The 144,179-nt window shown below is 33.2% G+C and overlaps 3 protein-coding genes across 4 annotated transcripts; 1 reads left to right on the top strand and 2 right to left on the bottom strand.

Moving 5' to 3' along the window:
- Positions 1 to 9,984: 9,984 nt before the first annotated feature.
- Positions 9,985 to 17,624, bottom strand: LOC127718386 (uncharacterized). Its single transcript, XM_052224375.1, has one exon. It carries the CDS (start codon positions 17,575 to 17,577, stop codon positions 15,856 to 15,858), a length of 1,722 nt encoding a protein of 573 aa, XP_052080335.1. The 5' UTR covers positions 17,578 to 17,624; the 3' UTR covers positions 9,985 to 15,855.
- Positions 17,625 to 54,514: 36,890 nt separating this feature from the next.
- Positions 54,515 to 130,997, bottom strand: LOC127718385 (dnaJ homolog subfamily C member 13-like). Its single transcript, XM_052224374.1, has 57 exons — positions 130,853 to 130,997; positions 125,417 to 125,492; positions 124,241 to 124,316; positions 123,507 to 123,656; positions 122,580 to 122,621; positions 120,399 to 120,545; positions 119,881 to 119,937; positions 117,804 to 117,946; positions 117,325 to 117,484; positions 116,030 to 116,121; positions 115,515 to 115,612; positions 115,049 to 115,117; positions 114,021 to 114,103; positions 111,423 to 111,595; positions 110,245 to 110,344; positions 109,548 to 109,655; positions 108,610 to 108,765; positions 108,090 to 108,146; positions 107,197 to 107,318; positions 106,542 to 106,617; positions 105,556 to 105,651; positions 104,428 to 104,538; positions 103,850 to 103,978; positions 103,404 to 103,548; positions 102,816 to 102,888; positions 102,290 to 102,449; positions 101,470 to 101,532; positions 99,483 to 99,584; positions 99,018 to 99,122; positions 98,665 to 98,867; positions 98,060 to 98,144; positions 96,528 to 96,728; positions 93,240 to 93,394; positions 92,149 to 92,350; positions 91,217 to 91,332; positions 90,598 to 90,676; positions 89,654 to 89,786; positions 87,669 to 87,853; positions 86,421 to 86,495; positions 85,004 to 85,120; positions 83,066 to 83,245; positions 81,963 to 82,136; positions 77,623 to 77,736; positions 76,295 to 76,411; positions 75,475 to 75,528; positions 74,528 to 74,654; positions 74,054 to 74,145; positions 71,492 to 71,591; positions 70,862 to 70,936; positions 70,051 to 70,333; positions 68,664 to 68,880; positions 67,767 to 67,946; positions 66,533 to 66,673; positions 65,849 to 65,989; positions 64,292 to 64,391; positions 63,666 to 63,677; positions 54,515 to 57,449 (listed from the first exon to the last, which is right to left on the bottom strand). The coding sequence occupies exons 2-57, from the start codon at positions 125,482 to 125,484 to the stop codon at positions 57,337 to 57,339; spliced, it is 6,732 nt and encodes a 2,243-aa protein (XP_052080334.1). The 5' UTR covers positions 125,485 to 125,492; positions 130,853 to 130,997; the 3' UTR covers positions 54,515 to 57,336.
- Positions 130,998 to 131,054: 57 nt separating this feature from the next.
- LOC127718384 (leucine-rich repeat and death domain-containing protein 1-like) lies at positions 131,055 to 143,418 on the top strand. 2 transcript variants are annotated; one of them, XM_052224372.1, is made up of 4 exons: positions 131,055 to 131,132; positions 132,855 to 134,873; positions 136,955 to 136,978; positions 141,090 to 143,418. In XM_052224372.1, the coding sequence occupies exons 1-4, from the start codon at positions 131,126 to 131,128 to the stop codon at positions 141,386 to 141,388; spliced, it is 2,349 nt and encodes a 782-aa protein (XP_052080332.1). In that variant the 5' UTR covers positions 131,055 to 131,125; the 3' UTR covers positions 141,389 to 143,418. The 2 variants fall into 2 exon arrangements, with proteins under 2 accessions (XP_052080332.1, XP_052080333.1); XM_052224373.1 differs by lacking the exon at positions 136,955 to 136,978.
- The last annotated feature ends 761 nt before the right edge of the window (positions 143,419 to 144,179 follow it).

The following is a 144,179-nucleotide window of genomic DNA, read 5'->3' as shown; positions in this document are numbered from 1 at the left end:
ATTTTGGATTTGGAACATGATTTTGTCCACAAAGCGAAAGACAAGCGTCATATTAGAATCCTATAAAACTAAAGAAACATCAGATACAGCATGCAAGTAAGATAAGGTAGAAAAATGATGTTTCAGACATCAAACAAGTAAATTATATGACTAAATTTACATGACATTGATGTATAAGTGATTGTTTCAAATATTTTTTATGTTTTCGTTCCGGCAGTATTTAAAAACACCATGCATTGAAAGTTGAAGACAGATAAAATGAATAAATACTGGAAGATTTAACGAGTTTTTTTTTATTTTGTTCCGAGTCCGTATTTGATTGCCAGATCAGATGTTCTGTAGACCTTTTGAAATCTAGCTGGATATAGCAATCAATAAGGACAAATCTAATTGAAAAAATAACATATTCACAAAGAAAAAATCCGAGTGATTCAGTACACATGTAAAATTTTGCTCTTATTGTGATTTTTTCCCAACAACTGACCATCTGCTGTATGTTATAAATAAAAATTGGATTTAGCTTTCTGTGATCACCAAATGTCGTTCCTTTTTTGCCTTCCATTTCTGCACTTTTTCTAATTCACATAGAATTCATGTCATCCAGTTCATTTTCATCGCAACTGTAGAGCTTTTGTTGTGCTCCAGTGGCCCAAATCACCAGGATTCAGTCAAGCAATCTGAAAACTTAATCTCTCGAACCTTTGCAGTAAATGAAACAAAACTTTGTTCTTTGAGACTACATTAAATGAAAGTTTAAAAAAAATATATTTAATTTTATTATTTTCATACCTGATTGTTCCCATTGGATTACAGATGTAGTTACCATGGAAACAAATAACTTTTTCTGAATGACTTTAAGGTGGATGGGGTCTTAATTAAAATCCATAGAATATTTTAATAATTTGTCAAAATATAGTTTTTATCATGCTTTTTTCCATGTAGTTAAACCAGGCGCACAAGACCGTGAAGTACAACAAGCACTTTTAGACACCTCCATAGATCTTTGGCTTACTCAAGTACAAAGAGAACCAACTAGATACAATAACTTACTAGACCTTGTGTTCACAAATAATCCATCATTATGTAAATTTTCAACTTGCATCCCTGTTATCAGTGATCATGCTATGGTAGTCACAAACTTTGACAGAATTCCACACTATATCAAAACAGTCAAAACGTAAGAAATACATGTTCATCAAAGTCGACTTGGACTCTATCTACAAAGAAATGGAACAACTGTCAACAACTATGGAATCCCAAATCACCACTCTAGTAGAGGAACTATGGTCAACCTTCACCACCGCTGTATTCACAATTATTGACAAATACACCCCGTCAAAATCGCTGCCGTGGCTAAACAGAAATCTAAGCCGGATATTAAAACGCAAAATAAGACTATATAAGCACGCTAAAAAATCTCAACAGTGGAACGATTACAAAAGAATCCAAAAAAGTGCAAAAAAGAGTTTAAGAAAGCAGAGATCAACTATATCAACAACACTATTTACCAAGGTTTACAAGAAAACAACACAAAATCATTCCGGCGTTATGTTAAATCCAGACGACAGGAAAATATTGGTATACCAGCAATGAAACAGAATGGAGCACTTGTGAACGACAACAAGGAGAAAGCTAATATACTTTTAAACCAATTTGAATCGGTTTTTACAAAAGACACGCTAAATGCAACACCAAACATTGATAAGAAAGTTGACGAATCAATACCACCACTGACAATAACAACAGAGGGAGTCGAAAAACTCTTGAAGAACATAAAGCCATTTAAAGCCATTGGGCCAGACAACTTACCAAACATTGTCCTGAAAAACTGCTCTAAACAACTAGCACCTGGGCTGAGACACATCTTCCAGCAATCCATAAACTCTGGCACCCTACCTACTAATTGGTTAAATGCAAACATCACTTCTGTATTTAAGAAAGGAAATATAAACACACCAGAGAACTATATACCTGTTTCTCTTACCTGCGTTACCTGCAAACTGCTTGAGCATATCATATGTAAACATATCCTGAAATACCTAGAAAGGAACAATATACTCACACCACTCCTGCATGGCTTCCGTTCAGGTTTCTTCTGTGAAACCCAGCTTTTAACAACTATGAACGACTTATTCCAACTTCATGACAAAGGCCTGCAGACAGATATTGTAATACTTGATTTCTCTAAAGTCTTCGATACGGTCCCGCACAAAAGGCTGTTATCCAAACTCGAAAGATATGGTATTGATGGTCCAATACTAGATTGGCTCAACATGTTCCTTACAAAACGATCTATAAGAGTTCTGGTAGATGGCGAAAATTCTAACTCTGTAGGTGTAGCATCAGCAGTACCTCAAGGCACGGTATTAGGACCGTTGCTGTTCCTGTGTCACATTAATGACTTACCTGAAACTGTTAAATCTCAAGTCAGATTATTCGCCGACGATTGCCTACTATATAGGAAAGTCCAAACACAACAGAACCACCAACTACTACAAAACGACCTTGTATCGTTGGAAGAATGGGCCACACAATGAGGTATGAGATTTAATGCCAAAAAATGTTACGTGATGAGCGTCAACAACAAATTATCTCATTTTTATAAACTAGACAATCACATCCTGTTATTATCTCAGTTGATCTGAGGCGTTGATGGGGCGTCCACATCGCTAAAACCGTGAAGAAGGCCAACTCCACTCTAGGCTTCTTGCGACGAAACCTCCGCCACTGTCCAAAGGATTGCAGGAAACAGGCGTATATAGGACTTATCCGGTCACTTCTAGAATACGCGTCCATAGTATGGGACCCTTACTTAATCAAGGACATTAATGCACTTGAACGAGCATAGAGACAAGCAGTGCGTTTCATCAGTGAGGATTATACAAGCAGAGAGGAAGGTAGTGTAAGATATAAAATATTGAAACAAAAAATACTAAACAGAAAACCATGGGTAGACCATGAAGTACGTGATCTTAAAAAAACTATCAAAGCAATAGGAGCTAAACTCAGACGAGAACCATTTAATTTAGAGCTTAAATGTAATTTTTTTACACATGCTAAAAAACTTTAGAAAAATAGCAAAGAGAAAGAAAATTATATTTAAAAAGAACTTATTTGAAACATTAACAAATTTGCAAGAAAAGGACCCCCAAAAAATATTGGGAACTCCTTAAAAGTTAAAAAATGAAGACACTAAACAGGATGCTTGTTCAAATATTAACTTAAATAACTATGAAGAACTTTTTCAAAATCTTGGTAAAGCTGAAAAATATGATAACTCTTTTAAAGAAAAAGTTAAAAAAGATTTAAATATGCTTGAGAGTACTTTAGAACATAATATTTGTACTGATAGTCCAATTTCAATATCAGAAGTAAAGAACTGTATAAAAGAATTGAAATCAGGGGAAAGCGCTGGACCTGACTTAATACCTAATGAAATAATAAAATGTAGTAGCATTGTAACAGTTACAGCTATAGTTAAACTTTTTAATCTTATTTTATCATCTGGTATTTACCCCACCAGCTGGAGGGAAGCTTTTATTGTTTTAATCCATAAGTCTGGAGATAAAGAAGACATATGTAACTATAGAGGTATTTCTATTTTAAACTGTCTAGCAAAATTATGTAGCTCGATTTTAAATAAAAGACTAATAAAGCATTATGAAAATAAGTTCTCCAGTCATCAATTTGGATTCCGTTCAAACCATAGAACGTCTGATAGCATATTTTTTTTTAAAACTCTTGTCACCAAATACTTGAAAAAAAATAAGACAAAGTTGTTTGCTTGTTTTGTAGATTTGCGTGGTGCTTTTGACTCTGTTTGGCATAATGGCCTGTTGTACAAATTGATAAATGATGGTGTTGGTGTGAAATTTTATACTACTTTGAAAAATATGTATAGCTTATCCCAGTCTGCACTGAAGATTAGTAATGCACACTCTTTGTTTTTTCCAATTATTAGAGGTGTAAGACAAGGGGACAGTTTAAGTCCTACTTTGTTGAATTGTTATATTAATGATTTACATTCAATTTTTAATAAAACTTGTAACCCTCCAGTTCCTGATACTTCAAGTATCCAAACTCTCAGTTACGCATATGATTTAGTGTTACTGTCTGAGACACACCAGGGGCTTCAAAATGCGTTAGCTGACAAACTAAATAAATATTGCATTAAATGGTAGATGAGTGTAAATACAAACAAGACTAAAATTCTAGTTTTTCAGAATATTTATAAACAATCCCCACCCCTCTTGTTCAATGATAAATTTTTGACTGAAGTTAAGGACTTTAAATTTCATGGGAATATCATTAGCTATAGGGGAAATTTTACAAAAACTACTGAAGAGCTGTCTAAAAAAGGTATTAAAGTTTTATTTTTATTGAGCAAATATGTCCAATTTTAATTTTGTTCCCACTAATTTGTCATGTAAATTATTTGATACTCTTATAAGAACTATTTTGACATACAACTCTGAAATTTGGTTTATTGATAATTTTTAGTCAGCTTTTAGGGCATCTAATAGAGCAGCTGTAAATAATACTTTTTGTGATACTCTTGCATTAGCAGAAAAATATCCTTTTGAGAAAGTTCATTCTAAATTTTGTAAAGCAGTATTAGGACTGAAAAAGACAGTCACTAACATAGGTGCTAGATCAGAATTAGGTAGATTTTCTTTGGACTCTTATATAAAAACTCAAACACTCATGTATTCTTATAGAATAAACTGTATTGATATTAATCCCCTGGTTAAAGAATCTCTACAAACAAACATAAATTTACATTCCGCAGGAATTTATTCTTGGTACTCATTTGCAGATAAAATTTTGAAAGATATGAAAATAAACCCAGAAAATTACTCTAATATTAATGTACCTTTTAAACAATCAAAAAACGTGTTAAAATGTAATATTAAAAAGTGTGTTTCAGAGGAATATGAAAAAACTACTTTAAATAAACTTTCAAAACTGGATTCCTCATCCAAACTTTGTCTCTATGGGAAATTAAAAACTAATTGTCAGTCTGAGGAATATTTAAGTTGCAATAATTTTATACATAGGCAGTTTCTCTCAAAATTTAGACTCAGTGATCATTCCCTAGGCATTGAATTGGGAAGGTACAGAAACATTCCAAGAGCACAAAGATTATGTAAAAAATGTGGAGTCCTAGATGACGAATTCCATTTCTTTTTGTATTGTGACATTAACATATCATTGCGTTCCAATTTTTTTGCTTATCTAAAAGACTATGTACCATTATTTCAACATCTTGATCCATTTAATAAACTAAAACACATTCTAAACCCCATCCCTGAACGTGTTTGTCATATTGGAGTCTTTATTAAACAGTCTTTAGAACTGAGGGGGTCAGACCCATGTCAGACAAGCTTATGATTGTGTTTTTTACATAAATTTAAAATTGAACTCTTAAAATATGTTCTATTATATTGTATTGTATTACATTGTATTGCATTGTATTTAAAATGTGTAATTGTTTGTATTGCTTGACCCTTATGGGTGTAATTTTGCAATAAAGATTATATATTAGAGATTTACAGTGGACCTTTCAATGTTAAGTTAAGACAGTGTCATGATGAGAAGAGTCAACAATAAAAAAATTACGGTAACTTTAAATTACAATATGCTAAGTTGAATCTGTGTTAAGAAGATTTGCAAATGCAAGTGATTTAGTTGTCAGTGATGGTATAATGATAAGTCGCGAGGTTATGGTGATATGCCAACTAAACGTTTTAAATTTTACCACATGGTGTGATGTTGACATTACATGTTACATGATGTTAACTTGCAAATGGATAATGTTCAGTCGACCACTTAGATTGTTATAACAAATAAAATGAAGAGCTTACATTTTGATACTGACTCGTAAATAAATGTCGAGCTGAGATGGTGCGATGTTATAGCATTGTGATATTACGATAGGTTGCTCATACACTATGCATTTTGATTTAAAACTACATGCTACATCACTATTATGAATACTATAGTAAGAGCGTGGCACTCTCTTTAAACGAAGCATCGGCTTTAACGTCCCTATTATGACCAGACGTGGCCGCACAGCCAAACGGACTCTCCACCTTGGGTTTTACTGCCGGTCGGAAGAAGACGAAAGTGACAATATTTGTATCCTCCAGTCATTTTTCAATGTTGAAAAAATGAAAACAACATGTTTTAAACTATATGCGTCCCAAGCGCTTTTCTGGATTTACCTTCATCAGGAATGCTTCATCCATTGTTCTCTGCAACTCTCAATGCCGATGTAATAAGGTATCCGAAACTAAAAACGTTTAAAAATTGAAATAAACAAAAGAAACCACAATCAAAGTACTGAAGTACTGAACATCGGATGACCGCAAGTTCTTGTGGATGGTCACAAGCACTTGTATCAGAAAAAAATCACATCTCTATACCTGAAAGTGAGGTTAATGTGCAGAGATATTTTTTTTTCTGAGACAAGTTCGTGCATGGATGATGAATAAATGACAGGGAATTCAACCTCGCGGGAACTATTATATTGTAGTGATACAAATCAGTATACTCTGGTTTGTTGTTATATATTACTAGTATATTAATATTTGTATATAACAGTTACATGTATATATAATTTTCATCCATTTGTATATCATTCTATTCTTCTATTCTAATAATAGTGCAGTGCAAGTGCATGGTGGACATTCTTCTGTAATAATTCGATTTTTCTAATAGATTGGATTTGAGTAGGCATTCATATTTTCCCGCAAAACGTTCTTGAGATATTCTTCCGCATGCGTTAACACAAATTTTCTGTACGTGTGCATAGATATTTATGATTTTTTACTTATATATATATTTCTAACGACAAAACATTTTCATATTATTAATTCATGTTCTAAAAAAAGATATTTTTATGAGTATTCATCGAAGAAATGAATTTATAACAAGAAATGATTGTAACAGGATGCTGTTACGAAGTCTCCCAAACGAAGCTCCCATAATTCGTAATTCCCAGTGTCGCCTGACATTGGACAGTCCAGTGAAAATTGGTTTGGTCCAGTAAAGTTATATGTATTATTGATGCCTGGGGACTAACTCTGGATATCATTCAAATCATCTTGGCACGACAAACCAGAATATATATGGTTTAGGGGTGGGGATCTCGACCATTTACAAGATACTAGAACATTGGGGGTGGGGGGAACCCCTGGGGACTGATCCTATACATCATTCAAATGTTCGAGACACGACGAACAGGAATATATATGGTTTAGGGGTGGGGATCTCGACCATTTACAAGATATTAGAACATTGGGGGTGGGGGAACCCCTGGGGACTGACCGTATACGTCATTCAAATGTTCGAGACATGATGAACAGGAATATATATGGTTTAGGGGTGTGGATCTCGACCATTTCCAAGATATTAGAATTTTCTCTAATGGCAGGGGGTCGGGATGACCCCTGGGGACTAACACTGTATATCATTCAAACCATCTTGGTATGACAAACCAGAATAAATATGGTTTAGGGGTGGGGATCTTGACCACTTACAACATATTAGAACTTTCTTAAATACCAGGGGGTGGGGGTGACCCCTGTGGACTAACCCTGTATATCATTCAAACAATCTTCGCATGACAAACCAGAATATATATGGTTTAGGGGTGGGGATCTTGACCACTTACAAGATATTAGAACTTTCTTAAATGGCAGGGGGTGGGGGTGACCCCTGTATTTCATTTGATGTGCTTTATCATGACAAACCAGAATATATATGGTTTAGGGGAGGGAATCTCGACCATTTACAAGATATTAGAACTTTCTCAAATGGCAGGGGGTCGGGATGACCCCTGGGGACTAACCCTGTATATCATTCAAACCATCATAGCATGACAAACCAGAATATATATGGTTTAGGGGTGGGGATCTTGACCAGTTACAAGATATTAGAACTTTCTTAAATGGCAGGGGGTGGGGTGACCCCTGGGGACTAACCCTATATTTCATTTGATGTGCTTTATCATGACAAACCAGAATATATATGGTTTAGGGGTGGGGATCTCGACCATTTACAAGATATTAGAACTTTCTCAAATGGCAGGGGGTCGGGATGACCCCTGGGGACTAACCCTGTATATCATTCAAACCATCTTAGCATGACAAACCAGAATATATATGGTTTAGGGGTGGGGATCTCGACCATTTCTCAAATGGCAGGGGGTCGGGATGACCCCTGGGTGACTAACCCTGTATATCATTCAAACCATCATAGCATGACAAACCAGAATATATATGGTTTAGGGGTGGGGATCTCAACCATTTACAAGATATTAGAACTTTCTCAAATGGCAGGGGGTTGGGATGACCCCTGGGGACTAACCCTGTATATCATTCAAACCATCTTAGCATGACAAACCAGAATATATACGGTTTAGGGGTGGGGATCATGACAATTTACAAGATATTAGAACTTTCTTAAATGGCAGGGGGTGGTGGTGGTGACCCCTGGGGACTAATCCTGTATTTCATTTAATGCGCTTTTTTATTTAGAAAATTTTCAATTAAAAAGATTGTGTCTATCAAAAACGGTTTTCAATTTATAATCATTTGAAAATTTTAAAAAATTAAATCCCATAGGGTTCTATAGTAAAACCTTCCTTTCTTTTTGCCCCTCAAAGTACCCCTTTATAAACCCTAATGCACAAACAAAACCCTGATTGCACCACTAGACATGTTAGTCTAGCATATTGTGAAACCCTAAGTTAATCTGACAAGCGGTTTTGGAGAACGGGTGCGGACAAGTTCAAATTTAAAAGCGGCGGAAGAAGAAGAAGAAGAAGAAGAAGAAGAAGAAGAAGAAGAAGAAGAAGAAGAAGAAGAAGAAGAAGAAGAAGAAGAAGAACTGAGCAAAACCAATAAGTCTTCCCAAACTTCGTTTGGGAGACTAAACAAGCGATAAGGAATGTTATTTTGCACTCGATAATGTCCGCGTATTTATAGATCGGTTACCAGTCAAAAACGAAAGTTACATAAGTAGAAATCTCTGTGGCAACAATACATCGGAATGCCCTCACGGTCATTGCGATGTAAAAGGACAAAACTTGGTTAAGGATTCCGAGTATTTCATAAGGTCCTTTGTGCTGAATTTCAATCACATAAAAAGTGTATTTCTCTCTAAAATCGGCCCGACTTAAATATTGCTACTAGTATATCATTTCAAGGTTGTACTGTGACCTCTAGATGTCTATGTTATAATAGCTTGCTGTATAAATCCTAAGCAAACAGTTCAACATAAAGCTAGTTCCCCTCTTTCATGGAATGCTCCTGGTCGCAACTGCATGATAACAAAGATTTTTGCCCTCAACTTCGTACTTTATTTGCATGGCTTCTTTTTTATACGAGCGTCACTGTTGAGTCTTGTGTAGACGAAACTCGAGTCTGGCATACAAATTTATAAGCAGCTGGTATTTTTGATGTTTTTCATGTTAATATAATATTTACATTTATCTATAGCTACGACTGACATTTTTTTGTCTGACCTAAAACAGACAGCCAAACAAGATCAAACCAATAGCTTAGATCAATTAAACCGTAAACAATCATCTGAACCCAGATAACCACGCCCACATCAACTGAGATATCATGATTTTGTTTATGTAACAGCATACTGTGTGTAGGGGCCCGCTGAAGCTTTTCTCCGGGTGCGGGATATTCTCGCTGCGTTTTCCCCTCTTTGTTCGGGTTGTTGTCTCTTTGTCACATTCCCCTTTTCTATTCTCTATTCTCTTATAAAATGTTGTAATCTATTAATTTGCCTTAGTTCAAAGGCAGTGTATATGTATAAAAAAAATTCTGTTCATCCTCAGATATTATTTGGTGCATGTTTGTATAATTCTATATAAATAGGATGAAAACGTTGGAGTGGAATGCTGACCATCTAAACAGACCTTACCTAAATTTGATCTTTTCTTTGTTTCAATTCGAGACATTTACACAAGTATTCAACATTTATATACAATAATTATATTACATATTACACAAGAATATTCACAAAACAATGCTTAAAAGTATAATGCCATATAAAATAAGAACAATAATCATAATTTGAATGCATTGACACCTTCAGTCTCTTGCACAAGTATATTGTACTTTAAAAAGTGTTTTTCAAAAACATTTCTCATGCATCTTACACCACACAAATATTCATACAGGTAAGTTATATAATGTTTTAGAGTGTATTTAAATAGTCTGATAAGATCAACATTACTGTTTATATTTTTAAGTAAATTCCTTCTTCTGAAGATACAATATCTCGCTATATAGATAACATAAAATTGACAAAACTCTGACATTTAAACCTTTGAAAGATCCAATTAAACCAAACATGAATATTTCTTCATACACTACTGTAATATTATCAGAGTCAACATTATCAAATAAAACTAAAAACTTTCGTTACACAAACGTATTAAAAAAGTAAAATAACAAAAATACCGAACTCCGAGGAAAATTCTAAACGGAAAGTCCCTAAGCAAATGACAAAATCAAAAGCTCAAACACATCAAACGAATGGATAACAACTGTCATATTCCTGACTTGGTACAGGCATTTTCTTATGTAGAAAAATGGTGGATTAAACCTGGTTTTATAGCTAGCTAAACCTCTCACTTGTATGACAGTCGCATACAATTCCATTATATTGACAACGATGTGTGAACAAAACAAATAGACATAATGGGTAAAAATGTCAAAAATAGGGGTACAGCAGTCAACATTGTGTTTGTTATAATCTAAATAAATATAAAACAAACAAATTTGTCAACAAAGAATAAACAGCTGCGCCATGAGCGCATGATACGCCCGTCGTCTTGTGTGTGAATTTTTATGCAATAATCATAAATAGTTTCTGACATACGGCGCAACATGCGAACCCCCCCCCCCCTTTTTTTTTACAAAAAACTCAATATCTCTAAAATAAAATTTTGAATCAAAACCAAAAAGTATACAGATCTTTAAATTAGTATAACTAAAAAGTGTGTAAAATTTTAAGCAATAATCATAAATCGTTTTTGAGATACGGCGCGACATGTGAAAAACCCCTCCCCCTTTTTTTACAAAATACTCAATAACTCAAAAATAAAATTTTAAATCATCACCAAAAAGTATAGAGATCTTTAGATTAATATAACTGAGAAGTGTGTAAAATCTTAAGCAATAATCATAAATCGTTTTTTGAGATACGGCGCGACATGTGAAAAACCCTCCCCCTTTTTTTACAAAATACTCAATAACTCAAAAATGAAATTTTGAATCATCACCAAAAAGTATACAAATCTTAAGATTAATATAACTAAGAAGTGTGTAAAGTTTTGAGCAATAATCATAAATCTTTTTTGAGATACGGCGCGACATGTGAAAAAAACACACACTCCTGTTTTAGTTACTAAGTCCCGTAACTCAAAAAGTTTTAATCTTATTTTCAGATACAGGTATAGTATATAGATCGTTTGACCATCATAAGAAACAACTATGTTAAGTTTCATGAAATTTGGATACGGTGCGACATGTTTACGCCGGACAGACGGACAGACGACATTTGTATACCATAATACGGGCGTATAAAAACAAAAAGTCATATACATGTAGACAAAGCACATTAGCAATACGAAAGACAAGAATACAAAAATTTATCATACCACAATGACGGGATGTATAAAATAAATGAGTGATAGTTTCTACTTCCTTTTCACATTCATCACATACATTGTAATTGATAAGTTTCATAGTCATCAATTTACTATCAGTAAAAATACAATGCTGTGCTATTTTGAAATCTAAATCTATTTATATAGATGGTTTCCAGTAAAAATTGTCATTGTTCCACACTTAAAAAAGATCATGATCTTCAATCTCAAAAACTTCCGTCCACTTTTTTAGCAAACAGGATACTGACAAAGTTTACAAGTAAGTAATAAATATAATTCTTTTGTAGAACACATAGATAACTCTGATAATTTGTTTTAAAAAAACAGTAATATTTATAGAACGAGATACATTTCTCCTATGAACATTTTGATGAATAGTTTCAGTTCATTCTTTAGGCAATATTAATTTGAAAAGATTATATCCTTTTTACAATATTGTTATATCACAATGATTAGCAACATTTTGGATCATCTCAACTATAGCCATTTCTGGTTAAAAGCCCTCTACAACTTCATTACATATGTAGGATTCAAATCTATGGTGGGTTCCAGATCTATGGCAGATTCCAAATCTATGGTAAAGATGACATCATGCCATCCCAAATCTATGGCAGATTTTTTATAATCCTAATCTATGGCTAGTTTTGTCATTTCCTAATCTATGGCCGATTTTTGTTATTTCCAAATCTATGGCAGATTTGTGTAAATGGAAAACAATGCAGTACATATACAATCAATGACTTGTCTTAAGTGGAAATGTCTTTAAACATATGTGAAATAAACATTCCATAATAGTCAACCAAATCGTGATGGCAACCAAAAAATTTCGTAAATGATGAATTCATATACCTTAATACAGACTTCAAATACTTAATACAGACTTCAAGATTGAAATGATGTGCCCCGTAAAATAAGCATTTTCTAATCTGTGCATGGTACCTGTTTAACCCATTTATTAAACCAACAAGTGAGTCCCTTAACAAACAAGAAAGCAGATTTTTTTTAAATAAAAAAAAAAATGAACAGTTTGAGTTTTCACACAATATAAGTTTAATGTTTAAACATGTTTTATTTGCTGAATTAAAGCAAAATTAATTAGACACAAGTAAATCATACTTATGAAGTCTTCTCCATTATGTAAGTGTACCGGTATACATAATATTTATTTCATCCTTAGTACATCTTTTTTATTTGATGACGATTTAAATCCAATTGGTATCCAGTAATTTTATCTTTCACCTTATAAATTTTTCCAGCTGTAGATGGTAAAATATTTACTATGCGTGTAACTCTTATCCGGTAGTGAAAACAGCGGTGCGCTTATTCATATCGGGATTAGGCTGGTACAGCACTCTCTTCCGGATAATAGGTCACATCTTCTTTTAAACAATCCGCAAATTGTTGTAGAGGGAAATACCTTCATCTTGAATGTTCAAATTTATGGGTTTCGCCATTGTTTGCGGCGGCGACGATGTAAAAAGTAAAATCACAAAAATACCGAGCTGAAAATTCAAATATGGCGTTATTCAATTGTGGCTTTATATGGTACTCTTGTTCCCGGAAAATTACGCAATTACAAGATCTGCCATAGATTTAGAGAAAACAAAAATCTGCCATAGATTTGATTTGTTTGACGTTTGTAACGTCACATTTGCCATAGATAAGGAATCTGGCATAGATTTGGAACCCACCATAGATTTGAGTCCTACACATATATCTTTTACCTGAAAAAATCCAGCATTTATAAAATCATACCATATAACAGTTGTCTACCATACAACACATTTGGATTACAAAATAAAGGTTAATCGTATATATTTTCAGTGCTAAGATCAAATTCAATATCATCTCGTATGAGATCAAAACCTTTAAACATTTCTATGTTAATATTAGGAATACATTTCAAGTTTTTCTGGTAAAGACATGAATAATATTTCTTCTGATAAGTTCAAGGCAGGTTATCACCTGATTGCTGATGTACAAACAAACAAATAAAACAAACCGCACGTATTTTATTTCCATTTTGAAAGGAATTAACACGTAAGTTCATTTAATAAAATGGTAAAACTCTAGTTGAATGTTACACAATTTGTGAAAGATGCTTCTGTTTTGTGGTTCGAAACATGCTATCAAAATTTCAATTAATTTCAATACATCGTTCTCCATTTATCTTCCAGAAAACAACTTTTTGATTTTTTCCAACAATAATTAACCATAACTCGGTAATTGTAAAAGTTAAAACGACGCAAATCAGAGTTAATCTGTTATAAGTTGTCAAACAAATTTCATTTAATTTTTCAATCAATTAGATAAATGTGTTCTCAATTTATTGTCCGGAAACAAAACAAAAAAGTTTTTTTTCAACAATCAAGTACCATAACTTTGGAATAGTAAAAGTGAAAACGACAAAAAAAAAACAAAATCAACCTGTCTTAAGTGGTCCAAAACATTCCATTAAACATTTAAATCCTTTCGAATAAGGGGTTTTCCGTTTGAGAAAACGCTAACCAATCATTTTTTTTGGGGGAATTTTTCCAACAATCAAGTACCATCACACTGAACATTAAAAATGAAAATGATCAAAATTGATCTTCGCCTGTCTTTAGAAGTCAAAACATTTCATTAGAATTTCAATTAATTTCAAAAAGCGTGTCCACCTGGAAACCATAAATGTGACGGACGGACAGATACACGGACGGAAGGAGATGCATATTCTTATATACCCCGAATCTGACAAGCGGGGGCGTGAAACATGATTATAACTCATGTTTTACGCCCCCGCTTGGTCCTGTTTATACACCAATAAATTCCTTTAAAAATGCGTTTAATTCTATAAATCTTTAAAATTGGAGATAAGGAATTTAATTTTCCCACTCGTAACATCTATCACAGGTAAATTGTATATTTGTGTCATTGAATTGGCCTGGCGCATGAACATATTTTTTGGTTAACGCAATAAAATTTTTTCCATGAAATTTGCTATCTGAAAAAAAACCTACAAAAATATCTTATTATCATTCAAATGATTTTTTGTGTTTAATATTTAATTTAACGATGAACGCGAAGTGAAAATAGATATTTTTAACGTCGAACCGGTTTGTGTTATTATCGCCGCCATCTTGTTTACATTGGTTACAGAAAGTAGTTCGGTCAACGTCGTCTATCGAAAAATAAATAACGTCAAGAGCCACTACCGAAAGCCCTCTGGACCACTCCCTAATATTCAAATCATATAAGAATTATTAAAACGTAAATCTAACAAATAAATAAATTTTACACATGTATATATTTCTAATTCTAATATGACGTGCTTCTTTCGCTTTGTAAACAACAGCGTGATAAAATTCTCGATATATCTATACTTAGCGCAGACTTAGAGATGTCCAAATTGATGGCTGTTACTATTTACCTCTCACGTAAATCCACATGTATCGTAACCTATGTGCAAACACTATGTTGATTTCGTTGTGTTCAAATTGAAATTGAAAAAAGAAACTACAGAACCGTTATTCATATTCTACTGTATAACGAAAATAATTAATGCACAAGAGCTTAAAAAATGTATGAAATAAAAATAAAATAAAATTCCGCGAAATTTCATCTTGCCGCATTAACGTATTGTCAAAACATGACGTCATACGAATAAAAACTCTCAAGCTGAAGGTTTTCCGTTACGTGTACGTCCTAAGTTCGGATAATATCGCATTGAAATGGAGTTTTAAGGTAGGTGGGGTTTTTTTCATTTTCTATTCTGTTGCATTATTCGCACCTTTGTGGATTTCAGCAAGTCAACATGGCGGCTCACTCATTATAGTTACGGCATGTCAACTGTGAATTTGACAGTAAATAGTAGCCAAAAAAAAAATGTTTGGGTTCAGAATTATAAGGATTGACCACATTTTTTGAAGTGGATATTTAAGAAATAATTCACGCAAGACTTAGATTTATTTGAAATTTGTAGCTTTTATCTTACAGGGGGTAAAATATAACAGCCATACACACGGCAATCTTTATACCTCGCTTCAGTTTTTAAATTACCATATTTGTTCTATTAGAATCGAAATAATTCATGCAAGCCATAGATTTGTTGGACATTTACACATTGCCTTGGCCGTGTGTAAATGTCCAACAAATCTATGGCTTCCATGAATTACTTCTTATTAATAAATATATTGACATGATATTGTCAATTCATATAGCTTCCCTTTCTCTGTGGTATCAGCACTGCTAGCACAGCCAACATAAAGTTTCCCTGATGCAGAAAATGCAACACAAGCAGGATACACAATTCCGTATGTAGAGGTGTTGATATGTGTTAGTAACCGACCATCGCTAGACAAAACATGAAGTGTCTGGTTGATCATGTCCGTTATGAAGACAAGATCAGCCGGAGAACTTGTTATGGACGTTGGTTTAAAAGGTTTTCCTGGACTATTAATACTCGGGTTTCCTTTGTAATATGTGACAATTTCCCCTTCTTTTCCTAAGACCACTATCTGTCCTTCATTGTCCTCAGTTAGCCAATCCATCACGAAAATATTTTCATTGCTGGTGCACGTTACACCCATTGGATATGCAAATAAAGGTTTATTCTTTTCATCTAGTTCATAGTCTTTTCGAATAGTCGCTTCGTGGTTGAACTTAACTACGACTCGCCGTCCAGAAGATGAATAATTTTTAACCTCGAATGCCATTCCAGCAGTAACCACATACTGGTCTGTTGTATAAACCGCGGTTGTCAATAGTGGTGCAATGATGTATCTTGATCTTTCCGTTTGTCTTGTTCTCTCATTCAAAAATAGTAAGAACGACTCCCCACATGATATTATAAGATCGATGTATACTCCACCAATGTCATTGATAGCTACATCAAAATTTGAAATAACTTCTACGTGATTTTCTTTGAGGACGACCTTTTGCAGCTTTTCCAGTATTCGATCATTTACCCAAACTATGGCGTTCTTACCTATGTACAAGTTGTGAATATGTTTTAGTGATGTTTCGAATTGCCTGTTTACTTTCAACTGGATTTCGAACGACTCTTGTTGATTGGCGGAGTTGCTTTCCAGCAATGCTCCAATCGTTATTATTCGACGTGGAAGAAACACCGGTGTTGATTCGAATTTCATATTAAACGGTTCAAAATCTTGTTGTAGGGTATTTTCAAGCTCATTCATCTCTCCAAAAGCCTTCCCTATATTTTGGGATTCAGTTATGTTACGTGTGCATCGAAGCTTTTGATGGCACAAGTTTTCTTTCATTCCAGTTGCTCGAGCTTGCTCCGTCCCTATTGCTTTTTGTATTGAATTTCTTTTTTCATCTAGTTGGTTTTCAAGTACATTAGCATGCAAATCGATCGATATTTTCAAAGACATTTTATGCAAAGATATTGCTTGTTTTGCTTTGTTGTATTTAGATTCTTCAGATGTCTCAATTCGCTGTAATTCTTTCTCAATTTCAATTATTTTCTGTATTTTTTTATCGGCTTGCATTTGTACCTTTCCAATTTTCTCCTTCTTCTTCGTATAAGCATCTGTAATATCAAGGAAATTGTGTCCATTGTGTGCCTTAGAAATACAATTCGGACATACAAGGTTTTGGCAGGTACTACAAAATAGACAACATGTCTGACCTGCGTGTCGATCGCATTTAATGTTGTTGAATTCAGGAGTTTCTTCAACTCCATGATCTTTTCCAACATCTTTAATGTTGAAAATGTCATGGTCCTGTGCGTTTTTGAATTTTGGATGAATTTTGTCTTTGCATTTGTTGCACATAAGTAAATTACATTGTTTACACTTCCATTGTATTTTGTTATCTAATTCACATAACTGACAAGCTACTGGCACTTGACTTCTTTGCACAGATTTTGTAAATTCCATTTTTTGAAATACACAAAATGTCGGTTAACTGTTTACTTCAACAGAAAATCGATATAAACGTTGTACAGGTAGTTATAATAGCTATAAATAGACATTTTAAAAACTGTCTATACCTACAGTGGACAGTAAAACCGACAGGTAAACAGACAATAAGTGTTTAATGTCTTTAAATATAAACTGCATGTGTACGAGGCTAAGAAACAGACAGGTGAAATCTATTATGGTCCAATATCCCAAATCTAAATACATGATTAGATTTAGCATATCAAAGAACCCAAATAATTAATTTTTTTATGAAATCAACCAAAGTTTCATTTTGGACCCTTTGGACCTCAATGTGGACCAATTTAATAACGGGCCCAAAATCCAAATACTTAATACACGGATAGATTCGGCATATCAAAGTACCCCACATATTATTTTTTGGTGAAATTAAACAAAGTTTAATTTTGGACCCTTTGGAACTTAATGTGCACTTATTTGAAAACAGGCCCCAAAATTAAAAATCTAACTTCACTTTAGATTCTCCAGATAAAAGAACCCAAATAATTTAGTTTTTTATGAAATCAAACAAAGTTAAATTTTGGACCGTTTGGACCTCAATGTGAACCAATTTAAAAACAGGGCCCATAATCCAAAATATAAGTACACAGTGATATTCAACATATTAAAGAACCCTAAGAATTGAAGACTTTGATTTAAACCCTATTAAAATTGGTCAAGAAATAAGCAATGTATACTAAGTATTAGAAAATATTGTTATTTGGTCCCTTTTCCTAAACGGTTAGGGCCATAACCCCAAAAATCAATACCAACTTTCTTTTTTTTTTTGGTATGGAACCTTGTGGTACAATTTCATAGAGATCCATAGACTTATACTCAAGTTGATGTCCGCATAAACCAGAAAATTTGGCCCTCTTTTGACGCCTTATTCCTAAACGGTTTGGTCCATAACCCCCGAAATCAATTCCAACCTTCCTTTTGAAGTATTGAACCTTGTGGTACAATTTCATGGAGATCCATACACTTATACACAAGATATTGTCCTGAAACAAGCAACATGCTGTTTTTTTGTACCCTTTTTGGCACCTAATTCCTAAACAGTAAGGAAATTACCCCTAATCAATCCCAATCGTCCTTTTTTTTGGTATGGAGCCTTGTGGTACAATTTAATACTTAAGTTAGGAGGGGGCGGACAGGGTAAAGGGAGACAGGGAGAGAGGGGGTGGGAGAAAGGAGAGAGTGGGCGGGAGAAAGGAGAGAAGGGACAGGAGAAAGGAGAAAAGGGGTAGAAAAAGGAGACAAAAATGTATATGAAAATTATTAAAATTTACCTGGAAAACAATTATCTTATTAAATTAGTTAATAAAAAGCTTCAAGAAAGTGCTAATAAAAGTAAAATAACATAAATACCGAACTCCGAGAAAAATTTAAAACGGAACGTCCGTAATCAAATGGCAAAATCAAAAGCTCAAACACTTCAAACGAATGGATAACAACTGTCATATTCCTGACTTGGTACAGATATTTTCTTTTGTAAAAAATGGTGGATTAAACCTGGATTTTTAGCTAGCCAAACCTCTCACTGGTATGACAGTCGCATAAAATTTCATAAAATGTCATAGTAACGAAAGCGACCTCATAAATACTCCGAGCGTCGTCACTAATTCATTACGATCTCTCATAGAGTCTATACGGAGAAAGACTAAAAGACTAACAATTCCCAGGATTTTATAGTGAGTCTGTGCATGTATAGAGACACATGTCACCATCCTTGTTTTTTAGATAAATTGTATCAAAGTTGACCGATATGCATAGAATTTGGCAGATAAAGGATGACTTTGCTGAATATCTGAGACTATATGTGTTATAGTAGTCTCAGTGAATAAAGAGTAAAGTTATTTTTACTCAGAGGTATTGAAAAAATATGTAACGGGATCTGAAACGTGTTTGTTATTTTGTTTTCACTCCCCTGTCTGGTTTCGTAAATTTCCTATTAATTCTACTGATTTTACTTTATTTCGAACTAACTGGGTGCACATTCAGCTTAGAAAAAAAATATCTTCAACTTAACCCTACCAAACTAGACAAAGATAATGCCAACGCTACTTCCATGCATGCATAAAGTGCTTCATAAATTTGATTCAGTAAACAGTGATTTTCAAGTACAATTTGAATTGATTGATTTGAGGTTGCAAAATGTCCGGTGGCAAATATTTCAGGCATGTTCAGGACGATACAATACAATTTGAAATAGGTGTGTCTAAAAGACACATTTTTAATGCAGCCATCAAAAAAGGTTACTAATAAAAACATTCCGTCAGTTGTAAAAGTGATATATAAAATAATACATATTTTTAAGATAGTATATACTCTGTATGATGTAAACGTGTGGGTTTTGTGCGGACAAACCTTGCAAACTGTATTTCAAAAATACATTTGAAAAGACAAAGTTCAACATTCTGTCATTCGAGAAAAGTTATACAATAAAAAAATCCTGAGAATATATATGCATCCTCTATAAGTAAAACAATCGGCGCATTATAAAAGTTTCACCTTGAAATTGTACACTGTAGGAGTATGTCGGACTATGTGCTCTGCGTGCCTTTATATATTTTCAAAATGCCAAATTTAGCAACCTGTCATTTAAAAAAAAAAAAATCCTGACAATATGCACACTTTTGGTATATATATATACTAACACCAAGTATATAATGTAAAGTTGTAGCTAAAAAAATATAGCACTTAGAAATAAATTGTATAAACCCTTAGCTATATACCAAGTGAGGGACGGGCGGTCAAATTTACACGGGTACAACATTATGCTCCCCGCATTTTGCCGAAGGATCAAAATATATATTAAGCGTATTTGATTATGTTCTGACTATTTTACAAGGCATTTGGTGACAAAATAGATTTTTCAATAAGCAGTTCATAGTGGAATGTAATTGGGAAATCTCAATTGTACATCATGTCCAATTCAAACAACAAAACACACCCATCCCCGTACACCCAAGTGTAAATTAACATGAATCTAAATCAAAATGATGTTAAAATGTCAGTTTTTATGCCCCCTTAACTTAAAATTTGGGAGCATATTGTTTTACCCCTGTCCGTCCGTCCGTCCCATTATATAGTTATTCCGCATAACTCCTCCTACAGTTTGAATGCTAGGGAGTTTTCACTTTGCTGGCTGTTTGTACATATATTGAAGGTGTGAATGTGGTCAGGGTTTTGATTTTTATTAATATTTGCTCTTTTGGGAGAAAGTTGAACTTTGTCATATTTTGGAGTATTTACTTGCATAAGAGAAGCGTTTCCAGATAACTCCTCCTACAGGTTGAATGCTAGGAAGTTTTCACGCTGGCTGTTTGTACATATATTGAAGGTGTGCATGTGGTCAGGGTTTTGATTTTTATTGATATTTGCTCTTTTAGGAGATAGTTGAACTTTGTCATTTTTGGAGTATAAGCGGTTAAACGTTATAGTTATTTTGAAATAACACTTTGCATCTGCGGGGGCATCAATTGTGACTCCCAGACACAATAATATCTCAAAGAAAGTCCTACATTGACTTTGTTATAATACAGTTACTTCAGAGTGGAGTGCGGGGGCATCACTTTGTCTAGTTTCAGTTTGTTTCTGTCGTTTTAAAGGGGCACTAGCTACGAGATACATAAAAATATAAAATATGATTTTTTTTGTTCAAACATTAATGAAAGTGAAATAGTGGAATAATAATTCGCTTTTAGTAGCCAGTATGGTCCAATTTTGTCAAAATAAACTAAGAAACATTGATGATGAATTATTCACTTGCAAATAATTCGACCTCATTGAATCCGTATTCATGTGAACTTCAATTCAACCCCTTAGCTAGAGATGGATAACGCATGAATTGTGTGCGTGTTTGATTATTTAAAGGAAAAGAATGTCAACATTGAAAGTGGAACAAAGGTAAATCATTTGATTGACTGATTCGATCCTCAAACAAATCATTCTTATACAGGTAAAAATGACGAAATTAAAAAGACCTAGAAGAATCCAATTTCACGAGTTCCGCTATCTATTTATATTATATCGCTAATATGGGCATCGGTGGTATTCGGGAGGTCAACTCGATAGTTAATTAGATGACGTCTAAACTAAAATACACACAAAACGAAGCTACATATTATGATGCCCATGCCTTGTACACTGTTTATTTTAGACTTTTTATAATTTGGATAAATGTTTTACATTGTTATAAAACAAATATGAGAATTTGAGTCAAATCGGTGAACATGAATTTGACAGCTAGTGCCCCTTTAAGTCTTGACATCTCAAAATGTGAAGCCTTTGTTAACCTTTTCCTCATTCCGATGTTGCTGTCCCGTGTAAACTGCGCTTATACGATTACAGTGTTGGCAATTTATTTTTTACAAGCTTCCGCAACCATATTTTCTGTACAGTCCTATAATATTCAGAAACTGTTTACACTTGGAACATAGGGAAAGTTGTGCGGCAAAATAACCAAGTTCAAAGACAATTTAATTATTCTTCTTTGTTAATTCCACTCCAACAAACCATTTTCTGCCTGATTTTCCACGGCTGCTTGTACTATGCATTTTAGCCAAATCATATCCCATATTCTTTTCCTTAAAATTATATAAGTCAGTGAAAAAGTTATTGAGGTTCTTGAAGTAGAAGAAACAGCACTTCTATCTTGTGAAAGGATAAGACAGGGACGGGCCATAAAAAACAAGGCATTTGATCGATTTCTTTTAAAATGAGCTTCCTATACATTAGTTTTGCATGTTTTAGGGAGGGAGTCAAGAGAAATTGGGCGGGAGAAAGGAGAAAAGGGGCGGGAGAAGGGAGAAAGGTACCCCCTGTCCGCCCCCTCAGTTAGTGTCTGGAAACCAAATGTCTTCTGATGACGACGACTACGTCTACGCTGACAACATCATAACATTATACGACCGCAAAATAAAAACAACAGAACTGTTAATATATAGGTCACGTAAGTTCACGCAATACGTCATTGGCAAGCAATGCACAAAAGTAGCCCGGCAGTGGGTAGAGACTTTAGCGATAAACGTATAGTACTATACAATTACAACAGAGCGATAACGGCTAGGTTGTTAATACACGATAGAGGGTCGTAATGGGGATACCTTCATGAAGAATAACGGTAAAAAATCTTGCCAATTGACGTTAACAGTATTTTTTTTTTGTGCATGACGATAAAATGTACACTTTCTGCAAGACGATAAAAACAATATCGACTAATTATAACGAATCACGTTAAATTTTTTCCAAAATAACGGTAGCGGATAATTATTTGAGACCTCTGACGAATCACGATATTTTGACGAATCACGATATTTTTTTTTACCAATTTGACACTAACACGGTAGCCAAAAATTACCGTTTGATGCCTGACGGTAAAGGGCATTCCTACCCTCATGATAGGACACCCAATTCCAGGCATGTAAGGGGTCGTCTCAATAATAGTAAATATCGTATATTAATATTACCAGTGAAAAATATGTTTTCCCGTATGTCTGTTATACACTAACCACAACGATATTTTGTTTTCCCGTATGTCTGTTATACACTAACCACAACGATATTTTGTTTTCCCGTATGTCTGTTATACACTAACCACAACGATATTTTGTTTTCCCGTATGTCTGTTATACACTAACCACAACGATATTTTGTTTTCCCGTATGTCTGTTATACACTAACCACAACGATATTTTGTTTTCCCGTATGTCTGTTATACACTAACCACAACGATATTTTGTTTTCCCGTATGTCTGTTATACACTAACCACAACGATATTTTGTTTTCCCGTATGTCTGTTATACACTAACCACAACGATATTTTGTTTTCCCGTATGTCTGTTATACACTAACCACAACGATATTTTGTTTTCCCGTATGTCTGTTATACACTAACCACAACGATATTTTGTTTTCCCGTATGTCTGTTATACACTAACCACAACGATATTTTGTTTTCCCGTATGTCTGTTATACACTAACCACAACGATATTTTGTTTTCCCGTATGTATGTTATACACTAACCACAACGATATTTTGTTTTCCCGTATGTATGTTATACACTAACCACAACGATATTTTGTTTTCCCGTATGTCTGTTATACACTAACCACAACGATATTTTGTTTTCCCGTATGTCTGTTATACACTAACCACAACGATATTTTGTTTTCCCGTATGTCTGTTATACACTAACCACAACGATATTTTTCTGACTGTGGCTGAAAATCATTTATAAATTAAAGATCACTTTTAATTTTGAATTGAGTACGTAGAAAAGGTAGGAAGGGTCTTAATAATGTTTTTTTTTTTCTCTTTTCAGATGACGAGCTTCGATAGCTTCCTGGATGAAATCGGGAAAATGACAACCAACCTGTATTTTAGTATTGAAAGCGTTATTTATTTTTTACGTCTTATTACAAGGGAGGCACATGTCTTTACAATGTATGTTAATTTTAGCCTTGGATGCCTCCATACTGTACTCTTTTCTTTATAGTTTACTTCACCAATTTAACGTTCTGCTTAATTATGTATTCAGTGACAAAACAATTAAAATTGTAGCATTCCTTCATATTTCCAGAATTACAATTGAAGTGAAGTGTCATAAATGGTGTTTCCAAAGGGTGTCGATTTGTGTATATTTATCTACCCGAAGAAAAGTTTTCTGAGAAATATAGCGGACCATTAATTTGCTGCATCATTGTCAATGTGAATTGTTGGGCACTATTCTGATCAACGGTCAGTCAGCTCGTGATGACGACCATATAACTTAAAAAGATTTTACCTCAAGTGTGGGACAGCAAACTAGTTTTAGTCAACAGTTTGGTTCTGACAAAGAGACTTTGCAATATATATATCTTTATTAGCCTCCCTTAGGAGAGATAGTGATACGAATACAATATTAATGAATAACACAATATAAATAAAGTTTGAACTGATAAACACACACACAAAAAAAAAGGAGAAATTACTTTAACCTAATTTCACATTGTTATTTAGGAATGAGAAAATGTTTTGCAAAATTTGTAAACGTATGTGACGCATAAAAATTGAAAACGTTTTTTCTGCTCACAGTCTAGTTCAAATTCTGTTTCGCATGACAGTAAAATATAACAGAAATCTTCATCAGCTAAGGAACCAAGAAAAGCACTAAAAGTTATTGGGTTTATACATAGTAACTCGCACCAGAATTCATCCCGAATGTCAGATAGGTAGTCACACGACGAAAATGCGTGAATACACGGGTCGGTGAAAAGTTTACCACATTTATCACATAAAATAATATCACTTTTCGTATTGTGGCCCAAACAACACAGGGAAACTATATAATTTGCCTGTTTACGCAAATATGGAAAATCTAATGCAACAGTCCATGCAGGATGAGGCTGGAATATTTTATGTATCTTCTTGAATATGTTAAAGTCACTATCTATATTTATACGTTGCTGCCATTCCTTTAGTTCATATTCAAAAATAGATCTGTGAACTATTCGTTTCCATATACGCTGAGACGGAAAAGTTCCGCTAGTCATAAACTTTGTTAAATAGTTCGATAAATGGTATTTGTAGAGTAAATCTACACAGTCCTTGTAAAAATCTGATGCACAATTGATGTTCTGTTGATTATAATACTTTAGTTCGAAAAGTCTACGTACGAGAATACGGAATGAAATTGCTGTTTGTGGTAAATTACAAATTCGTCCGAAGAACAATAACTTAAACCAACCAATAAGAGAAAGGCACATATCAGTTCTTGTACGTCTAGGCAATCCTTAAATGAACTTGCATACATAGCGATGCGTTCGTTCTAGCATAAGTGTTTCTGTTTTAGGCAGCTTGCCCCAGATCTCGCATCCGTAAAGAGCTTTCGGGTAGCATACTTGGCGAATAATCTTTGCACACACTATAGGGTTGAGTACAGCAGGATGAATACCGGAGCGAATCACGGACGCAGTGGTTGCTCTTAAGGTTCGACACGCTTTTAATGTACGATCCATGGTTTTCATCGAAGTGTCCAGTGAAATCCCAACATGTGTTGCGCTTTTAACTGGTACAATAGGTTCGTTGTATAGGAATATATCTTGTCCTATTAGTTTTTTGCCGAATTGAAGAAGTTTGCTTTTCGCGGGTGAAAACGAGAAGCTCCATGATTCGCTGTATTCTTTACATATTGATACCATTTCTTGGGCGGACTCGTGATTTGTGGCAATAAGCGAAATGTCATCAGCCTGAACAGGAGAACTACTATTAATGTCATATAAGAATGCTCCTTTGTTGCTAGATTCAAGTTCATTTATCAAATCGTTAATAAAGATCAGATATAACTTAGCAGATAAAGCACTGCCTTGACGCACACCACGGTTCAGTTTAAACCATGTCGAAAGTTTTCCACCAGATAGAATAGCACTTGATAAATCTGTGTACATGTTATCTAATAGTAACCATAATTTTCCGGTCGCACCATATTCAAAAAGTTTAATACGTAGTCCATCAGGAGGTACTGTGTCGAATGCTTTAGTGCTGTCCAATAAAATAATTATAACTGTTCCTTTCTTTTCTATGTGATGAATAGTTACTTCATTAAGGTTGAATGAAGTATTTAAGCTAGACAGGAGTTTTTGGTAAGCTACCTGTTGGACATTCGGAAAGTCAGTACGCAATAAGGTAAGTAGCAGATCAACCATCTTCTCGAAGAATTTTGTGATACTAGGCACTAACGAGATGCCTCTGTATGAGTTTGTATCTGTTTTTGGCTTGTTACCACCTTTATAAAGAAGTATTATCATACTCTTTCTCCAGTCGTTCGGAATGTACGCACATTTGATACACAAGTTGAAAAGGTGATGTAAGTGTTTTATAAGTAATTTACCACCATATCGTATGTGCTCATAAAATAAGCCGTCGTGGCCACAAGCTTTGTTGTTCTTTAGTTTTGAACAAATTTCATTTACATCTGATAATTTAAATGTAATGTTGTTCTGATCCCGGTTGACAAGTTTGTGAATAGATGACAGTTTTTCTGCAATTTCGGTTTCACGCTTCGGGTCGGTATATGTCGACGGAGAAAATACATCTTGGAAATGAGACAGCCAGATATCATTGATCTTTTTAGGATCGGTATAAGTCACACCATCTTTCACTAACGCACTACAAGCAGTTGATTTCTTTTTTCGATTATTTATGATCGTCCAAACCGTTTTCTGATCAATATCAAGGTTACTTTCGATAGTTTTTGCTAAATTACTTTCATATTCATCAAATGCTTTTCTTAAAACTGTACGAAATTCCCTTTTTTCAGACTTGTATTTTTGAAAAAACTCACAGTTTGCATCATGACAGTGACAATTGTTTATCCATTCATTCCGAATCCTACGCATCGAGTCTCGTAAAACTGTAAGGTTGGGATTCCAATACGGTTTCGAGTGGCGATTGAACTTTTTATATGGTAAAGTGTCTTTTTCGGCTTTCTTTATAGCACTGACTATGCAAGAATAGTACGATTCGATCACATCGGGTAGGGCTGTATTTGGAAATTTTACCGTCCATAGATTTGTTGAAACTGCAAAAGTGTAATCCTCTATACAGTTTGTACTTCGTGCGCGTTCCCAAGATACAGTTGGGTCACTGGTCTCTTGTGGATTATGAAGATGAGCTTCCGTTTCTAAGGTACATAATATTGGGTGATGATCGGACGTGCTGAATGAATGATTGTCAATTACCTTAGCTTGTTTAACGTGTTGCAATTTTGTACGGTTAATTAAGATGTGATCAATACAAGTCGAAGGACCACCTTTGTAAGATTGGAACGTGTTGACAGGTCCTTTACACATTAATTCCGTATTTACTGAACAAAGATTGTGAGTTGACATCAAAGTTTTACAAAGTTTACTTCTTTCGTCGTTTTTTATTTTACACCTCGGACCGCCAATTTTCGAATTGAAGTCCCCCATTAAAATCACAGAACCAAATTCTTCATAGACGGACGACAATTCGAACAGCAAATCTACTTCGTCACGGAAATACTCGTACGGTTGAGTTACTGCAGGTAAGTATAAAGAGAACACATAATATTTTTCACTGTTTGGTATATTTACTTCAATACCGATAATTCTGTCGCTGTTAACCTCAATTAAAGATGTAAACGGATAAATGTCTTTTGATATGAGAAATGCTACTCCGGAGCGTCCTTTGCAGGTAAGTAATTCAGGATTACGTTCATCAGTCCCTTTTGCAATGGAGATATAATTCTTATCAATCGAATCAAGAACATGTAACTGATAAGTACGTAGCCAATGTTCAGATAAGGCGCATACATTTACATTATACATCCTAAGACATTCAGCTAAGAACGGTATACACGAAAAAACACCTCTACAATTCCAACATATTAAATTAAGTTTTTGTCTAGCAACAGTCATTATGAAGGGTTTATAGAATGTTCACTGGCAAATTGTTCCCATGGTAACCATGGTTTCATGTAAATACCTTATGGCCAAAATTCTGGATGAGTTATCAGATGTTCATCATCTGCTACAATATTGAGTTGAGCGGCGGCAGTACGTTTTGATGGTCTATTGAAATATCTTAAAAAATGTCACTCGTAAATTCCGCTCGGAAAGAAAATATCGCATAGCATCTTCAGAACTACAAGATTTATCGATTCCGCCGATATAAAATCGACTAACACGTCTGCTTTTGCGAGTGAAACCTTTAAAATCCGAGGTTTTAGGGTTACATACTGATCTCGGAAAATGTACCGAAATATTGTTTGTATCATTTGCTTGAATGTTTGTTGATTCGACGATTTTCTTGGGTAAAGTTGACATGTTACTAACTTGATAATTATCCGTTTTAGGTATTATCTTTTGAGATACATGAATTCGATCGTGTGCAGGTAATATCGGACATGCTGTTGAAACGCGAGGTGTCTCGGACCTAATCGGAGAATCTAATGGTACAACATATACATATTTATCTGCTGTCTGAACTGCGGCAGCTGCATAAGTCATTACTTCACGTTTACTTGCTTGGAAGTTCCTCTCGACATTAACAACGCGTCTTCGTAATTCACTAGTGGATGTCATAGATGAATTAACTTTTGTCTGAAAATCCTCTATAGCGGTATTGACGTCCTTTACTTGATCACTTAAAAGAAGCACCTTACTCTTTAAACTACAAATTCCAGTCGAGCGGATATCACTTATGTTTGTGATGCGTGCTGCTTCAGAATTTAAACGGGTTTTTGTTTCATTTGCTACAACAGATACTTTAGAGATTCTAGTTTCGCATTTCGAAATAGCCGTTGTGTTGTTTTCAATAACAAGTTCGATTTCCTTTATTTTGTTGTTTGCTGATCGCATTGTTTCATTGGTTTTCGAGTTCTCGCTAGCTAAATCTACTTGCTTTTGTGACACACCTTTAAGTTCCGATTTAACACATGCTAAACTATCATTTAGTTTATTATTTGCAGTTCTAGCTAAATTTAGTTGATTTTGAATGTTATTCATGCGTTCCTTTTGCTTATTGAAATCATCATTAAGTTTTACATTTTGCTTTTGTAAATTCTCAATTTTACACAGTAAAACAGACTTATCATTCTCATGTGCAATCTTTAACTCAATAATTGAACTCTCGACATGTATCAAAGTGTCCCGAAGGGAACTATCTACAAACAGTTGCGGGGTAGATGTGATAAAGTCATCCACACAAGGAGTGTATTTTAGTATTGAAAGCGTTATTTATTTTTTACGTCTTATTACAAGGGAGGCACATGTCTTTACAATGTATGTTAATTTTAGCCTTGGATGCCTCCATACTGTACTCTTTTCTTTATAGTTTACTTCACCAATTTAACGTTCTGCTTAATTATGTATTCAGTGACAAAACAATTAAAATTGTAGCATTCCTTCATATTTCCAGAATTACAATTGAAGTGAAGTGTCATAAATGGTGTTTCCAAAGGGTGTCGATTTGTGTATATTTATCTACCCGAAGAAAAGTTTTCTGAGAAATATAGCGGACCATTAATTTGCTGCATCATTGTCAATGTGAATTGTTGGGCACTATTCTGATCAACGGTCAGTCAGCTCGTGATGACGACCATATAACTTAAAAAGATTTTACCTCAAGTGTAGGACAGCAAACTAGTTTTAGTCAACAGTTTGGTTCTGACAAAGAGACTTTGCAATATATATATCTTTATTAGCCTCCCTTAGGAGAGATAATGATACGAATACAATATTAATGAATAACACAATATAAATAAAGTTTGAACTGATAAACACACACACAAAAGGAGAAATTACTTTAACCTAATTTCACATTGTTATTTAGGAATGAGAAAATGTTTTGCAAAATTTGTAAACGTATGTGACGCATAAAAATTGAAAACGTTTTTTCTGCTCACAGTCTAGTTCAAATTCTGTTTCGCATGACAGTAAAATATAACAGAAATCTTCATCAGCTAAGGAACCAAGAAAAGCACTAAAAGTTATTGGGTTTATACATAGTAACTCGCACCAGAATTCATCCCGAATGTCAGATAGGTAGTCACACGACAAAAATGCGTGAATACACAAGTCGGTGAAAAGTTTACCACATTTATCACATAAAATAATATCACTTTTCGTATTGTGGACCAAACAACACAGGGAAACTATATAATTTGCCTGTTTACGCAAATATGGAAAATCTAATGCAACAGTCCATGCAGGATGAGGCTGGAATATTTTATGTATCTTCTTGAATATGTTAAAGTCACTATCTATATTTATACGTTGCTGCCATTCCTTTAGTTTATATTCAAAAATAGATCTGTGAACTATTCGTTTCCATATACGCTGAGACGGAAAAGTTCCGCTAGTCATAAACTTTGTTAAATAGTTCGATAAATGGTATTTGTAGAGTAAATCTACACAGTCCTTGTAAAAATCTGATGCACAATTGATGTTCTGTTGATTATAATACTTTAGTTCGAAAAGTCTACGTACGAGAATACGGAATGAAATTGCTGTTTGTGGTAAATTACAAATTCGTCCGAAGAACAATAACTTAAACCAACCAATAAGAGAAAGGCACATATCAGTTCTTGTACGTCTAGGCAATCCTTAAATGAACTTGCATACATAGCGATGCGTTCGTTCTAGCATAAGTGTTTCTGTTTTAGGCAGCTTGCCCCAGATCTCGCATCCGTAAAGAGCTTTCGGGTAGCATACTTGGCGAATAATCTTTGCACACACTATAGGGTTGAGTACAGCAGGATGAATACCGGAGCGAATCACGGACGCAGTGGTTGCTCTTAAGGTTCGACACGCTTTTAATGTACGATCCATGGTTTTCATCGAAGTGTCCAGTGAAATCCCAACATGTGTTGCGCTTTTAACTGGTACAATAGGTTCGTTGTATAGGAATATATCTTGTCCTATTAGTTTTTTGCCGAATTGAAGAAGTTTGCTTTTCGCGGGTGAAAACGAGAAGCTCCATGATTCGCTGTATTCTTTACATATTGATACCATTTCTTGGGCGGACTCGTGATTTGTGGCAATAAGCGAAATGTCATCAGCCTGAACAGGAGAACTACTATTAATGTCATATAAGAATGCTCCTTTGTTGCTAGATTCAAGTTCATTTATCAAATCGTTAATAAAGATCAGATATAACTTAGCAGATAAAGCACTGCCTTGACGCACACCACGGTTCAGTTTAAACCATGTCGAAAGTTTTCCACCAGATAGAATAGCACTTGATAAATCTGTGTACATGTTATCTAATAGTAACCATAATTTTCCGGTCGCACCATATTCAAAAAGTTTAATACGTAGTCCATCAGGAGGTACTGTGTCGAATGCTTTAGTGCTGTCCAATAAAATAATTATAACTGTTCCTTTCTTTTCTATGTGATGAATAGTTACTTCATTAAGGTTGAATGAAGTATTTAAGCTAGACAGGAGTTTTTGGTAAGCTACCTGTTGGACATTCGGAAAGTCAGTACGCAATAAGGTAAGTAGCAGATCAACCATCTTCTCGAAGACCTTTGTGATACTAGGCACTAACGAGATGCCTCTGTATGAGTTTGTATCTGTTTTTGGCTTGTTACCACCTTTATAAAGAAGTATTATCATACTCTTTCTCCAGTCGTTCGGAATGTACGCACATTTGATACACAAGTTGAAAAGGTGATGTAAGTGTTTTATAAGTAATTTACCACCATATCGTATGTGCTCATAAAATAAGCCGTCGTGGCCACAAGCTTTGTTGTTCTTTAGATTTGAACAAATTTCATTTACATCTGATAATTTAAATGTAATGTTGTTCTGATCCCGGTTGACAAGTTTGCGAATAGATGACAGTTTTTCTGCAATTTCGGTTTCACGCTTCGGGTCGGTATATGTCGACGGAGAAAATACATCTTGGAAATGAGACAGCCAGATATCATTGATCTTTTAAGGATCGGTATAAGTCACACCATCTTTCACTAACGCACTACAAGCAGTTGATTTCTTTTTTCGATTATTTATGATCGTCCAAACCGTTTTCTGATCAATATCAAGGTTACTTTCGATAGTTTTTGCTAAATTACTTTCATATTCATCAAATGCTTTTCTTAAAACTGTACGAAATTCCCTTTTTTCAGACTTGTATTTTTGAAAAAACTCACAGTTTGCATCATGACAGTGACAATTGTTTATCCATTCATTCCGAATCCTACGCATCGAGTCTCGTAAAACTGTAAGGTTGGGATTCCAATACGGTTTCGAGTGGCGATTGAACTTTTTATATGGTAAAGTGTCTTTTTCGGCTTTCTTTATAGCACTGACTATGCAAGAATAGTACGATTCGATCACATCGGGTAGGGCTGTATTTGGAAATTTTACCGTCCATAGATTTGTTGAAACTGCAAAAGTGTAATCCTCTATACAGTTTGTACTTCGTGCGCGTTCCCAAGATACAGTTGGGTCACTGGTCTCTTGTGGATTATGAAGATGAGCTTCCGTTTCTAAGGTACATAATATTGGGTGATGATCGGACGTGCTGAATGAATGATTGTCAATTACCTTAGCTTGTTTAACGTGTTGCAATTTTGTACGGTTAATTAAGATGTGATCAATACAAGTCGAAGGACCACCTTTGTAAGATTGGAACGTGTTGACAGGTCCTTTACACATTAATTCCGTATTTACTGAACAAAGATTGTGAGTTGACATCAAAGTTTTACAAAGTTTACTTCTTTCGTCGTTTTTTATTTTACACCTCGGACCGCCAATTTTCGAATTGAAGTCCCCCATTAAAATCACAGAACCAAATTCTTCATAGACGGACGACAATTCGAACAGCAAATCTACTTCGTCACGGAAATACTCGTACGGTTGAGTTACTGCAGGTAAGTATAAAGAGAACACATAATATTTTTCACTGTTTGGTATATTTACTTCAATACCGATAATTCTGTCGCTGTTAACCTCAATTAAAGATGTAAACGGATAAATGTCTTTTGATATGAGAAATGCTACTCCGGAGCGTCCTTTGCAGGTAAGTAATTCAGGATCACGTTCATCAGTCCCTTTTGCAATGGAGATATAATTCTTATCAATCGAATCAAGAACATGTAACTGATAAGTACGTAGCCAATGTTCAGATAAGGCGCATACATTTACATTATACATCCTAAGACATTCAGCTAAGAACGGTATACACGAAAAAACACCTCTACAATTCCAACATATTAAATTAAGTTTTTGTCTAGCAACAGTCATTATGAAGGGTTTATAGAATGTTCACTGGCAAATTGTTCCCATGGTAACCATGGTTTCATGTAAATACCTTATGGCCAAAATTCTGGATGAGTTATCAGATGTTCATCATCTGCTACAATATTGAGTTGAGCGGCGGCAGTACGTTTTGATGGTCTATTGAAATATCTTAAAAATGTCACTCGTAAATTCCGCTCGGAAAGAAAATATCGCATAGCATCTTCAGAACTACAAGATTTATCGATTCCGCCGATATAAAATCGACTAACACGTCTGCTTTTGCGAGTGAAACCTTTAAAATCCGAGGTTTTAGGGTTACATACTGATCTCGGAAAATGTACCGAAATACTGTTTGTATCATTTGCTTGAATGTTTGTTGATTCGACGATTTTCTTGGGTAAAGTTGACATGTTACTAACTTGATAATTATCCGTTTTAGGTATTATCTTTTGAGATACATGAATTCGATCGTGTGCAGGTAATATCGGACATGCTGTTGAAACGCGAGGTGTCTCGGACCTAATCGGAGAATCTAATGGTACAACATATACATATTTATCTGCTGTCTGAACTGCGGCAGCTGCATAAGTCATTACTTCACGTTTACTTGCTTGGAAGTTCCTCTCGACATTAACAACGCGTCTTCGTAATTCACTAGTGGATGTCATAGATGAATTAACTTTTGTCTGAAAATCCTCTATAGCGGTATTGACGTCCTTTACTTGATCACTTAAAAGAAGCACCTTACTCTTTAAACTACAAATTCCAGTCGAGCGGATATCACTTATGTTTGTGATGCGTGCTGCTTCAGAATTTAAACGGGTTTTTGTTTCATTTGCTACAACAGATACTTTAGAGATTCTAGTTTCGCATTTCGAAATAGCCGTTGTGTTGTTTTCAATAACAAGTTCGATTTCCTTTATTTTGTTGTTTGCTGATCGCATTGTTTCATTGGTTTTCGAGTTCTCGCTAGCTAAATCTACTTGCTTTTGTGACACACCTTTAAGTTCCGATTTAACACATGCTAAACTATCATTTAGTTTATTATTTGCAGTTCTAGCTAAATTTAGTTGATTTTGAATGTTATTCATGCGTTCCTTTTGCTTATTGAAATCATCATTAAGTTTTACATTTTGCTTTTGTAAATTCTCAATTTTACACAGTAAAGCAGACTTATCATTCTCATGTGCAATCTTTAACTCAATAATTGAACTCTCGACATGTATCAAAGTGTCCCGAAGGGAACTATCTACAAACAGTTGCGGGGTAGATGTGATAAAGTCATCCACACAAGGAGTGTATTTTAGTATTGAAAGCGTTATTTATTTTTTACGTCTTATTACAAGGGAGGCACATGTCTTTACAATGTATGTTAATTTTAGCCTTGGATGCCTCCATACTGTACTCTTTTCTTTACAGTTTACTTCACCAATTTAACGTTCTGCTTAATTATGTATTCAGTGACAAAACAATTAAAATTGTAGCATTCCTTCATATTTTCAGAATTACAATTGAAGTGAAGTGTCATAAATGGTGTTTCCAAAGGGTGTCGATTTGTGTATATTTATCTACCCGAAGAAAAGTTTTCTGAGAAATATAGCGGACCATTAATTTGCTGCATCATTGTCAATGTGAATTGTTGGGCACTATTCTGATCAACGGTCAGTCAGCTCGTGATGACGACCATATAACTTAAAAAGATTTTACCTCAAGTGTGGGACAACAAACTAGTTGTAGTCAACAGTTTGGTTCTGTCCAAAGAGACTTTGCAATGGTAGTAAATTATCCAGTATAAATTGAGAGATATCCCAGTATACCATAAAAAGTAAAATAACAAAAATACCTTACTCCGAGGGAAATTCTAAACGGAAAGTCCCTAATCAAGTGGCAAAATCAAAAGCTCAAACACATCAAACGAATGGATAACAACTATCATATTTCTGACTTAGTACAGGCATTTTCTTATGTAGAAAATGGTGAATTGAACCAGGTTTTATAGCTAGCTAAACCTAAATTTGTATGACAGTCGCATAAAATTCCATTATATTGACAACAACGTGTGAACAAAACAGACATAACAGGTAAAAATGCCAAAATAGGGGTATATCAGTCAACATTGTGTTATAATTATCTTAATCACTATAAAAACAAACAAATATGTCAACAAAGAAAAACAAACAGGCATATAGACAAAGCACATTAGCAAAAACGAAAGACAAGAATACAAAAATTTACCATAGCACAATAACACAATGACGGGATGTATAAGTACCAGGCCACGTCAAATGGATATTACCGAAATAGACTAAACAGTAAAAGTAATAATTTACAAAGACAAATAAAAGGACACTATAACACGTAATTAAGGTTGATTTATGGTATACCGCCATCTTGGATTGTCCAATCGCAGTACAAAATTGGTCTAGTTATTTGCTCAATTCTGCTAATTTTGAGACAGATTTGCAATTTATTGGTTAGACTGTTTATTAATATAAAGAAAACTAGGTGATTTATTGTACCATAGAAAATATCTAAACAAATATCAAATTTTGTGTTTTTAGAATCATTTTTTTTCAAATACGCCATTTAAGGGGAGATAACTCTTTTAGTAAAAAATATATACTGGACTGATAGGGAAATTTTTTATTTTTACTTGTAGCAAGAAAACAAGTTCGGTGACACCGTTTTTTCTTTTTATTTTCTTAAAACATTTTATAAAACATATCTTCTCACAATTTATTTGAAAATTCTATCTCGTAAATTTCTTTTTATGCACACAAATGTGTTTTTTCATGAACAATCTAACCAAATTTAGGCAATTTTCAACGACTCATAGCTTGGGAAATAGCACGGTGACCCATACTTTTTATTATATTTTTGAAAAAAAGCATAGTAAAATCTTCATTTTGGCAAAGTATAAGAAAATTCTGTCTCAAAAAATATATACTTATGATCTACCTTAAGATGATAAACAACGTCAGTACCTAGAATCTATACTTCAAGACCATCGTGCATTATTTGTGAAGTTGATACGGAATATTTATCAACAAGGTCTTGGTATCTTCCGATGATTTTTTTTTTTTTTTGGAAAAAGGACGAGACGTTCTTTGACATAACCTTGGTTTATCAACTTTCTGCTCATTTTACAAAAGCTGAGTAGCACTGCAAGCTCTTGCATATCAAATGAGTTGGGAAATGTATATCCCATATGCAGGTTGGTATATTGCTACTAAGGTGGGGAAATTGATATTTTTTGTACGCCAGATGCGCGTTTCGTCTATAAAAGACTCATAAGTGACGCTCGAATAAAAAAAAAGTTATAATGGCCAAATAAAGTACGAAGTTGGGGAGCATTGAGGACCCAAAATTCCTAAATGTTTTGCCGAATAAAGCTACGGTAATCTATTCATGAAGGAAAAAAGCCTTAGTTTTTCGACAATTCAAAGTTTTGTAAACAGTTAATTCCTGCTGAACTTGTGAACATAAAGTAAAATAATGAAACTTCAAAATAAATTTAGAGCCATTCAAAATTTCTTCTTATTTATATTCACCTTATTTATTGTTATTTTTGTAAATTATTGTACTTCTTCCTGAAATTTAATATAGAGCAACTGTTCAGAAGCAAAGCTCTACAATTGACATGATGTGAACAATATGATGGTTTATTGTAATTTGAGAATAAACGATATAAAACATGTATATGTATAACAATAATCTGCATCCAAGTTAGCTTTTTCTTGGTTCAATCAATAACACAAGAGCTAAGTTTTTAAAGTAAATTTTATCAGTTTATCCAAGCTGTTTATAATTTCTCACTATTTTGTGAGATATTTGGCTTGCAAATCTGGAAGACATACAGACTACGTGACAGAGTTTTGGGTTGAAGAAAACCGCTTTTTATGGAACCACAATTTGACCACAAGATAAGGAAGCGACTTCAACATGCCCATTGCAACATCTACGAGATCATCGAACTACTCAGGAAGAACCAAGCATTAACAGAATGCACAATTTTCCGGTAAGCAGCAGGAGGAGCCCTTCCATCAAAAAGATGCCAATACAGAGTAATATGCACCAGACTTCATTCATCTATTGGCAGACAGAAACCAACAAGGACTAATCAACATGATAGACTCTTTGACGAAGTTTCTCGGTTACTTCTTTTGACCTGAATGACTTTGACTTTGAAATATTGGGATTTTTGACTTTGTAAATTTGTTTTTGGACTTTTGAAATATATATTATATAAATAAGATTTTATCTTTCAATTTATACATATAGTGCTTCATGTTACTTTTTTTTTTATAGATTTTATAAATTATGTTTGTAATAAAAGACACAATAAAATTGAGAATGGAAATGGGGAATGTGTCAAAGAGACAACAACTCGACTAAAGAGCAGAAAACAGCCCAAGACCACCAATGGGTCATTAACACAGCGAGAAAATCCCGCACCCGGAGGCGGGCTTCAGCTGCCCCCCCCCCCCCCCCCCCCCCCAAAAAAAAAAAATGTGTCCTAGTTCACTGAAAATGGACGTCACACTAAACTCCGAAACATATAAATGAACTAAAATTAAAAAACATACAAGACTAACAAAGGCCAAAGGCCCCTGACTTGGGACAGGCGCAAAAATACGGCGGGGTTAAACATGTTTTGTGAGATTTGAACCCTCGCCCTATACCTCTAGGCAACGTTTATCATACATTGGTGCATTTGTATCATTATCATTAAGAACCTTTAATTATAAATCATTAAGACGCTTTCTATAAATGAATTCCATTTTGTGGTAAAGATATCTTACAAATGTGCCATTATTGGGCAAAAAGTATTTGTTTCAACAAATAAATATGGAACTACACAATGAAAGATAACCCCTTAATACTTATTTTTTCGTTATCCGACGTTCTTTCTCAACTTATCCATCTTTCTTTTTATTTATTGTCGAGCCTGCGACTTTTGTCGCAGAAAGCTCGACATAGGGATAGTGATCCGGCGTCGGCGGCGGCGTTAGCTAACTTCTTAAAAGCTTTATATTTTAGAAGGTGGAAGACCTGGATGCTTCATACTTTGTATATAGATGCCTTATGTTACGAAGTTTCCATCTGTCACATGTCCATTGTCCTTGACCTCATTTTCATGGTTCAGTGACTACTTGAAAAAAAGTTAAGATTTTTTGTAATGTTAATTTCTCTCTTATTATGAGTAATAGGATAACTATATTTGGTATGTGCGTACCTTGCAAGGTCCTCATGCCCGTCAGACAGTTTTCACTTGACCTCGAACTCGTTTCATGGATCAGTGAACAAGGTTAAGTTTTGGTGATCAAGTCCATATCTCAGATACTAGAAGCAATAGGTCTAGCATATTCGGTGTATGGAAGGACTGTAAGGTGTACTTGTACGACTTTGCCCCCAGCAGAGCTATAGAAAAACAGTACATTAACGGGTGTTACACGGACACTTTTTAGATGATACACGGACACTTTTTAGTTGTTACACGGACACTTTTTATGAATAGAATCACTCGTGCATGACCAGTGAGTTCATGGGCACTTTAAATTTCAATTAGATTTGAACTTTTTGTTTCACCGACATATTTCCTGTCTTTTTAATTAAAAATATTTACGTTAGCATCAATAACTATATTTTTTCAAACAATTCCAGTAACTATTCATATTAGTACACTAAGGGGTTGACCATTTAACTTCAAAAGGCCGGTTATGGTTTTTTCCTAAAAAAACACATTTTGATCCCCAATTTTATGAGAAAAAATATATAATGGTCAAGCAGATGACACTGAATATAATGATCTGGCTCCTGATTTTCCGAATACCGTATATAATAGTGCTGATTTCGAAAAAAAAAATATGTGGGCGATAGCGTTGAAAAACTAAATAATTTTCTTACTCAGAAAAGAACACATCCCCTTTTGAAGCTAAATGGTCGGTCCGTAAATGTATTTTTTTTTCAATATATGGACATGAATAGTATTCTGGACAATGCTGAAAGAAATGCTGGTACCAACGTTTATATTTCAATAAAAAGACAGGAAATATATATATAAATCAAATCTAATCAAAAGATAAAATCCCTATCAACTCACCAATTCACGATTGATCCTATAAATAAAAAGTGTCCGTGTAATACATGTTCAAATATGCAGCAAATCGTAAAGAAAATCATTCAACTTATGTCATCAATTTTGGACGGTAAGCTCTGATTGGATCATATAGTGACACGTGTTTAATCCTGATCAACACTATCAGAGACATATAAAAACCTATAAGCATGAACATTTTTTTTTTAATCCAAAACATATGCCTATATATATATATATAATAACAAGACATGGACATGGCACATCCTGCATTTTTTCAACAAAAAAAGGATGAAGCCTGTTTATTTTAAATTTATTTTAACCAATAAAATCAAATGGTAGCTTGCTTACCTCTGAAATCTTTTTTATACATTACTTACTTGCGAACTTGCATTTCAAAAAGTCTCAAATGTGTATAACATTCATCTTTAACTTGAAATGGTTCTTTTTATAAAGTTATTAGATTCTTGAATTTTTTGAGAAAAAACTCTCGGCTGAAGGGAAGTGAGAAAAAAAATTGAGTTTAAACTGTAACTTACATTAACTGGTATATGGCCATTTAAGTTTCTAATATCTTTAGTTTTGCTACCTCTTCTAAATGCAAAATGTACTTCTTCCTTCTTGAAACGTCGTACAAGTCAGATACAAAACAAAGGTAACAAAAAACAGACCGGAAACAACCTGCCGTATAGTTTGTCTGCACTTGTAGTCAGGTCAAGGTCCTCGGCTATCGCCTCGGACCTTGACCTGACTACTCGTGCAGAAAAACTATCCGGCAACGGTTGTTACCGGCCTGTTTCTTTACCTTTGTATTGTATCTAATACATGTCCAACTGGCAGGTGTCATCTGACCTTGACCTCATTTTCATGGTTCAGTGGTTATAGTTAAGTTTTTGTGTTTTGGTCTGTTTTCTTATACTGTATGCAATAGGTCTACTATATTTGATGTATGGAATGAGTGTAAGGTGTACATGTCTAGCTGGCAGGTGTCTTCTGACCTTGACCTCATTTTCATGGTTCAGTGGTCAAAGTTAAGTTTTTGAGTTTTGGTCTTTTTTTCTAATACTATATGCAATAGGTCATCTATATTTGGTGTATGGAAATATTTTATGATGTACATGTCAGTCTTGCAGGTTTTATTTGACCTTGACCTCATTTTCATGGTTCATTGCTCAGTGTTAAGTTTTTGTGTTTTGGTCTGTTTTTCTAATACTATAAGCAATAATTCAAATATATTTGTTGTATGGAAGGATTGCAAGCTGTACATGTCTGCCTGGCATTGTTCAACTGACATTGACCTCATTTTCATGATTCATTGGTCAATGTTCAGTGTTCTTGGTTAAGTCTGTATCTTAGAAACTATAAACAATAGGTCAACTATATTTAGTGTATTGAATTATTGTAAGGTGTACATGTATTTCTTGTTTGGTTTATATGACCTTGACCTCATTTTCTTGGATCATGTTAAGTGTATGTTATAGTTGTAGTAAAGCTTTATATTTAGGACTATCAACATAATATCAATGATTAGTAAAGAAGGCGAGACATTTCAGCGTGTGCACTCTTGTATATTTTTTGTGGGGGAAATACTTTTAGAAGAATATGTCTTTGATTATTTCAGAAATGTCGAAATCAGTTTAAAAGAATTTGTCTCTTGATAAAAAATGAAAAATTGAGATAAATACTCCATTTAATTTTTAAATGAAGTATCTTCTATTTATTTTAAAATTTAAAAAGCATATCAAGAGTTTTCAATCTGGATTCCTTGGATAGGGGATACATGTTTACAAAAAAGCATCTGAACCAGGGGTTTCTAGTGGTAATATGGTTGAACTATATATTTGTTATCTGAAAGGTTGACATTACTTCTATAGCTCCATTTGAAATTAAACAAAGGTAAAACAAACTGGCAATGGAATTTTGCAAACAAGAGGCTCTCCTGATATTTTTTTTGCTTAAATCTTTCATCAATGATTAATTTTGCTTTTTACCCATATGTTCCATTTTAGCCATAGTGTCTATGTTTCTTGAGGTACAAGGAAATGAAATACAAAATTTATACTAGATTCATTTGAGAAGATTTTTTAAGTTAAAAAACATAAAACAACTTGTGTTAAATTGTCCTTAAAGGGCAATAACTCCTTAAGGGGTCAATTGACGATTTAGGTCATATAAACTTTTTTGTAGATCTTACTTTGCTGAACATTTTTGCTGTTTACAGTTTATCTTTACCTTCAATAATATGCAAGATAATAACCAACAAGAGTGCACACACTGAAATGTCTCGCCTTCTTTACTAATCACTGATATTATGTTGATAGTCCTATAAAATATAAAGTTTTATTACAACTGTCACATAAACTTAACATTAACCAAGACAAGGAAAAGTTTTAAGGCATTGCAGAAACTGGATAAATATTTGTCAATTCCTTGAGATGAACCTGAAAGACCCCCCCCCCCCCCAAAAAAAAAACCAAAACTAAAATTATCTTCAATCTTTGATCAAAATATTGTAAAAAGTCATATTTTCATATTATCTATTTATCTATTTATGTTGCTATGCTAAAATATTTTTTACTTATCTCAATACTTATTTTATTTCATATGTATCAAAAATCAGTAAATGTGATTCTGTTGTGCAAACAAAATTTCAAAAGTTCTTCAATCTGTACATATTCAGCCAATTAATCTTTATGAAGGGACTGGAGTGAACTGTATTCTATGTTAAACATTCATGCATGAGTGACCTTATTTTAACATTTTCACACCTTCCAGTGTTTTTGTTAATCACGGTTTAGTATATGTAAGAGAATGATAATCCCTTTCTTCATGAATAAGTACGAGCGTTAGCGAGTACTTATCATGAAGTAAAGGATTATCATTCTCTTACAAACTTAGAATATTGTAAAGTGCTCAAGGCTCAAATGATATATTCAAGAATTAGTTTCATTGTCAGTGCAATGTTTATAATTAGAATATAGCAAAGTGCTCTCGACCAATGAAATTGTAGGATTGGGTACCTCTTAATTGTGAAGAATGAATGTAAATCATGTTCTTAGTAAGGGATTATCCTATTATTTGAATCTATTTACAGTTCAAAACAAAGAGTTTCTATAAATGAGTTACAACTGCCCCGAAGCACATTTATCAGATTGAAAGGATTTATGACACAGTGATTGGAACTGACTAAAAGTTGAATGGTGAAACAAACAAAACTCCAAAATAAGTTGAAGTTTACTGGTGCAGTAAAATTGGTACCGTGAATGTTATTATGCAAATATTGATAACTTTAAATTACTAAAAAATTAAACAATACCAAAGCAATGCAAAAAAAGAAAAAAATAATCTTTCAGATAAAAAAAAAACCTAAATCTTTATCTTTCCAACTTTGATTACTTGATTAGCGGTTGGGAAGAATAGTTATTTCCAATATTCCGATAAAAAAATAAAAACAAACAGGAATTTAATTTTGAACATATTAAAAACCTTTAAAGGCATTATTTTTGAACACTTCCCTGACATAATGAAATAGTATTTGATGTAAAAAGCCGGACCAAAATATTGGCTGTGAAATAAAATTTAGTTTTAACTCAAATGCATAAATTGATTTAAACTGTAAATAAAAAAAAGGATAATTCCTCACTAAAATATTACATGATTTACATTCATACTCACAATCAGGAACCATATACAATTCCTACCTTTCTTTCTACTGTCGTGTCACCTAATATCTATAACGGATTTAAAAAAAAAATATATCCCAAATAATAAGAAAGTCCTTACATCACTAAATCTAATCCATAAATGACATGCCGAAAAAGGAAGTCATGCATCAATTATAAACATTGCACTGACAATGAAACTAATTCTTGAATAGATCATTTGAGCCTTGAGCACTTTACAATATTCTAAGTTTGTAAGAGAATGATAATGCCTTACTTCATGATAAGTACTCGCTAACGCTCGTACTTAATCATGAAGAAAGGGATTATCATTCTCTTACATATACTTGATGCATGACTTCCTTTTTCGGCATGTCATTTATGGATTAGTTTAAGTAATGTGAGGACTTTCATATCATTTGGGAAATATTTTTAAAAAAAATGCGTTATAGATATTAGGTGACACAACAGTAGAAAGAAAAGGTAGGAATTGTATGTTTCCTGATTGTGAGTATGAATGTAAATCATGTAATATTTTAGTGAGGAATTATCCTTTTTTTTATTTACAGTTTAAATCAATATTAATACATTTGAGTTACAACTAAATTTTATTTCACAGCCAATAATTTGGTCCGGCTTTTTACATCAAATACTGTTTCATTATGTCAGGGAAATGTTCAAAAATAATGCCCTTAAAAGTTTTTAATATGTTCAAAATTAATTTCCTGTTTTTTTATCTGAATACATGTATTGGAAATAACAATTCTTCCCAACCGCTGATCAAGTAATCAAAGTTTTGGAAAGCTAAAGATTTAGGTTATTTTTTATCTGAAAGATTTTTTTTTTTTGCATTGCTTTGATATTGTTTAATTTTATAGTAATTTGAAGTTATTAATATTTTCATAATAACATTCACGGTACCAATTTTACTGCACCAGTAAACTTCAACTTATTTTGAGATTTTTGTTTGTTTCACAATTCAACTTTTAGTTTAGTTTCAATCACTGTGTGATAAATCCTTTCAGTCTGATAAATGTGCTTCGGGGCATTTGTAACTCATTTATAGAAACTCTTTGTTTTGAACTGTAAATAGACCAAAATAATAGGATAATCCCTTACTGAGAACATGATTTACATTCATTCTTCACAATTAAGAGGCATCCAATCCTACAATTTCATTGGTCGAGAGTACTTTGCTATATTCTAAGTAATGATCCCTTAAAAGTTTTTATTATGTATTAGATACAATACAAAGGTAACAAAGAAACAGGCCGGTAACAACCGTTGCCGGATAGTTTTTCTGCACGAGTAGTCAGGTCAAGGTCCGAGGCGATAGCCGAGGACCTTGACCTGACTACAAGTGCAGACAAACTATACGGCAGGTTGTTTCCGGCCTGTTTTTTGTTACCTTTGTTTTGTATCTGACTTGTACGACGTTTCAAGAAGGAAGAAGTACATTTTGCATTTAGAAGAGGTAGCAAAACTAAAGATATTAGAAACTTAAATGGCCATATACCAGTTAATGTAAGTTACAGTTTAAACTCAATTTTTTTTCTCACTTCCCTTCAGCCGAGAGTTTTTTCTCAAAAAATTCAAGAATCTAATAACTTTATAAAAAGAACCATTTCAAGTTTAAGGTGAATGTTATACACATTTGAGACTTTTTGAAATGCAAGTTCGCAAGTAAGTAATGTATAAAAAAGATTTCAGAGGTAAGCAAGCTACCATTTGATTTTATTGGGGGGGGGGGGGGGTTAAAATAAATTTAAAATAAACAGGCTTCATCCTTTTTTTGTTGAAAAAATGCAGGATGTGCCATGTCCATGTCTTGTTATTATATATATATATATAGGCATATGTTTTGGATTAAAAAAAAAAAATGTTCATGCTTATAGGTTTTTATATGTCTCTGATAGTGTTGATCAGGATTAAACACGTGTCACTATATGATCCAATCAGAGCTTACCGTCCAAAATTGATGACATAAGTTGAATGATTTTCTTTACGATTTGCTGCATATTTGAACATGTATTACACGGACACTTTTTATTTATAGGATCAATCGTGCATTGGTGAGTTGATAGGGATTTTATCTTTTGATTAGATTTGATTTATATATATATTTCCTGTCTTTTTATTGAAATATAAACGTTGGTACCAGCATTTCTTTCAGCATTGTCCAGAATACTATTCATGTCCATATATTGAAAAAAAAATACATTTACGGACCGACCATTTAGCTTCAAAAGGGGATGTGTTCTTTTCTGAGTAAGAAAATTATTTAGTTTTTCAACGCTATCGCCCACATATTTTTTTTTTCGAAATCAGCACTATTATATACGGTATTCGGAAAATCAGGAGCCAGATCATTATATTCAGTGTCATCTGCTTGACCATTATATATTTTTTCTCATAAAATTGGGGATCAAAATGTGTTTTTTTTAGGAAAAAACCATAACCGGCCTTTTGAAGTTAAATGGTCAACCCCTTAGTGTACTAATATGAATAGTTACTGGAATTGTTTGAAAAAAATATAGTTATTGATGCTAACGTAAATATTTTTAATTAAAAAGACAGGAAATATGTCGGTGAAACAAAATGTTCAAATCTAATTGAAATTTAAAGTGCCCATGAACTCACTGGTCATGCACGAGTGATTCTATTCATAAAAAGTGTCCGTGTAACAACTAAAAAGTGTCCGTGTATCATCTAAAAAGTGTCCGTGTAACACCCGTTAATGTACTGTTTTTCTATAGCTCTGCTGGGGGCAAAGTCGTACAATTATTACTAAGTCTCCCAAACGAAGTTTGGGAAGACTTATTGTTTTTGCTCAGTTCTTATTATTATTCTTCTTCTTCTTCTTCTTCTTCTTCTTCTTCTTCTTCTTCTTCTTCTTCTTCCGCCGCTTTTTAAATTTGAACTTGTCCGCACCCGTTCTCCAAAACCGCTTGTCAGATTAACTTAGGGTTTCACAATATGTTAGACTAACATGTCTAGTGGTGCAATCAGGGTTTTGTTTGTGCAATGGGGTTTATAAAGGGGTACTTTGAGGGGCAAAAAGAAAGGAGGGTTTTACTATAGAACCCTATGGGATTTTATTTTTTAAAATTTTCAAATGATTATAATTAGAAGTGGGACATTTAAAGACGTATCGTATCCGTATCTGATACGTTGACGTATCTGCATGTATTATGTTTACATACTTGCTTCTTGTATGTCAAAATTCTGTCTTAATCACATTTATTGCCCTTAAAGTGATGTATCTACGATATATATTTACAGTACCTATAATACAATTATAAAAACATTACATGGACGACACCAGAAGCTAACATTTACACACATTTAACAATCACGTGATTTTCGTGTCAATCTGTATACTTGTATAAATTTTAGCACTCGATATTTGAATCATTAGAACTACCCAGGCGTGAAGTTCAATTACAAAATAAATAAAGTTAAGGATTGTGTACCCTTTTGTTGTTTCAATGCTAAACATATGGACATTTTATAGAAATCCACAGCCTTTCACCTTGTCCTCAGGCTCTTATATTTGACAATTCGGTGCGTGTTATATAGAGGATTATTACATGTCGTGCTAGCAATGGTTTTCTTTAAACAAGTTTATCAATAAAGATATTGGTTAAAACAAATAAAAATATGGACCAATTCAAGTACACCTCCTGTAGGGTGCGCTCGACTTTAGTGACTCAGCACGATGAGTTTTGGAATATAAAGGTTGTTTATGATTTTTTGTTAAAAACAAACGCTAGCACATCATGGACAAACAAGTAAGTAATCTACGTTTATAATTTTATAACGAAAATCTCTGTATTGAAGTCTGTAGGTTTTCTGCAAAAATCTTTACTTTATTTGCTACAAAATCACTATTTTCTATAAAATACAATAAAACATAGATAATATTTCTTTGACTCAATTTCCTATTGGTATATGTACGAAATGACAGATCTCTTTTATTCGTTATCTTCGCTGTTTTGCTATTATTTCATCTTATACATTTCGTACTACACAGGACTACAGAAGCGGTTATAAACCGTACGTGAACAATATTTATACACATACTTTATTGCTTGTAAATGAGGATTGTGTCGGATTTATTACTTATACCAATAATAATAAATTTGTAAATTGGCAGGCAATACTTTTTTTCCCAAATATTTAAACTGAAAGAGACCGAAAAAATCTGCATCACCCTTTCCTTATATTTCCCCGCTTTTCCCTATTCTCGAAATCTCTACCACGATTTTGACTCGATCATTAACTACATTTGCATTATTATTAAAATTCACGCCTGAAAATGATGACGGTTTAAATATCTTTTGTTTAGATATATACGATTATTCATAAATTAAAAACTATCATGTCATAAAAAGAGTGTATTAATGACCGAAAGATATCTAACATAGAAAAACACATATACATGTACTATTTAAACACGTAAATGATCATTTAAACAATAACCCATAGATACGTTCAGATACGTCAACGTATCAGATACGGATACGATACGTCTTTAAATGTCCCACTTCTAATTGAAAACCGTTTGTGATAGACACAATTTGTTTTATTGAAAATGTTCAAAATGATAAAGCACATTAAATGAATTACAGGGTTAGTCCCCAGGGGTCATCCCCACCCCCTGCCATTTAAGAAAGTTCTAATATCCTGTAAGTGGTCAAGATCCCCACCCCTAAACCATATATATTCTGGTTTGTCATGCTAAGATAGTTTGAATGATATACAGGGTTAGTCCCCAGGGGTCATCCCGACCCCCTGCCATTTGAGAAAGTTCTAATATCTTGTAAATGGTCAAGATCCCCACCCCTAAGCATATATATTCCGGTTTCTCATGATAAAGCACATCAAATGAAATATAGGGTTAGTCCCCAGGGGTCACCCCCACCCCGTGCCATTTAAGAAAGTTCTAATATCTTGGAAGTGGTCAAGATCCCCACCCCTAAACCATATATATTCTGGTTTGTCATGCGAAGATGGTTTGAATGATATACAGGGTTAGTCCCCAGGGGTCATCCCGACCCCCTGCCATTTGAGAAAGTTCTAATATCTTGTAAATGGTTGAGATCCCCACCCCTAAACCATATATATTCCTGTTCGTCATGTCTCGAACATTTGAATGACGTATAGGGTCAGTCCCTAGGGGTTCCCCTCACCCCCAATGTTCTAGTATCTTGTAAATGGTCGAGATCCCCACCCATAAACTATATATATTCTGGTTTGTCATGCGAAGATAGTTTGAATGATATACAGGGTTAGTCCCCAGGGGTCATCCTGACCCCCTGCCATTTGAGAATGTTCTAATATCTTGTAAATGGTTGAGATCCCCACCCCTAAACCATATATATTCCTGTTCGTCATGTCTCGAACATTTGAATGACATATAGGGTCCGTCCCCAGGGGTTTCCCCCACCCCCAATGTTTTAATATCTTGTAAATGGTTGAGATCCCCACCCCTAAACCATATTTATTCCTGTTCATCATGTCTTGAACATTTGAATGACGTATAGGGTCAGTCCCCAGGGGTTCCCCCCACCCCCAATGTTCTATTATCTTGTAAATGGTCGAGATCCCCACCCCTAAACCATATATATTCTGGTTTGTCATGCCAAGATGATTTGAATGATATACAGGGTTAGTCCCCAGGCATCACTAATGCATATAACTTTACTGGACCAAACCAATTTTCATGGACTTTGCCCAATGTCAGGCGACCCTTGGAATTACGAATTATGGGAGCTTCGTTTGGGAGACTTCGTAACAGCATCCTGTTACAATCATTTCTTGTCATTATTAATGTTATTTAAAGATTTTTTATAAAATAATCTATTTTAATGTAAGTAATCAGCAGTTAAATAATAAAATACATTCCATACACCAAATATAGTTGACCTATTACTTATAGCATCTGAGAAGAAGACCAAACAACAGAAACTTAACATTGACCAAAGAACCATGAAAATAAGCTCAAGGTCAGATGAAACCTGTCAGACAGACGTGCACACCTTACAATCATTCCATACACCACATATAGTTGACCTATAACTTATAGTATCTGAGAAGAGGACCAAACAAGAGCAACTTAACATTGACCAATGAACCATGAAAATGAGGTCAAGGACAAATGACACCTGCCAGACAGACAGACGTGCACACCTTACAATCATTCCATACACCACATATAGTTGACCTATAACTTATAGTATCTGAGAAGAGGACCAAACAAGAGCAACTTAACATTGACCAATGAACCATGAAAATGAGGTCAAGGACAAATGACACCTGCCAGTCAGACATGTACACCTTACAATCATTCCATACACCAAATATAGTTGACCTATTGCTTATAGTATTAGAAAAACAGACCAAAACACAAAAACTTAACATTGAACAATGAACCATGAAAATAGGTCAAGGACAAATGACACCTGCCAGACAGACATGTACACCTTACAATCATTCCATACACCAAATATAGTTGACCAATGGCTTATAGTATTAGAAAAACAGACCAAAACACAAAAACTCAACATTGACCAATGAACCATGAAAATGAGGTCAAGGTCAGATGAAACCTGCCAGACTGACATGTACACCTTACAATCATTCCATACACCAAATATAGTTGACCTATTGCTTATAGTATTAGAAAAACAGACCAAAACACAAAAACTTAACATTGAACAATGAACCATGAAAATAGGTCAAGGACAAATGACACCTGCCAGACAGACATGTACACCTTACAATCATTCCATACACCAAATATAGTTGACCAATGGCTTATAGTATTAGAAAAACAGACCAAAACACAAAAACTCAACATTGACCAATGAACCGTGAAAATGAGGTCAAGGTCAGATGAAACCTGCCAGACTGACATGTATCCCTTATAATCATTCCATACACCACATATAGCTGACCTACTGCTTGTAGTATCTGAGAAACGGACCTAATCACGTAACTTTAACCTTGATCACTGATCCATGAAATGAGGCTGAGGTCAGGTGAACCCTGTCTGATGGACATGTAGACGTTGCAAGGAACCCATATACCAAATATAGTTATCCTATTACTCATAATAAGTGAGAAATTTACATAACAAAAAAACTAAACTTTTTTTTCAAGCAGTCGCTGAACCATGAAAATAAGGTCAAGGACATTGGACATATGACAGACGGAAAGTTCGTAACATAAGGTATCTGCATACAAAGTATGAAGCATCCAGGTCTTCTACCTTCTGAAATATAAAGCTTTATACAAAAAGTTTACGCCGCCGCCGCCGGATAGTAATACCTATGTCTCACTTTCTGCGACTTTCGTCTCAGGCGAGACAAAAACTGCAAAATTTCCTTAAAACAACTAATTTAGTGGCAGCAACCCAACAACGGGTTGTTCGGTGTGTCTGAAAAAAGATCTTGACCTTTTGAACATTTTTACCCCATGTCAGATTTGCTCTAAATGCTTTAGTTTCTGAGATATAAGCCAATAAAATGCTTCGCTGGGGCGCAGCTTGATACGACCGCAGAGGTCGAACCCTGAACAGTTGGGGCAAGTATGGACACAACATTCAAGCTTGATACAGCTCTGAATTTGGATTGTTATTAAATATTTGACACAGCATAGGTTTCTGACACAGAAAGAATGTGGTCTAAGAACTTGAATTTTTTTAATTTACCTATTATGGTCCAATGTCCAAAATCAAAATACATGGTTAGATTCAGCATGTCAAAGAACACCATATATTCAATTTTTGTTAAAATCAAACAAAGTTTAATTTTGGACCCCAACTTGGACAAACTTGAAAACTGGGCCCATAATCAAAAATTTAAACACATGTTTAGATTCAGCATATCAAAGAACCCCAAGAATTCAATTTTTGCTAAAATCAAACTAAGTTTAATTTTGGACCCTTTGGACCTTAATGTAGACCAATTTAAAAAATGGGACTTAAAATTAAATATCTAAATACACGGTTAGATTTGGAATATCAAAGAACCCCAATAATTCAATTTTTGATGAAATCAAACAAAGTTTAATTTTGGACCCTTTTGACCTCAATATGAACCAATTTGATAGCGGGGCCCACAAATAAAAATTCTAAATTCATGGTTAGATTCAGCATATCAAAGAACCCCATATATTCATTTTTGTTGAAATCAAAAAAAGTTTAATTTTGGACCCCAACTTGGACCAACTTGAAAATTGCGCCCATAATCAAAATCTAAATACATGTTTAGATTCAGCATATCAAAGAACCCCAAGAATTCAATTTTTGTTAAAATCAAACTAAGTTTAATTTTGGACCCTTTGGACCTCAATGAAGACCAATTTAAAAAACGGGACCCAAATTAAAAATCTAAAAACACGGTTAGATTTGGCATATCAAAGAACCCCAATAATTCAATTTTAGATGAAATCAAACAAAGTTTAATTTTGGACCCTTTTGACCTCAATATGAACCAATTTGATAGCGGGGCCTACAAATAAAAAATCTAAATACATGGTTAGATTCAGCATATCAAAGAACATCATATATTCAATTTTTGTTGAAATCATACAAAGTTTAATTTTGGACCCCAATTTGGACCAACTTGAAAACTGGGCCCATAATCAAAAATCTAAATACATGTTTAGATTCAGCATATCAAAGAACCCCATATATTCAATTTTTGTTGAAATCAAACAAAGTTTAAATACTGGACCCTATCTTGGACCAACTTGAAAACTGGGCCCATAATCAAAAATCTAAACACATGTTTAGATTCAGCAAATCAAAGAACCCCAAGAATTCAATTTTTGTTAAAATCAAACTAAGTTTAATTTTGGACCCTTTGGACCTCAATGTAGACCAATTTAAAAAACAGGACCCAAAATTAAGAACCTAAATACACGGTTAGATTTGGAATATCAAAGAACCCCAATAATTCAATTTTAGATGAAATCAAACAAAGTTTAATTTTGGACCCTTTTGACCTCAATATGAACCAATTAGACAACGGGGTCCACAAATAAAAAATCTAAATACATGGTTAGATTCAGCATATCAAAGAACCCCATATATTCAATTTTTGTTGAAATCAAGCAAAGTTTAATTTTGGACCCCAATTTGGACCAACTTGAAAACTGGGCCAAAAATCAAAAATCTAAATACATGTTTAGATTCAGCATATCAAAGAACCTCATATATTCAATTTTTGCTAAAATCAAACAAAGTTTAATTTTGGACCCTTTGGACATTAATGTAGACCAATTTGAAAACTGGACCCAAAATTAAAAATCTAAATACACTGTTAGATTCGGCATAACAAATAAATAAATGTGATCAAAGATTTTACAAATCTAATGCGCCATACTGTGCAATTAAAGATTACTTCTTGAAATTTTTCAATATTTGAAATTTGAAAAAAAAATAATATTTGAAGAATAATTCTTTTTAATTTCTGAAATCTGAAATGAGAAAAAATTGGCCCCCCACAATTTCTTTTTATCCCCCCCCCCTTTTTCCCCCAAAAAAATTCTTTCCCTCAAGATATAGTCATAATCTCAATTCAAATTTCCAATGGAGTTGGCAACCATAATTACCCATTTAAATTTACCATAGTGCTAACTTAATCTATTTTATAATAGAATTAATAAAAATATAGTGTCAAATCTTTCATATGGATTTTTTTGTAAAAAAAAAAGATGAAAACATTTGCAGATATTTTTACTGGTCTTCCTTTATAAATATGCATTTCTTTAAACATAATTTAAAAGCAGAGTAAGGGAAGTAACCAAAACGTTGTATTTGGATTACCTCCCTTACACTGTTTTAGATTATCTTTATTGTTCATTAACCATTACTTTATACATAATTTAAAAGCAGTGTAAGGGAGATAATTTCAATGATGTATTTGATTTATCTCCCTTACACTGCTTTAAATTATGTTTTGTACTAAAGTATTTGTCCATTAACCAGGACAACCTTGTTTTTCCCACTTTTTTGCCCCTAATTCCTAAACGGTTTGAGCCATAACCCCCCAAAGCAAATCCTAACCATCCCTTTGTGGTATGGAAACTTGTAGTATAATTTCAGAGAGATCCATACACCGTTCCACAGTTATTGTCTGGAAACTAGAAAATGCTCATTTTTGGCCCCTTTTTGGCCCCTAATTCCTTAACTGTTGGTACCATAACCCCCAAAATCAATCCCAACCTTCCTTTTGTGGTATTTAACCTTATGGTCAAATTTCAAAAAGATCCATTCACTTAAACTAAAGTTAGAGTGCGAAAACCAATATGTATTCGGACGACAACGCTGGACGACGACGACGACGACGACGACGACGCCAACGTCATACCAATATACGACCACAAAATTTTTTTGCGGTCGTATAAAAACTGCATTTCACCCCTATGTTCTATTTTTAGCCATGGTGGCCATGTTTGTTGATGAATCAAAATTTCGGATACATTCATAAACTGGATTCCTAAAGGAACATTCATTGAAGTTAAGAAGTATTAGGCACAATAGTTTCAGAAGAGAAGATTTTTAAATGTTTAAAACTTCTTGAACAAATTGTGTAAAATTGTCTTTAAAGGGCAATAACTCCTTAAGGGGTCAATTGACAATTTTGGTCATAGAAACTTTTTTGTAGATCTTACTTTGCTGAACATTATTGCTGTTTACAGTTTATATCTATCTATAATAATATTCAAGATTATAACAAAAAACTGCAAAATTTCCTTAAAACTACCAATTTAGTGGCAGCAACCCAACAATGAGTTGTTCGATTCGTCTGAAAATTTCAGGGCTGATAGATCTTGACCAATTGAACAATTAAACCCCATGTCAGATTTGCTTTAAAAGCTTTAGTTTTTGAGATATAAGCAAAAAACTGCATTTGACCCCTATGTTCTATTTTTAACCATGGCAGCCATGTTTGTCGATGGATCAAAACTTCGGATACAATTTATAAACTAGATACCCTAAGGAACATTTAATTAAAGTTTGAAGGTATTTGGCCAAGTAGTTTCAGAGGAGAAGATTTTTGAAATAGTTTACGACGACAGACGACAACGACAGACGACGGACGCCAAGTGATGGCATAAGCTCACATGGGGCCCTTCGGGCCCCCGTGAGCTAAAAAGTAGAGATACTTTTCAACTCTTTGAAAATCTTGCTTAATCTGTCAGCAGAAAAGATAAAAGATGAAGGTAAACATATAGACTTATTGCTAGCAAAGCTTAACCCAAAATCAGTGTTTCACAAAAAAAATCAGAAGACATTTACTGGGAGGTATGTACTGTAGATGTATTGCAAAGGTCTTTTTTAAATGTTTAATCAACAAACAAAGAAACTTCTAATTTGTAGTAAATTTATTACTTTTTGCATGTCATAGTATTAACACATCATATAGTATAACAATTCTATAACATTCATTCATCATTATTACATATATTCATAACTTTTATCATAAAGGTAACATATATGTGCAACACTTTATATGCATGATTCTGATTGGCTGATTCAATCTACAAGGGAGATAAACGATGATAACGAAACACGATTTTCAGTCTGAAATGATAAATGGTCTAAAATCAGGTGCCTATTAAACTTCTAACTACATGTGCTCATTCATGCATAAAATAAATGAATTGACGGGATTCTTTGTAGCAGAGTTTTTCCTTGTTGCACAAAATTAACAAGAATTAAACACTTGGCCAAAATCAATTTTTTAGTGCAAGCACACAATTACCAATTTACAGATATGAAATGGATTCATAAGAGAATATAGTGATATACTCCCATTAAATACTGGTATATAGGAAATCATACGAACAAAACTTTCAATAAATATGCATTTGCGTATATGTAAATTATTCCAGCAACTCCAAAACTCAAAATTCAAAAGCTACAAGCATTCCTCATCTTTGAAGTAACTGGATGGTCCCAAAAAATGTACAAGAAACTCGTCACTTTACAAAAACATTAAGACCCAATGGTTGGCTTAAAACTATTCTATGGCAACCTCTATAAATATTTTTGAAAGCACTCATACAGAACTAACATAAATTTGCATAAAATAATTGTTGAAGTCTTCCTGGAAATAATGTCAACCTTCACCCTACAATGTTCTTTTTTTGTTTTTATTTTCAGAAGAAAAAAAATACAGCAAAGGAACTTTTACTTAAACAAACAATAGAACTGATGCATTATATATAAAAACATTTAGTTTCTCCATGACTGTCATCAAGCAGAATGAAAATATAAAATAAAATATAAATTGCACCAATAATTCCATTAGAAAATATCCCCAACCCATGAAAACTAAAAGTGGCACTGATTTCATGAAGAAAGAAACTCCACACAAGATATCAAACCAACTTCTGTAAATTCAGAAATTATTGCAAGGTTTTTTACTCATGCCAATTATGCAACTGACGCAATAATAAGGACTGGAATTTTGATACCTGATACATATATCTAAATTAACGATCTTGCTCCTTTGTAAATTTTGTACTCTAATTTAATTTACAATTTCAATATCCAACGAAAATTGTTTAAAAAGTTTTAAAAAGCACTGAAGTGGTGGCATGTACTCATCTCAACCAGAAGTCTAGGTGAGACGAGAATATCTTGGTGAATAACAACTGTGTGACAGTTAACTAACAACACAACAGGCAAATAGATTGTCAACTTCATATATATACTTCTTATGTAAACTCAACCTGTTAATTTGTATATAAATAAAATCATCATATATACTAGGATTAAAATATTTAACTGAAGACGTGTGTTTCATCTACAAAAGATTCATCAGTGATGCTCAAATCATAAAAGTTGAAAAGAACCCCAAAAAATTTACTTTAAGTGACAATTTTTATTCTTAAAAAGAAATGATGAAATAAGTTTTAACAGTTAGATATTGATTTTATTCCATTTTGACCATACATGTATTAGAACTTGTAAAAAATTAACAATATTTTTATTGGAATTTAATCAAATTAGACACTAAATCTTAAATAACTCGTAAAAAATAAACAATACTTTTATTGGAACTTTATTCCAAATCAAACTGCCAGTAAAACAATCTTACTGCCGTGAAAAAATGTTTTTAATCTGTTTGAAAACATTTGAAATCTGGGGCCATTATATAATTAAAACAATCATTGTTATGACATGTTCATTTACAAAATGAATGAATAATTACAATAAAAACATTTCTAGGCAATTATATACATAGTGTACAAAAAAACTTAACAATTTAACATTGCACTTTTGTTACTATGGAAACAGTTTTATAAAATGACAAGATATTAAGTTAAAATTTGACAAATACTTGAACATTTATCACATAATTTGATATTTAACAATAATTCTAACATGTCATCAAGCAGGTGTTATATTTTACAGGGGAAATAAACCACCATAATAATTCAAGAAAAAAACATGGCTACTGAAAAATGAACCTTTGCATTAAGGGTTGCTAAGTTACCTAATGTAAAGGGAAACAACTAGATTAACAAGTGCTCTTTCTTTGATCCAACATATGATAGATATATAGTTTTTTTCAGTAATATTCCACCCTCCTGCATAAGCCAGGGAAATCTAGCATTGAACATGGAATATTACGTTTTTTGAAAGAAAAGCACTTAATCCCCTTTAATTAGCGGGATGACCTGGGGCAAAAATAAAATCAATATATATTGAAATATATTCCAGCACAATTTCACATTTGTACACATTTTTGAAAGTGGACATTTTCACTAATTTGCACCACATACTGCAATCAATAAAAAATTAAGAAGCAAAAATTGCTGAAAGCGGTAATATTAAATAACTGACAAAAATGTCATTGGTTTTATAAAACATTATTATTTCCCTATTCTGAGGGCTGTTAAAAAAATTCTGGGGAGGGGTGGGAGGCACTCAAGTCAATAAAAAATGGGTAGTCACACTTTCCTTAGAATTTTGTAAGAATTATAAGTAAAATGAAAAACTTTATTTCATGGGTACTCAGGGTCTTACAAATAGCCTCCCATGTCCCCCCCATGAGTTTAATTCTGGAACAGCCCTTATACAAAGACTAGCACTTTAAATATCAAATTTGTTCTTTTAAATATGAATGCTGAACTTTCATACTCTGTTTGATTTCTTGATAAAAGTATCAGACCAGTCTCTAGTCTAGCAGACTATTGTGTCTCTCTTCTCTATCTGTTGGTGGGGGCTGGTCCGGCATTGTCGACCTTGTTCCCGCAGTAAGATATCCAGCCACACTTGGTCCTGTTGGCCCTATAAAGATAGAAATCATTTAATACAACTGCTTTCCACTTCATGGTTTATATCAATATTTGGTCCTTTCAGGCCATTTGGAGTGTTTCATAAAATAGTTATTAATCTATTGTCGATTTCATGCTGGAAATCAACGTTATACATTTAGTTTTATAAATGATTTTTTTTTTGGAAATGCTACAACAGGTGCACAAAAGGTCAATAAGACTTTGACATATGGTATGAACTCTTGCTATATGGTGATCTCTTGACATTTAAAATTTGAAATAACAGTGTTTTCTAGGATGCTGTTGCACTGACATTTACCTCATCTTCAACAACATGGCATGTCTCAACAATAAATCTGTTATATCCAGTATCATGTATTGAAGTATACTTTGTCTACAAGAACTTATATATATTTTTTTACACTGCAGCTAGAACACTTCCTATTGTCTTAGGGGTCTTGGTGGCCGAGTGGTCTAAGTAGTCAAACTACTGTATCACAAGCCTGTCAACACTGAGGTTGTGAGTTCGAATCCTGCACATAACAGGTGTGCTTGACTCCAATCTTAATTGACTAGGATTGTCAGTTTTCCTACTGATGGTCGGTGGTTCAATCCAGCTTCCTCTACCAATAAAAACTGGCTGCCACAAAATAGCACAATAGTGTTGAAAGTGGCATTAAACACAAATCAATCAATCAATCCTATTGTCTTTATCTACCAAATTTAGTAACAAAGGGTTATTTTGTGCAATCTCGATTATATGTCATATCACTTTTCTTCACAATCTTGGATTCATTGATGAATGGAAAAAATAAGTTTTATTTTTGTTTTAACATTTTCATTAGTATATTTGTAGCAATTCTCAGATGTAGTATAAAACAATATTAGGTCAATGTCAAAAAATTATCAACTTATTCGTATTCTGTATGAAACTGTTGAAGGGCTGGGTAACCCCCCCCCCCCTCCCCCCCCCCCCCCCCCCCTTTTCCCCCAGTTTCTAAGACTCATACAAAAAAGTTTATATTTTTCTGACCTTGACCTAATATTGTTTATCTTATGGTTGTGACTGTTCATTTTAAGAATGTTTCAAAACCACTTTGAAATCTTTATTTTTTCAATTCAGTTATGAGAAGCTGAGAATGAAATATTAAAAGGGATTTAATATAAATATAGATTATATATCATTCACAAAGGCGTTAATAATTAATAATTATTCATGATTAACTGCACATGAACGATACAGTATAATTGTTCACCATTGTTTTATTCTAAAGAAAATCTATTCTATTTCATGTTACAGATAAAATTGGAAAATATTAACATTTTGAGTATTCAGCCATTTTCAGGGCAAAAGCCAAAAGCAGCATTTATCAAATTCTATCTCAGAATTGCTGAAGATGAAAGACCATGCAAATATTTGAGAAGATGCATTCTGAAGCAAGATCAAAAGTAAAGTCCTTTCTTATCATGCAGTTAAGTGTTTTCATTCAAAAAGAAATGTGAATGATGCAAGCCTTCTATATTACAAACTGCACATGTGAATTAGGACATCAGGAACAGTATTGTAGTCTAAGCTAGGCCAACTTAAAACATAGGTTTTACTGGTGTAAATTTAGTTTAGTTAGCTGAACATAGCCAAGCTATGAAAACAGATATTTGCGTCAGTAAAACAAAGTTTTATTTTGCCCAAGATTGAAATACAATACAGTTATCTCCATTCAAATGCAAAATAGAAAAAAAATTACATTAGATTCATTGTTTTGGTGTTAGAATCTTAAAAAACTTTTTTCTCGCTTTTGGCAGCTAAACTGTATGTCTTCATAGGTACTCTTCCAGCTTAAACTTTAATCACCAGATATTATAGTGCTTTGTGGATGCTTCAGAATTTAATAATTCAAAATGGCTGCTTTCCTTAGTTACAGACAGATAGATTGAACATTTTACGAAGGTCTTTATCCAACCAGATCAATTTATGCCAAAAAACTGCATTAGAATATAAGGTATCAAGTTCTTATTTCACGAACTTCTGACATGTGCCATTATAGCTGGTTCAATATAATGATATTCCTATTTTACAGCCAGTGGTTTTGTACTGGCATTAATTTATCAAAAGAGAAATATCTTGATTGAAACTGTATCAACTACCCTAAAATTGACACTGGTATCTTATAATTGAATCCATTGATAAATTAGTATTGAGCTTAAGGATGTATGATCTGGTTGTAGATGTTATTTTTAAAAAGGCTTAGGAATGTTTGCTACTCTGTTTCAAAATAACAAGCTCTTTAAAAGTCTGATATAAATTGAAAGTTAATGAATAAAGGAACTGAAAAAGCTGAAATAAAATGCTACGCTGGGCACAGCTTGATACGACCGCAGAGGTCGAACTCTGAACAGTTGGGGCAAGTATGGACACAACATTTAAGCTTGATACAGCATTGAATTTGGATTGTGATTAAATATTTGACACAGCATAGGTTTCTGACACAGAATGAATGTGGTCTAAGAACTTAAAAATTTTTAATTTACCTATTCAAACCATATCATAATTATTTGCTTTTATATATAAATAAGAAATAACCAATTTAAAATGGAAAATTTTAAAGAAAAAAAAAAGGAACCCCCCCCCCTCAATTTTTTGAACCCCTTATGATTCATCACCCCAAACTCAATCCCAGCCTACCCAATGTGGTATGGTACCTTGCAGTACAATTTCAGAGAGATCCATACACTTGAACACAAGTTATTGTCTGGAAACTAGAAAAATGCTTGTTTTTTGGCCCCTTTTTGGCCCCAAATTCCTAAAACTTCAGGGCAATTACCCCCAAACTCAAACCCAGCTTTCCCATTGTGATATGGAACCTTGTAGTACAATTTCATAAAGATCCATACACTTACACACAAGTTATTGTCCTGAAACTAGAAAAATGCTTGTTTTTTTACCCTAATTCCTAAAATTTTGAGGCAATTACCCCCAAAATCAATCCTAGCCTTCCCTTTGTGGTATGGTACCTTGCAGTACAATTTCAGAGAGATCCATACACTTGAACACAAGTTATTGTCTGGAAACTAGAAAAATGCTTATTTTGACCCCTTTTTCCTAAACGTTTTTGGCAATTACCCCCAAACTCAATTCCAGCTTTCCCTTTGTGATATGGAACCTTGTAGTACAATTTCATAAAGATCCATACACTTACACATAAGTTATTTTCATGAAACTAGAAAAATGCTTGTTTTTTGGCCCCTAATTGCTAAAATTTTGAGGCAATTCACCCAAAATCAATCCCAGCATTCCCTTTGTGATATGTAACCTTGTGGTACAATGTCAGAGAGATCCATACACTAAAACACAAGTTATGTCTGGAAGTTACAAAAAATTAATCCCAACCTTCCTTTTGTGGTATTGCACCTTATGGTAAAATTTCAAAGAGATCCATGCACTTAAACTAAAGTTAGAGTGTGAAAACCAATGTGTCTTCGGACGACGACGACGACGCCAACGTCATACCAATATTTGACCGCAAAAAAATTAAAATAGAAGGGTCCATGTGCATGTTTTTGAGATATAAGCCACTAAAAATTTGGCGGGAAGTTATTTTCTCTTAGATTTTTCATACATTTAACATTGGCACCTTTTTTCATTCAAAAACTATGAAAAAATAACAAGGATTTTATAAGATTCAAATATGGCTTTTTTAAACTATATGTTTTAAATTATAAAAAGAAAAGTAGGGGTTTGCTGCCAAAATTTTTATTGGCACTACATGGATAAAACTAGAGGATTCCGAACATTTGACAAAAATTCAATAACAATAGGAGCGAACTTGCTTAAAACAAAGATAGAGATTTTCTATATACAACAATGTACCTTGGATTCATTATTATTCATGTGATACCAATTTCAGAGAATTTGTGGGTATAGGTGGACTACAAATTTTCTATAGGCTTATATGCAGACTTTCCGAAAACCACAAAATCAAATATCCAAGAAAATGAATTGACAGTAAGCTGAGCAGTAGATATCATTGGAATTAACAAACTAGAGGCCCTAAAGAGCTTGTGTCACTCACCTGCACCTTGAACAATGGCTACTTATTAGAAAAAATCATCATTATAGGGGAATAACTCTGTTAAGAGATAACTGACAATGCCAGTCATATTAACATATTTTTAGATCTTATCCTGCTGATCATTTTCCCTTTTAAAGTTCCTATTCATCTATTATAATTTTCAAGATAATAGGCTTAACACGGCAAAATATGGTAAAAATTATCATTAAAGGCAATAACTCCAATAATGAGTCGACTGAAAAATTCAGCCATGTGGCTTATTTGTAGATCTTGCCTTACTGATCATTTTTGCTATTTAAAGTTTCTATCTTACTATTATAGTTTTCAATATAATAGACAGAAAAATTATTATTAAAGGGCAATAACTTCAATAAGGAATTGACTTAGATTCTGTCTTGATGATCATTTTTGCTGTTTAAAGTTTCTGTCTATCTAAAATAATTTTCAAGATAATAGGCAAAAATGAAAAAAATTGGCATCTGACAGTTTTGATGTCATAGTCATTAAGTAGATCTAATCATTCAGAATATTATCCCTCTGTCCGATTTTCTCCGTGGTTCTCAAGATAATAGACAAAAGTTGCATTTTCCCCATTGTTCTATTTTTAGCCATGTCGGCCATGTTGTTTGCAGACACATATTTAAACAAGATACCACATTGATTTGATTTGATTTTTGGTGTTTTAACGCCACTTTTAAGCACCGCTTTTGGGCTATTTCGTGGTGGCCAGTTTTTATTGGTGGTTGAAGCCGTAGCGCAAGGAGAAAACCACCAACCTTCGATAGGAAAACTGACTATCCTAGTCAATTAAGATTGGAGTCGAGTGCACCCACACGAGCGGGGTTCGAACTCACAACCTCAGTGTTGACTGGCTAGTGATTACAGTAGTAACTACTTAGACCACTCGGCCACCGAGGCCCTGATACCACATTGATGAGTGTGACCAAGTTTGGTTAAATTTAGCACAGTAGTTTCAGAGGATATGATGTTTATAAAATTTAACGGACAACGACAGACGACGGACGCCAAGTGATTGGAAAAGCTCACCTGGCCCTTTGGGCTAGGTGAGCCAAAAAGTGAAAAAAATTACAGTACTTAAATAGAATTTAAACAGAAAAGCAAACTGTTTGCATCAACAATGACTAAAGCCTTCAAGCCATAGAATAGATATATTATTTATCTTGCATATATACAAAGCTTCATTTCCACAAGCATAATATGATTCTCTCTCCGTCTGTATATAATTCTATGCAATGTTAGTACATATTTCTGGTTATATTTGTCTAATTCAAAACACACAAACACACACAAATTAGTTTAGATTATCATACATATAGGAAAGCATTCAACCGTATAGCCTTTCACCAAAGAAACTTTCACACAGACACACATAGATTTTTCTGCAAACCCACCCTTAATGAGACAAAAACACAATGCAATCTTTTCTATACCAACATTTGATATAGATCAAACAGGATGCAATCTTTCACAAACATACATATCATTTATACTTCACATTACTGTGGCATGTGACAGATAACATATTTAATATACAATAATTTTGAATATACATGTAATTTAAAAAGCAATATATCACAACTTAAGCAATTCTATATCTAATGGTTGTATCAAATTACATCTGGCCTTGCGGTTATAAAACTTTTAAGAAGAAAACCTTAAGACTCAGAAATCAACCAATCAAAATTATTCGATTTGTCATTTCGAGCATGAATTTTGTATTCTGAGTATTGAGTAAAGTTTTATGACCGGGTCCCTGATCTTCAATTCTGTGATCATCATTAATTTCAATCAACCAAATTTGTATCATTATGAGCCTAGTGCTTGATTTTCAGACATGATCTTACTCTTAGCTCAAAAGTGTTTAATTATAACTTGTGCTTTTTTTTTATTGACTTACTTTAATATAGCTTTTTTGGTGGGACGGGTTAAAAATATGTTCCAGGAATAATCAAGAAAAAGAATTTTAGTTGTAAGGATTGTATCGAAGAAGAAGTAAAAAAAAATCTTTGTTAGAAATGAACAAACACACAGCAGCACTGCCTGAAGTGAAGTATAAAGAATAGTAAACAGTTGTTTAGTAAACATATCTTGTGTATACACAAAGCAGCACACATATAAAGTAAGTGTGGAAAATTTACCTGCTTTTCCTTCTGTTAAAACAGAACAATAGCAAAGTATAGTACATTTATCTTTTCTTAAGGACGCAGTGTCAGTTACAATAACAAAGAAAAACAATTTCTTGGTCCAAGGAACCATATTATTTAATTTATGTTTTAGCTTGATGTAAAGGTTCTGACATTCAACTGAACATAAGTCATAATATTTAAAAATATGATCTGAATTCACTGAACCATGAACTATGGATCATGTGTTCTTCATCTTTTGGTCATACCTCAAAGATGTATCAGACATAAAGCATCAATCCATCATCATCATTAAAGATGTATCTGCACACCAAATTATATGTCTGTATATATCTTTTTTCTGAGAACTGGCTGCAGATTACAATGAATGTACTGTAAACTTGAAAATTTAGCACTGTCTTTTATTCTTGTTTGCCGACTGAATTCAAATTCACGTAAATTTTTGTAAGGTTTTGGTCATATGAATCGAGCTCCAATGAAGTAATTGTGGTAGTTTATTTTCGCTTATCAGCACTTTTCACAAATATAGCAAAAATAAAAATTGCCATGAATATTTCCCTGTTTACAGTATTCATCCTTTTCATCTGTATATCTGGTTATATAATTATATAATTTCTCACCTGTAAGGTAGCCTGCTATTGGTGTATCTGATATAAATAGGTCATGTTTCTGATCCTTATAATCTCGCCATACTGTGGACTTTTCTAAAATACCAGTTATCTATAAATAAACATAAAAAAACGTTTAAATTGGATGGACTTAAAGAAATTAATACTATAAGTTAATTTTGGTTTATACTGTGAGTCAAAACATATCAATAAATTGTTCTAAGTTGATGATGATGTGACATTCAGCAATAAACAATCAATTAAGCATTTAAGATGCTTGAATTTTAAAATTAATATCAAACAGCTAAATTCTTAAAGTGAGGAAAATAGAGCCAATAATCCATATTTTGTACTGAAGCCTTATGCTACGGAAAGAGTTGTACTTCTCTGCATGACTATCAGAGCTTTGACATGTTTATGTTCAGTCACTAATGATTTAGATCATTTTCCATCACAGCTTCCAAAAAATATTTGAGCCAGCTGAACATTTTTTCAATCCCATTTTTTATCTCTTTAGACAGGTTACATTACAAAAGATGGACATAGCCATATGATAAAGCCATTAAACTATTAAAGGACAATAAAATCATAGACTTCATACTTTTTCAGTTTTTACATAAATTCCATTTTTGACATTAACAATTACATTGATAGTGCATGGTTCGAATTGGCATATATCCGCAGACATAACAAAGTGTATTAGTCAGTCTAGGACCAGCTTAGTTATTTGATAAACATGTTTTCCAATACCGGATATTTACTAGACGACAATAGAACGCAGAACGGGGACGGTTGTGTAAAATTCATGTATTTTTATCTAACATTATTGAGTTTAAGCAGTTCTTACCACATTATTTCTTAAGGAAAATACTTGAGATGAACGTAAGATAATGGTATAAATGATATTTTTATTGTTTTGGATGAATTTGGATGCATTATTAAATAATAAATATCACACTTGCACATGCGCACACTTCTAATATTTCAATCGACGTGGTTCTGTCGGTTCTGTCTGTTAAACTTTTTTACCACCTTTGTAAATTATGATCTTACCGTTTTAAATGCGTTTGTCTAATAGTCTATATCTGTTTTGCTTAAAAGTAGTTAGATTTAAACCAGGAATGTTTTTAATTTTAATAAAAAAATAACTTCCAAAAAGATTGATTGATGTCCAGTACAAATAGTTTCTCTGACGCAGGTGATTTCAGGTAAATCTCACCTGTTAGACACTTAATTAACCTTGATTGTAATGAGAGGGGATTATAGTAGCGCTTGTTTATAGAGTACTGTCACTTTTTTGACAGGAAAAGTGTGGCTGTTTAAGGCACAAGGTCAAGTCAAAATGGTTGATTTTTCTGAATTACATGAACGTTGAAATGGCAAACCCATGTAGGATGTCCGTTTAATGCTTGGCCCAGTCGGACAATGTCCGATAAATTTATATTTTTCCAGCAAATATGACTGTTTTGGAAGCCTTGTTTTCCATCCTGTTCTTCAAATCCCAAAAACTGTATTGGCACTAAGAACCATGACTTTTTGTCCTTAAAAAGGCCTATATCTTATTCTTACCTGTTCCCCATATAACAAACTTCTTTGCATGGCTTTCAGAGCCTTGACAATCTGAGCTTTTGTTGCTGAAGGATTATCTATAGCCTCTAGTCCTGCTTCAAGCAGTTTTAGCAAGAATGGAACTAATTCGGTTTTTAAAGCCTGGAAAATTTAAACAAACAATATTTCATTGAGATTTTTTGTGATATTTTATTTCATGTGAACTTTAATATTTTTAGATCAATGACCTTATATTCACCTTTTTCATTTTCTACTTTTTTGTTTTTTGCTATTTAGTGTTTGATTTCACACAGCAAAAAAGCTGTTCTATTCACTGATTTACATTGATTACGGAAGAAAATTTTATGAATTTCATAATTTATTTCAGACAGGTCTCCCTTATATTTAAGGCTGTTCAAAAATTCATTGGGTGTGGGTCGAGAGGCACTCATATTAAATAAATATGGGTGGTTGCATTTTCCTTTGAATTTTGTAAGGAAAAATATGTAAATTGAAATTTGATTTTATGGATGGTGCAAGTGCCTCCCTTGCCCCCATGTGTTTAAAATTCTGGAACAGTCCTTAATTGTTTCTTATGTTTATTTAAAATATTTAACATAAAAAGAAAACATTACTGCAAGAATTCAAAGCATGTTTTCTGATGCTATAAATAGATATGTGTAAATTAGGTGTTAGCACTGTTACCTGTGAAACAAGTTCTTCTTCACCTTTATCAAACATTTTACCCAATGCTTCAGCTGCCAGAGCAATAGAATCTCTTCTAGCTTTCATACCAACTTTTAAAGCACCGATACATTCTATCTGTGCCATACTTCGTATACATATCTGAAACAATTGATAAAAGAGGGTGGTAAAGGGTTATTTTCGTGCAACGTGTTTTGCCATTTTTATTTCACGTGCAGCCGTGAAAAAGGTTTGTTATTCACTGTGTTTCGTGAATCAGTAAAAAGATCAACGTGCAAGAAATTTTTAATTGTTCGTTCATCGTGAAATGACAATTTTATTTCGCGGTCTTCAGTGCAGATACCCCCCTTTACACCCCTCATAAAAGTGATGTAACATAAGATCAAACAGTAAAATTCAACTTTAAAGGGCTTAAATCATCAGAGCAGAACAAAACAAACAAGTGAATCTGTGAGCTTCTGCTCACTAATGATACCCCCGCCCCGCTAAAAGTATAAGGTAAACAGGAAGTTGTTGAGTAATGAATCTGAAAACGCATCACACGGTATAGCTGACTCATATAAACCCTGAAACCAAATTTCAGAAATCCTTGTAATGTAGTTCCTGAGAAAGATGCGACGAAAAATATTCATGGGACGGACGGACAGACAGACAGAGGTAAAACAGTATACCCCCACTTTTTTAAAGCAGGGCTATAATAACAAAAAGACAAAAGACACAAAGCATTGTTCTAAGAATCCTTGCAGTTATTAAAGGCTAGATCAAAGCAAAATTTCACTGATATTCTCCAAGATTAAAATGTCAATCAGTACACCTCTGAAGGATTTACTTTAAAGACTCCTGTAGAAAGCATGTTTTCTGCTGAAAGGACTAATAAAAAATCTGGCCCAATAGTTTAATTCAGAGAACATTTTTGTAAAAGTTAACGATGAAGGACGCCAAGTCATGAAAAAAGCACACATATAACCCTAGAAACAACATTAATCTTCAAATGTTACATCAGTATAAACAACGAAAATAAATTTTTAACCCTTTGATACACAAGTACCATTTTGTAATAGTTCACAAGTTTTTTCATTTTAATATTCATGATAATCTGCAAGTGCAAAAGTAAGTTTTGGCTGTGTTATATCAAATTTGCAGAAGTTTCTGATATAATATTTAACTCTCTAAAACAAAACAAAAAATTGAATGTTCAGTCTTTTCAAATTGTGGACCTCCTCTAAAAACTTACCTCATTATGAGCAAGCTGATGAGCAACTTGTATAGCTGAGCGTGGTACGGCATTGTTCCGATGAGACATAGCTGTGAACACTTTTGGAATGTAACCTAATTGTGGAAGTTGATCCAACATCACAGGTTGTGAGGTAAACAAATAAACTATTGCTGTTGTCACGGTTTCCAATACTTCTCCCTATACAGTAATTAAACAAAAATGATATTATCTCCCTTAGATGAACACAGGATAATTATAGCAATACATGAAAGTTCCTATCATAACTTGAAATATGCTTATTGAATATGAAATATGAAGATATCCTTATTATACATGTAGGTAGATTTTCAGCCTAACCTAAACAAAAATTGATTGGAAAAACATTCCATTTACTTTGGATTCATTATTATTCATGGGATACTAATTTTTAATTATTTCGTGGGTGTAGGTTAACCACATTCTTAAATGTTCAACAAAGTACAAATTTTTCATAGGCTTGTATGCAGACTTTATTAAAACCACAAAATCAAATATCCACGAAAATACATTTTTTTTCTAAATCCTGGAAAAATGGTACCCACAAAAAAATAAATGAATCCACTGTAAAGAATCTTTTCAAATTGTGATACCTGCTTGCCACTATCTTTACAATTCCAAGCTGATATTTCACTATTTCACATTACCTGGGAGAAGGCAAATATTTACTATCAAATAAAAGAAAGTAAAAAGTAAAAAAAATTGTGATCTATAGTTGCTAATATCTACGTCATTTGGTTTTTGATGGAGAGTCATCTCATTGGCAATCTTATCACATCTCATTTTTACATTTCATTTCAATAATATTATTTGAATATTCATATCATTCTGTAAATAATTTAAAAAAATGTTAAGCTTGGAACTAAAATTTTTTCTTACATCTGCATTTTGTATTTTTGTAAGCTCTGCCCATTTCTCCATCAACTCTGTTAAAAATTCCTTTGGTTTCCGCAGCACCCATCCAGGGTTGGCAATAAACAATCGGAGGAAGACACCACCAATAGTTAGCTCCCCTGCTACGTCTGTATAAACTACGGCAAAATCTTCTCTTAGGCTCCATCGGGAGTCTGGATTTTCTCGCTGAGCTTTAAAATGACTGAAATAATCCAAAAATATAAATATAGCATCTCACATATTCATTTCTGTAACAAATACTGCAGCACTGACATATCAACCTGTTATAAATATTGCAGCACTAACCTTTCAACCTGTGATTTTGACTTTGAAGTATTTTCGTTCATCTGACCCAATTTAAATTCTTTTAAGTATACTGTGCTGAAATTGGTTTTTCCATTTATAATCTTTACAAAATCAGACAATTTTGTACAACCTGCAGCTTGAAAAAAAGCTCTGTGACCCCAAACATTTTATTACAGTTTTTGAAATTGAAGAAATAAACTACATTTAGGCAAACTATTAAAAAAATATGTCTATTTCAATTTTGACAACCCAACATCCAATATTAGATAATGCAGAGACCATTATGTATCAGATACTTCATCTTGTAAGCAATAATCTTCATTAAAATGGCTTTTTATTACAATATATTGATAAGATTTTTCATAGAACATGTTTAGATCAAACTAGCTATAGATATTCAATTCATATTTTATCAGTTTTCTTAGATGTATTTTAAAAGTAAAAAAAAAACATGGAAATACAGACAAATTGAAAAGGCTAAATCTTTATGATGTAGTATCCTCAGACTTGATACTAAAAATACGCTTTATTCCAATCGTTGTCTTTCCGTCAAAGTGTTTGGTTTTAGGTGACGTTATTTGACGTCATTTGTGAGTTTGTTGGGCATAAAATCTACGTCAGTATGTTGAGCTAAGGGATGAATATTCTAATGGGGATCAATTCCATATGACTGCTCGATAACTGTTTTTAAAAAATAAAATTTATATATTTCTTTAGGCAGGATTGAATTATGTACATAAGAATAAAGACGGGTGTTTGAAACAAGTCAAGCAGTCACAATTACTTTATCAGTTCAAAGATGCAGGGATCCAGTTAGCCCATAAAATATTTAAATGACGTGAGAAATCAGCTTATAGTAAAAGAGTATTTCTGGTAATTGAAATGATATGGATCAAATGTATAGATCAAGGATTTGTGTCCATACAATGCCCAGCTTGCGCTATCACATTTCTATTTTCAATACACAGTTAAATTTTGGTTTAAACCCCAATTTGGAATGATGGAAAACACAATGCCACGACACCCCTATAGGTAAACCCTAATGTACATAACATAAAATACATACTTATTTTTCAATTTTTTCACAACATCAGACACTTTATCCCTGGATTCCTCATTCCAGATTAATTCAGGGTTTTCATGAGTTCCTTCATACATATGAACACTAGCCTCAGGTGAGTCTCTCATAGCATCCATGAATATTGGAGGAAGAAATTTAGACAACACTATCCGGACCTTAGGCCCAACAAGTTTATCTGATAACATTTTTGATAAAAGTTCGGCAGTCTTTTCACGCACATTTGGATTTGTTGAATTACAAAATAAATCTAATAAATATATCACAGCTCCTGTAAAACAAATAAAACAGTTGTTGAGAAATATCATCAGTTAATGTATTATAATATTTTCCATTTTTTTTTATCCACTATGTTACTGGTATTGGTAATGGACATAAAAGTCAACACTGAAAGATTCAATCTTATCTGTATTTACTGACAAAAAAACTGAATTTCTCTTGTTCACTGCAATGAACAATTAAATTACTTTAATAGGTGTGTTTCAATGTGTAAGTTAAAACAATCTAATTCTGAGAAACTATCTGTTGCAAAGAATGTACTACTTTTCATAACTATCCCCAGGAAAGAACAAAATATTTTCCTGGACTATTGCCAGTAAAGAACTGTTTGAATTATGAAACAAGATTTTCCATAACTATCTGTATTAAATGAAGAAAATTCAATTTTGTGTATGATAGTTCTCCTTAATATATATCATAGAGATAACCTCCCTTAAATGTGTTTCAACAAATACTTCTCCGTGTTAACCTCCCTTAATGGGTTCCCTTCAATGTATTTTCTATTTCTTTTATTACAAACCTTTTGCCATAGCTTCCTTCACTATCTTAGTATTGGACATTAAAGCAAATAAACTTTCTAAGGTTAGTAATCGGCCTAAAACAAAAGAAGAGCAATTCTTACAAAACCTTCTGAACTACATTATTAATGTAAAACTAAGAAAACCATTGAATATTTGTATGTACCACTTGTAGAGATACTATCAAATAGTTGAGTACTTACTAAGTAAGACATGTCATATGTAATGTACCTGTCCAAAATTAAGATGCTTATCAGTGTTTTCATTCAACATATCTATTTAAAGATTCAATATATCGACAGCAGATCTTTTTTTATTTCTGTTGAATTCATTAAAAACTTGTCTTTATTAAGGTGGATTAGAGCTTAGTTTATGATATAGACACTAAATTACTATGGACGTTTTCTGGTAGCTATGTTTTATGTTGCATTGGGTTTTTGTGTTGCTATCCCATGGACTTTAAATCTTGTTTTTTTTTTAATAACATTATATTTTTAAATATTTCACATTATGAAATAATTGTTTCTGTTTAAAAACAACTATTACTTTGCAAAATTTTTGAACATGTTATCTGTCAATTGCAGTCACCAAATTTTTTACTGATGGTATGTAGTCTAATAAGACATACTTACAGTTAGGAAGCATGTTAATAGCTAATAGTAAATAGGACAACACTTCTGAGGCAGCAATGTCATTCACACACTCCTGGTTTGTTGTTACATTGTTTACAACCTAGAAATAAATAAGATAAAGGGGAATAACTCTGCAGCAATGTCATTCACACACTACTGGTTTGTTGTTACATTGTTTACAACCTAGAAATAAATAAACAAAGGGGGAATAACTCTGCAGCAATGTCATTCATACACTCTTGGTTTGATGTTACATTGTTTACAACCAAGAAATAAATAAACAAAGGGGGAATAACTCTGCAGCAATGTCATTCACACACTCCTGGTTTGTTGTTACATTGTTTACAACCTAGAAATAAATAAACAAAGGGGGAATAACTCTGAAGCAATGTCATTCACACACTCCTGGTTTGTTGTTACATTGTTTACAACCTAGAAATAAATAAACAAAGGGGGAATAACTCTGCAGCAATGTCATTCACACACTCTTGGTTTGTTGTTACATTGTTTACAACCTAGAAATAAATAAACAAAAGGGGAAAAACTCTGCAGCAATGTCATTCATACACTCTTGGTTTGTTGTTACATTGTTTACAACCTAGAAATAAATAAACGAAGGGGGAATAACTCTGCAGCAATGTCATTCACACACTCTTGGTTTGTTGTTAAATTGTTTACAACCTAGAAATAAATAAACAAAAGGGGAATAACTCTGCAGCAATGTCATTCACACACTCTTGGTTTGTTGTTACATTGTTTATAACCTAGAAATAGAATAAATATAAGGGGAATAACTCTGCAGCAATGTCATTCACACACTCCTGGTTTGTTGTTACATTGTTTACAACCTAGAAATAAATAAACAAAGGGGGATAACTCTGCAGCAATGTCATTCACACACTCCTGGTTTGTTGTTACATTGTTTACAACCTAGAAATAAATAAACAAAGGGGGAATAACTCTGCAGCAATGTCATTCACACACTCCTGGTTTGTTGTTACATTGTTTACAACCTAGAAATAAATAAACAAAGGGGGAATAACTCTGCAGCAATGTCATTCACACACTACTGGTTTGTTGTTACATTGTTTACAACCTAGAAATAAATAAATGAAGGGGGAATAACTTTGCAGCAATGTCATTCATACACTCTTGGTTTGTTGTTACATTGTTTACAACCTAGAAATAAATAAACACAGGGGGAATAACTCTGCAGCAATGTCATTCACACTCTCTTGGTTTGTTGTTAAATTGTTTACAACCTAGAAATAAATAAACAAAAGGGGAAAAACTCTGCAGCAATGTCATTCACACACTCCTGATTTGTTGTTACATTGTTTACAACCTAGAAATAAATAAACAAAGGGGGAATAACTCTGCAGCAATGTCATTCACACACTCCTGGTTTGTTGTTACATTGTTTACAACCTAGAAATAAATAAATGAAGGGGGAATAACTCTGCAGCAATGTCATTCATACACTCTTGGTTTGTTGTTACATTGTTTACAACCTAGAAATAAATAAACAAAGGGGGAATAACTCTGCATCAATGTCATTCACACTCTCTTGGTTTGTTGTTAAATTGTTTACAACCTAGAAATAAATAAACAAAAGGGGAAAAACTCTGCAGCAATGTCATTCACACACTCTTGGTTTGTTGTTACATTGTTTACAACCTAGAAATAGAATAAATATAAGGGGAATAACTCTGCAGCAATGTCATTCACACACTCCTGATTTGTTGTTACATTGTTTACAACCTAGAAATAAATAAACGAAGGGGGAATAACTCTGCAGCAATGTCATTCACACACTCTTGGTTTGTTGTTTCATTGTTTACAACCTAGAAATAAATAAACAAAAGGGGAATAACTCTGCAGCAATGTCATTCACACACTCGTGGTTTGTTGTTACATTGTTTACAACCTAGAAATAAATAAACAAAAGGGGAATAACTCTGCAGCAATGTCATTTACACACTCTTGGTTTGTTGTTACATTGTTTACAACCTAGATATAAAATTAACAAAGGGGGAATAACTTGTTTGCTTCTATAAATGAAGACAAATACAGAAAATAAGTCTGTAGTAATGTTGGTATATTTTTTTCATTTTATATTAAACAAAGCAAGATGATGATACTCATATTTTTCACACATTTTCCATTATAACCAACAATTATATGAAACAAAAGGGAAATAACCCTGTCTTGTATGTAGCCGTTTAACATCTATCTACCTATACTGACCACAGCAAAGTAACATTATTTTTGGTATGATTTAGAGGTGTAATTGAAACCACCTCTTCAGTTAAGGTAATATCAAAGTGTCAAATTGCCATCATATCTAAAATCAGTGAAAAAGCATAAAGCTTGTTTCAACAGCAAACTGATTACAAACTGCTCAACATCTAGATTTCTTTTGATTATTTTCGTCATTGGGTTGCTTTATCATTGTTGGGTTGCTGTATCATTGATTTATACCCTACATCTCTTTTTATTCATGAATTATAAATTTCTACTATTAACTGTAGCAATGTAAATAAAATGGAGAACAAGACTCACCTCGAGAGCACATTGTTGTAGTTTGGCACAATCATCTAATCTAAGAAGACTAAACAGTAACTTAAAATGTCCTATACACTGTATTTCTACACCTGAAATTAGAAATATAATTTTAAACAACAGGTTAACCCAATCCTTTACATCAAACATTGACTATTTATAAATTTCTCGTTTTTCTTAAAAAAAAATTCCTCAGGCATTTCCTATTGCAGGATAATTCCTTTGTTTCTTTTTTTATTATTAGAATATCATACCAACTTAATTACACATCCTGCAAAATAATTTTCAATGCTTGATATCACTTCAATAGTTTTCTAGAATAAATACATTGAATTCTCTCCATAAAAAATCATTTTCCCCTTTATTCTATATAAAAGATGTGATATGTTTGCCAATAAGGCAACTATCCACCAGAGTTCAAATGATGAAGATATAAGTAATTATAGGTCACAGTACAGTTCTACGGTCACTTACCTGGATTATTTTTTATTACATTACGTAGACCTTCTAAAGCCATTTCCACATGCAGAAGGCGGTCTCCTTGTTTTTTCTGACTAGAATTTTGACTCTGTTTTTGCAACATCATTAGTGAGTGAAGATACTGAAAGGAATTTAACAGTTAAATAAATATTGGATATCATCCTCCAGGTCGATCTAACTAGGATTCTTGAGAATTTAACAATTAAATAAACAGTGGATATCATCCTCCAGTTTGTTCTGATTAGGATTCATTTGAAAAATAACAATTAACTTAATAGTGGATATCATCCTCTAATTTGTTCTGATAAGGATTCCTAAGAATTTAACAATAAGTAAAAAGTGGATATTATCCTCCAGTTTGTTCTGATAAGGATTCTTAGGAATTTAACAATTAAGTAAATAGTTGATGTCATCCTCAGGTTGTTCTGATTAGGATTCTCCAGAATTTAACAATTAATTAAATAGTGGATATCATCCTCAAGTTTGTTCTGATTAGGATTCTTACACATATAGGATGGACACACTGAGTCAGAGTCAAAATATGCTAGAAAGTACAACCACCAAGAAAATGTATCATAGCACATGCATGCATCATTGTAACTCTGATCTGATCAATCTTTGCACTAACTCCTAGAAGCTTCTGGCTTAGCAGGAAAGCAAAAACAATGTAATACAAAATTTTCCAATCATTGGTTCAATTTGGCAAGGTATGAAACCCGTAATGTCCCTACGCTTGAGGTAAACACATTAACATTAGACCTCACAGTCATTTAAAATATATCAAACAACTTTAAGGGATTTTTTTTTCAAATTCATCTTCAAACATACAAATTAAAGTAATAAGGTAATGATTGATGATTTTTTTCTGACAGTGCAAATGAAGGATTAAGAATTATTTATTGCCTCTATGAAACATTTTCATCTTATCAAAGTTATTTTACCTGAGCTTGAGATCCCATGTAATCTAGGAGATCTATTGTGAAACCTTTGGGATTCTGTAAATAAACAAAAATATGTAGATACATTTTGATATATTTTATATTCCAAATTAGCCTCACATTTTTTTTTTTCATGTGAGGGGTCTCATATTTTATGAAATCAATATATAAACATTTTTTCAACCAAAGGTGAGAAAAAAATCGTGGAATTACACAACTGTTGTATCAAATTAGCCACTTTGTATTAGCAATTGCTTACATCCATTTCAATTGAACTTTGGTGGATAGTTGTCTCATTGGCAATCATACCACATCTCCTCATTTTTATATTAATAACGATTAACATTCTCGCTGAGATATTTAAATTCTATTTCCCACTATCAATTTTCTTACTTTTGTTTGATAGTTTAGTTCTCAATGCAATTTATGACAATGTGTTTTAATTCAACTCTATCTCAAGGCATATATGAATTCATTAAAAATCCATCATTTTCATTTTTCACATTATAATGAGTGTCCCTTAAGGTAATTCCAGAAAAGTGGTTCAGACGGAAACTTAAACATGTTAGACAAAGATATTTCATATGCAACCTCAGGTAGTGTTCTACCACTGAGTAAAGTTTCATCTATATCCATAAATTGCAGACAGACAGACAAGGTTATTCCTATATATCTCTAAACTTTGTTTGCAAGAGATATAAAAATAATAGGCATTTCAACAACAATTATATTTTTAAATAACTTATGCAATAATCTACACAGAACCACTTGCAAGAAAATATCTTAACCAAAAAGTGACTCTGTCAGATAAATTACTACTTACATCTAAAGGAAAAGTTGGCTGCTCATTATAAATTCTAACAAAGATTTCTCCTACTATTAATTCTTTGGCATGGATATCGTAAACAAAATCAGCCCCGTAATTCTGGTCACATTCTCCCTGAAAACATCAACAAACAATCATGTGTTAATGGCAACAGCATCATCATAAGACAAGCAATGTTTACTGACAATATTGTTTTAATGGCAACAGTATCATCATAAGACAAGCAATGTTTACTGACAATATTGTTTTAATGGCAACAGCATCATCATAAGACAAGCAATGTTTACTGACAATATTGTTTTAATGGCAACAGTATCATCATAAGACAAGTAATGTTTACTGGCAATATTGTTTTAATGGCAACAGCATCATCATAAGACAAGCAATGTTTACTGACAATATTGTTTTAATGGCAACAGCATCATCATAAGACAAGTAATGTTTACTGACAATATTGTTTTAATGGCAACAGCATCATCATAAGACAAGTAATGTTTACTGACAATATTGTTTTAATGGCAACAGCATCATCATAAGACAAGCAATGTTTACTGACAATATTGTTTTAATGGCAACAGCATCATCATAAGACAAGCAATGTTTACTGACAATATTGTTTTAATGGCAACAGTATCATCATAAGACAAGTAATGTTTACTGACAATATTGTTTTAATGGCAACAGCATCATCATAAGACAAGCAATGTTTACTGACAATATTGTTTTAATGGCAACAGTATCATCATAAGACAAGTAATGTTTACTGACAATATTGTTTTAATGGCAACAGCATCATCATAAGACAAGCAATGTTTACTGACAATATTGTTTTAATGGCAACAGCATCATCATAAGACAAGCAATGTTTACTGACAATATTGTTTTAATGGCAACAGCATCATCATAAGACAAGCAATGTTTACTGACAATATTGTTTTAATGGCAACAGCATCATCATAAGACAAGTAATGTTTACTGACAATATTGTTTTAATGGCAACAGCATCATCATAAGACAAGCAATGTTTACTGACAATGTTAATTAAAACATCAACAATGGGAATGACTAAGATCTCAAATAACTAGATAAACCCTAACACATGTTCAACAAGCATCTTTTCTGTCATATAGTTTTGACAATGTTACTGTCAATTTTTATGGTTACATTATCAATCTGTGAAGGTCACATGTTGACCTCTATAGACGTCTATTTGAGGTTAATTGTTGTTTTTTTGGTTGCTGTCACTTTGACATTAAACCAACATCATCATTATAATGTACATTAAATATAAACAAGCAAGTTTCCATATAAGTTAATATACATACTGTTTTTATAACATTTTGCTGTTGGTCCATAAGATATTCATTCAACTGCCCCCTAGTGGCATTGTCCCATATAAGGTAAGGATTCTCTGTGTTACAATTCAGATATTTCAGCAGCTGAAAAACATCAAACATGGAAATTACATCTCGGATGTAAACAACTCTGATTTAACTTCCTGGATTTGATAAAATATAAAGAGTGATTGGTTTACATGAAATTGAGGAAATTGTTGGTTTATTTGTAAACTAAAATTGGTGAACCTTGTAGATATCTATTTAAACTTCAGGAGAAGTATTTATTGATAGTGTTTAACCCCATTTATACCTTTCATGGTATTGACCTTTTGCATGTAACTAACCAGGTTTATCAATTGCTAGTAAATTTAATGCAATGCTACATTGTAAATGAATGATAAAAATATAAACCCTGCATCCTACTTGACAGGCACTCTGATTGATTGTTGATGCACTAGTTCACAGGGTATATTATAAATTTTACGTTCATATATAAAACTATCATTACAACAACAGAGTATTTGATGCCTGATGGTAATATCATTTAATTGACAAGGCCGCATTGATTGAGTGAAGCTGTAACCAAAATGTTAACTCGAAAAAAACCTTACAATCTCTTTTCATTTGTTCTTGCAAAGGATAAATCTATATGAAAATCATTATCCATTTAAATGAAAAAAATATGTCTAATCTAGAATTTTATTCTGACTACCATCAGTGAATATTTGTTGGTATTGCAAAAAAAAAAAAAGTTCTAAACCCTCCACTCTCTTTACATCTACATAATACTTCCAGATCTGCCAATCTTCACAATTTATGGGGGATTTCCCCCATGAGAGGTGCTGACCTGAATTTTGAAATTCTTTATTATATAACTAAACACCTCAAAAACAGGCATTCAAATGAGTTAAAAGGTTATTCAAGCTCATACATACTCATTCAACAATATAGTAGTAGATTAAAAACACTTATGACAATATACCGTTCCTACTCGCTTATTAGTCGGAAAATTGGGAGTAAAATTCATAATCCAGAGAGGGGGACCGACTAATAGACGAGATCTAGCGACCAGAGGAAAAATCCAAGCTTGAGAAAAGTGGTCAGGAGTGAATTTCCTGGTCAAAACTACGTTTTTGATTGCCAAACCTACATAAATCAATAAATAAAAAGTTTTTGTTGAAAATAAATTACTACAATACTGTCTTTGTGTTTTATTTGTTCTTTGGTAAACATTTTCTGCAAATTCGTGTTGAAATTCTACTGTTTCCGGTTTGTGTATTGATTTTCATGGTCACATGGTTTTCCTATAAACCCAAAAGAAGAGCCAAGAACCAAAAATGAAAAGGAGATAACAATGTACCAAATATGTGAAAGGATGTTTTCAGCGGAGTTATTGTGTCATTATTATGATATCATGATATCAATTCAATGCTTATAAATCATATAATAATCAAAAAATAATTTTAAGATTCATTCCCAAAATCAAAATATTATTCATTAAAGTGTCTCAGGTAAACAAAAATTACAAAATTGATTGACAAGCCAATATAATCCATTGATAACCCCAATTAAGAGACAAAGAGTTGTATTTACTAAAGGTGTGAAAACTATCAGTGATAGGTAAACAGATGACACTAATGAGTTGGAGTTAGTTATTTTAATATATTGATTAGCTTCACTTAATTTTTTTAATCCTTTAATCATCACAATATAATAAGAATTATGAAGTGTACATGCTCATTTAACACCAAGTTATGTATGCTGTTAAAAATATTTTCATCAAGTGTTGATTGACTTTAAATTTTTCAGGTTCATATTGGTTTATATTCGCTTTTCTCAAACAATAGGTTGTTAGTCATACCCTACAAAATCATTGATGCATTACGTAAACAACACATGGCTAATCTAACATTTGAACAGTGAACAAAACAAGAGAAATGAATACATCTTTATTATTAACAGCAATATAAATTATCATGATGAGCATCAACTAAATTCAAACCAAACATTAATGCAGAAATGAATATTATTCCTGGATTTGCATTGGTTCTACCGGCGTTCAGTTACTGTCAGCTGAAAAAAAAATGCCCAAATTTTGTCCGACTTATACGAGGGTCAAGACTAAATCCTTAGAATTTGGAGCTGAAAAGGGCCCCCGACTTATAGTAGGATCGACTATTAAGCGAGTTTATACGGTAAGAAGAGCATTAATTAGGTCCTCTTGCTCTTAAAATCCCTCATGGAGATTTGGAAAAGTTCGCAGGTATGTACTTCTGAACTTCAATATGTTGAAGATTACAAGAAGGCACATGCTAGGGAAAATTAAATATCTGAAAATATTTACAAGAAATTTCAAAAACATTTTTCTTTTGTATATAGATAAAAACATTTATTTGTTCTAGCAATATATTTGGATTGTGCACTAGACTTAAATGCATTTAAGTCTGGGCTACTGGCTACCTGGTTTGGTAAGGAATTCCGCAACCTTAATGTTCTTGGAAACAAGAGTGGACACGCTGAAATGTCTCGCCTTCTTTACTAACCATTGATATTATGTTGATAGTCCTAAATAAAAGCTTTACTACAACTATTACATAAACTTAACATGATCCAAGAAAATGAAGTCAAGGTCATATAAACCAAACAAGAAATACATGTACACCTTACAATCATTCAATACACTAAATATAGTTGACCTATTGCTTATAGTTTCTAAGAAACAGACTTAACCAAGAAAACTAAACATTGACCAATGAATCGTGAAAATGAGGTCAAAGTCAGATGAACCATGCCAGGCAGACATGAACAGCTTACAATCCTTCCATACAACAAATATAGCTGACCTATTGCTTATAGTTTAAGAAAAACAGACTGAAACACATAAACTTAACACTGAGCAATGAACTGTGAAAATGAGGTCAAGGTCAAATAAAACCTGCGAGACTGACATGTACATCATAGAATATTTCCATACACCAAATATAGTTGACTTATTGCATAATAGTATAAGAAAAAAGACCAAAACTCAAAAACTTAACTTTGACCACTGAACCATGAAAATGAGGTCAAAGTCAGATGACACCTGCCAGTTGGACATGTACACCTTACAATCATTCCATACACCAAATATAGTAGACCTATTGGATAAAGTATAAGAAAAACGGACCAAAACACAAAAACTTAACTATAACCACTGAACCATGAAAATGAGGTCAAGGTCAGATGACACCTGCCAGTTGGACATGTACACCTTACAATCATTCCATACACCAAATATAATAGACCTATTGGATAAAGTATAAGAAAAACGGACCAAAACACAAAAACTTAACTATAACCACTGAACCATGAAAATGAGGTCAAGGTCAGATGACACCTGCCAGTTGGACATGTACACCTTACAATCATTCCATACACCAAATATAATAGACCTATTGCATACAGTATAAGAAAAACAGACCAAAACACAAAAACTTAACTATAACCACTGAACCATGAAAATGAGGTCAAGGTCAGATGACACCTGCCAGTTGGACATGTACACCTTACAATCACTCCATACACCAAATATAATAGACCTATTGCATACAGTATAAGAAAAACAGACCAAAACACAAAAACTTAACTATAACCACTGAACCATGAAAATGAGGTCAAGGTCAGATGACACCTGCCAGTTGGACATGTACACCTTACAGTCCTTCCATACACCAAATATACTAGACCTATTGCTTGTAGTATCTGAGATATGGACTTGACCACCAAAACTTAACCTTGTTCACTGATCCATGAAATGAGGTCGAGGTCAAGTGAAAACTGTCTGACAGGCATGAGGACCTTGCAAGGTACGCACATACTTAATATAGTTATCCTATTACTTATAATAAGAGAGAATTTAACATTACAAATAATTTGAAATTTTTTTTCAAGTAGTCACTGAACCATGAAAATGAGGTCAAGGAAATTGGACATGTGACTGACGGAAACTTCGTAACATGAGGCATCCATATACAAAGTATGAAGCATCCAGGTCTTTCACCTTCTAAAATATAAAGCTTTTAAGAAGTTAGCTAACGCCGCCGCCGCCGCCGCCGCCGCCGCCGCCGGATCGCTATCCCTATGTCGAGCTTTCTGCGACAAAAGTCGCAGGCTCGACAAAAATGAAAATAAATGGTAATGCGAGGGAGAGAATGGCTGTACAAATTTGTGTTCTTTTGAAGGTACTAAGTATTTCTTGTTTGAGATGGATACTAATTGATGTTGGATTTTATAGAACATGTTGAAAAATGCAAGATTATTAGAGTAAGATGCACTCTATCAAAGCTTACCTCTGATGGATTTTCTTGAGACAGTTTTCTAGATAAATATGGAGTCAATATAGCTGACAACGATTTCTTCACAGGTACATTTTCTGGTGTTTCTAATCCTGAGCTTTCTGGAAAGTATCCACCTAACCTTCCACAAGCTCTAACACACAGACGAGCTAACTGGTTGGCAACTTCCTGTACAAAGTAAAAACATATGGCACTATAATGACACATACTGATTTTAATTATCCTGCCTTATATCTATGAGGGTCTGGATGGGGTCCTTAAATTCTGTATTCTTAAAATTTTTAGGTCAATTTTCGACATTTTTCATTATCTTTAGAAATAACGCTTATTCTGTGAAATTCTCATGAAAATGATTTTACTATTATTTTTTTCTGTAATTGGATGACTCCTTTATTCTGTATGTCGTTCATTTCTGCATTTTATTACCTAATTCTTTTATTTTCAACAGTTATTCTTTAATCTTTTGCACCCAATTATTCTCTATTCTTTATATTTTTTGCTTATTTTTCTCTATTCATCATATCATTTTGCCATTATTCTCTATTCTGTAAACCTCATTTAGCCCCTTATCTACGTATTCACAGGGGAATGTTGATGCATTAATTTTTATCTATCCTTTTTCACCTTATATTATAAGCACATCTTTTCCTCAAAGATCTATTCCATAAAAAGCATGTATTGGACCCAGGGAGTGCACTTTGAAATAACAGTTATGGGTGGGTGTTAATTACAGTGAAAATATAAGAGAAATTTTAATATTGCCTCTATATATGATTACCCCATTTTCAAAACTGGGTACAAGGTGTGTTATAATGGAACAGCCCTAATGAAAGAATATAGCGGCATTTTCCACTCATGTAATTTTACAAAATATCATAAGCAAACTTAATAACTCATCATTTCGCTGAGTATAACAATTCAAAATTCTAGAAGACAAGAAAATAATAAGAATACTGAAAATTTAAACATGAAATGTCACTATGGCAAGGTTAAATTTTCTTACACTTAATTCATTCCAGTATATAAACCTATTTGCTATATATAAATGTTCATCAAATTTCCAAACAGCACTTATTCAATGTGAATAATTATGTTACCTGTTGGTTACTTTCTCCGCTCTTCTCTACACCTCCCTCTTCTAATGTATAATCATAATTGAACAAGTACAGCAGTAAATGGTAAAGCACACCTGATTGGAAGAGATTGGTCTGTAACCAGAAGTCCACAGAAAAGGCACTAATACACAGTGCAACTTCAGAACACAATTTTGGCAGGTTCTGAAAAATTATAACTGTTTGTAGTCTCAATATCATGAATGTAGATTCAATAAAGAAAATAAAGGTTTATTTACCGAAAATTCAGAAATTATTGCGTGCATTTATTTTTGAGATTTTTGAAGAATGAACAAAAATGTGAGTTTAATTATTGCAATTTTTGGAAAAGCTACATACAGATATATGAACCGGATATCAGACTGCAAGTTCTTATTACTGCAATACTCAAGGAGTCGCATTATTCGCATTAATAAAAACCTCGCAATAATTTCTAAATTTACAGTAAGTCAACAGTAGTATACCGATGTTCAAATCTTGTAAATGGATTAGGAAGAGACAGGGAAAAGCAACCTCTCCAAAAGGAGAGAGACCAGGTGCATCGACAGGGTAAGAGTCTCCCAACAAATATTAAGTCTTGCACCTGTCCTAAGTCTGGAGCCTGTTGTTCAGTGGTTGTCGTTTGTAAGTGTGGTTCATAAGTGTTTCTCGTTTCTCGTTTTTTTATATAGATTAGACTTTTGGTTTTCCTGTTTGAATTGTTTTACACTAGTCATTTTGGGGCCCTTTATAGCTTACTGTTTGGTGTGAGCCAAGGCTTCGTGTTGAAGGCCGTACTTTGACCTATAATTGTTAACTTTTTATACATTGTGACTTGGATGGAGAGTTGTCTCATTGGCACTCATACCACATCTTCTTATTTATATTGCATCCACATTTTCAGTTTTCTTGGTGATCACAGCATTCTGTGCTGAAAGTTTTGATATTTCGCAAAATCAATGGGCTGAAAAATTATTGGTCATTTGTGGCAAACAGCATATTTTCTTAATCCGAAACATGTTTTTATACTTAAAACCATCTAAAGCACAAGGCGGATGCAACCTTGAAAACACTTTTTAAGAATTGAGAATGTATTGAAGAGTAAGGAACAAATTTACAAATAAGTACATGCAAAATAAAATATTTGCATACAGTATTTACAACGTATCTAAAATGGCTTTCATCATTTTTTTACTTGGTAATTTAAATCAATTCACCTTCACACTGTCTTTTTTGCCTTTAATAAATTCTTTGTTTTGCTGTCTTCATGTACACATAATTTTTACTGTCTTAAACCTCCAGGAACAATAATAAGTACATGTATGTACATGTTGTCGTTGTAAGCATACCCACATTAGTATTTCAAAGTATCTGTAAACAGGAAGTATATGTCGGACAGATTCTGAAAGCACTCAGGAAGTATGTGTCAGACAGATTCTGAAAGCACTCAGGAAGTATGTGTCAGACAGATTCTAAAAGCACTCAGGAAGTATGTGTCAGACAGATTCTGAAAGCACTCAGGAAGTATGTGTCAGACAGATTCTGAAAGCACTCAGGAAGTATGTGTCAGACAGATTCTGAAAGCACTCAGGAAGTATGTGTCAGACAGATTCTGAAAGCACTCAGGAAGTATGTGTCAGACAGATTCTAAAAGCACTCAGGAAGTATGTGTCAGACAGATTCTAAAAGCACTCACACATTACAATTCCTCACTGTCATGCTTCTGACCAATTATGAAGTAATTTTATTCAGTAGTTCTAGAGAAAAGTGTAAACAAAAATTTGAGGTTCATTCAACATTACCGACAATTCAAAGTATCGGAAAACAGGAAGAAGGGATCCGACAGATCTGAAAAGTGATCACAAGTTACAACTCATGGAAATATTTATTTGGTGCACAGATGGACAAGCAGAATGCAATATAGCCCCTTTCTATTTTACTTACTTTGTAATACAATATTCTACAGATATTTTTAATAATGGCCGGTATTTCTTGTATCTTCTCTCGACATCCTTCAAACTGTGAAGCTACAGCATAACATTTCACTACATGTGTACACACCTACAACATAATCAAAGTGCTGAAAGCACTGTAAGGCTGCTTAATTATATAGCAGTTATTGATGTAAGACAATGCAAAATTTTTATAAAGATTATTTAGAAAGAACATTTTTTTACACCCATGTTGATTTTTTATTTAGTTTTATTTACACAGAATAACCAATGTTTTTACTAAATGAAATTTTTCTGGTTTAACAGAACCAATGTTTAGGGCTGTTCTATAATTTATCAGGTGGTGAGATGGGAGACACTCAAATTATTTGAATACAGGTGGTTGTATTTTCCTTAGAATTTGTAAGAAGTAAAATGAACTTTTTATTTTATAGTGCATCGGGATCTTAAAAAAGTGCCTCTCATGCCCCATGTATTTAATTCTGGAACAGCCTTAAGGAAGAGCTTTATATTTTGTTTTGAAACAATAAATAGTTAGGACTGACTCATCTGTACAAGGATGTATAATAATTCTCTATCTCTAACAGTCAAATAGGAAGATAAAGCTTGGCTTTTTCTTACCTAGATTTTGCCTAGGAGTCAATTAAAAGGGCAAACTAACAATTAACAGAAGGTAAAGAGTACCATTTTGATACATTTCAATACTTGGTATGGCAGTTTTTTTTAAGTTACAAATACTTGTTAAATTATAATTAAACAAAAGAGCTTCCAACCTTCCTCATAAAAATGCGTGGAATAACTCTTAGCCAAAAATTGTAACAACAAATGTCATGTTCATAGATTTTGTTTTCCAACTAATTTTTGGGAGATACTTTTTTTGCTCCCATTTATTTTTCCTGATTTTCTTACGTTCTTTATAAACTTGTATAAGGAGAGATCCAAGTTTGACAAGTTCCCGATTTGTATTCACTTTATTTCTGTACTTGCCAAAAGTCATAAAAATAAATAGCTTGCAAAAATAAGTTGGTTTACATTATTTTGCAGGTTTCTTACAAATAAATCTGAATGAGTACTGCTTGCACTCATTCAGTACTCATTGAGATTTATTTGTATGAGTGCTGATTGCACTGTACATTTTTCATTTTCTAACTATAAGGCCATCCTTAAAAAATTCCTTGTTTGATGTTGCCTAACCATGCCTTGTAGGGTTGGGTAGGTAGGTAGGGATTTCTTTTTTGGCAAACAACATAAGCTAAATGTTTAAGACAAGAAAACAACCTAAGGAAAAAATATTTGAAAAAAAAATAATTGAAACAATTTGTGTCATAAACTTTTCAGGTAGGCTGCTTTTTAGGTGGGTAGGTAGGCAACATCAAACAATTTAATTTTTATTTCTGACCTTAGCTTACCTGTACTGCTGTATCTTCATGTTTACTTGATTGATTGAGTACATTCATACATCTGTCAAATGCTTCTTGTAAGACCTGAATATAAACAAACAAATATAACTGTGCAAATAAATATTGCTACATTACTGAAAAATTATAATAATGGCTGTAGAAACAAGACCAATACTGGGTCTTGACCTGCATCAATGCATGTAATTGATTGAGGTTGAATAAAATTGAGAATGGAAACAGGGAATGCGTCAAAAAGACAACAACCCGACCAAAGAGCAGAAAACAGCCCGAAGCCACCAATGGGTCTTCAACACAGCAAGAAAATCCAGTATTAATGTATACTGAAGCATAACTGATCATTCCCTTTCATTGAAGGTAAGATTGATTTGTGTTTAACACAACTTTCAGCACTATTGGGCTATTTCGTGGCGGTCAGATTTTATCAGTAGAGGAAGCAGGAGTGCCCAGGGAGAATCACTACCTTGGATAGGAAAACTGACAATCCTAGTCAATTAAGATCGAAGTTGAATACACCTGCCACATGTGGGATTCAAACTGACAACCTCAAGAGTTGACTGGCTAGTGGTTGGACTACTAAGAACAATTTGCCAGCGATTCTCCTTTTTCTTTTTAAAAGGTCAGAAAACATTATGTAACATAGATGGTATAAGTGTGAAATGAATATCACTCCTTTTTCATTAATGTAGGTTAACAAAAGAAATTAGTTTGAGTACTAAAACACTCCTTTTTCTATAATCTTATTTCTATAATATGTTTAAATGCATTTTGATTGATTTGAAAAGTATCCATTCTTAAAACTGCATCAGGCAAAAAGACCTTTTATCTTATCACTATAATCATGAGTTGTCGAGATCTATGCAGGGTTAAAAGCTGAGCATGACAAATTGGACACCTACCTGAATACCATGTTCCTTTCATAACTCCTCTGCATTTAAGGCAGAACAGTTGATAGTACGATGTCATTAAAAATTGGACACCTACCTGAATACCATGTTCCCTTTGTAACTCCTCTGCATTTAAGGCAGAACAGTTGACGGAATGATGTCATTACAAATTGGACACCTACCTGAATACCATGTTCCCTTTGTAACTCCTCTGCATTTAAGGCAGAACAGTTGACGGAATGATGTCATTACAAATTGGACACCTACCTGAATACCATGTTCCCTTCGTAACTCCTCTGCATTTAAGATAGAACAGTTCATAGTATGATATCATTACAAATTGGCCAATTACCTGAATACCATGTTCCCTTCGTAACTCCTCTGCATTTAAGGCAGAACAGTTGACGGTATGGTATGCTAACTCTGTTGCTGCTGACAGTAATGGCGCTGACTTTGAGAACAGCTGGTCATCATTCGTCTCCATTCTGATTGTTTTGATCAACATTGGGTATCCAGCATATTTGTATGGTTGTAATTCTGTAACAAAAATAAGCTACTGTAAAGTAGGTTCGAAAAAAAATATCATTTAAATGAGGCTCATAATTTTGTATGCCAGACGTGCATTTTATTTAAAAGAAACATCAAAGAAGACAAAAGGTAAAAAAAGTATGAAGCTGAAAAGCATTTGAAGGACCCAAAATTCCAAAAGGTTTTGACAAATACAGCTATTGTAATATATTTCTAGGGTAGAAAATCCTTAGTATTTTGGAAAATTCAACATTTTGTAAACAGTTAGATTAAAAATACTAGATATCATTGAGATGGAAGCCATCTCTGTGGGCCCCGCTGTGAATAATGTGTGGTAAAAAATTTGTATCTTTATCATTGGACATGGGGTTGTCAACTGAAACCAAAGTTTTTTGACCTTGACCTTTGACCTAGGAAGTTGTACATAAATTATGACACACCCTCTGGTGTTGGTTTATATACATGTCAAGTATACATTTTGAAATCATAACGGTTCTCAAGATATAGAGCTGACACGATCTTTACCATAGGACATGGGGTTGTCAACTAAAACCAAAGTTTTTGACCTTGACCTTTGACCTAGGAAGTTGTACATACATTATGACACACCCTCTGGTGTTGGTTTATATACATGTCAAGTATACATTTTGAAATCATAACAGTTCTCAAGATATAGAGCTGACACGATCTTTACCATAGGACATGGGGTTGTCAACTAAAACCAAAGTTTTTGACCTTGACCTTTGACCTAGGAAGTTGTACATACATTATGACACACCCTCTGGTGTTGGTTAATATACATGTCAAGTATAAACTTTGAAATCATAACGGTTCTCTAGATATAGAGCAGACACAATTTGTTACGGACGGACAGACGGACGGACATGGTTGTCAACTAAACCTAAGTTTTTGACCTTGACCTTTGACCTAGGAAGTTGTACATACATTATGACACACCCTCTGGTGTTGGTTAATATACATGTCAAGTATAAACTTTGAAATCATAACGGTTCTCTAGATATAGAGCAGACACAATTTGTTACGGACGGACGGACAGACAAACGGACAGATGGACGGACGGACAGATGGACGGACGGACGGACAGACGGACAGACGGACGGACAGACTGATCACTATAGGGCTTCCGCCATTCGGCGGGGAAATATTAATGATCATGAAATCACTTTTTGGCTTGAACATTGCACTTCTACGCATTAGTAAAATATGGCAAGAAACTGAATTTTCAGCACAAAAATCACATTTAACAAAAATTACCCCTTAACAACCCTCCTTGATGCATTTTTCTGAGAAAGAAACTAGACAACTGTACAAAAATTACCACTGACCATTCAAAAATGATCTTTTAAAAATTTCTAAAAAAACTACTTTATCTGTCCCAAATCAAGCTATGATATATTCTGACAGAAATTCCTCAAGTTGTGTACAACTATTGTATCTCAGAAGGCTGAATGATGACATTATGGACAAGAATTAGCATCATGCCATGTCCACACAAGGGGCAGCAGAAAAAAGTTTTTATCAATTTCATAGCTACTCTCTTGAACTGTAGATTCAGAAATTGTTGCAATATTTTTATTATTGCGAAAAAGTACGATTTTTCAGTTTCACAATAAAAAAAACTTGCATTCATAATTTCAGTAGTGATTTTCCTTAATAATATTTTTGAAATCACATTAATTAGATTTCCCATTTGTGACAGAGGTCAAGGCATTACAATAATAAATGCATGTATGAATATCTGAATTTACAACCGAGGTGGATATATTGTCTATTTTATATTTTTCCTACCTTCCTTGTGCCTTCTAAATAAAATGGACTGGGCTTTAAGTATTAGCACAATGTTCTGTGGGTCTGGACCATCTTTTAATCTTGATTTACTACATAAAAATTCATATGCTGTGTTTACTTTTTCAAACATATCCTGAAAAGAATTGATTTAGAAATATTAAAGAATCTTTTTTGTCATATGTCGCTATGAAATGACAACCTTGTTCATAATTGAACACATAATCACCAAAATAACCAGAATATTAAAACAATCTTTATCAAGTACCATTAATTTGCTTAAGTTCCTACATGTATTTCCTTGGTAAACTTTGGAAAAACACATATATAGCTAATTCATGAAGTCTTACAAAATATCCACATATTGTGCTATGTTTAGTGATTCCAAACATTCTAGATATCTCTGTTACAACCAAATTTTATTCCCCCAACAACGCAAAACACTAAGGAACAGCTTTTTCATTCCTGTTCAACACCCAAATTCTAAATCAATATGATTGTAATGACACTTTTGATTGGATGATTGCCCTCAATTCCACGGTTGATAGTCAGAGTTGAAAACAATGCTGCACAATTGCAGTCAACCTTATATAATATTTCAAATGTTGTTTTTGAACATTTAACTAGTACTGTGGATTCATTATTGGATTTTGTGGGTATAGGCGTTAACCACAAATTAAAATATTTAACAAAAATATAATTTTCTATAGGATTGTATGAAGACTTTGGCAAAAACCCAAAATCAAATATCCACAAAATAGCAAAATATCCTCAATCCATGAAAATAAATGAATCCACAGTATTCTATTTATAGAGTACTGTGATTGAAGAGTTACCACTGAAAGTCAGTAAAACTACATTTGTGACTGTCATATCAACAACTGATATTCAGTATACATTTACATTTATACGAGAGTTCTAAAATATTGTAAATAACTATTTCTTACCCTGCCCTCAGGATTTTTATCTGGATGGTATTTCTGGGCTAGTTTGAAGTAAGCTTTTCTAATTTTTGCCTCATCATGACTGAAAATATATAAGATATGATAGATTAGATACATGTATGTGAGATCATAACAATCAAACAGTAACCAAATAGAACAGCAAAAATCTTCTGAGTACAACAAGTGGCAGAGTGGTTCATCTACTGTATCACTAAGCCTGTCATCACTAAGGTTGTGAGTTCAAACCTTGCATGTGGCAGGTCCAAACTTAATTGACTAAGATTGTCATTTTTGCCTGCTGATGGTTGCGGTTCTCTCAGGCTTCCTACACCTTGCCACAAAACAGCCAATATTGTTGTAAGTGGCATTAAATACCAACAATCAATCAATCAATCAATCTGAGTACAAATAGAAGAATTTGCAACCTAAGTCTTAGAAAATTCACGTAGTTAATAAACTGAAAATCAAAAACAAAAAAAAACAATTTGCCAGTACCAAAACACTGATACTGTTGAGATGGTACTCTCTTAGTCTGTCAGTCCATCCAGCAGTGTTACTGACCCAATGATAAAAATAAAACCTACATACAATTTAGTGTAAGTTTATAAATTTAAGATCTTACCCTCCAACACCTTTCTGTAAATGTAATACAGTCAGTGCATCATCTATTGACATGGTTGGTGGTTTCTTCTCTACTTCTTTCTTCCATGCTTCTAAAATGTCTTTTAATAATTTAACCTGTTAAAACAAAATAAAATTCATCTTTAAATTAACTTTTTATAATCAAGTCAAAACAATAAATTAATGATTTCTACATAAATCTACATTTTCTATGGAAATTTCAAGTTGAAACACTTTTTTTGTTGTTGACAAAATGAAGAATTCAATAAACTATTGATAAATGCAATATTACTTTCTTTTAGCATGTGTAAACTATTATTTTCTATTTCAGGCCAAATAAGTGCTGTTTTTTTCTGGCTAACATTGTTAGAATACATCGCAAAAAATGAGAAAACAATACTGAAACTACTATAAACTAAACACCATAAATTCTTACTGACTAAGTTTAAGGAGATCTTAACCAAATTGTCTACAAATTGGTTAGATTCCTTAATGTTATACAAAATTAACAACTGTATAGGTTGCAATCTATGAATTTTTGCTCATCAAATATCTAACTAAAATATAGTACATGCCAAAACACACAATTAACAGTGCCTGGTGATGATCCATAACCTGACCAGTTTACGTCCTTCACAGACCTTCCTCAGAGGCTTATCAAATATCTACTTTAAACATAACCTAACACATAATTAACAATTTAGGGATTCCATCAGTAGATGTTTTAATCACAGAAGCTTTAGGAACTATATGATAAAATTGGCAACTATTTAGTCAGCAGTTGTTCAAATAACAGAAATGCTTTACACATTGTTTTACAATATTGTTAATTAAAACACTTATAGGATCCTTAACAGGCCAATCGGGGAATCTTTGGTGATCACAGAGATGCTTTACACATTGTATTAAAATATAGCTAATTAAAACACTTACAGGATCCTTAATAGGCCAATCAGGGAATCTTTGGTGATCACAGAGATGCTTAAGATAATATATATTACAAAACAGTTCATTTTCTAATTGTGGATAGTTTATGACTGGTATAGGACAATACTGGTACAAAGATCGTGTGTTGCTTTGGAGACGTGGTGAAAAGTCAGCGATGTGTGACGCAATCTTCTCTATCATAAGTCGCCTGTGAAAAAAAAAATATTTTGTTGAAACATAATAGTTGTGTCAAAGCTTAATGTTTTGGTTATATGGAGAATTTGATTTTTTCTGTGTAATCTATTCATAACTTATATAAAAAGATGGAGAATGTGTCCACACATATGATTCCCCCGCTTGCATATAACATTATAAAGGTACATAACTCAAGAACATTAAAAGTGATGCAACCTAAATTCGAACTTGGATCTCTTTTTTTGTGGCAATAAGCATTGTGTATAAGTTTCATAACATTTGGTTGAGGCAAACTAAAGTTAGAGAATGGAAACTAATTTTTGGGCATACGGACAGACAAGGGTAACACTTGCGGTGGGGCATTAGAAAAGTTTAGTGCTCGACATATTGTATAAACACCAGCTGCCAACTGTTGAAGAATGTGTGTTGCCCTCTTAAAGTCTTTTGGTTATGTTGATAATTTTGTTGCTGTCCAATTGACGCATACTCCTTTTATTCATAATGCAATTTTTGTATCTTCGGTTTGTCCGTTTTATTGATAGAAAAAATCAGCTATATATATATTATACTGAATAATAATGCATTTTTACAGAATACAAATGACAAACTACCAACTAATTTTTTTGGATGCTTATATATATAGTTGTAAATTCGGAAATTATTGCGTGCATTTATGATTGCGATTTCTGAAAAATGGACAAAAATGTGAGATCAATCATTGTGATTTCAAGAAAACCTGCATACAAATATATGTATTATACATGTATATCAGAAAGTGAGTTTTTTATTATTGTGATACTCACCCAATCGCATTATTCACATTAATAAAAACCTCGCAATAATTTCTGAATTTACAGTAGCAGCTTATACAGTACGTAATACACCATTACTACAAGACTAACCTCATTTCTGTATTCCAGATAGCTTCTGGAGTATCAAATTCTCCCAAGAATATCTGAGCAAATTTGTCTGCTGAGTAATTCTCTAAATAACAGACCATGGCCTCTGGTAATATGTGACCGAGCACACTTCTGTTCATGATGTCAGAACTTTTTTTCTAAACATGAGAAAGAGAGAAAACTGACTTGAGGCATTCAAATTGAGGTTGTTACAACCAGAAAATAATACAAGAAACAATTCTTTTGCTGCTTGTTTCTAAATGTTTGCTGATTGTTTGTCATAGAAAGTTACCAAATATCAAAAATAAATAAAATGCTCCGCAGGGCGCAGCTTGATACGACCGCAGAGGTCGAACCCTGAACAGTTGGGGGAAGTATGGACACAACATTCAAGCTTGATACAGCTTTGGATTTGGATTGTGATTAAATATTTGACACAGCATAGGTTTCTAACACAGATTGAATGTGGTCTAAGAACTTAAAAATTTTAAATTGGACATTCACCTATTATGGTCCAATATCCAAAATCTAAATACATGGTTAGATTCAGCATATCAAAGAACCCCAAGAATTCAATTTTTGATGAAATCAAACAAAGTTTAATTTTGGACCCTTTTGACCTCAATGTGGACAAAGTTGATAACGGGGCCCAAAAATAAAAAATCTAAATACATGGTTAGATTCAGCATATCAAAGAACCCCATATATTCAATTTTTGTTGAAATCAAACAAAGTTTAATTTTGGACCCCGATTTGGACCAACTTGAAAACTGGGCCCATAATCAAAAATCTAAATACATGTTTAGATTCAGCATATCAAAGAACCCTAAGAATTCAATTTTTGTTAAAATCAAACTAAGTTTAATTTTGGACCCTTTGGACCTTAATGTAGACCAATTTGAAAACGGAACCAAAAATTAAGAATCTAAATACACGGTTAGATTCGGCATATCAAAGAACCCCAATAATTCAATTTTTGATGAAATCAAACAAAGTTTAATTTTGGACCCTTTTGACCTCAATGTGGACAAAGTTGATAACGGGGCCCAAAAATAAAAAATCTAAATACATGGTTAGATTCAGCATATCAAAGAACCCCACATATTCAATTTTTGTTGAAATCAAACAAAGTTTAATTTTGGACCCCGATTTGGACCAACTTGAAAACTGGGCCCATAATAAAAAATCTAAATACATGTTTAGATTCAGCATATCAAAGAACCCTAAGAATTCAATTTTTGTTAAAATCAAACTAAGTTTAATTTTGGACCCTTTGGACCTTAATGTAGACCAATTTGAAAACGGAACCAAAATTTAAGAATCTAAATACACAGTTAGATTCGGCATATCAAAGAACCCCAATAATTCAATTTTTGATGAAATCAAACAAAGTTTAATTTTGGACCCTTTGGACCTCAATGTGGACCAATTTAAAAACGGGGCCCAAAATCCAAAAACTAAATACACGGTTAGATTCAGCATATTAAAGAACCCCATGAAATCAAGAATGAAACCCCATTGAAATTGGTCAAGAAATAAGCAATTTATAGGAAGTATCTTCTTTTGCACAATCCTGTGCTATTAAATATTTCTTGCTATTGCGCAATACTGTACAATTGACAATTTCTTGCTATTGCGCAATATTGTGCTATTGGATATTTCTTGCTACTGCGCAATACTGTACAATTGAAGATTTCTTGCTATTGCGCAATACTGTGCAATTGAAGATTTCTTGCTATTGTGCAATACTGTGCAATTGAAAATTTCTTGCTATTGCACAATACTTATTATATAATAATTTACACATCCTGTTTGGTGTGTATCTCCTACCATATCATTATTATTTGATTTTAAATATAAATCAGAAATAACCAACTTAAAATGGAAAATTTTAAAAGAAACAAAAAAGGAAAAAAAGAAAAAAAAGGAAAAAAAAAATAAATCCCCCCCCAAAATTTTTTGAACCCCCATTATGATTCATCACCCCCAAACTCAATCCCAGCCTTCCCTTTGTGGTATGGTACCTTGCAGTACAATTTCAGAAAGATCCATACACTTGCACACAAGTTATTGTCATGAAACTAGAAAAATGCTTGTTTTTTGCCCCTTTTTTGACCCCTAATTCCTAAAATTTGGAGGCAATTACCCCCAAAATCAATCCCAGCATTCCTTTAGTGATATGGAACCTTGTGGTACAATGTCAGAGAGATCCATACACTAACACACAAGTTATGTCAGGAAGTTACAAAAATGCTTATTTTTGGCCCCTTTTTGGCCCCTAATTCCTTTACTGTTATTACCATAACCCCCAAAATCAATCCCAACCTTCCTTTTGTGGTATTGAACCTTGTGGTAAAATTTCATAAAGATCCATTCACTTAAACTAAAGTTAGAGTGCGAAAACCAATGTGTCTTCGGACGACGACGACGACGCCGGACGACGACGACGCCAACGTCATACCAATATACGACCACAAAAATTTTTTTGCGGTCGTATAAAAACTATTTTATCAATCAGGTATTTATTAAAGTTTTGTTTACATGCCCTAAATGGTCCTAGCCATACTGATAACATTTACTACAACTTTTACTTGAATTTCAAATTTTATCTATCTTGCATTTTACAATAAATGTTGCAAAATTTTAAAGTCTGTGTCTAACTATTACATTTGTCATTCTGGGCCTTTTATAGCTGAATGTGTAGTATAGGTTTTGTCCATTGTTGAAGGCCGTACAGTGACCTATATAGATATAAAAAGGTGTGGTATGAGTGCCAATGAGACAACTCTCTATCCAAGTCAAAATTTATAAAAGTAAACCAATATAGGTCAAAGTACGGTCTTCAACACGGAGCCTTGGCTCACATCGAACAGCAAGCTATAAAGGGCCCCAAAAATTTCTAGTGTAAAACCATTCAAACGGGGAAACCAACAGTCTAATCTATAAAAAAAACGAGAAACGAGATACACTTATGAACCACATCAACAAACAACAACTACTGAACATCAGATTCCTGACTTAGGACAGGTGCAAACAATTGTAGCGGGTTTAAACGTTTTAATGGTACCAAACCTTCAAATAGTTAACTTCTATGTCATTTGGTATCGGCTGGAGTGTAGTCTCATTGGCAATCATACCACATCTTCTTATTTTTGTATTAATGCTAACTAATCAGATAAGAAATTATAAGTTAATATAAGCAAAATATTTAAAATATGGTCTAAAATGACTGAGATACACTCCCTCTATATTCAAAATATGAAAACTGTTTTGAAACAGTCCCTTACTTACCTCGTCTGATCTGAATGCTTGACTGACATGGGTATATTTCATGAATCTGGCTACAGGTAAAACGTTTGATCCAGTGTACATCATCATAAAATAAAAAGCACCTGTGAGATACAGACGTGATATGTTTGGATTGTCCTGCATAATGTCATACAATAAACTGGCAATCTTCTCCACTAAAATGGGGTCAAAGGTTAATAACAACTGAAAACAAATGAACAAAAGTTTACGTAAATATTATAATGGGGAAATCAAAATCATATGTTGAAGTTTGTGTTGCTCAATCTTGAGTTTTTTATGTAGTTTTTTGTTGACTTGTTTGTCTTTTTGTTGTTTTATTTCGGTTTTTGCCATGGTGTTGTGTCAGTTTTTCTTAGACTTAAGAGTTTTGGTATTTTCTGCCTCTTTTTTGAAGACCAACTGACAACAAGATGGCCAGAAGACAATAGAGGAAACAGCTAACAGAAAACAGATGTTTAGTAGTATCATGCCAAACTGTGGGACTCCAGTGGGGGAGCCTGCATTAGTTCACAAGGTCATGTTTAAAAATTGCCTCAAGGTGACTGGTCACTTTTAAGCAAATTTAACAAAGTCAGTTTTGAACAGTTATAAAGGTCACAGGTCCTTTAAATGAGATGTCAGGTCGCAAGATCCATTGAAGGTCGCCCTCCAAACTCCCCAAGATCACAGGTCGATTTGACCATGTTGGAGCCACAACTGTTACATTTCACAATGTTTTTATTTCAAGCTAAATAAGAACAAAGTGATTCATTAGCCTTTGTCTTACAATGCTTTGTAGCATTTCAAATTTGGCTCTATTTTCCAAATTAATAATTTAACTGTAAAACTGTTTATTAATTGCTAATTTCTTTCAGTATACAGCATTTATGTGCAGGGAAACTCATATGGAATAATAGCTATGTTCAATATAACGAAATTTGACCTTTTTGTTTTAATTGATTGATGATTTCTTTTTAAGGCTCTCAGTAAAAGTATTGGTCTTGTTTGAAGTCTGTGGATTCATTATTTTTCTTTGGATACCAATTTTTATTGGATTTTGTGGGTACAGGGTCATCATGAATTAAAATGATTAAGAAATTATAACTTTTCCATAGGAAAGTATGCAGATTTTGGAAAAATTACAAGTTTTAAAATACTGTAAATTCAGAAATTATTGCGAGGTTTTATAAATGCAAATAATGTGACTGAATGAGTATGGCAATAATAAAAACTTGCATTCTGGAATGTAAATAATGTCACTGGATGAGTATCACAATAATAAAAACTTGCATTCTGACTGTATGCAGATTTTTTTGAAATCACAATAATTAATCTTGCATTTAAGTCCATTCTTCAAAATTTGAAATAACAAATGCACGCACTAATTTCTGAATTTACAATACCAACGAAAATAAATGAATCCACAGTATTAAAAATATTAATTTCCTTATCAAACAGTAATTTAAGTTATCTTTAGATATTAAATTTCACCAAAAGTACATTTGAAGGACAATCTCTTGTACGTTTCAACTTACCTGAACTATGTGAGGAAGACAAACAGGGTCTGACAATAATCTATTGATTCTTGGCAGTGGTCGGATTATTGCACCATCAGCATCCCTGAAATCAATCCAATAAATTTGAATTTATTTTTTAGGTTTGGTTTTGTGCTCAGAATGATATAAGGATATTTGTCCTTGAAAGCCTGTTCACAATTAATTCATAAATATGAGTTAAGCATATTAAATTTACCTATGATTTACAAGAGAACTTAAGACTTTTTAAACTATCCAAACCCGTTCTTTTTTTAAGGTTTCTTATTTATAATAGGAAAGATTCTATATATCTTAATATTGTCTCTCTTATCTTTTTTGGCAGTATTTATATGTTTTGATATGTCCCCCTAATGATTAAGGATAGTATTCAGACATTCTGATATTGTCCTTTTTATTGAGTGTTCTTAATAGGAAAGTATATAGTCATTTTGATATTTGGCCCTATTACTAGTTAGAATAGTATCCATATATATTGACTTTGTCCCTCTTATCTGCTAATATATAGGACAGTATTTAGATATTTTTATATGGTCCATTTTACCCATTATGATAGTAATCAGACATTTTGATAATGTCCCTCTTACCGGCTAGGATAGTATCCAGACATTTTGATCAACATATTGAGTATTAAACAGGCCAGATCACTTTCATTCAAGACTGGTTGACTAGTGGCCAGTATTGTCCATTTCAGTTGCGGCACAGACTGTAATGGTCGCCAGCCATCCATTCCTTGTGCCCAACATCTAGTCTTTGCATGAACTACACCTTCTTCCCACCAATCTTTCATCTATCATTATAATAAAAAGAATATCATAAAAGGTTTACTTAAAAGTTAATTTTTATTCTGCACCAAAATGATTCTCTAATTTCACAATGATGTTAAAACATTTTGTAGACTTATTGGGTTACCTCCCCCTACATGTTATGCAGACTTTACCTCATCAAAACTATATGGTCCAAGTCTTTCTTTATCTTTGTTTCCATAATACCATTCTTTCTCTGTTTCTCTCTTCATGTCTGCTCCAGCTTCTATCACATTGCTCTGAAAATTTTCATATAATCAATGCAATACTAAACTTGGGTAATCTTATTGGCATAGAATTGTTCATGTGACCTGCCTGTTCAACAGTATGAAGAACAAACTGCCACTTTCAAATCATGAATCTTTTGAGAAAAAAAAACACTTGATGTTTTGAAAAGATTGTAATTCAACCACAATATTAGTTGATTTCACTTCATAAAAAAAAATCATTTTTGCTACTCAAAATTCAAATTTCAAATGTGACTTGCAATCATAACTGATCTTATAATTTGAATGTGAGTGATTTTAGTACTTGCTGAGTCAACTTTCTATTACATAATATAAAAAGAATAAGGTAATTTTTCAATGAACTATACCAACCTGTAATGGGACTGTTGCCCTGGACGTATGTAAATGAGCTAAGGTTAAGAGGTCAACTAGTACTTTAATTCCATTAGCATCCATAATTTCTTTCACATTTTTCTAAAAATAAACATTAATATTACAAAATTGTAATCTTATTCTGACAATTTCTAATAATAACAAATCAGTAGTTTTTATCAACTAGTTTTGATGTGTCCCATTCATAATGTTGTTGTAAACTCTTAAGTAATTCTAATTCAAGCCACTTTAACTTATTTTTTCAAATAATAAAAGTCAACTTTTTTTTACTCTGTGTTGCTACAGTTTAATGTAAAGTCTTGTGTCAGATTCTTTGTAGTGTCGCTTGTGTTTTATTTTCAATATGAAGGAAATGAAATTAGATTTTGAATACAATTTATTTAAGGAGAATCTGCTTTCAAACCAAAAGACCAAACTGGCTTGTAAATATCTAATTCAATGTCATTCTGTTGAAAAATTGAATCATTTTATACGTTATATACCTTCTCTTAGGGCTGTTCCATAAAAAAAAGACATGGGACCCAGGAAAGGCATTTTGAAATCTCCACTATGGGTGGGAGACAAGTAAAGTGAAAATGTAAGTAAAATTCTAAATTTGCCTCTATAGGTTGTTACTTTATTTTGAAAGTGCTGCCCCTGGGTACCATGTATGTTTAGATGGAACAGCCCTTAACAGAAGATATCGTTTTAAACAGTATAAAAAAATATGGATATTTTCGTAGATTGTATTTTCGTGTTTTCAATGCCTCATCTCTTGGCGCTGGTATTGAACTTCCCCACCAAGGACAAGTTTGCACATCACATCATTATTTTATCATTTAAAATGATTTATACGCATCTTTTAATTGGGAGATATTTTTGTGCATTTTTACATGATCAAAATAAGTGATAAAAACCCTTGCAAAATGTCCATGTTTACAGTAAGGAAAAAATGCTCCGCTGGGTGCAGCTTGATACGACCGCAGAGGTCGAACCCTGAACAGTTGGGGCAAGTATGGACACAACATTCAAGCTTGATACAGCACTGAATTTGGATTGTGATTAAATATTTGACACAGCATAGGTTTCTGACACAGAATGAATGCTGTCTAAGAACTTAAATTTTTTTAATTTACCTATTCAAACCATATCATTATTATTTGCTTTTATATATAAATCAGAAAAAAACCATTTAAAATGGAAAATTTTAAAGAAAAAAAAATCCCTCCCCCAAATTTTTTGAACCCCCTTATGATTCATCACCCCCAAACTCAATCCCAGCCTTCCCTTTGTGGTATGGTACCTTGCAGTACAATTTCAGAGAGATCCATACACTTGAACACAAGTTATTGTCTGGAAACTAGAAAAATGCTTATTTTTGGCCCCTTATTCCTAAACGTTTTGGGCAATAACCCCCAAACTCAATTCCAGCTTTCCCTTTGTTGATATGGAACCTTGTAGTACAATTTCAGAAAGATCCATACACTTACACACAAGTTATTATCATGAAACTAGAAAAATGCTTGTATTTTGCCCCTTTTTTGGCCCCTAATTCCTAAAATTTTGAGGCAATTACCCCCAAAATCAATCCAAGCATTCCCTTTGTAATATGGAACCTTGTAGTACAATGTCAGAGAGATCCATACACTAACACACAAGTTATGTCTGGAAGTTACAAAAATGCTTATTTTTGGCCCCTTTTTGGCCCCTAATTCCTTAACTGTTGGTACCATAACCCCCAAAATCAATCCCAATTCCTTTTGTGGTATTGAACTTTATGGTAAAATTTCATATAGATCCATTCACTAAAACTAAAGTTAGAGTGCGAAAACCAATGTGTCTTCGGACGACAACAACGACGACAACGCCAACGTCATACCAATATACGACCTCAAAATTTTTTTGCGGTCGTATAAAAATTGGCTTCACTTTTAGATTCTAAAAAGAATAACAAAAAAATATGTCACTTGATGTATTATATACTTACAGGATGTAGAATTAATTTCTGTAAAAATAAAACTAATCTGTCTCTTTCCAGTTTGTCTGTACACTAAAAAATATCAAACCAAAAAAAAATGTTATATATTTTATACTATATGTTCAAGTTAATTATTCATGATTTTAAAGTGATAGTTTGTTCTTATAATTGTTGAACAGGCAGCTGGTCACATGGAGAATTCTATGCTAAATAGATTACTCAAGTTTAGTATTGCATTGTTAAGATAATAATTCTAAGAACAATGTGATAGAATGACCAAGGTTCTAGTTCTCAAATTTACTTGATTCCTGACAGTCATAAATTTATACTAAGTCTTTATCTAATCGTTGCTAGATTTTAAAGTTGAATAAATCAATGAGATTGCTTTGTTTTTTGATTGCATTAATTTAACACTGAAAGCCAATATTTTATTCAAACTTTTTTAATAAACTTTCAGTTTTCTTGTAACAATATGTTACATCCTTGGCGTTCATATATTCGGCTGTGAGCATTCCAGATGAAGGTAAATCCAGAAAAGCGCTTTATTAAGTGTTGTTTTCATTTTTTACACATCTTCAACTTTTTAAAACTCCCTTCCTTAAATTTCATTTATTCACACATACACATGTGTGTGTTCTGTTTTCAAATAGTTAAATGTCAATATGATTTACAGCTTTACACATAATCTGGCATGTCCATCCATCATGAGGTCAATAGGTTAACCGAAAGAAGTCTATTTTTAGTTTGATTATGATGTTGGTTTGCTTTCTCTTTGACATCTACCTCACATCACCCTTAATTCACATTTTACCCCAAATGCATCACTCACCCTTTCAAGCATTCCAACCATATATTTTGTATCATTAAATGCTCCGATTTCTTCATGACATCTCCCATACACAATAGTCATGGCCTGTAGACACATACATTTCATGGGAATTTTTGGTGTCAATAAAAATCTATGGTACAGATCATTGAAAAATTCATAGCTGCAAATAAATAATAATAATAATAATAAATAAAACATTATACTGTCATTTATCCTTTCTTATAAAGATTTAAAAATCAATGCATGCTGCTGATTTATAGCATATTTTAATTTGAAATTGTTTAATTCCTCATTTCAAAATAAAAGGTATGTAGAGAATTGCAAATTGAAATATTAAAATGTCTTAATATAAAAATAAGAAGATGTGGTAGGATTGCTAATGAGACAACTGTCCACCAGAGACCAAATGAAGTAGAAGTAAGCAACTATAGGTCACTGTACGGCCTTCATCAATGAGCGAAACCGACATAGCGCAGCAAGCTATAAACAGGCCTGAAATGAAATTAGACAAAATAAAGGTCCTTACGATCGTTTAATGGCACTGGTCTCTTCCGATTCATTGTCATCTTCCTCAAGCAGCAGACGCAGATAGTAATCACCTATAAAAAAAAACATTAACAAAAAACCTTATGACAAAGTGCTATTTTAGTTGGTTGACTGTTATGGAATATGTTCCAATTGTAGTAACCACAATACTGTCTTCTTTTCCTCAAATGTGACATCACCAAATTAGACTTATCACCAAGTATTATCTTACATAAGCAACACGATGGGTGCCACATATTGAGCTGGACCTGCTTACCCTTTCAAATCACCCCCTGTTTTTTGTGTAACTCAGTCTATAATTTTCTATGTTGTGTTTAGTATACTGTTGTTGGTCTTTTTGTTGTTTCTTCTTTTTTGCCATGGCCTTTTCAGTTTTTCATTCACTTGTGAGTTTGAGTATCTTCTGTCTCTTTTGTAGTGAAATACTGGAAGTGGAGGGTTCTGAATATGCATGAAATATTTCGACGGACATTTTTGTTTTCCAATAATTGCATACTAAGATATGGTCTACAAACATCCTTTTATAAATAATACTAAAAAAATCTTTTTAACTGGTAATTGCTGTTACCTATTTTAATTTCATCACTAAGACAGACATATGGCACTTCAAATTCCTTATGGTTCCACCCTATCACACATTTGGCTCCTAGTTCCTTGTCGACAGCAAAGGCTCTCATTTCATTCTCTAAACATTCTCGTAATTCTTCTCTTGTCTAAAAATAATTAGATTATTTCCCTTGATAATTGAAAATATTTATATTTTAGGGCATATCGTTCAGTTTCAGGGAAGATAATTAGAAGCAAATTACTGGCTATTTTTTTCTCTCAAACATATCATGTTGAAAATGATTGGTCACAATGAAGAGACAATTTTTTTCTATGAGGGTTTTCACACAATGAGATTTGGATTTTTGAAATGTTTACCTTATAATTGTATATGGTATCGTCTGTTGGTATCGTACAGTACAGGCACCATAAATTTAGCTTCCTTATAATACCAAATGAAATATTTACCTTGTAATTCCAGATGAGATTTGGTTTAGCATGGTCACGGTTAAAGTGGTAATAAAACAATTGCCAATTTGCTTCACTTTTAATTCTCTCTCTTCTTTTCCTCAACACCACTGGCTTTATATCATTTTGCTATTGGAGAGGAAAAAGAAAACATTAAGAATGGCTATAGTCCAAGGCAAATTACAAATGACCTTAAATAATGGTGTTTACTAACATTATGTGATATTTTTATCTAGTTGATGCAATCTAATTGGACACTGAAATTTTCAATGGAAACAAATTATTCTATTTGGCTATATTTCCAATACTAAATTTAATAAAATAAAATGTTCAATGAAATGCAATTGTAAGAAACTACTTGCTTTTTATTTTTTTTGGGGGGTGGGGCTAAACTTGTTTATAATATTGTTGATATTTTTGAAACAGAAAATAAAAATCGTAATGATGTACGTAAAAAAAATTACAATATATATTGAAAAAAAATAAAATTGAAAAATTGTGTTGAATGGATTCATCTCCAGCATTTTATTAAGAAAGAAAGGGTAATGAAGTGATAATATCTATAAACAATATAGTACCTGCTTTTGTTTCTGTAACCCAATCCTAGCTCTCCAATGCTGTAGAAATTCATCTACTTTTTTCTCTATCATCACTATGTTTGGATTTCGTCTGTTTTTGTTCTGAATATCCTGTGACAAAACCATACAGTGCATTTTTAATCATCATAATTCATCAAAGATAAAATTAATATCAGAGGTTTTGACTTTACCAATTTCAAAATAAATCGAAGAAAACATAATTTTTTGGGGTTCTATTCAATGCATATTTCTTTATTTACCTTCATTAGAAACACTCAAAGCAAAAATAGAATCAATTCTCCTTCAAATGATCAATCTTTCCTTTGGTATGATAAAATGATTTATAAACTGAAAATTTTCAATCAAAACATGACAAAAAACTTCAACAGACTAACTAAGCAAGCATATGCCTAAGGGCTATTCCAGAAGAAAAATCTGGGAGGGGTTGGGGCAGGGGTCAGAACTTTATTTCCATTTTGGGATATCAACAAAATTTCAAATGTTTTCTGTTACACATTAACCTGAGTGGAACTGACAAAATACACTCCCTCAACAAGGTTAAAAAAATAAAGTAGAGTTATGTCCCTTTAGGCATTTTTTTCTGGAAAAAACAAAAGATATAAATATGATTTCCTTCTAAGGCTCACATCAAGTCTTCCTAAAAAGAGGAAATATAATGTTAGTGTTTACATTTTTTCACACTAAGTTCAAAAAGAACATGTTAAAGACCCATTGGTGGCCTTTGGCTGTTTTCTGTTCTTTGGTCGGGTTGTTCTCTCTTTGACACATTCCCCATTTCCAATCTCAATTTTATGTTGAAAGGTAAACAAAATTAAGGAAAATTATTAAATGAATATTCTTATTCAATATACATTTGAATGCATATCATTTTGAATAAGGGTTGTTCCAAAATTGACCGTGGTGGGAGGGATAGGAGGCACTCAAACAAAATGAATTGTGGGAGGTTGCATTTTCCATACAATTTTGTAAGAATTATAAGTAAAATGAAAATTTTATTTCATGGGTGGTTGGGGTCTAAAAATAGTGCCTCCTATGCTTTCAATTATAGTACAGCCCTAAAGTTAAACAAAATGAAATCTTTCATTTTGAACTTCATTATAAACTTACTTGGGCCAGCTTGAGATTATCTCGTACATTGAGTTTGTCATTCTCTATAACAGGTACTTCTTCTTCAGAGTCTAAGTATGACAACAATCCTCCAGGCTGCAAAATATAAAGTCTGTCATATCATACTGTCTTCAATTTACTGAGACATCATTTTGAAATTTTTTTTCTAAAAAAAATATATTGTGGATCTATCTATTTTTCGTCTGCAATAATTTTCGTGGATCGAGTAAAATTTGTGTGTATTTTCATGGATAATTTATTTTGTGATTTTGCCAAAATTTGCATCATATTAGCCTATAGAAAATTTGTACTTCTTTGAACATCTTAATTTGAGATTCACTTATACCCACTAGCTATATATATAGATCCACGAAAATTGGTATCCTGTGAATATAATAATGAATTTACAGTATGTAAATATCTTTTGTAGTAATAAATGTTTCCAAATATTTGTTCATCGTTTGCCTTGACCTTTATATATCAAAGGGGTAAAGGTCATAAACAAATTTACTACATCATATTTCCTTTTAACTGTACAAAACAAGGAAGTGAGTGTTAGTGTGTGTCTTTGATCTATATTTTTAGTATTTTCTTTGTAATTACTTGGCATTTTGCAATTGAACAGTTTTTGGCCTCATTTAAATGTTGTTTTTTTTTTACATGACATTGTCGATATTTCTAAAAATTTCCTTTGACCTTTCTGTATTATAAATTTCCATCTCAAGCTACTAGACTTGTTTTTTTCTCAGTCTAGATGAAAGAGAATGCAATGACATCACAAGCTTACATTGCCTAAGAAAATAAGGATAAACAGATTATTGAGGGTCTTTCAAACGTGAGAAAGTTTCTTGGCTGCATCTCATCTATTGCCTTCAATGGGATTGTAGTCGAGAAACTCCCTCGTTTTCTCAAAACCATACATAATCTTTATTCTTCTATTTGTAATGTTGCACACTTAAAGACAATTGAGCTACTTGATAACTTACTACAACTCTTTTAAGCAGACCCATTGCTGTGGGATGGCCTGTTACCCATAATCCTACCAAGTGACGACTCAGCTGTCTGAAAAAAAAAGAGTAATGTATTTTTTCTGATTTCATGTAATTTGCACAAATTTCAATGATTTAAAGAACAGTTTTCTGCAAACTGTAAAAATTTACCGGTTGATAAGAGTATAAATTTTCGGTCTTTTCCTAAGTACGACACTACAAATACCACAAAAAATATCTTTACACAAACATTTTCTTTTCAAACATTGGATACATTTGTCAACATCAATAGAAGAATTAGATGTTTTTGAGAACTATACTTCAATGTCTGCCATCTCATTTTATACTTTATTGTTTTATAAACATGAGTGTTTACATTACTTTAGAAGTATTGAGAAAATCCGTATAAATGACTGATTCCCATAATCCTATAGTATTCAACTGTCAACATCCACTTGTCAATATAGTGTGTTAACATTGCTATGTTTATATGTCTTGAGAAGACCCCTCCAATATGACTTCCCATAATTCTACAGCACTTACTTATTTGTAAGAATCATGTTGTCAGCACTCTGTGTAAACATTGCTGTGTTTATATGTCTTGAGAAGACCCCTTCAATATTATGACTTCCCATAATTCTACAGTACTTACCTATTTGTAAGCATCCTGTTGTCTGCACTCTGTGTAAACATTGCTGTGTGTAGATGTTTTGGTAAAGCTCCTTCAGCTAAAGCTAGTTCCTGCATTTTTGCTGCTATTTCACTATCACCCTCCTTTGTTAAAAAAATATTTACATCAATATAAAGTAATCTACAAATTATTGTCAATAAAATGTCTTTCTCAAACAAAGCAAGCTAAATTACATTTTAATTTGAAAATATGCATGAAATAAACACCCTATCCTTATTTGTCACAGGATTTAGGATATCACAGACGTTCCTGCAAAATCGAGATGTCACAAGAGGTCACAAAGCAAAAATGATTGTTATATGACGTCAATAGGTCAAGTGTCACATAATCTTATAAAGTGATAAGGTCTATTATAGACTTATAGAAGATCTTTGATAAAGAGAAACTATCACCAACAAGAAGAACTTGATCATGGTTCTACAATTTTTTGGGGTTATTTAGCATATCTGGTCAGTTTACAAGAATGGGTCCATAGTACACGGATGCTCCACTCGCACTATCATTTTCTATGTTCAGTGGAATGTGAAATTGGGGTCAAAACTCTAATTTGGCATTAAAATTAGAAAGATCATATCATAGGGAACATGTGTACTAAGTTTCAAGTTGAATGGACTTCAACTTCATCAAAAACTACCTTGACTTTAACTTTAAGCGGGACAGACCGACAAACGGACGGACGGACGGACGAACGGAAGCACAGACAGAAAAACATAATGCCCTTCAACTATCGTAGGTGGGGCATAAAAAAATGTAAAAAGCACAAAAATTGTATAAACACATTAAATTCATGTATTACAAACTAAATAGACCTTATTAAACAGGACAAAAACCACCATATCTATGATAAAACTAACCTCAATGATGGCTTTCATCACTAAACCTGCTCCTTTAACAATGGCCATAGAAGGATGCTGGAATACAAAAATAATATACACATCAATCAATGATTTCAACTTTTTCAATGAAATAACAACATATATATTCAATCATTTCTTAATGAATGAGTTTGTATAAATCAAATGTGTCTTCTGTATTTTTTGTGATTACATGTATCTCCCTATTGTCCACAACCCTCAAGTAATCTACCAATCACCTTGACTGTTGAGTGATCAAAGAATCAAATAATATCATTTCAGTGTATGTAATTGTTTGCAGTCTGCCATACAGTATTCATTTTTTTTCATTTATTGTTTTGGCATAAATCAGACCAATGATTTTCTCAATTGAATTGCTTCACATTTTTAAGCTGGAGCCTTTCATAGCTTACTATATGGTATGAGTTTGTTCATCTCCTTATTTTTATATCATATTGAAGTTAAATACCCTTATACTGGGTTACATCAGACTTAAATCAAAAACACATTATATATCAACCTGAAAGAGTTTGAAGACAATTCTGCCATTACAAGCCACTGTCTCTAACAAGTTATCAAACTGGTCCCCATCTGTTGTCTCACTGTAGGGAGAGCAAAGGGAAAATGTCAGGAAATCCAACATGGCTGAGATCACTAAAGCTCCTGAACTATGTACCTACAAATACAACTCATTATGAAAACTGTGCTGATTGCTGTATCTTTTAGCAGTTATAAATGTTTATTGAATAGTTAAGCATGACAGTATTGATATCGACACATTGTACAATGATAGCTGATCTTAACAGCATACAACAAATTATAAAATAATAAAACTGGAAAATGACAGTTCTACATGAAAATGAGTACCATCAGTTTCAAAAGAGACCTAAAGAAATTTATTTGGCTTTATTCTTCATTAGTGTGTTTTAGATAGTAGATGCTTGGAAGTCTGAATGGAATTCATTCACAACTAGCCAAGACTCTATACAATTTACATTTTGCATGACACTTATCTTGTCAACGTATATTTGTTCCACCTAACAGAAGTTCCTCTGGAAACTTTGTTATAAACAATGTCATAATATCTGTTCCTGTTGGAACAATATTCTATATCATTTATTCCGTTAGGAACATTTACTGTAATATTTATTCCAGTGGAAATAATATTCCAGAATATTGTTTCCATTTGGAACTTATATTATGAAGGAACTTCTATTCCGTGACAATCTGACATTGGACACTGAAAGTTTACCTCTCAATTTTTTTTACTTTTTTACTGTATACTTGGGTTGCTGTTTTATTGACATTTACAATGCATTACATATCAGATAAAAATTGAGATACATGTTAAAAAGAATTGTTTGAAGCTGGAATTTTGCCTTTTTCTTACACAAATCCTGATACAAATATTCAAGTGCTGAACAAGTTAGAAAAACTGAAATTTCAATGGAAACTTACCACATGTTCATTAAACATTTCCAACAGGGTTTCTAAAAATTTTCTGGATGAAAGTAAGGAACTTTTGTTCAGTTGTTCTTGTCTGAGATCATAGTCATCATGCATAGGCTGAAAAGGAAACCACAAGATGCAATGGTTTTATCTGTTTTTCTGATTATAAGAAAATAAAACATTATTTTTGATGATCTGCAAACAATAATTTTTCTTGTATTGTAACAAGGCAAGGCCAAGGCCGTCTTTTTTCCATTGCTAAATGATAAAATGCAAAAAAAAAAATTTCGACCAGGAATTGAGAACCATTCATAAATCAGCCATAAAATAAGAAAAATCGTAGAAGAAATGGTGATGATACGGTGAATCTGATTTCGATCGCAGTATTAGTGGCAGTTCTAATTGCTAAAACTATAGTTTTAGTATTGTCTGTTAACAAATCCACATGAGACCTTATCAACCTTAATGAGCAGGAAAAGAGTATACTCATTTTCCATTAATATGCTTAGGTACAGGAAACCAGTACTCACTTTTTTGTAACACCTCTGCTATAACAACAAGCTATAAACAATCCGCAGCGTTTATTCCCAAAATAGTAATATGAAAGGTATTCCCTACACTATAAAGATTACTTTATGATACAAAGATGATTGAATAACTAAATAAATCTAGTATTTCGTATGTATTTGCATTTTTAAAATCGTACCTGCATCAATGCACACAACATGTCAACAGCTGCATGTGTAACACCATGGTCTTTACGCTTCATTGCTTTGACCACTTTCACACCAACTTTTTCTCTCATTCTTGAAAAGAAAAACATTTATTTATTTATTAAATGAGATTCAATAACCACACATTAATATATTCATCAAGAATAAAAAAAACAAATTTCATAAATACCCATCTAAACCAAACATTGTCGGGACTGTATAATTTATTCGCTTTTATAAATTGTTTGGTTTTGTCTGTTTTATCATTAGAATGGAAACAAACTACAACAATGTGATGTATCAAATAGTGATGAACCAAAATGGCTATTCCCAGCATCAAAAGTACAATCAAATATTGTGATGTATTCCCAGGTTCAAAAGTACCCATAAAATGACTAGAAAAGTTTAAAATATTTGACGTACAAAACTTTTATTTTTTTACAACCAGTGCTTAGCTCCTGACATTCAATAGGTCTTGCAACAGAATCTCCAAATTCAGTCACATCCACGCAATTGTTTTTTCATTGATTGCCTAGCTGTTTCACTATGGCATTAAGAAGCGTCAGCCAAATAATCATGTTAGCATTCAATAAGCAATTCACATTCCCACTTGTGATCGATTCTCACATTCTATTAAATCTTTTATGTGATTTGGGAGTTCATTTAGTGGAACACGATCATCACCAAGCTCCACTGCTGGTGGGATACCCACAAGGAACTCTACAGAACAAAAGGATTCAGATAGGGATATTTCTGCAGATTCAGCTATCAACTCTCTAAATGGGTCAAAGACAAAAATTTACGAGCCCGTTTTGGTGAAGTTGTGGCTTTCTAAACAAATGAACACACATGGATCAAAAGTAAAATAACAGAAATACCGAACTCCAATGAAAATCCAAATCGGAAAGTCCCTTATCAAATGGCAAAATCAAAAGCTCAAACACATCAAATGAATGGAAAACAACTGGCATATTCCTGACTTGGTGCAGGCATTTCCTTATGTAGAAAATGGTGGATTAAACCTGATAAAAGACACAATTGATCATTATACACCAACTGCTTTGCTAACAGAGGGGATGCATAATTTATTCAAAGAACCTTCTCTATGAACAGTAAAACAACCCTGTCTATCCTTTACAGGGATAATTCTATTTAATATGTATCAAATTACCTTGGTAGTCTTGTAAAAGCTTGGAAGCCTGCTTTTGAAGCTACCAATCTCCTGAGTGCAGAAAACTGAGCTTCTAAAGACTCAGAAGAAATAACTGTTTGATCTCCTTCTCTCTCTAGCAGACCTGATAGGGCCCCATTAATTAGTTTTTCTTTGTTCTCGGCAAACAGACCCTAAAATGACAAATGACAAAATCATAAATACTGTAAATTCAGAAATTATTGTGAGGTTTTTATTAATGCGGATAATGCATGCGAGTGAGTATCGCAATATTATTATCTCAGACACATATATCTGTTTGAATCTTTAACTGAAATCGCAAAAGTTTATTTCACATTTTTGTCCATTTTTCAACAATCGCAATAATAAATGTACGCATTAATTCTGAATTTAAAATTAATAATGAAATTCTTCAAAACTTACATGCAGTTTTAGGGATATTCCATTACAATGAATGAGGGACGATATACGTAGGAAAGGAAGATTTCTTTTGTACATTGGTTTTTAGAGCTGTTCCGTTAAAACATACATGGTACCCAGTGAAGGAACTTTAAAAATCGGGTAATCACCTATAGAGGCAAATTAAAATTTCACTTACATTTCCACTATGCAAAAAAATTGATGACACCCACTCATAGATGAGATATGGAAGTGCCTTCCCTGGATCCCATGTATGTTTTTAAGGAAAACCCCTTACTCATTTAAGATTGTATGTTCAATTGATGTATGCAAACGTTTTCAAAGAAAGTAGGTAGGTTGTGGATGGATTTTGGTAGTGCCTTTCTTCCCCCACCCCTCAACAATCAATTTAATGGATTAGTCCTTACAGCTTTATTTTGCATTTTACGATGTCCTATCTGTAGTCCAAATAATTATGACGTCTTGAAAGGCTATTTAAATTTTTTTCTGTGACGTCGTAGGAAGGCGTCACAAAAAAAAGTAAAATAGCCTTTCAAAATGTCATTATTTGGACTATCCTATCTGCTGAAGACAATTTCACAAATGCGTATATATAGTAAATAAAGCACATGTGTTACTCGTGAAAAATTACTTTTTTCTACGTAAATAAATTAAGTTTTAATTTTCAAATCAGAATTATTGATGGTCTTTGCTGAAAAGTAATTAAAAAATGAATACAGTTGTCATGGAATTTTGATTTCTTTATGATATTAGTTCTGAGCTTGTGATCATTGTCAGGTGTGAATTAAAAACACAGGTAAAAAGTGATTAGCGATCATTAGCCAATATTTCCCGGAGGCATGATATAGTTATTAGGAGGGCACCCAGGATTATCAAACTATACTGGAGTAGCAGTTTTATTACAGAAAAGGGATTTTAAAACAAAAACAAGTGCAAAATGGCGATTAAGAAACCTGATCTCAATGAAATGACCGAAATTATTTTGGAAAAAAATAAAAATTTGTCCTAAATCCCAATTTTTCGTTTAGGACAAATAGCTTGCAACTTAGGACATGACTGGCAAATATGACTGTTTCCGGACCCTTGGTTCAAAGTAAATAGAAAAATATCACACACTGTTTACAGTATAATCAGATCAAATGATTTTGCATGTCATATGAATTATTTTATACAATACATGCTTTTCTTCTTCCTTGAAATAGCAATGCCACAAAATTGTTCCTTACAGCAAAATAAGGATACACAAGTTCTTAATATCTGCCACTGCCTTCACATGTTTAATCTAAAAGCTTTGAAAACCCCCAAATATAATCTCATTCTCTGTTTAGCTTAATGTAATAAACAGCTGCGCCATGAGCGCATGATACGCCCGTCGTCTTGTGTTTGAATTTTTATGCAATAATCATAAATAGTTTCTGACATACAGCGCGACATGCGAAAACCCCCCTTTTTTTTTTTACAAAAAACTTAATATCTCTATAATAAAATTTTGAATCAAAACCAAAAAGTATACAGATCTTTAGATTAATATAACTAAGAAGTGTGTAAAATTTTAAGCAATAATCATAAATCATTTTTGAGATACAGCGTAACATGTGAAAACCCCCTCCCCCTTTTTTTACAAAATACTCAATAACTCAAAAATAAAATTTTGAATCAAAACCAAAAAGTATACAGATCTTTAGATTAACATAACTAAGAAGTGTGTAAAATTTTAAGCAATAATCATAAATAGTTTTTGAGATACGGCGCGACATGTGAAAAGCCCCTCCCCCTTTTTTTACAAATACTCAATAACTCAAAAATAAAATTTTGAATCATCACCAAAAAGTATATAGATCTTAAGATTAATATAACTAAGAAGTGTGTAAAGTTTTAAGCAATAATCATAAATTGTTTTTGAGATACGGCACGACATGTGAAAAAAAACACACACCTGTTTTAGTTACTAAGTCCCGCAACTCAAAAAGTTTTAATTTTATTTTCACAAAAAAGTATACAGATCGTTTGACCATCATAAGAAACAACTATGTTAAGTTTCATGAAATTTAGATAAGTCGTTCACAAGTTACGGTGCGACATGTTTACGCTGGACAGATAGACGACATTTGTATACCATAATACGTCAAGTCAAAATTTGACGGGCGTATAAAAATCAAAATGACTTCTTCCACTTACATCTTGTGTAACAGCATGGAGGAGTCCACTGTATGAAATATTACTGTTAAATCTGGACACTACTTCATCAAAGGTCATTCCAACTGTAAAGTATAAGAAGACAGAACAGTTTATATCTAGTAAGTGCAGAATGACAATGTCTTAAGCTTTTTTTTCTAATTATAACTTCACTCTTTAAGTGTGTATAAAATACAACAAATTCTAATTTGCTTCTTGTTTTTTTTGTGAACTTTAAATAAGTTGACAGTAGATGGATTTTGCTATCATTTTTAGGTTCTTATTGGTTATACATACGATGACTTGTGCCTTATGTTGTATGTGTGGCGATGTTTAGTATTCAGTGTTTATTTATTTGCTATAGCCCTACATAAGCAATACAACTGTTTTGGTTCTTATACATCTTTGGCTTTCAAATATTTTCGGCATTGAGCATTCCTGATAAAGGTAAATCCAGAAAAGTGCCTCGGACGCAGGAAATTCTATGTGGTGTTTTCATTTCTAATATCAATATCAGAATTGCTAATCAACTATCAAATGAGCAATATTCGACTTTATGAGTTAATATGGTATCAGTAGAACCAGTCAGACAATTGACAGTTCACTTAATAAAGGACGAAAAATGAAGTTTACTAGATACACACTAAAATATTTTATCAATAAACACTATAAGGGTGAAGGTTTGGTACCATTAAAACGTTAAAACCCGCTGCAATTGTTTGCACCTGTCCTAAGTCAGGAATTTGATGTTCATTAGTTGTCGTTTGTTGATGTGGTTCATAAGTGTTTCTCGTTTCTGGTTGTTATATAGATTAGACCCTTGGTTTTCCCGTTTGAATGGTTTTACACTAGTAATTTTTGGGGCCCTTTATAGCTTGCTGTTCGGTGTGAGCCAAGGCTCCGTGTTGAAGACCATGCTTTGACCTATAATGGTTTACTTTTATGAATTTTGACTTGGATGGAGAGTTGTCTCATTGGCACTCATACCACATCTTCTTATATCTACCATGCCAATGAACTGTTAAATCTACCTGGTGGTACAGAGAAGAATTTTAAATGCTGACTTTCCACTTCTTCATCTACTGGTACTGTAAATGGACCTGCAATAGAATATGGTGGGTTATGGGTAAAATATTAATACAATGCATTATGGGTAGGCTACTATAAAATGCAAAACATGTAAACCTGTTAACTTGATAGAACATAATCAACAATTTTTCAACTTCTATGTATTACCAGTGATTAAATACATTTTAGAAAATAGTTCATCCCACTCTGATCTCAAAATAGAAATAGAACATAAATAACATTAAATATTTATTATTTCTAAGTTTACCGAAATTTTTTATAACTGTTTTCAAGGAATTGATGATAGACATTATAACAATGGGAAAACCCTTAATATCTGGTAACCATGATCTTTGACCATGACACTAAATAATAATATATATTTTAAAACATTACTATTTTACCTTGAATATAACCTTTTGAACTTACCTAGGCGACAACCTCTGGATGTAAATTTCATTTTAACACAGACATCCCTATTACCAGATGCTCTGACCCCATCCAAAACAGAGGCAATTAAGGCGTCCCTGTTAATGAAGAAAATATTATTATCGATAATCTAAAATATTTTTTTTTCATAATCTCCTTTGTTATAACACTTTTTATTGTACAGCAAATATCAATTTTTATGAAAAATCTCGAATATCAAATTCATGAGAAGCATGGTCGGTACTTTTTTACTTATATTACTTACAAAATTCTAAAGAAAATGCAACCACTCAAAATTATTTAACATGAGTGCCTCCCATCCAATACAATGAATATTGAAAGAGCCCTAAAACCAAAAATTTCCATGTCTACTTTTTTGTTTCATTTCCCCCCCCAAGAAAAACTTTTAAAAAAAATCCATTTAATATTCATGTTCAATAAACCAGATTTTCATTTATATATTTATAAAATCTAATTTAAAAGGGAGATAATTACGTAAATCATAGAATATATACCTGTCAGTGGATTGATAAGTTCTTATTGCACCTTTAACATACTCAACGCTGAACTTTTGTGGGTTTTCTTGGTCCCTAATAATTGCAAAAATCTGAAAATGAAAAATAAAGCTTGATTTCATTTGGAAAATTTAAACCTTTGTCTAAATGTTTGTGCAATATACAAGAGTTCAAAACAAATAGATAGAAATTTTCTTGAAAATTATTTAAAACAAGAATGTGTCCATAGTACATGGATGCCCCACTCGCACTATCATTTTCTATGTTCAGTGGACCATGAAATTGGGGTAAAAACTCTAATTTGGCATTAAAATTAGAAAGATCATATTAAAGGGAACATGTGTACTAAGTTTCAAGTTGATTGGACTTCAACTTCATTAAAAACTACCTTGACCAAAAACTTTAACCAACAAGAATGTGTCGATAGTACATGGATGCCCTACTCGCACTATCATTTTTATGTTTAGTGGACCGTGAAATTGGGGTCAAAACTTTAATTTGGCATTAAAATTAGAAAGATCATACCACAGAGAACATGTGTACTAAGTTTCAAGTTGATTAGACTTCACCTCCATCAAAAACTACCATGACCAAAAACTTTAACCTGAAACGGGACGGACGGATGGACGCACAGACCGAAAAACATAATGTCCCTAGGTGGGGCATAAAAACTTTAACCTGAAGTGGAACAAAAGGACGGATGGACGAATGAATGGACGCACAGACAGAAAAACATAATGCCACTAGGTGGGGCATAAAAATAGAGTTACCCTATGCATATCATAATATGACCAGAACAGATTAGTCAACAAGGACATTTTTCAAGCCTATTTATGAATAAAGCTACACAAAATAAATCATTGTATTTTGTTAATTCTTAAAAGGAACAATTGTATAAAATCATCTAAAGTTCGTATGAAAAATCAATAAATAATCATAACCATGAACTCTATCAAACGTTTATCTATTTGTGCTCTTTAGGGCAAAATATTGATTGAGTCAAAATCTCAAAATCAATTTCAATCTTGCTTTATGTCAAAATTATGAATGTTGTGTTGAACTTTTGTGAATTTGTCAAACAAGTCGTATGCAACAAAAATGCCTCGAACATGGCAGAATTTGACTACATCGTTTATACCAGAACAGTGTTTTTTCTGTCATGCATATAATATCTCACAAATGCATCAAAATTGCCTATATAACAATGTGTCATTTCTTTTTAAATTACAAGAGTTACTGGTATTCTTTTAAAATGAGTGGCTTTTTGTATCCCACAATGCATCAGATATACCTACATCACAGAGAGGCTTTAGTGTAGCCACATTGTATGTAGCAGGATCACGTTCAACCAAACAGGTTTCTGTTAAACAAAGTGTCCGTCTGACGGAGTCAGAATGCCGTGGAGAGATCTTCTGAACCATGAATTCTGTGTATGATGTGAGGGCTTCATCATTGCTGAAAGTAAAGTAATATTCATAAAGAAAGGGCCGATTTTGTGTATGTAATTATTTTTTTTGGCAATAATCGACTCGAAATAATTTGGTATGCATGGATTGCACTATGCATTTGGCTTTTATTTCATATGGCGGTTTGTGATATTTTCTAGTGCCACTGTTTTCCTCATGTCAAAATGTTCATGCTTGGCTGTGACAGTAATCAAATGTATATCTGTGACCAAAACAGGTAAATTATGCATTTAACGTACTTGTATCTATGTAATTTATTATTTTGTGAAATTATTCAAAATACAGTTAACCAAAATTTTTATATGTACCTGTATTTGCCAAGTCTATGAGTGGCAAACTGATCTAAACCAACAGGGTCTTTTCTCTGTTTGACAGAGATTCCTACATATGCTGCTGCTGACTCCATTACACTTTTTATTAAAGCTTCCCGCTGATCTAGAGCAAACAGATGCTGAAATATACAAACATGTTTCTGTGAACACAACCATGATATAGCTAATAGTGCTAAAAGTGGTGTTAAACACCATCAATCAATCAATCAATCTTTACATAAAATTATCCTTATCTGCTTTAACCCCTGAGTAATACAATGGGTGTTACATTCTCAGAAGTGTATGCTCATCCTTCTAGAGCTTCTGATTACACTCAATGTTTTGTGTCAGTTAGTATTAACAAAAGATGTATGAAGATATAATAAGTTAGAGAACGGAAACGAAAAATTCAGCATTTTTTCCATTTGTAAAGGGGCATAACTCTAGAATGGTAAAAGTGACGCCACCAAAATTCAAATTTGATCTGTGTTTTGTGGTAATAAGCATTGTGTATAAGTTTCATAACATTTGGTTGAAGCAAACTAAAATTAGAGAATGGAAACCGATTTCAGGACGTACGGAGGGACAAGGGTAAAACTTAATACCCCCTCAGCTACGACGGGGGCATCACAAAATGTATTAAACTCCAAAATAGAATCAATAAATGGGGATAATGCCCCAGCTTGCATCATGTGCATATAACATTATAAAGGAACATAACTCAAGAACGGTAAAAGTGACGCTACCCAAATTCGTACTTGATCTGAGTTTTGTGGTAATAAGCATTGTGTATAAGTTTCATAACATTTAGTTGAGGCAAACTTAAGTAAGAGAACGGAAACGAAAAATTCAGCAATTTTTCCATAAATTTGTAAAGGGCATAACACTAGAACGGTAAAAGTGACGCTACCCAAATTCATACTTGATCTGAGTTTTGTGGTAATAAGCATTGTGTATAATTATAAGTTCCATAACATTTGGTTTTGGCAAACTTAAGTTAGAAAACTGAAATGATAAATTCAGCAATTTTTCCATTTGTAAAGGGCATAACTCTAAAAAGGTAAAAGTGACACCACCCAATTTCAAACTTGATCTGTGTTTTGTGGTAATAAGCATTGTGTATAAGTTTCATAACATTTAGGACCAAATAACCTCCATTGAAATGTCAATGCTTATAAAACTGAATACCAAATACAATTGACTTACCATAAGTGGTGCCCTTTACACTAACCAAAACACAAACTTTAACTTGTAAACAATGTAAACGTTTCAAAGTCAATGAACCATGATGAGGGCATGGGGCCATATAATTTCCATTGAAAAGAGATTTGCAAATGCTAATACAACTGCATACCAAATATCATCGACTTACATGTTATATTGGTGGTTCCTCTTAAAATTGATGTAATCACAAACTTTAACATGTAAACTATGCAGAACATTCCAAGTCAATAGACCATGAGATGTGTCAATACTAATGCATCTACATTCCAAATACTATTGCTTCCCCTTAAACTGACATAATCACAAACTAATTCATGTAAACTAAGCAAAAGTTTCAGTCAATAGACCATGACTGAGGGGGCATGGCCAAGTAATCTCCATGGAAATGGGATGTGTAAATTATGCTAATACAACTGAATACCAAATATCATTGACCTACCACTAGTGGTTTAGCATAAACATGATAAACTGATCTAACCACAAACTAATACATTGTTGATGCAGATGCTGGAGTCGTTCACAACATACCTAAGTCTTAATTTTTGACTCTGTCAAGGCGAGACAAAAATGGTGGATCAAACCTGGTTTTACAGCTATCTAAACCTCCCACTTGTATGACAGCTGTTTATAGTTCTGTAACATGGATAAAATTAGGTGAACAACCCAAACAGATATAATTGGGATCCAGCAGACCTCTGTTCCTACCTTTCACTGGTTTACTGTTCACATGCTTTTTTAAATGTCTTCTTGATGTATTGCCCTATAAATTCTTTAAAAAGAACTAGTTTTATATCATATACTATCATTGTACAATATTATGTTGATAGTATAAATTCAGAACTAGACATACCAATCTTGTAAATCCACCATGAGCTACACATACTCCACCAGGTAAATCTCCTGACATCTACAATACATAAAATAATGAGTCAGTGTTTGAATAAATGTCTCTTCAGTGATGTTTGAGGCCTAAATATTTGAAAAATCAAAAGTCAAAACAAAGCTGATCAAACCAAAAAAAAATGTACAAGAAGATGTTGCATATGTCATCCCACAACAACTTATGAACATGTTTGTATATTATCACAAACAGATCTACAGTAATTCAGAAGGTCTTTGGTTTAATAAAAAATTGGCCCAGCATTTATGCAAACTTTGCTGATAAATTTATTACACTTCTGATTATTACTGGACAGTCAGTCTTATTACTGGACAGTCGGTCTAGGGAAACAAATCTTTTACTAAACCCTTTTATCACATGTTATATGACTTTTGTGAATGTCCGAAGGAATATTTGACAGATCATATTGTTTGTATAAAAATGCTTCAAACTGGCATCAACTTAATTATCAGGTGCTAATTACAAACCTGTATCAGTCCTTCCATATCTTTGTAGTCATAGGAACAAAGGATTTTATTGGTTGATGGATCTATCTGATCCAATGAGGCCTGGTTGACCTCCAAGATCACAGGAACTCTTGACTCTGACCAGTGTTGTTTGAATGCATTAAACCTCTGAAAGATTATGATTAAAGAAATAAGTGATGAAATTAAAAGCTGTTTCCTGTGATTTGTTTGCAAGGAAGAAACTAAATTATTTAATTTAAAAAGTTTTATAACAATCACAATTACAACCTACTTCAAGAAGTGAATACAATATGAAATGGAAAACATGTATAAAAGATATTAAAACTTGACAGTCAAATATTATTCAAATTGACATGTGTTCTAATACAAAATTGTTTCATTATTATTTGTTGGATACCAATTTTTGTGAATTAGATAGATATAGATGAACCAAAAATTAAACTGTTCAACGAAGTATAAATTTCACAAATGGTAGTATGCAAACTTTGGCAAAACTATGAAATCAAGTATCAATAAAAATATAATTATACAATTAACATAATGTAAATTCAGAAATTATTGTGAGGTTTTTACTATTGCAAATAAGGGGACTGGATGAGTATTGCAATAATAAGAACTCGCATTCTTAAATCTGACCACATATATTTGAATGCAGCTTTTCCTGTAATTGAAATGACTATTCTCAAATCTTGGTCCGTCATGTAGAAATCGCAATAGTTTATGAATGTACAGTAATTAAATAAGGATTCCCATATAGACAATAATCCATGCTAGTAACAGATGCTCTCTCTTCAAATGTTTTGTCCCTGTCATAACATGCCATTTCAAACTCCTTAAGTCCCTTGTTTATGCCTCTGTTATTATCAAATCATCAATTTTCTGAATATAAGTTATTGTCAAAAAGAGTGTTTGTTACAATGAAAAACAATAGTCAGGGCTCACACTACTTCAGAATCATAGGGAGAGGTGACTTCTCTTTTTGAAACTGAGAGGGAGAAGTGGTGAGATTTGAGAGAAGTGCTCGTTCGCTCGCGGCGCTCCAATGTTTGGTTTTTCTATAATACAAAGGGCCATATGTATCTTATTTTTTCATATTGCTCAATTTGTACCTGGGAGTACAATAAAAGTAACAATTCAAATTCAAAGTTGTTTAATTTTATCATATCTAGTTGCACAATCATATTAGTACTCTTGTCAGAAAAAAAAAGTTTAATATCTAGCAATAATAAAAAAGATTTTTTTTATATCAAAAAGGAAAAGAAAGTTGTTATTTCAATTCAAAATATACTCTGTTATGCTTGTGAAATTCAGTGGTTAAAATTCTCATTTAAAAGATATATAAATTTAACACAGTTAAGCTTGGACATAGTATAGTAGTCCCAGAGTTGAGCAATTTTAATTAATAAATTGAAACAATTCATATACATGGAAATATATACATTAATCAAGTAGATATAACCAAAAGTATGTTAATGCGCGTAGAATGCGTAATTTTTCCTTTTGGGATCAATATTCCTCTGTCAGCTGTGCCATTCATTCTTCAATAGTCATTATCGTAAGAATCCGGATTTCTGTCATAGCTGGTCTGGTTCTGATTGGTAGTTTAGTACAAATATTTCAATGGCGGACGAAGAAGAAAAATTTACAAAAATAAACGATGTTTGACACGCTATTTGGAAAGGAATATGACGTTTTTAATGCAATACATGGATAACAAATTTACTTCAGGCAAATTTCATCATGTTCTAATGAAGTAACGAACTTATTTTGACGAAAATTAGAATGATTTGATGTACGCTCTTTAACAAGTACCGGAAGTGATAACAAATTTTTATAACATGCAACCAACTTTAAAATCAATGCTTTAACCTCTTTTCTGAAGAAAATAAATCGTTTTTGTCTTTGAATTTCTTTACTTTTTACTGAAAAATTGCTGTTTCATCGACTTGGTAAAAATTGAATATTGCCGATGACGAAAGCAACTGAAAGCGAATATCGTAAACCACAGGGCGACTAGTTTTCGCTTTTGAGGGTCGGGCAAAGCGAAGTGACGGACGGGAAAGCTACATCTTCACCCTAGTTGCCTGGTAGCGAGAGCCCTGAATAGTGTGAAAGATATGAATGCAGAATATTTCACTAGATTCCTTTTAGATACTATCAAATTGTATAAAAAAAATTTACCTTTGGGGTATGGTTCACTTCAGCAAACTTGCTCCTAAATCTCTGAAATAAACAAAAAACACATTGTTAACCAACTTAAAATTCATTATTGCAGTTTAATGCTTAGTAATTATAATGATTCCATGAAAACATGTGTTCTTGTCATTATGTGGGAGGTGAATCAGATGCCTTAAGTTGTAAAAATCAGTGCCTTCAGCACAGTACATCAGAAAACATATCAACAACTCATTAGAGTATCCAGTAGGTGAGTTAAATTTTCTTCCCCTTCCCAACATGTCTTTATTTGCCGTTGGAAGTCACAATGTTCTGACTGTTCTCCAAGCCTTTCCGATTTTTGCATTTGTAATTGATTTATCAAATTATTTTTTTCTCATCCTGAACATGCATGAAATATTTGGAACGTGATGTTAGGCAAATAACTATCAATGTATAATCTCATGAAAACATGTACTATTCATACTTAAGGTGGTACATAACACTACAGGGAGATAACTCTGTAAAAATCAGCTGAACGTTTTAATTACGTTCTATTGTTAAGGAAATATTAAGCTTCTCAATGATCAAAATTAGTGTTTGTCAAACTGCTATATATCCAATGAAATTTTTCCAATAAAGTGTGTGGTTCAAGTTTTTTGAAATTTTTATATTTTTTTCAAAGGGTCAAAGTTAATATTTTGTCAAAATTTTATGAAAATTAAACGAGCCAAATTAATATTAGTCAAGGTGTTTGGTACCACCTCAATAAATAAAACTATTCTAAATTTACACAGTAAAACACCATGATAACCTTACACATTTTTTGCTACTGTCAGGTGTGTTTTGATTTCAGTTTGTGAGCGTTTTTTTTTTTAAAGATTTGTCACCCATTCACAATTTGGAGCATGCTTTTGGTAAATATCAACAAAAAAATCTGAAATGTTAAATTACCAGTGCTTCAGTTAGTAAGTCAGCTCTGTGGTCCGTAGAAAACTTCATGGAGTCTGTCTTCTTTGGTCCTTTCTTCATGGTGATGATAAACTCATTATTCCCCGGAGCTTTTACATTTGGTACGATACCAACAAACTCACTATACGGCCACTGGAAATACATAATGTTAAAACATTCTATTACTTTAAAACGATCAAAGGGGGTATCACCTTCTGAGGAAAATTTATAGCTGTAAATCTGATATAAAATATATTTCAGATGTAAATCATCCCTAGGTATGTGTGTGGAGGAGATAATTGGTTGAATTAGATTTGTCTGAACAACATGAATGGCCTGGCTCGCTAAAAAAGCTTGAAAGCATTGTCTGAACTGCAGGATGTTGATCCTAGGTATCCTCTTTAAAGACTTTTGGCGGGGTGAACACTACAATGTACCACTTTTTGTGGTTAAATCTCATTGTGTGTGTGTGTTCAAAATGCAGTTAAGTTTGCTTGTTCTTTATGAGGACCATGCGATCAGTATCACTTTTGATAACTACATGTACCTACTGAAAGGATAACAATGCGATCATGGAGCAACTAATAAAACAGGTTACGATTGTTTTCTTTCTATATCTAAAATAGCTAACATTAAAATATAAGTTCACCTAGCAAATCAGCAAAGATATGATCTAAGCATTATCTACAAACTCCAGTAATTAGCTCCTCATTTATCTTTATAGTGTAACAACAAACCTGATTAGTTATTTCCAAGGACTGTGGGTTATATGTTGTTATGCCTAGTGTACCCACTGAAAATATTCTTTTATATCTGAAATAAATAGACATGTTTATTGTGTACACCAATGTAATGCCTTAATACCAGTATAAATGCTTTAATTTCATTTTTTTCAGGTTTATTACCAACATGACCAAGATCACATTTGCATAATTTTCAACAGAAATTCATGTTTCTCGTTGGCAACCAACCTTTATACTTACTGCAGACCCTTACCCTTTCCACATATTCAAAATAAGTCAAATTTTTAATCTTTGATTAATACTTGTAGACCACAGAATACAACAATGTATGTTATACAATTTTATGTGTTCTATGTACTGTTTAACATGTAGCTATGAAAAAAATCAATTTAGAAGAAAAGGAGATGATATAAGAGGAAAACAATTGATGATTTTATAGTCAAAATTTGTAGTAACTGTTTTTTTTTCGTTTTAAATATTGATATTATGCAGTTTTACTTTCTAACATGATTACAGACTAACTGTGCATTCTTTTCTGAATCATTTGGACTAGAAAACATTCAACAAAACCAGTTTTGATATTCCCAAAACTAATTTAACTGTACTACAGCCTAATGTAGTTGAAAAGTTTGTATGCAAGTAACTAATGGTCTAGACTTAGGGTAACTGAACACTTCTCAAACCTCCTTCCTTATATCCCTTTTACATGTATGTTAATGTTTTTTCTGTCAATAAAAGATGATTCAACAGGAAGTTTATTTGCTTTTTACTTATTGATTGTTGATTAACTGATTGTGTTTAACACCACCTTCAGCACTATTGGCTATATTGTGGTGGTCTGTTTTGATTGGTGGAGGAAGATGGAGTGCACCTTTCTGCAGGAAAATTGACAATTCTAGTCATTCAAGATTAGAGTTAAAAGCACCTGCCAGGCATGGCGTTTGAGCTTGCAACCTCATTGCTGACAGGCTAGTGATGCAGTTAATGAAGTTAGATCACTCAGCCACAGAGGCCCCAATTTTGATTTTTGAAGACAGTATGGCAATCTTTGTATGAAGTAATTGACTGGGTTACTGTCTCGTTAATTTAACCTCAATTTCAATTGGTAAATACTGGGGCCGGTACTTACCACCCAACCTTGACTTTAAATCGTTTTTAACTTATACTTACTTCCCTTTCCATGAGTGCTTTGTTATGAAATAACACGCCACATCCTGGTTATCTTTCATTGACGACATCTTGTCACCTGAAATTAGATATTTTCAAACTGCATTCATGTTATTTGTGCAGTCAAATTGTACTGGCTAAAAAATAATCAGGATGAACTTAGACTGATAATGCATGTATCATATCTTATTCATCAGGTCAACAATGCTTCTTTTTTATGTGTTTAGGCCTAAACAAAAAAAATTGTTTGGTTCGGGTAACATGTCCAAAACATTTAGGTGGGGTAGGTAGGCATTTTTTTTCAGCAAGTATTAAGACATTGATAGTGCTCAGAATGACCCTCTGACAATATATAGTTATCACACAATGCTAATAAAAAAATTAGGGTCAGCTTTTTTTTTAAGGTAGGGTCGGGTTACCTGAACCAAACAATTTTTTTTTCGAGGCCTTAACTCAAAAGTACATTTATGGAAAATTTGAATGTTGTACTCATCACATTGAAATTTCATGATAGATTGATTGGCTTTAAAAGCCACTTTTTGTACTATTGTACTATTTCATTGCTGTCTGTTTTTATTGAAGGAGGAAGACAGAGTGCCAGGAGAGAACCACTAAACTTCAATAGGAAAACTGACAATCTTATCAATTGAGATTGGAGTCAAGTGCACCTGCCACATGCAGGATTCAAATTCATAACCTCAGTCATTTGTCAGTGTTGACAGGCTAGTGAAGCAGTAGTTGGACTTATTAGACCACAGTGGCCCCTCATGATGATAGAGCTATGATGCATATCTAAAGACTTATTTTCGGGAATACTTTATTTTGCGTTCAGCCCTTTTTAGCCCATTTTGCGGCGATCTAATTTCGCCATTCTCAAATTTACTTGATGTAGTTAAGTAAGGAAAAATCCAAGTTTAACATATTCGCGACAATTTATATTCACAATATTTTTCTACTCGCAAAAATAAATTGCTTGCGAAAATTAGTTGGTGTACAGTAATCAACAGTGTTTAACACCAAAATTTAAATTGCAGGCAAGGATATTGACAATAGAGTTTTTCAGCTACAGACAAGAAATAACAGAAAAACTTGATTTTGTGAAGTTAATCTTTCCTCCACGATTGTTCTCGCAAAAGAAGAGGGCGCCCTTATTTCTTGATAAATTCTTAAATCATTTACCTTACATGTATTTATATTAATATGCAATTTCAAAACCCCAAAATTTACTGATAATTATCAAAATATAATGCTTCCTTACAAATTTCTTGCATAAAGCATTATAAAGTGCAAAACATAATTGGTCATTACAAATGTAGTTCAGATTTGGTGTTTCAGACTGCTACCACTGTTTTGTCCTTCAAACATTGAACTGTTGAATACTGTTAAATTGACAACAACACTTAACATACTTAAATTAACTGCAACTTTTATTGGTCGACATGTTTTGCCAGTCTTCGGGACAAGGTGGGACCATAAAAAAGAATAGGTTGGTTTGCCCTAACCCGACCGACCCATAAAAAAGCACCTGAGTCAAAATCTTTTTTTAATCAAAATTCGCGATGTTGTTTTTTTTGCGAAGTTTTGTCGTATCCTTATCCGTCTTCAGTTTGTTGCATAGAATAACCTGATCCTATCTGACCGCTCTTTATCACAGGGCAATTTGTGTTATGTATTAAAGCCTCCAATTGATACGGATGAAAAACAACATGTCTAGTACAAATAAAGGTTGGATTAAAATCAAACCCCGTAGTTTCCAACAAATTCTAAACGCAAAAACATGGGAAGAGGTGTTTGATAAAGTGTGTGATGACGATTTCATGCTACGGAAAACTGATGAAATTTGTGTGACTGTCTCTGACCGATGGGGACACTCGTTTGAGCCCGATTTTGAGGAACCAATCCAAGTTGTTCAGGAATTTGATTCGACATTAAAATTTGATTAAAATGATATTATTCTGACAGACATGACAGAAGTTCTGACAACAGTGTTTTGTTCACGTGTTTTGTATTTGAATTTTGTATTCAAATAAACTTCTTCTTAGTATGAGTTTCCTTTAATTAGGAGACCCTCTAAATATATACATATGGAGTTTCTCCTTAACTTTAAAATTTTAAAGAATAAAACAAAAACGTTTTTTCCAACATATGTACAGCACATATAAATATAAAACAATAAAAGTATCATGCATGGCATATTTACAGGGACCTTTTTATTAATTATTTAATTTCATTTTCATAGCTTTCAATATTTGTCCAGAGCTTCTTTACATTTCTTACAATTGTTATATGACAGACTCTGTGTCGGTATATATATGTCACTTATGATAATCACTATTTACATTTGTTTGTCATTTCCTCCATTTTGAGATATATGTATATATATACGTATGTGCAAATTCAGCAATATATGTCTTGCTCATGATTTGTAGTCCATGATTTTCAATCTTTTTATATGCATTTGGAATAACATATTTCTGGTTTTGTTTTCAATATTTTCCGGGAATTTTTCACAGTTATCAATTCAAACAGCTCCTTATATTTTGAACAGTCTATAAGCAATTGTACTATCGCAGTTTTGTTTGTAAAGGTGCAGTTCCATTTTGTTGGTGTGATTTTATCAGTGATCTCTTTTCTTATTTCAGGGAAATATTTTTCTCTCGTAGTACTGAGTTTAAACTTGTTTAAAATGTGTGTCTGTATTTACAATGTAAACATTCAGAAAAAAGTGTGAACATAGAGGTGGAATGCTGAAAAAAAAACTGTTAATAGAAAAGATCTTTATACTACACATAGATCCTGGCATATACATGTATGTGTCTGACAATTTATACAAAACTCTATAATAGTCTTTCATTTTAAAAGTTGTTTACAAGGTAAAATAATTTGTTCCCCTATTTTTATCTAAAAGTAAAAAAAAAAAAGAATTTCCCTACCTACCTACCCACACACAAGACTGGTGGGTAGGGTTTGGGCAAACAGAAATATTTTTAAGTCTGGCCTGATCAAGGTATACAGAAATTAGAATCCCTGAAGTAAATGACATTATGATTTGTACTTCAGGGATTCTAATTTCTGTATAGAAGATCTAATCGACAAAACATGTCGACCAATTAAAGTTGCAGTCGTCAATTTAAAAGTATTTAATTAGTTTTATTTGACAACCCTGCATATCATCGGTGTTCACTAAAGGGAACTCTTAGCTAAACGAAATTTAGGAGGAGTTGGTTCAGCAGTTTTTTTATAGAACTGTTGAGTAAATCTAACAGTATTTTATCAATGGATGACCCCGTTTCACTTTCAAAGTGGTATCCTTTTGAATTACTTTATAAGTGCCAGATTTCTGCACAATCTCACCAACATTCATACTTTCCCAATTTCTGATAAATAACAAACATTACGTTTTCAATTGTTTTTTATTGAATCTGGCTTGTTTTAATAAACATGATAAATGTGAAGTGTTCTAGTCAGAAATTCATGAAATCTGTAGGAATAATCAAAATCACTAAGTTGATTCCTGAAATTTTCAAATTACTAAATTAAGTGATAATAAAATCACTTGTTATGTTTAAGGATGTTTGCTCCTCTGTTTCAAAATAACAAACTTTTTAAAAGACTGTTATACATTGATAGAATAAAAATAAAGGAACTTAAAAATCATAAAAAAAATGATAGGTCTGTGTCCTTGTTTTTGAAATATAATCAACTGAAGTTTGGAGGGAAATGATTCTCTCTAGATTTTCCATTGGCACCTTTTTTCTTTGAAAAGCGACGAAAAAATAACAAGGATTTCATAAGATTTAAAAAAATGGAGTTTTAAACTATTTATTATAAAATTATGAAAAGAAAAGTAGGGATGTAGGGGTTAGCGGAAAATTTTCTATGGTACTACATGGATAAAACTAGAGAATCCCGAATATCTAACAAAAAGTCAAAAACAAGAGTAGGAAACATCCTTAAGTACAATGTAGCAGCCCTCAAAGTAGCTTCTGAAATGAGGTTGCCAATTGGCCACCAGACATGAAAATTTAGTGGCCAACTCAAAATTTCAGTGGCCAGGAAATAATTTCAGGTTGCCTACGTTCTTTTTATAGCTTAACAACCCTTGTGAAATAAAAGTATTAAGTTTTTGTTGTGTTTTTATGCTGACGAGTGTAGAAAATAGTTTGTACAAATCAACTGTTAAAAACCACATGATATATTTGATATTATATTCATTGACATTCATGTATATGTTTTAAAACAGTCTGCGACGTTAAGCGGTAGCCCAAAGCCCAAATCTAGTAAAAATCTCATCGGATTCGTGCAGAAGCACTGGTGATTGCCCGATCGGTCAATTGAACATCTGAAATCGTTTGCTAAATTGTAGCCAGTATTTTATTGAATCTATGAGAACAAGTTACAAAATTGTCGCCGACCTTGTTTCCATCTGTTTACTGACGAAATCAAGAACGAGGCTCGACCATGTGCTTTCAAATAACACAATCTATAAATGCCAATGGTTTTCTTTGTAACGGCACGTTATAGTCCAAGTTGTGACTGAGTGCGGAAATACGAAGATAGATATATATAAATCATGTCAGTAAGTCAACGACAACAAATTGCTTACAAATGAACTACAAGAACCTGATGCAACAAAGCACTGACAAGATCACGCTTAAATCTAAAAGCTTGAAATACAGTGAAAATTTGTGTTACTGTCAAGCGCTCAGACGATTTTTAAAACCCGACTCTGATCAGGGCAAACTTTCCGAAAATTTAAGGTCGCCAGATTTTCAATATTCTAATAGCCTAAATGGCGACCAGTTATGAATTTTTGGTCGCCAATCAGCTTTAAAAGTCGCCCAGGCGACCATTTCAGTAGACTAAATTGAGGGCTGTGTAGTACACCAGACTATGGCCCTGAAAAACCATCAACAATATTTTGGCAATGAAACTTTTTTCTGATCTTTAAGGGTGGATTTATGGGTTCTATTTTCAGAGAAACAAACAATTTCATGCAAATTTGATTCCGACTACACCATAAATGAGCATAGTTTCCTGAAAATTTGTAAAACTAATAACCATTGGAAGCTCATGATAGACAGCTTCATATCATTTATGGACAAAGGCTTAACTTGATTGTTATATAAATTTCAAATCAAATAAATTTTCCTATATTATGCAGATTTGAAAGGCACATGCAAAAACATTTTAATCCCTAATCTTTTCCTGTCTCAGAATCAAATTATGCAATATGATTTTATTAACAAATGTAAATATATTCAGTCTTCATGTGTCAAAATCTTGCAGAAAGCAGGATAGGTTTTTTTCAATTATTCAGAAATCCATTTCGAAAGTAAATATTTAGGTCCTGTCATATGATTACGGTCCCGACTGGGGAGGGGATACTTCCGACAAATCATCCTATTTTTAAACAACATCAGAACAGACTATGCGAACCTTAATCAACTATTTCGGTGACAAGCTTCCTGCAAGACTCGAATAGTCTACAGATTAAGCACGTTAAGCTATTACATCAAAACAAATATCAATCAAAAACATCTAAATAAATCTGCATCAGAAACTTTGACTTGGCGGCTGCCATGTTTATATATTTCATTTCCTGTCATGCGCGTGGCAGATAACTCCCACATCACGTAAATCCACGACACACGCGAGACACGCACCTTGCATGGCAACGTAAGCGTCCTGGGAGATGTGTATTCCCCCAAAATGACAGGTATGATGATTGGCGTGCTAAAAGTAAATGACAGAGATCTCGTGTCTAATTGTTCATTGCATAATTCAGAATTTTCTATTAATTTTAAACGATTTTCAGGAACTGTTGAAATAAAAATAAAAAGGGGGCGGGGCTGGGGTGATTCTGAAGATTATTTGATTTATTGATTGATTTAATGATCATCAGCGGTGTTATTTAAGTGATATTGACTACCTTCTTTGTCCCAGTAGAACTTAAGATACTTATACTGGTTTAATGTGAATTTAGTCCTTGTGTATTGTTTTTGATTGACAATCATGATGATCGAGACACTCGGGGCTCGACCATGCATGGTATCCGTCTTACTTTTGGTCAACTTTTATTCTAGAACCTAGGCAAATATTATTTTTTTTATTTCAAAATGATTTGTTTTTATTGTCAGCAAAGCAAGTTGGGTCAAAGGCATATACCAGTACTTATTTCTAGTGTAGCAGATAAACATTCCACACGCTAGATAACTTAAATCTTGACCATTCAGTTCAGATAAAATCTTGTTTTTATGTTTCATAATCTAGTCACACACTATTAAAAAACATGTATTGAACACTAAACAAGGGATTGCTTAATTTTCAAGGCAGGAGATTCTGGGGTCCAGACTCCTATCACTTTTTTTACAATTCTAATTGTGATTTGAATTACAGGGCATTGTTGTAGCTGTATTTCAAAAGTTTTTAGTCGGTGTTTCAATTTTCGGTCTTGTAACCCTTTTCATATGATGTGATAAATAACATAAATACATACCCTATCATTTATTGAAGAACAAATAATGTACGTAAACATATCAAAAATAGATTTAACAAATATATGATGCATTTACGACTATTATCTGAGAAAAAAATCGACATCTGATTAGTTTCAGATGCTTATGATCATGATTCAATAAGCAACCTTGTCATATTTTCATCTTAATTTCTTAACCTTATTATGTATCACGTTGCTTGGAAAAGTGACATATTCCAGCGGCTCATCCCTACTACTCATCACATGTGGCCGAGAGTTGTCTCATTGACAACCCTACCATGTCTTCTTATTTTTATTGATTGATTGATTGATTGGTGTTTAAAGCCACTTTCAGCACTATTGTGCTATTTCGTGACAGTCAATTTTTATCGATGGGGGAAGCCGGAGAGCCCGGAGAGAACCACCGACCATCGGTAGGAAAACTTACAATCCTATTCAAATTAAGATTGGAGTCGAGCGCACCTCTGACGTGCGGCATTCGAACTCACAACATCAGTATTGACAGGCTAGTGATACAGTAGTTGGACTACTTAGACCATTCGGCCACCGAGGCCCCGTTCTTATTTATTTTTATATTGACGTATTGTATAGACAACTTATTATTGTTGTGGACTTTATGTCGTCCTCTATATGCCTTTTAATTATTTGTGTCGTTCTGTTGCTGTCTCGTTGACGTTTACCGGACATTTCCTTTTATTTGTTATCTAAATACCGCCTTGATGTGTCTATTCTTAAAATGCTAAGCCATAAGTTTTTGTTGTTGCACGAAGGGGTTTGGATGGATTGGATTCAAGAAAATTTGTTGCAACCGACAACAGTTTTCAAGTTTCTTTTTGTAATTCCACCAAAACATTAATTTTGTAAATTGATAAAAGATCGTCCCCGTTAATATCATTCGACGCGCCAAGTTATGCTAATTTAATTCATCTATTTTCGTTTTAGAAATGAATGGTGAGACAGAGCCTTACACTGAAACGCAAGTTATGATCGAAACCGAGAATAAGATTTTAGAACAAGTTCCAAAAAATACTGAATTCATAGCGGTCGTAGACGATGGGGAAGAAAATGACAGAAACCAGTTGAACGTAAAAGAACACTTGCACGTGCAAGGCAAATACGTGACGTTAGACTTGTCATGTTGCGGAATTATGAAAGTGCCGGTGGAAACATTTGAATATGAAAATCTCACAACGCTCTATTTGCAAGACAATAACCTATGTGGAATTCCAGATGATTTGATTTCATTGCAGAATTTGGAAACCCTCGTTCTTGCCAAAAATAAAATAAAAGTTCTAAGCAGAACTGTTTATTTACTTGATAAACTTGTACAACTAGATATATCTGACAATGACATTGAAGAAATTCTCCCAGATGTAGCTGGCCTTGAAAGTTTACGGGAGTTCAGGGTCAATGGGAATCGACTGGATGAAATCCCTTCACAAATTGGTTACTTACGAAAGTTGAGAATTCTTACACTTAACGACAACAGGCTAAAAGATTTACCAAAGTCCGTTTCAAACTTGGAAAACTTGAAGATTTTATCATTGGATGGAAACAGTCTTGAATTTTTGAGCCCTGAGATATGCAGAATTGACGGATTAAAGCAACTGACTCTCTCGGGGAACCAAATTACCAATTTGCCACGAGACACGGAAAATTTTCTCGCTTTAGAAAAACTCAATCTTGACGACAACGATTTTGAATTTATCCCTATTCAAGTTTTATGGTTGGAAAATCTTGCTGAGCTGGCACTCTCTGGAAATCGCCTAAAAGAAATTCAACCAGAAATTGGTCAATTGAAAAATCTAACTATTTTAGGTTTAAACAGCAATGATCTTGAAGAAATACCAGAGGAGTTGTTTCAATTGCAACGGTTAGAGGTCATTGGGCTAGAAAACAACAAAATTACCGTTATTCCTGACTCTATTGCAAAACTCTATGACCTCCGAGAGCTCTATTTAGGAGATAATCGGATCAAAGAAGTTCCCGAAAACTTATGCTGGTGCTCACAGTTGGAAGTTTTGAGCTTGCTGAAAAACGACCTATCATCATTCCCCATCGAAATCGAGAATCTTCGAAAACTGCATACCCTTGTGCTTTCAAATAATCATTTCAAGACTATACCGGATGCCATTGGTTCTCTTGTTCATCTTGAAATTTTGTCAGCAGATGGCAATGAGTTGGAGACTTTAGCAGACGACGTCAAAGGCCTTATTAGACTTCGTCAGTTGAACTTGAACAATAACAAGTTTTCGATATTTCCCAAGGTCATCTGTGAGCTCAAACTTCTGGAAGTCTTAGATATAAGTAACAATTCGGTTGAATTTCTTCCACCCGTCATTTCTCAACTTGAAAGACTTGTTGTTTTGAAACTTAACCAAAATCACATTAAATCATTTGATAATGATCTCTGTGCACTGAAAGAACTACAGGTTTTAGACATGTCAACGAATCTTCTGCAGGAAGTTCCAGAAACAGTTGCTGACATGGAGAATCTCAACGACCTTGACCTTTCAAATAACTTGTTTATAGAATTTCCAAAAACTGTTTTCTCAATACCAAACCTAGAAAGGTTAAAATTTGACCAAGAAAACGGAAATCAGCTTCCAATAATTCCAGACGAGATTGAGTTTTCAAGTATTTCTTATCTAATTCTTTCAAGGAACTCACTACGAACGCTTCCAAACACCATAAGTGGCATGCGCAACATCAAGTCGATTATCGCAGACCACAATGACATTCACACATTACCAAAAACCATCTGCGATATTCCACAGTTACAAGTTTTGCATTTGAATGACAACTGTTTGACATCTCTCCCAGAAAACTTTGATAACTTATCAAAGCTGAAGGACCTTCGTATCCATAACAATCCATTGAAAACTCCACCAATGGACGTCTGCGTTAGTGGTGTAATGCAGCCGATTGGTCGTTTCATCAGAAGAGCACTAGAACGAGAAGGTTAGTATTTGTTTTATGGAAAATTCATGAGGGTCTGGATGGGGTTTACAAAATAGAGAATAATGAGAGAAAAATGCAGAATAAATGGCAAAAAAATAAAGAATAGAGAAAATAGGCCCAAAAAGAAATAGAGAATAATGGGGTGCTGATGAATATAAAGATTAGAGAATAATTGTCAAATAAATAAAGAATAGAGAAGAATGGTATCAAAAATAAAGGAATAAAGAAACGAAGGACTCCCATCCAGACCTCTTTCATGAACGTGAGTTTTGAAATTGCTTATTGTGTCGTGATTTGTTTTCGTGCATTGAAATTGTTTAGGAGTTGGTGCTTTACTCTTATGAATTTTGCTTTAACGCTTATGAATTGAAAAATTGGAAAAAATTTAAATGTGGTTTTGGGTTAATCTTGGTGTAATGGGTATAGTGTGTCTTTTTATGTTGTAATGTTGCACTACTGTTTCAGGTTAGGGTGAAGGTTGGCGCCTGTTAAAACGTTTAAACCCGCTGCATTTGTATGTACATGTCCTAAGTCAGGAGCCTGTTGTTCAGTGGTTGTCGTTTGTTGATGTGTTTCTTAAGTGTTTCTCGTTTTTTTTATATAGATTAGACCGTTGGTTTTCCTGTTTGAATTGTTTTACACTAGTCATTTGGGGCCCTTTATAGCTTGCTGTTCGGTGTGAGCCAAAGCTCCGTGCAGTGGCTCCGTGTTGAACTTGAAGGCCGTACTTTGACATATAATTGTTTACTTTTTACACATTGTGACCTGAATGGAGAGTTATCTCATTGGCACTCATACCACATCTTCTTATTTCTATATCTATTTATATATGGTTTGGATTTATCTTGGTTTAATGGGTATATCTATCTATATATGGTTTGGGTTTATCTTGGTTTAATGTGTATATCTATCTATATATGGTTTGGGTTGATCTAGGTTTAATGTGTATATCTTTTATATATGGTTTGGGTTTATCTTGGTTTAATGGGTATATCTATCTATATATGGTTTGGGTTTATCTTGGTTTAATGGGTATATCTATCTATATATGGTTTGGGTTTATCTTGGTTTAATGGGTATATCTATCTATATATGGTTTGGGTTTATCTTGGTTTAATGGGTATATCTATCTATATATGGTTTGGGTTGATCTAGGTTTAATGTGTATATCTATCTATATATGGTTTGGGTTTGATCTTGGTTTAATGTGCATATCTATCTATATATGGTTTGGGTTTATCTTGGTTTAATGGGTATATTTATCTACATATGGTTTGGGTTTATCTTGGTTTATTGTGTATATCTATATATCTATCTATCTATATATATAATGTGCAAAAATGCGTCCGAAGCGCTTTTCAGATCGATTTACCTTCAACAGGAACGCTACAAAAATGATATCCAAGAAGGTACAAATATTTGATGATCTATATGTCGATCAAAATGGACCAAAGTATAATAGGCAAAACCGTCTAATGCAGCTTTTCCTGCCGGAAATGGACCCTTAGTTTCATGATAACTTCTTATTTACCCACGTATACAATTTAAGAAATATTCATGTCATTGTCGAAGCATTAACTACAGGACTATTGATATTCCCGGGGACTAACAATCCTCCGGGAGTGGTATCGACCTGGTGCTAGTAAATATGAATAACACAGAATAAATTTGGTTCGTCCGAAGTTTTCTATATAGAATAGCCAAAACCATATGAAATAATTTATAAGATTTTATATTTTCTTATAAATTGATTGGTTAAAGGCGACTAAACGTACAGCGGCAAATATTACATACAAATTCAGGATCGATACATTATTATGAATCATAGAAGACTAGTCTGCGCTCGCGGCGAACACTCTTTCTAAATATAGGCAGTGGAAGTTATTTTAAAATAACATTGAATGTATCAATTTATCAAACCTGATAATACCTGTCTGAGAGCTGTCTTACAGAACTTTTCATTTTTTTGTATGCATTCACGAGTGATCATGACATTTGTGTTTGTGTAATTAAAACTGATTAACAGTGTTTTCCCATTTTATATTGAAGTGACCTAATTATATAATTGGATGTGTTTGTAGATTTCTTCATTAACAAATTTGAAGGTAAAATTATTTCTATTCTTATTTAATTTTTATAGGAAGACATACATTTATTTTACTTGGTCTTGCAAGACAAAATCGCTGTCTTGTGTTTTAAAAAACACCCCTTAACTACAATTTATTTTTATATTTAGGTATATTACATCATAGCTTGAGAAAAGTATGCTCAAATTATTGTATTCACTTTAGTAATCATTGTTCTGAGTATTTTAAATGTTGCACAATTATAAAAGATCGACAACTTTTTTAAAGTATATATTGACAAACCTACACTGAGACTTGTAGCGTTTTTTCAACCAACACAATTGACTAAATTCAAACCAAATGTCAGCAAGGATTTATATAGCACTTATAAATCCCTGCTGTCAGTGAAGTTGATCTTTAAATTTTGAAACACATGGTATGTTTTTCTATAAAATTTAAATTTAAAGGAACAAATGTATAGAAATTATGTAAATAATCTTAATATGGGCTAGTTCTTAGAAGGAGCTTAATTGTAAATTATAAAATGCTTCGGCGAACTAATATTTACAGTACATTTGATCTAATCTGGTTTTTTTTCTATTGGCTAAAACATATGCCACGTGGTGTTGTCACAAACTTTCATATTGTATGAAAACCAGTTACACGCCACCAATGATATCTGATTAACAATAGGTAAATCTATTGAAACAAAATCAATACTATATACTAAGTATGACTATTAATATTTGTTCTTGAATTAGATATATATATATATATAACATTAATTCACATTTATTGTTGATATGAGAATTGAAAGGAACTTATAGAAGTATATTTCGATAAGAAAACATTGACACTGCACATTTTGAAACAAGAAGAGCTTTTGCTCTTCATGCAAAATGTACTCCTTCACTTTCGTTCATATCAATGATAACTATCAAAATTTGCATTCACTTCTTATTTGTAATGCTCGGCTCTGTCATGAACCCATGCAGTTTAACGCCCTTATATGAATGAATCCCAACAAGAAAACGAACCAAACGACATCTAGAGCGCAACAATATACTGTGTCTATACGTCATGTTTAGCTCTAAATGGTCTCGTCCGCCACGAAATAGCCACTAGAGGTGAAAGTGGCGTTAAACACCTGAATCAATCAATCAAATAGTCTCGAGTTCATAAATGTTGTGAGAAAATCAAACAGAAAATATCAAAGACCTAGCTGCAATAAACACAAAATTATTCTGTTTGTTTTGGTTAAGAATATTCTTTTTGTTTTTTTCAAATATCCTCTAAACAATAAATATTCAAAATTTCCTGAAATCTACCAAAATTGCAGTTTGAACCACATTAAGGCATTTTTGGTTTGGTTACATGTTAGAAATAAGCCATAACATTGTAAGAAACTTCAAATTACACACACGAAGCTTTGATTTGGGGGAAAGATAGTGTAACTGAAAAATATTTCTGGTATGAAATGAATTAATGGCAAGTTTGCTATACTCTAACAGGGGCGTAGCTACCCGGAGGTACGGCAGCACGTGCATCCACGTCGTTTTCACAGAGAGAGAGAGAGTGAGGGACAAAGTTAACATATAGGAATTGGTCTTTTTATATGTATGCATTTTATAAACTTCACAAAGAATAAAAGCAAGAGGAATACACATGCAGTGGAATTTTTAATCTTGTAAGACATGTATGTGTACAATAAATAAAATTAAGAATGGAAATGGGGAATGTGTCAAAGAGACAACAACCCGACCATAGAGCAGACAACAGCCGAAGGCCACCAATGGGTCTTCATTGCAGCGAGAAACTCCCGCACCCGGAGGCGTCCTTCAGCTGGCCCCTAAACAAATATGTATACTAGTTCAGTGATAATGGACGTCATACTAAACTCCAAATTATACACAAGAAACTAAAACTAAAAATGATACAAGACTAACAAAGGCCAGAGGCTTCTGACTTGGGACAGGCGCAAAAATGCGGCGGGGTTAAACATGTTTTTTGAGATCTCAACCCTTCCCCTATGCCTCTAGCCAATGTAGAAAAAAGAAACGCACAACAGTACGCACAGTAAAACTCAGTTTAAGAGAAGTCCGAGTCCGATGTTAGAATAGGAAACAAAAGAAAATAAACAAAATTACAATAATACATAAATAACAACAGACTACTAGCAGTTACTGACATGCCAGCTCCAGACCTCAATTAAACTGATTGAAAGATTATGTCTTCATCATATGAATATCAGGCACAATCCCTCCTGTTAGGGGTTTAGTAGTATACCATCATAAAATATATGAGAAGAACATAACCCGTGTCATGCCAACAACTGGTTTTAGAATAAATATGTTTAATTCCGATGCAAAGACCCTATACATACAACTGGTGTAAACTTAGAGGAACTTTTTGTATTACGGGCATTGTTTAGAAAATACCAGCTACATAGTTGTTGGTACCACAACCATACCGTATACTCGCTTTGAGTGCAAAAAAAAACATAACCCCTTTAGGGTTAACAAAAAAACTTGAAAATTATTATTTTCCGCTTCGCCCCATAGCACACATCTTACTAGAATGAAGACTCTTCAACTCGTATCGATCCGGGAATAATGACTGTTACCTTGTGAACTAGTTCAATATTGACTAAGTATGTAGGTCTTGACAACACGAATAGTTCATTTTCACATCATGTCAACGTATCTCTCCTGTGTGCATGTAATATTTGCTACCGGACATTAATAACCATTCAATCAATCAATAGTTTCCGTTTACTAGTAGATGAGAAGTTGGAACTGCTGCTATTATAAAAAAAAGTACACATTTTCCAGTACATGTTTTACGTTTTTATTTATTTTACAAAAAAAAATCTTTTATATAGATTCGATAATTCGAAGTCGTTTCTATATGGGCCGGCTATACGAATGGTTGATTGTTAAGCCATTTAAATAAATTGTTAATTCTAGCTCGTTTTACTGGACTATTAGGCCATTCAATTTTTAAAAGAACTGTCTGTCCGAGTAGGACACTAAACTGCTGATTCTTGTTCGAAAGATACACCAAACTTTTATTACACGTATCTTCACTGTTAACATCTAGATATTGCCATACAACTGGTCAAATGCATATGCATTTGTTAATTAGCTGGCTAATTAAAAAGGCAGATCATGATAAAGATCGTGATCAAAGTACTATTTCCTCTGAAAAAGTTCATTAATTTCAACTTCGAATATTCCTAACTACGTAAAATTCGAAATTCCCATCTCTCTCTTGTAGAGTTTACCCACAAAATTTTTAAACATCTAAATATATATGTTAAGCAAAATATATGAGAATGTGTCCACCAAGTATTTGGTATCCATGATGTTTATGCTAACAGAAACTCCACATATAGTATTGTGTTTATGTTTATTGTTTATTTTTTTTAAATCTACTTTGCTCAATACAAATACTAGCATATGGAACAAATCTCCGTGATTTTAAAAGCTTTCACGTACAAAAAACGCAAGCGACAATGTTAAGTCTTCATTCGACTCGTAGTTGACCAAAAAACCACAACAAAAATGTCCAAGTTTTATTTCGGTTGTGATTGTTTTGAAACGCTATATATGCGGAGTAAGTCAGGGAAGTTTCCTGTGCAAAAATACCTATCGGAGACATTAAAAGTTTACTTTCTTTTTTGACTTTTTCATATCAACTTCGAGTACTGTCACAGAAGCTTGCCAGATACTGACATTTTATGTCACATCCAGCAATGTTATTAGAATTAATAAAAAGAGGCCCTCTTCATTGCAAAATTTATTTCGCAGTTCAATCCGAAATTGTTCATTTTGCAAGTTTTTATGATAAAAGTAGCATGTAGTGAAGAGTTATTTGTACGAAAAACATTTGTCAATGATACATCGCACCTCACATGAGGGTCTGGATGGGGTCCCTTGTTTGCTATTCTTTATCTATTTTGCTCATTATTCTCTATTCTTTAATATATTTAAGCATCCCATTATTATCTATTCTTATTTTTTGGCACTTTGTTCTGCCCTTTTTGTACATTATTCTCTATTCTGTAAACCCTACACAGACCCTCTCACATGTACGGCTGTCAAGAGAAATCCCCAAATTCATGTGTCATATACATTTTTTCTCTTTTCAGAACTTCTTTTAATGAAGATGATCAATGTTATCAAGACTTATTTGAACAAGAACGAGTTGCGATACCTGATGAAGAAGTTCCGGTTTCCAGAAGAAAAAATGGCGGAGCTCGAGCAGACGTATTATGGGAAGGACAAATTGCAAGATAGAGTGTATCATGCCATGCTATTCTGGAAAGAGTTTAAAGGCCCTCTAGCAAATATTGAAGAACTTATTCGAGTTTTTCATGTCATTGGTTACGATGACCTCTGTCTTAAGTTACGTGCAATGAAGATATATGCACAGAGGTTAAGACTTTAAAAAATGTCAATTACGCGCGAAAATTGAAGGCATTATAGGACTGACACTAAATTATATGCGAACGATTTATATAATTATACTGCCAAACATTTTGTCTTGGAAACATTTCACTATCTCTTTGCTTAAATATAAATGATGTAAATGTTACACTGTGTTTAAAAATACCCTTGAAAAGTTATGAAATATAAAACTTTTCATCAAATATTTTGTATGATACAAGAGTTGACATTCTCATTTGATCAAAAACAATATATAACTACACTGGCGAGTATTTGGTTATTATTCGGATAATCTTCTCTTCTCAAGATTGAATTGATTGCCATGAACAACAAAATGCATGTCAAATGCAGTTGCCAAATTGTAGATAGTCACACAAGCTCTTTATATCCTAAATAGTTTTTGCTACATAGATGAATTTGTTTTAATCTTTCTTCTTTTCTTTGCCAAGATCAAGAGAAATTTAAAAGGAAATATTATCATGAAATTACTATCAACGAAATTGTCTATCTCATCGTTAAAGACCTTCAAGTGGACGTAAAGATGAAGAACTGCAATACAAGCATTAGACTTTTAATATGTATTTATTTCTTAATGTTACATTGGACTGTTGTCAATGTTACATCCAACCCATGTTCTTTTAAACCTGCAATAGGCGGATTTAGTTTGTTGGAAGTTGGACAGGGGCCCCGGCCCCCTTATGGAACTAAATACATGTATATGGTTACTGCATGGACATTTTACAAGTCTAACGTTGTCTTGTCGATGAGATTTCCCCTCCCCTTTAAAAAAAATCTGGATCCTCACCTTGTAACTAAGAATGCACACTCGAGTGGATTTAGACATATCCACCTGTCTATTGTTGATGATTATATATTGACTTCTAGGTGTTGTTATTTGTGTCGTTGGATTACTGTCTTTTTATTCACATACAGCATGGGTATTGAATTTTCCGTTCTGCTTCTTTTATTTTCAATAGTCTTCTTGAATAGACTCTCAATTGAAATGTTTCATATTTTTCATGTCAGGGCCTTTTATAGACGACTATAGGGATGGGTTTTTCTCATTGTTGAAGGCCGTAACGGTTGTCTATAATTGCTTACATCCACTTCATTTGAACTTGGGTGGATAGTTGTCTCATTGGCAATCATACCACATCTCCTTATTTCTATATCAACTTTTTGACACCTTTCCACCTAACCTTTGGTTAAGTATTTTATTTTGAACCTTCAACGGTTCTTTCTGTACATAAAAGTAAGCTACAATCAAGAAAGTGTGTGTGCGTGTAAAGTAAGATAGGTTTTTTTAAAGAATTGTTTTTGCTATTTGTGATGTTTTTGCTGGAGAGTGTATAGTGCTACATTTTCAAATGAACATAAGTTTTATTTAAGTCTCTTCATTTTATGTCTCATATCAGAGAGAGCTAATTGCAAGCTATAGAATCATTTTCAAAGCTGCTATGTGAGGGTCTGGATGGGGTTTACAGAATAGAGAAGAATGGACAAAAAGTGCAGAATAAAGGGCCAAAAATAAATAATAGTGAAAAATTGACCATAAAAATACAGAATTGTTCACACAAGAGTTGGCCATTTGAAATGGTTCATGAGGGTCTGGATGAGGTTTACAGAATAGGGAATATGGGCAAAACTTAAGAATAAAGGGTAAAAAAAGTATAGAGAAAACTAGGCAACACTTGATGGGGTGCTAAAATATTAAGAATAGAGAATAATGGGCTAAAAAATAATGATTACAGAAATGAAGAACCTCCCATCCGTCTGTTGCTGGGCTTTCCTATTTGCTTTGAGTTATTCAGATTTTAAAGGACTAAGTATTAGACAAACTGTTATCTGTATTGTTAGTTCGAAGTATAGATGTATATTTTACTATAAACATTGTTTCCATTTATACATTTATGTATGTGTGTTTCTTTACTTTTATATTGAAGCCTTTTCTATTTAGCCATTTACAGTTAAATGTAGAATAGTGCAATGTTATTTAAAATTGTTATTCAAAATAAAAAAAAGAGAACATTTAAAATTTGTCTTATTTTGATAAAAAGTGCCCTAACTACATTCCAGCTTCGTGAGTTGTTTATGGTTTGCAGGCCGAGTGATACATTAGTCAAAACGACCCGGTCTGATGTTAACGTCGCAATTTCATGGACGTGTTATAAATCCTGAATCTTTTTTTATGCCCCCGCAACTAAAAGTTGGGGGGGGGGGGGGGGCATACTGTTTTACCCCTGTCCGTCTGTCCGTCTGTCCGTCCTCTCGTCCGTCCCATTATGGATATATAGTTATTCCAGATAACTACTCCTACAGTTTGAATGCTAGGCAGTTTTCACTTTGCTGGCTGTTTGTACATAAATTGAAGGTGTGCCTGTTGTTAGGGTTTTGATTTTTTATTAATATTTGCTCTTTTGGGAGATAGTTGAACTTTATCATTTTTTTTAGTATTTACTTGCTTAAGAGGTGCATAGGGTTTCCGGATAACTCCTCCTACAGTTTGAATGCTAGGAAGTTTTCACTTTGCTGGCCTGTTTGTACATATATTGAAGGTGAGCATGTGGTGAGGGTTTTGATTTTTTTTTATATTTGCTCTTTTGGGAGATAGTTGAACTTTGTCATTTTTTTTAGTATTTACTTGCTTAAGAGGTGCATAGCGTTTCCGGATAACTCCTCCTACAGTTTGAATCCTCGGAAGTTTTCACTTTGCTGGCTGTTTGTACTTATGTTGAAAGCTAGTGTGCATGTGGTCAGGGTTTTGATTTCTAGTTTGGGAGATAGTTGAACTT

This window comes from Mytilus californianus, unplaced genomic scaffold, assembly GCF_021869535.1.
Source record: "Mytilus californianus isolate M0D057914Y unplaced genomic scaffold, xbMytCali1.0.p SCAF_10, whole genome shotgun sequence".
Classification (NCBI taxonomy): Eukaryota; Metazoa; Mollusca; class Bivalvia; order Mytilida; family Mytilidae; genus Mytilus; species Mytilus californianus.
This window is presented reverse-complemented; position numbering and strand designations above follow the sequence as displayed.

Bases quoted from the DNA above. Each gene is read 5' to 3' on its own strand.
- LOC127718385 (XM_052224374.1), bottom strand. From the start codon at position 125,484: ATGTCGTCAATGAAAGATAACCAGGATGTGGCGTGTTATTTCATAACA. The intron at 103,549-103,849 runs GTAAATATTTCA...AATTATTTTTAG, and splicing joins ATCTCATCTGGAATTACAAG to ACAAGAGAAGAATTACGAGA. The intron at 82,137-83,065 runs GTAACATAATTA...TACTTTGTACAG, and splicing joins GCGGAGAAAGTAACCAACAG to GAAGTTGCCAACCAGTTAGC.
- LOC127718386 (XM_052224375.1), bottom strand. From the start codon at position 17,577: ATGGAATTTACAAAATCTGTGCAAAGAAGTCAAGTGCCAGTAGCTTGT.
- LOC127718384 (XM_052224372.1), top strand. The intron at 134,874-136,954 runs GTTAGTATTTGT...ATGTGTTTGTAG, and splicing joins AAGAGCACTAGAACGAGAAG to ATTTCTTCATTAACAAATTT. The intron at 136,979-141,089 runs GTAAAATTATTT...TTCTCTTTTCAG, and splicing joins CTTCATTAACAAATTTGAAG to AACTTCTTTTAATGAAGATG.